The following is a 144,179-nucleotide window of genomic DNA, read 5'->3' as shown; positions in this document are numbered from 1 at the left end:
GGAAACTTACCACTGCAATTTCACCTAAATTGCAATGTTAATTATTGTTTTTAAATATTTGCAAAAATTAAGTAAAGTCTACTACTCCACGAAACTTATTGTATTCTTGATACAAGTAACATTAAGGAAGCCGTGAAAAAATCAACAAGATTCCAGATGCGGATGGTATTACTGCAATATGTTATATAAATAATATTGTTAAAATATTAAAATGAAAAATAAATCATTACATAACCTTACCGTTTGTTTTAAGTTCGCAATTATAGACTGGGGGGGAAAAAAGACAGACGTATATCACGGCCTGGTGGAGTATAGTAAACACAGAAAACATTTTATAGCAACAATGTTGAAGAAAGATATTTTGGTTTTCCGAAGTTGCCGTCATTAAACAGAAACCAACATGGAGATTTCATTGCAACTAATTAGAAATTCGTCTTTCAGATATGTAATAAACGATCTTCGCACAAAATAATGTACGATACACGAGCGGTATGTTTGTTTTCATGTTCGAGGAAAAGATTGAAAAAGCGAAACGTAGTTGAGCTTTTTTAATTTCCGAGAACATGAAAACAAACATACCGCTCTTGTAACGTATATTACTATTACAGTTTCCAATTTCGCTTCCCACATTCCTATGATGTGTCCGCGTTCATTTAAGACGTTTATGACTTGATATTTTGTAATATAATTTAGTCCTACAAAACCTAAAGATATATATACTAGCCACACCCGTGCGCTCCGCTGCACCCGTTAGAAATAAATATAAAGTTATTACATAATTAAAATAGGACATTTGATCCAGGGAAGATTCGTGTTTGATAGAAGGATAAATCGTTTAATATGTTACTTACTTTAATTGTATTTAAATAATTAAAATGCGGTCATTTTGGTCCAGATATCACTCATTTGGTGCAATCACAATTCCTTTAACATGTTTCTTAATTTTTATTACATGCATCCATACTTTAATGAAGACTGACATATCATTTAGATTTAATGTGTATACTTTATTTTACTTGCTGTATGTTTCCATTGAATTATGATAACTTAATTTTAACCCTTGTTTTATACGTATTCAGTAAATGGCACTTGGGCCACTATGGTTCTGAACCTTTCAAATAACTTAAATTATATTATATTATATTATATTATATTATATTATATTATATTATATTATATTATATTATATTATATTATATTATATTATATTAACTTATATAAAAATGTGTTGATAACGGATGTACACCGATAAGTAAGTTTTTAATTTGTTATGGGGGCTCTTGAATCTCAGGAGGAACAAATTTTATTTTACAACAGCGCAACATAATCTGCTTGGCTCATTACCCAATTGTTTTGCATTGCATTTAATGCATATGTATTTTATGTATTTTAACACGATTCAGTTGAGCATAGTTAAAATTTGGATTATAAAATAATGGAATGCTAAGCTAACATATTATTACTGCATACTAAATCAATACACTCTTGTGGTTCGTTAATTCTCTGAGATAAACATTATTTTAAGAAATACAGGAAACAAATACACAGAATAGCCTATCAAGTTGTTTGTGCATAAGAAGCTATTTTAATCTTACCTGTCCTCAATTCACTCCGAAGTTACTGTAATAACATTACAGCATTATGTCCATATAGAGAAACTACACTTTCCAACGGTGAAATAATAATTAATCGGTTAATTTAGCTTCCGATATTACTTCATGCAAACACAGAAACATTCTGTATAGGCTATGATTCATAGCTTTCGATTGTTGTTGACCAAGGCCCCTTATAGACGAATTCATTTATTTCATTACACCGCCTTAGATGGCAGTTATTTTAATTTTGAAACTCATTTATCTCATTAAATATCAGTCCTATCAAAATTTTTCAAAGAATAAAACTTATCGGAAATGATTTTTAAAGAAATTTTTGTTATGTAACATTTTTCACAAAAATCAATCATAAGCGAGATATTTCGATTTATTTAATTCAGACCCCCTTATAACCCCCCTTTTAAATAATGTATTTTGAATGCCATATAGGATAAAATCTAAGTTACAACGAACTTAATTTATATTCCAATTTTCATCGAAACCGGTTCAGCCATTATCGCGTGAAAAGGTAACAAACATACAGACAGACAGACAGACATACAAACAAAAATTTCAAAAAAGCGATTTTCGGTTTCAGGGTGGTTAATTATATATGTTAGGACCAATTATTTTTGGAAAATCGAAAATTACCAGAAAAATTTCGGCTACAGATTTATTATTAGTATATATATGTGTGTGTGTGTGTATATATATATATATATATATGCGCTGAATTTTGTTATGATCTTAAAAGCAACAGTAGGGTTTACAATACTTCCGGTATTTCTTTTATTTATTTACCAAAGTCTCTGTGAAGCGATAAAAATTTACTGGGCTGTAAAAATTTATTGGGATTTCTAATGAACGTCAGTGTACGTTATAGGAGTTGAGTGTAAGTTCATCTCAGCTTATAAAACTTGTAGGATTATTTTAATTCCGCTTGTAAATGGTTTTCAATTGTTTTCCAATATTCATTCTGACTTGAATTGTTGGCACTGATACATCATCTTAACTACACAGTGCATTACAGGGCAATTAAGTGGACAGCTGAAGTATTACACAACCAATGTTTCGTAGCCGCATTGTATGATGGATTAGGTTATGTAGGATGAAATTCATGGCCAGTTTTATTAAAGTTATACGGGTCAGAGTGTTGTACCATGAGAAACAACCAAGCCGCTATGGCGGCGTTGTCTACTTCACCAACAGGACATAGCTCCAAGGTTAAGCTCGGGTGTGGCTTTGAAACCTGCTTGGTCTATTTAACTGGTTGGGGTTCCCCGAATTTTTCTTCAACTATAAGGCAGAAGCCAGCAGGTAATCACACAAACGCTACTGATAAAAGAAGTACCAAATGATGGGTAACTTGTTGTATAGTCAGCTGTCCGAAGACGGGTCTGAACCTCACAAGTGATACCAAGAAGGCACCACTTACGAGGTAACTAGGCCAGGAGATATTGGGTTAGGGTGGCCAGTTTCTTTCCTCCTTCATTGCATACATCGCCGACTAGCTACTTATTGCACTAGTAACTTATAAAGCTGAATATACAGAGTGGTAGTGAAATAGTCTTGCAGATTTTCAGAGCGAATAGCTCATGTATGTAACAAAAAAGTATAATATCATATTGGTGGAAAATTCATAGTTTTTTCAACAGTAATCTCACTAGAGGTTTTGATTTTTCTAGAGAAAGTCACAACTCGAGTGGGATTTAATTCACTATTACACGATTAGAAGAAAGTGTATAAAGATTAGAAGAAATAAAGTACTCTAATACAATAAAATATTAATTTACTTACTAAAATTCACCGAAACGTTTGAACGGAGCCGTCATTTTCAGTTGACTGTCTATGAGGTAAACAAATGATCGCAAAGCATGTTTTATAATACTGTAAAGAATTTGCAGTTTGAAATGTTGGGAAACAAAGAAACAAATGGTAGTGAGGTTATAAAAACAGAAGAAAGTACGTATATAAAAATTAAAAGAAATGAAGTACCTACTCTAATGCAATAAAATAAATATTAATTGACTTACTAAAATTCTATTTCATTAATGTTCCCCTCACCAAATCGTTTGAACGGAGCCGCCATTTTCAGTCGACTATCTATGCGGGAAACAAATGACGATCGCAAAGCATATGTTATAATACCGTAAAGAATTTGCAGTTTGAAATGTTGGCAAACAAAGAAACAAATGCTAGGGAAGTGATAAAAACAAATGCTAGGGAAGCGATAAAAATAAGCAAATGCTAGGGATGTAATAAAATTGTGCAATAAGCAGCCATGATTGGTTAAAAGATGTCCTTTCGTACCATTTTATTGGCCAAAAGTAGTATGTCGTAGTAAAAGTGTAATAGTCAGAAAAAAATGTTTTTTTTTTTTCTTCCAAATGTTTAACAATCTCTTATTCGGTAACTGTTGTGAACAGGATCGTGATTTTTGTCCATATCGATAGGAAATCTAATAAAGAATAATTTATCCTTCTGGTGTTTTCGTGTAAATTTAATTAAAAAAAAAAACTAAATTCAAATCATTGCACGAAGCGAACGCGTGGCAACGTCTTGGCAGCTTACGTACGGAGACTCAACGAGTTCGTTGACCTCTTACATCTGTATACGAGTAGAGCGTTTTAGCGACGACATTGCCGGACGGCACAAACTTCAAACTTTAAAAATGTCCATTTTCGTGGTGGTAGTGTCAGATAAACATTTGTCCTAATCTCAATATTTTCAGAGATAGCTACACTAATTTGAAGTTGTTAATGAAATACCTTTTTTCTTTAGTTTTAAGGGAAAAGAATATTACAATTAAAGAGAATGAACTATTGTGATGTACCGAAGTAATGTACAATGATATGATATGCGTAAATAATCACTTAGGGCCGTATTCATAGACATTTTTAGCGCGGGTTTCCGGTGGATGATCAGCGTTTTTCGTATTCATTAACCAGTGTTATCGATAGTATATGATTTGAATTCTGTACAAGTAACCAGTGGATAGTCGGGGCTAGCTTAGTACGCTCGTAGCGCGTCCTGCGAAATGTCTATGAATAGCACCCTTAGTGATTTAAGACTGCGCTCATTCCGTCGGATCCCGGCCACTTACTCGTAATGAGTGCACCTCTGCACATAGTGTGTTGTACAATGTGACACAGTGCATGAGGGTTAGCCACTAAAGGGAAAATAAGAGGTGGAACTTAAACTGAGAGGATTCGAACCGGCATCGGAACTGGAATCTGGTGTGACTTAGGGATAAAGCGTCAGCACGTAGAGCTGAAAATCTGGGTTCGAGTCCCGGTGCCGAAAGAATTTTTCTCCGCTCCTCCCATCCTTCATCATCAGATAATATTTAAAGTTAACTGCTTTAAGAGTATACGGTTACATGGAATTAAACACATTTGAAGGAGCTATAAAAGTGTGGAGAAAAGTTTTGACGTGAATTAACGTCTATCTACGAGTCTACACTTGAAACTTCTGCGACCAGCACACGGGAGTGACACGCTGAGCGTGACTACGATTTGACGTTCAATAACTCTGTAACGGTAAAGACTAGGGTAGTAGTATGTAAATTGTTCCGAATACTGTATATCTAATTATCATAAAATAATGAGTTAATATAATAGTACATTATACAACGAGCCTATAATGATAGTAATTAAGACGCAAGTATGGATGTTTATGAAACGAGCGCAAGCGAGTTTCATAATATTCATACGAGGTCTTAATTACCATTATAGGCAAGTTTCATACGACTTTTATGCTCGACCATATTTATAACTTGAAATTATTCAGATGTATACATTTTATTTGTATCTGACAAGATCGGAAGTGACCTTGTTCTAGGTCGTGAATTGTGAGATGTGCGCAGACTCGAAAGTATTGATTTTTTCTGAGGAACAATAATGTCATTGACCTTGATGTAATCCCGTTAAACTTGATATAACCTTGATTATTTAATTCGACATTGAAAAACGAGATGACAAATTGAATTTATTTGAATATTATTTACAATTAACGCTAATTATTATAGTAACAGAACATAACCTTCTGCGATTTCCAGCCTCCGTGACTTTTCGCTAATTCTCTTTCGATTGCATATCCGAGAATAATCGATACTTTCGGTTTTATAACGGTACAAAGCTGACTTGTCATTGGCTAAACACCTGTAAGCTGAGTTGTCATTGGCTGAACACCTGTACTTTAATGAGTATGTGTACTTTAATGACATGCATTAAAGGACTGCTACCAGGTGTACAATTACTACATTTCGGCATGGTCGAGCATAAAATATATTTACACTTTGTGAAGCTGAGTGAATTGAAGACAGTAATACTGGTGACAGACTACAATCGTTAATCGCGATTACTGAAAATGTGGTGGCACACTAGGTCCCATCTGGTCAACAGCTGAATTACAGTAACGGAAACAATTTTCTCTCTGTACATACGTATATGTTTGTTTCCCTCCTGGACAACACCTAAAGATCATACTTTTTTTTGATATTTGTTCATTGTTTTCCCCCCCCCCCCTTTTTGTTGTTTCTTGCAGCTTGATATGGGAATTTATTTGTTAAAATTGTTATATGCTTTACAATGTAAACTGATACAATTTATATCATTACTATTTATATTATTTTGAAAAGAGATTTTATAACCTATAAAATTATTTATATCATCATTCCAAAAATTTATATTATTTTATAATAAAACATATTTTTAAAATCAACCCTAACCTCAACAATAGCGTCGTAATGGAGACTGAAATTGAAAGTCTGAAAAAGAAACCAGTTCCAGTTTATAATCCATTCTTTATTTTTATTTTTTTTTTTTTTTCAATTTATTGATCGATCAGCGCATTTAGCGCTATACAGATCATTTCTAAAAATTATAAATACAATATATGACACTGAATTGAGGGCAGCCTAGAGCATTTATTAAAATGAAACATCTTTCAGCAGCCTTCTGTTGCTCTCTCTATATAATATATGAAATATGAATAATTCGTCTGTCATTTGTTAATATATTTCTTTTTACTTTTCCCACATCTGCATTAAATTTCTCCACTACGTCTAATCCATTTTCTAGCCATTCATTTTCGTTTCTATTTCATGGAAGGAGTAACAAAATTCCACAGCAGAAGCTATCACGACTTCCTAAATAATATAAATCAAGGTGATTCAAAACCAAAGATTACTAAAATGTTACTTTCATCCACTGGGCCGTGCCTCAGCGCGATTATCTAGTTCTGGGAACAGGATTCATCTCCTGATCGCGATCAGGACGGTGACACACTACAAACCCGATCGCGATTAGGTCTGTAGTGACCGTAGTCTGTCAGCAGTATAAGCCTTTCAGTTCTAACTTAAAATCACATGTGTAATTAGTTACTTATACTGTAGTCTTATCACAGCAACACATCCGTAGATTGCTTCTACTGAGGAATGCCTGATCTTGGTGTAACCGCAATTACTTGTTTCTCATAAAGTCGATTGCGAGATTCTTGTTGTCCTCTCGTGCTCGCTGCACAGTTTCGAATTTAATGGAGTGTGCAGGTTTAAATCAACCTCATGTGCTCATAACACTCCGGCCGTAAAAGTGAAGGTAACGATGTGCAGGCGTCTCTTGCAGAGATATCTCGCTAACGAACTGATTACGTTCCAAAATGCCTCGGGCTCGACTCCAGAGACAAACAAAGAATTGTCTGTCCTCTTCCCCGTCTCGTGTTCTTTTCCTACACCCCACTAGGTGCAAGAATGAAACATGCAAAGTTAAATTTATGATATTAGGCTTCAAGTCTTTGTGGTTCTTGATTTGATCCTTAATGCTAATCGAAGGTTTTGAAGTTTTCCTCAGTTGTTAAAAAAAAAATAATAAATTTGTGAAATTATGATAACTGAATATATTTTCATTTACCACATATGACAATTAAGTTGAATATTCCTCTCCTTTTTTTTCTGTTTTCTTAATCACCTCTTCACGGATTTTTCTTTTGTTCTTCACCCAACTTTCTCTACTTCTCTTGCTTCCTCACATTTCTTTCTCTCTTTTATTTTCCATCTACTTTCTTCTTATTCACTTTTTCTCTTCTTGATTTTTTTTCTTTTTTTCTTCTACACAAAATCCTCTGTTTCTTTATTTTCTCTAATTTCAGCTTTCACACTCTCCGTTTTCTTCGTCTACCTCTCGCTTTCTACATTTCGTCATAGATTTCATAATCATCTCCTCTTCCCTTTCTTCTTTTCATTTATTATTTCTCGTACTTCTTTTTCTTTATCTCGTTTTCTGAATTTCATACATCTTCTCGCTTTCGTCATTATCATCATCCGCTTTTCTTTTTTCTGTTCATCACATAAGTTAGGTTTAGTACTTATAAGTTAGGTTTACTTTTGCTTATTGTAGACGTTATTATAGCAGAGTTTTTATTTATAGTTCTAGGTTTATTGCATCTATTTAATTATAGTTAGAATTAGATTTACGTTTATTTTATTTTTTATTTTATTTCTTTTTTTTTATTCCTGAAATTATTGCATATTTTATTAATATTTATTGTAATGTTATTATTGTATATTATATAACATTGCCACAGGATGTATACCCAATTGTAGTGTTTAATACATACATACATACATACATACTTACATACATACGCATAGGTTATTTATTAAAACATCTCTTATTGATTCTTACAGATTCACTACACGCTGCCATTCTATACGTCGTGATGACTGTTGCAACTTTTTACTCTTTTAACCGTCTCTGTTATATTTTATAAGCTGCGCACATGTTTGGCAGACTTTCATCTCAAGGCATAGTTTTTATAATTTAATATCTAGGCTTTATAGAGGTTTGAATTATTACAACCATTTGCCTGTTTTTCAAGTCATTATTTTACTTTGCCTTTTGTTTGCACAGTTATCTTAACATTGTAATTTTTCTCACGTCGTGTATTTTATTACATTTCATTATGTTGCATTCCATCTTTGTCTTTATGTAAAAAGCTTCGTAACATGCTAACCAGATCTGAAGATGCTATCTTAATAGCGAAAGCGCTAGTCGTATATATGTTTTTATGTGTATAATCTAATGTAATTTTTTATACTACGCATTAGGTTAAAATAGACAGTTATTGAATGATCTATGATATTTATCTTCATTTACTTGTTAACTTGTCGGACCAACATGCCTTTCAAATTTAGTCTCAACATGTCCAAAGAATAGAAAATGAAATATTACCCAAACAAGCCTATTTATATATAGGGGAGAGTTGGGTAGTATCGGACAGTGCGTTTCTTTCGTCTATCATCAGATGGTAGTACCTGGATAATATGGTTACGTTTCTGTATGCACCATAACAGAAACGTAACCATGTCTTTCAGGTACTATCATCTGGTGGTAGATGAAAGAAACTCACTGTCCGATATTACCCGATGTCCGATACTACCCAACTCTCCCCCATAATCCAAAGAGAAACGAGAGTTAGTACGTAAACCGCGGAATAGATGAACTTCTGCTTTGATTTCGCCACAATAGGGTGGAAAGCTTAATATTTTAATACCTGCTGCTGCTGCTGATGATGATGATGATGATGTTGATGATGATGATGATGATGATGATGACGACGAATTCCATTATGTTGATTGCCAAGACAAGGCACGATGGAGTAATTTTTGTTGTTTTTGCAATTGGAAATATGCAAAACATTCAAATAAAGTCATGTAACATTAAACAGAGTTCTGCAGCCGTTGTGTTTATGTATATAAAGCTAGAATTTTGCTCTAAATATTTGAATGTCCTTGAGAAGAAATCGAACCTCACAGACACGGGAAGTAAATTAACGTATCCTGTGTATTATGTTGACTGGGCGGCATGCGTTACACATGGATGTGCTGAGACATGTTATTTATCGGAACCGCCGATGTTTTAATTTCTAAATATAATACTTATTCTTGGGTGCCAAAAATAAGATGCTTTATTTGATAGACATGCAAGTTGGACAGCATCCAGATTTCACTGCAAGGATTCCTCAGTCTTGAAACATTATCATGTCGTTTTGCCATCTCGACGTAGCAACCGTGTAGAATCCCGTTGACAGAACTTATGACACTGAAAAGTATCTTATAACAAAATTACAGTTTCTGCAATCTGTATGGCAGATAAGTCTTTCAATCGGACCATCTGGTTGGCAGCTATATTTAAATGAGTGCAACATTGAAAGTTTACGAATACATGCATATTATATAGCCTACTAACATTTTTTCAGGCAGATATACAGCTGTTTTTTAATTAATGTTGAAAGTTTAAAACAGCAATTTGGAATTTTAGGATATTCTCCACACACAGCTAGTAATATTTTAATTGTTTCACTTACTTTATTATTATTATTATTATTATTATTATTATTATTATTATTATTATTATTATTGTGTTAACGGAAATTTCTTTCTTTCTTTCCAGAAATACATCGTCACAACAGAACGATGCGGAGATTTGCAAGTATACGTGCAGGTAAGCCAACACTTCTTATTTTACTATATAGGCCTTCCCTATAAATCGAAGTAAATAAAAAAATATATGGCGTAAAAATGCAAATATTGTCACATTTATGAAGTACCTTCCCCAACTTTTGTTAACGTTATGAAACGTATTCATACATTCTTGTTCTCCCTTCTTACTGCGCGATAAAATTTTGTCTATAATAAAAAAAATAGGCCTACACTTTTATTTCTGCTGTCATTTGAGCCTGAAAGGTTGTTTTAAAGAACTTTTTGTGTCTTTACATTCTTATACCCGATTGTTTTAATATGTGAAAATATGCTACCGGCGTAGCTCAGGCGATAGCGTTTTTGCCTGCTGACCCGGAGTTGCACTCGGGCGTGGGTTCGATTCTCACTTGGGGTTGGGTATTTTCGAGTTTTTCCCCAACCGTAAGTCGAATGTCAGGTAATCTAAAGTGAATCCTCGACTTATCTCGCAATAACCAATTCCATCGACGCTAAATAACCTAGTAGTTGATACAGCGTTGTTAAATAACCAAGAAAAGAAGAAGTGGAAATAATTTTTTAAAGTATAGATGGGGCGATATCGTAATTTGTCGATATTAGATACTCGTTATCCAATACCTATTTCACAGCTTCGATACTCGATCCTACAACTTTAAAAGCAAAAAATGAAAACATAACAGAAGAAGAAAATTAAATACTTCAAAGAACATTGGAATTACGCTTTACTAAATATATGAAAAAGACTATAAGCTATCATAGCTCATGTGGAATAGCTCACCAGATGAGCCACCGGCTTAGCTCAGTTGGCTGAGGAGTTTTCCTGCCGGTCCGCAGTTGCGCTCGGGCGTGGGTTCGAGTCCCACTTGGACAGGATTATCTGGTTGGGTTTATTCCAAGGTTTTTTTCCAACTGTAAGGCGAATTGCAGGTAATCTATGGCAAATTGTCGGCCTCGTCTCGCCAAATACCATCCACTATCACCAAACCCATCGACGCTAAATAACCTAGTATGTGATACAGCGTCGTTAAATAACAAACATATTCCGGTCGCCCTCGGTAGCGCAGTTGGTATAGCGCTGGCCTTCTATGCTCGAGGTTGCGGGTTCGATTTTTTATTTTAGTAGGTTATTTTATGACGCTTTATCAACATCTTAGGTTATTTAGCGTCTGAATGAGATGAAGGTGATAATGCCTGTGAAATGATTCCGGGGTCTAGCACCGAAAGTTACCCAGCACTTGCTCATATTGGGTTGAGGGAAAACCCCGGAAAAAAACCTCAACCAAGTAACTTGCTCCGACCGGTAATCGAACCCAGTCCACCTGGTTTCGCGGCCAGACGCGCTAACCGTTACTCCACAGGTGTGGACTGCGGGTTCGATCCTGGCCGAGATCGGTGGCATTTAAGTGTGTTTAAATGGGACAGGCTCATGTCAGTAGATATACTGGCATGTAAAAGAACTCCTGCGGGACAAAATTGTGGCACACCGGCGACGCTGATATAACCTCTGCAGTTGCGAGCATCGTCGTATTTTTTAGAGTAGACATTGAAGTCTTTCTCTCCTTTTGAATGGTTCTGTAGTCTCATTGTTCCAGTTATATCCAGATTTTTCCGTTCTTTAGAAATAAAGTAGTGCTTAACATCGAGTTAATGTCACTGTTAAGTGATTATGTTAAATCCGTTGAAGATCGGAATTAAATAGAACAGACGCCGTTACGAGGATCAGTGTTACTGTAAGTTGTTACTGAATATTACAGAACATAATACAACGTGTCTATAAGATAGCCTACATGAGCAATTACAACAAATATATAGGCCTAATAAGATAATTGAAGGTAAGAATTATATGATGAGCTTATTTTCAAAACGGCCCTTGTCCATTCCCATAAATTTGTGAGAAATCACGAAAAACGTTTTTAAGTCTAAAATTTCTTATCAGCTGGGCAAGAGACGTTATGAAACCGAGGAGTTTATATGGACTTAGAATCAAATGGGAGCAAGAGACTCTTTGATTTCAAAGCTGGAACTAATATTTTGTCGCAATTTTGCTGTGGACAAGAGTTAGTTTGATTCAAATAGTCACTTTTAAAGCAAGATTTTATTGGTTTAGAGGGCGTTCTGAAGCCAAATCTTGATAGTTGTATGAAGAGTTATATCTGAAAAATGCATGGACACAGGAAGCTCATTTTTCGTTATCAGGTGGACAAGAGATGTTTCGAAAATGAGCTCCTCATATAGAACCGACTTTTTTTACGGTGTGCAATCTCACTGAATACTTCTTCTTCGTCCCTTCAAGTATTAGATCATATGACCTGTTACGATCTCACAGTTGAATTTTCAATCCAGCGCTTCTTTGGACGACTGAGAGATCTCTTCCCTTTGGACGATAGTGGAGCATGAATTTTGGGATTCTATCTCTACGCATGCGATTCAGATGATTTATCCAGTTTTTCCGATAATGTTTTACGTGATTAATTACAGGTTCTAGTTGTAATTCTTCCATTACATCTTCATTGCGTTTGTGATCCCATTTCGTATATCCCTCTGTATAGCTCATAAATTTCACTTCATTAGCCGTTATTCTGCTTTCGTCTTTTTTCCTCAATGTCCATGCCTCACTGCCGTAACAAAGTACAGGTCTCGCCAAGGTCTTGTATAGCCGAATTCTAGTATGCCTTTGTATTAGGGAAGGTTTCATAATGCTGTTAATTATTCCCATTGTTTTGGTGTATTTAGAAATGTTTTGTGAAATGTCTACTTCATCGAAAAAAAGATAATGCGTATCAGAGATATGTAAAATAATTTACTCTTTCTAATATTTTCTAATCTAAACATATTTTGCTAGGTACAGGGTATTTTCCGCAGAAGACCATAATTTTAGTTTTTTCTTTATTGACTTTCGTATCATATTTAATTCCAATTTTGTTCAAATTAAAAATTGAATGTTGTAATTCATCTTCTGAGGATGCCACCAGAGCTAAATCGTCTGAAAAAAGTAATGAATTTAGTTGTAAATGTCTATTGTGTTGTATATATCCATGAGGTAATTGTTTCCATTGTCTAATTATTTCATTCATAATAAACAGCAACGGTGAAAGGCCGCAACCTTGTCTTACTCCTGTATGAATTTCTGTCCATTGCGATAATTTATTGTCACACCACATTGAATACTAAATAATATAAAACAGCGTCTCTATAAAGTACATTAACGATTACAAATATATATATATATATATATATATATATATATATATATATATATATATATATATATATATATAATATCTGTGTGTGTTCGTGCGTGCGTGTGTGTGTGTGTTTTTTTTTTTGTTTAGTCAACTGTCCGAAGACAGGTCTAAACCTCACAAGTGATACCAAAAAGGCATCACTTATGAGGCAACTAGGCCAGGAGATAATGGGGTAGGCTGGCTAGTTCCTTTCCTTATGAGACTATTTAAAGAACGAAGCTAACTATATATATAATAAAAATTAAACGACACATAATCATCAGACTAATACTAAACAATTGTCCAAAAAGTATTATTCCACACGCTTTCATCACTGCAGTTCGTTGTAGTACAATGTAGTTACTCAGGATGAGAAAAGGTAATTTGGAATATCATTCAACAGGATCGGCTAAGGAGGCGATTTCGTACGAAAATTAAAAGAAACATGCCCCATCAGAAATCCCAATTCGCAGGTGGCATCAAATCAACAATTAATTGATACAGACTGTAGATTAATGAAAAGTTCTGGCAGACCAAGCGCCAGTAAGGATACAGTTGATCGTGTTTGACAGACCTATTAGAGAAGTTCAATAAAATCAACGCAGCAGGCTAACCATGAATTGAATGCGCTTCACCAGACTGTATGTAATGTATTTTACATAAGCATTACTTTATGTCCATTGTCGTGCTCAGTTACCTCAATAGACCACAACTAACGATACTGTGTTACTTCATCAATTTTCTAAGAGTCTGTTAAGTCGTATCAAAGAAGAAATCACATTGTTGTCCAACAGCGATGAGACAGTATTTCAGATGTCAAGTTTCTTATATAAATTGTACGGATATGGGGAAATAGAAAGCTTCACACCACGGTTAAATATATCAGAGACAGATTCAGAGTTAAGCTGTTTTTGCTTTTACCGTGATGTGTTGTGTTTAATTCCACAGTAGGTATTTCAAGATGAGCTAAAGGTTGTTTTTCAATAGACGGGTCTCCACCACTATCTACCATGAGACTAAAATATTCTTGAATGAACAGATGGCTAGACGCTAGGTCAGCCCGGGGGGGGGGGGAGGTGTTCGGGGTTCGTGGGAGACAGCGTTCATTTACTAGCCGCTGCAATCTCCAAATTTAACTCCACTAGAATTTTTCTTATGAGACTATTTAAAGAACGAAGCTAACTATCCATCACTAGCCGAAACACTAGATTATCCTTAAAGGAGAACATCCAGAGAGTTGCCTAAATTTGTTCTATCAAAAATTGAATATTTGGAAATACCATAATTTGAATATAGACTTAATGCCTACATATAACAACGAATGAGTTCCATATTGAACTTCGCTAAGAAAAAAAATCATGTACAGTCACACTGTTTGCAATTGTCAGACACTGATTAAGATTTTATAAATATTAAGTAGTCTACACATTCTAAAATGTTAAGTTCTGTACAAAATCATAATCATGTAGAACCATGTAAGCAAAAATATTGTTTCTAATATAATAAATCCTTGGCGCCAGAGTCCTTGAAGGGTCCCAGACCGACCAGCTGGCTGCTGGCCTCACATTCACATGCCGAAGAGAGGTGGACGATCATCCAACCAGAATGGAGGTATCGTGTGGTTAGCACGATGATCCCCCCATCCGTTATAGCTGGCTTTCGCAACCGGATTTCGCTAGCTATCGTAGCTCCCCAAGTGCATCACAATGCTGGGTGAGCACCGGTCCCATACATTGGCCGAAATTTCATGAGAAAACTTCTTCCTCCATGAGGACTCGAACCAGCGCATTCCGTAACGCGAGTCCTAGGCAGGATGCCTTAGACCACGACGTCACGGCGCGGGTGTTTCTAATATAAACTATAGAGAATTTTAGAATAACAAGTATTCGAAACATAATATATTAAACATATTAGCAATTTTATTTCTGATTGACCAAGAATAAAATTATTAACCCACTAGTGGTCGTGTGAATCACAATAGTGATCCACCTACTTGACTTTTTATTGGTGATCCGAAATATCAGCACTTATCGCATATGAAGGGTACACGGGAAAAACGATCGAGGTCCATCAAAAATCGAAATTGAGTTAATAATGCTATCTTATAGTGGAAAGGAAGTGCTATCATGTGGTCTAGCTAGTAATAAGAAATCATCGTTCTTGACATTCCACTACGTCAATTTCTATTAAATATACACATAACAAAATATTAAGTGCTTAAATTTTAAAATTCGTTTTTCTTGAAACTTTCTAAAATGGACCTTGATCATTATTCCCATGTACCTTTCAAATGTAATTTGAGTACCCTTCCTTTGTATATTTCTTTACCCCCCTCAGTTTGTCGTTGTAATTGACAAGTGTTAAATATTTTTGCGCATAATTAAGTTGGTGCATTCTTGGATCACGATTGTGCTCCTTGGAAATCTTCTTAGCCTCTAAATTTATGATTTTACAGCATTTGTTATAATATGTATTTGAAGAAACAATTGTTTTGTGAATAATGAAAAATGAATGTAGTTATACTGTACTCTGTTAATGTGTAATAATTAATATAAGTTAATTAAACAGAAAATTTAAAAAAATAAAATTACATGTAAAAATATTAACTTAAAATACCGATCACAACTGTGACCCATGTTGCATTTGAGTGCGCGACCACTGGAGGGTTAAAATTCTTTCAAATTGAATAAATCAGTAAAATGCAATACAGCCTTATTCATTGTTTCTTCTAGGGTGATCTGAACCTGCAGGGGAAGAAAGCCGTCTTTCTTACAGTCCATGATTTGGGGTGCAATCGTAAGTATTGTAATTTTAGCTATATTTATTAGCTCTACTTTAGAAAATAAGGTATTTTTATGTAGAGCGAATAGTAACTTTTGGGGCCATCAGACTCCGTTCCGTGCCTGCACTATAGGCTACTTCATGTTGCAACGGAGAAAATGGCGCCAACAGCACTGCTAATAATGGCGCGTAATCTGTTTTTACTGAAAGCATAAATTGATATTTAAAGCTGATAGCCCTATAATGAGCACTAACTTGTAGTGCAAGAATTGTTGAAAATGATGTCCATAGCAGCGACATATTCTCGAAACTGTGTAGGAAGTTCCCATCAACACGCATAAGTTTCTCCGATGTGAGAAAGGCATTTTCATTTAGTTCTTCTATTGTGTAAGGATTATTTTTATAAACTTTGTTTTTTAAGTTCTCCACAAATAAAAATCACACAGAGTGTCAACGGAGCTACGAGAGGGCTAGAACCTATTGCTAATATCTGTATCCTGAAAAAGTCTCTAGAGTCTAAAATAAGGTCTGATGATTCGTAAGCAGTGTTTGCAGTATCAGAATTCTGCTGAAGAAAATGGTTGCTAGCATTCAATATCTGTTAGTTGTTTTTAAAAAGTTATTAATATTTCTGCTCCATATCTTGCAGCATTGATAGTCTATTTATAAGAATTAGGCCCTGTTGTTCTTTGTGGATTCAAGCCATACCATACATCAATCTTTTCATCATATAGTGGAAATTCATACATAACCCGAGGGTTTTCTGCGCTGCAGTAACTTACTGGTTGTTTGTGAAATAACGTAGATAAGTAGATAGGTAGATAGTTTATTTTGCAAAAACATGTGGAACATGTATGGCATCGTCATATACAATTTAAAATACATGATATCATACAATGGATACAAATTAAGATACAGGAATATTAAAAAACTCATCGACATCATACAATGGATTTGCCAATAATATAGTCCTAATTCGTGTCCTAAACACTCGGAATGGAAGATTCCTTATATCAACAGGTAGACTATTAAATAATTTAAAAGCAAAGAATAGAAAACTATTTTGAGTAATACTGTATTTACATTTGTCAATATATAAATTTGTATTATTTCTTGTAGAATATTTATGAACAGAAGTACATGCTATGTAATTATTAATGTTATTCCGAATGTAAAGAAGTAGTAGGTAGTAGTAGGTCATGTTATTCGAACCATGTTCCATCCCAAAATATGATTCATTTCGGGTCTATTTTCCTATCAGCATCGTTCACCAGCAACCAAACCAAATCGGACACTGCTTGCATGATCAAGCAGTATCATTTCATGGACCACTGTAATTTTATAGGGATTTAATTTAAGCAGTTTATGAAAAAGGAGGCAGAAAATAGGAAATATTGGAATATGCTCAGTTTGCAGTGAAAGACCTACCCTTGGACAGAAAACTGTGAATGAAGTGAATGAAAGTGGCAATTCTAGCAGAGTATTCGAAACACCTATTTTCTGAGCGAGTCGACGGAGATTTTTTTTATTCCAGTCGTTCACCTATGTCACATAATTTTTCTTCCGTAAGAACTTTGAATCTGGTAATAGTTTTTTCTTTGTCGTTAAAGACATCCTTCACATCGTAACATTTTAACAAGTTAGCAAATAGTTTCTATACCTGGAACAGGTTTGCCAGGAGTTAATTATATTTTGCGAATTGTCTTACCGTTCTGTAATCTTAATAGAGTATTGGTGAGATTTTTACTAGGCTTTCTTATTATTAGCCTGTAGAGTTTAGTTCTGGAAATCTTTTTCCATATAAGATTCATTTGACCGCAGAAACTATATATAACATAGAGAAGATATCATGAATATTAAATTGAATTAATCATTTTTTTTTATTGGGAGCCACTTAACTAAATTTCATAATTTCTTTCCTGTTTCTTTTCCTTTAGGAAGTTTTACCACCGAAACTCTCTCTTGCCCGTACGTCACTGATTGCTACTTACCATGATGATTTCCGATAAGCGAATAATTTGAGACACTGTCGTTCACATTAAGGAGCTCCATAAAGGAAAGGAGCAATAACCTTTATGCTAAACATACAAGAAACATAACAGTACAAAGTTACAGCGATAATTCGCCATACAGACTAACATGATAAGAAAACAAGAAAGATTATTAAATGAGTCTCAAACTCAGGACCTCACCATCACCATTCTCATGACTTCTCCCTGAACTACTGCTGTGGCATGACGGAACCAGAAGGAAGATATATGTAGTGTATATTGAATGAGCAGGTGGCAAACCTCAATTTTTGTTGTCAATAACTGAACAATGTTCGAGAGTTGTATAGTTTGGCTTTACTATACTTCATTTTACATAATAAACTTCGTTCTGAAACATCCTCAATATCTGTGATCCCAAAAGCACTTCCTCTCCATGTGAGCTATAGTTGAGTCATGACATCAGAGAGAACCCTGGTAGAAAGCAGAAGGCTGATAGACTTCCAGAGTCTTCTGTAGGCTATGAAAAATTAAACTTTTTCCTGTTTGCCATTCGGAATAAAAGTCGTGTTTTTCCAGTTCGTAAATATTCTACTGGCGAAGTTGAGTTGACTTGACTCCTTCACAAGCGTCAAATATGTGCAGTCTGATCATTCGTCGTACTAGTTAAACATATTGTTTATGTTTGTTTGCAGACACATCATTCCATGACTTTGTGAACCACCCATGTATGTGTGAAATAAAAGACAGGTCCGTCTTCATTCACATAGACGTTCCAGGCCACGAAGACAATGCTCCAAATCTACCAGACAGGTATGATCTCGTAGATAGATGAGATTCTAACTACGTGATAAATTTAAAAATATAAAGGTGAAACAGTTCTCAATAGGTAGAAATACATAATCTCGGAACCATTTCCGCCACCTACTTTTTGATATTGTACGAATACTCCCACAATATATTTCAGAAAACGCATCTCTGTTCATAAGTTGATTCAGTATTTTGTCTATCTCGTCTTGTACTCTATTTATAATTACAATACGTAGGCCTACATATATGTATGGAGTATTCATGCCCTTTTTTAAAAAAATAGGCTAAGTTGTTGACGATACAAATCAGTTTTAAATTTTAATAATAATGTATTACCTAGAGAGAGACACCACTATAAAATACAGTGGGCATTGTTGTAAATGTGTCAAAATGATTACACAGAGAACAGATCACTAATATTTGTATTGTTGCGTTTTATTTTGAAACTTAGTTTCCTTGAAACAACACTGTTCCAATTTAAACTTATGATCTGATTTGTATGCATCACACTTACGACTGTTATGTTCTTAATAGCTTTCAGTTCCCAACACTTCAAACCCTAGGAGAGGACCTGGTTACTGTCCTGGACTTCCTCCATGTGAAATATGTTATTGGACTGGGTGAAGGAGCAGGTGCCAATGTGCTGGCCAGGTTTGGCATTGCTAACCCTGCACGCACACTCGGCCTCATCCTTATCAACTGCACGGGCAGTGCTGCTTCTGTCATGGAAACCTTCAAGAACAAGGTGACTATTTTTCCAAAAATAGTTGCAGCTCACGACAAATTTTTCATTATAATTCACTCAAAGTGTATCATACATGACTATTATCACTTTAATATTGCAGAACTCGTGATTACAAATCAAAAGAATGGTAACACAGGAAAGTAGCTGCTCTCGATGCCGAGATATTACTGAGAGTGTTTGCATATGAAGGGGAAATGGGTGTGGTCACACAAGTTATATTGGTTCATGGCCTAACTATTAATAACATTAACATTCAGCTGTGGCTCATGGTGTTGTTATAGTAAGCATTTGAAATTCTGCCACTTTTGTTTCACCACGGATCCCAGAACGGATGTCCTTATTTGATGTAAAGGAAAGGGCGCTCCCGATTTACATGTGGATTCAGTATAGGTCGAAAAAGTAAACATTGAATTGCATGCGGGAATTTTTGAACTCACACTTGAATTAAATGCTGGCGTACCTTTGGACGTCTTTTAGGATATGAGTTGAAACAGGCTATCAACCACATACTCTTGGTTCATAAGCATTACAACTACGTCGCTTCCAGTGATGTCTTGAGTTTTGCAACGGGAAAATGTGAGTGAAACAATGTGCGACTGTGCTTCAGAAAGTAAGGTAACAAGAGCTTACATGGACAAACTTTATTTCACAGGCAAATATATTGACACTCAGTAATAGGGCACTGGGACGCATTACTTTTCAACATAGTCACCATGCTTGCCCAAACACTTGTTCCAACGGTAGACCAAGGCATCTATGCCAGATAGAAGAAATCTGCGTCAAATCCCTGAAACCACGTATGATGGCTCGCTGATGACCGTATTGGTGTTGAATTGCTTACCACCCAGGTGCTTCTTCAGTGGTCCAAAGAGATGGAAATCACTGAGTTCCTGGTCGGGGCTGTAGGGAGAAAGGTCCAGTACCTCCCAGTGGAATCGCTGTAATAATTCATGCGTGAAAAATGGGAAGGGAAATGTTACAAATTTTGCCCTGTTTAATCCTGTTTATATTTGTGAATAAGATGACATGTAACTCGGATACCTCCTAGTAAACTTTGGCACACAACTTGAACACTTTTTCCCTTTGTCCACACCTGTGGAGTAACGGTTAGCGCGTCTGACCGCGAAACCAGGTGGCCCGGGTTCGATTCCCAGTCGGGGCAAGCTACCTGGTTGAGGTTTTTTCCGGGGTTTTCCCTCAACCCAATATGAGCAAATGCTGGATAACTTTCGGTGCTGGACCCCGGACTCATTTCACTGGTATTATCACCTTCATCTCATTCAGACGCTAAATAACCTATGATGTTGATAAAGCATCGTAAAATAATCTACTAAAATAAAATTTAAAAAAATGTTTTCCCTTTCCGCATGTATGCAATTTGCAAACACTGGAGGGAAGATGCATTCTTCTGAGTCAGTAATTTCAGCACCAACCATTCCTTCCACGTTTAGAAACTTGATAATTCGCTGTGGAACAGCTTCCGAGATAAAAATATCTTCCATATTTCTTTTCTCCTGCTAATTGTTGGCAGAATATAAAGACAGGTGGTGGAAAAATAAAAACTTGTATAACAGACTAATTACCTAGAATTATTATTATTACTATTGATTGTTGTGCGATAACCATACTATGTCACACTAGCTTCTAGTGATGCAACCACATACTTTGGATGGCATGAATCATGATAATAGATGTCTTTTCTATTTTGTCGATAATACGCCACTTTCATGAAAATTTTATTGATGAATGTGCTTGATTTATTAGTTGGCTCCTCTATAGGTCTTCATGGTCACTTTGACTTTCCAAGACCGCTAGTATGGTAGTATCGAAGTCTGTTTCTCAGATGAGAGCATCAGAAAAATGGAATACATTATCCCTGATGATAGAATGATGAGTGTGGATGGGGACTAGTGAATGGTTAGTGAAATTTGTTTGTAGCTTACTTATTCAAAGGCAGTGTTAATTACGTGCTTTAAACCAATGACATAGAATCTTCACACTCACTTTCCTTTGAAAGCAAGTCATGTTACGCATTTTTATCGCAAACATCCTATCTACTTGAAATAGAATAGTAGTCACTCGATTAATAATGTCTGTATTGACAAATACCGGTATTAAATGTAGCTATATATAATTTCATATTATTTCATTCTAGATCTTCAACAATTTAAAAAAAAAAAAAAAAACTTAGTCTGAGTCAGTTTCGAGTAATTCGCCATTTTTATATAAGCATACGCCATTTTCATAGTTAAAATATTATCGCGTGTACATTCTTCGCAGAAAAAATTGTCGTACATTTGAATAAAAAATAGCTGATTAAATGGCGATCTTACTCGTGTTAATTATGTAAGCATGTGCGGCTGTTTCGGTGCTACTTGATACCATCCTCAGAGCCTTCTGTGTCTCGGCGTCATCTCAACTTCGCTGCCTGTTGTGTGGGTGCGTTCGTTTGATGAAGAGTTGTGAGAAATAGTGTGTGTGTTCTGAAATATACAGACACACTAAAACACACCCCAATCAAATACTCAACACACAGATCAATTTCAGAACACACATACTATTTGACACAACTCTTCATCACACGAACGCACCCACACAACAGGCAGCGAAGTTGAGATGATGCCGAGACACAAGGCTCTGAGGATGGTGTCAAGTAGCACCGAAACAGCTGTAACCCGCACATGCTTACATAATTAACACGAGTAAGGTCGCCGTTTAATCAATTACTTATATTCAAGTGTTAAAAGTAGTTTACGAAAGATTCAACATGGATTAAAAAATAGCATCCTTCTAGTAACTTGAAAGAAAGAAGTTTTATGCTTGAAACATGCATTACCTGTGCTGTGGAAATCTCAAAATTAAATTTTTGCATCGTTAATATATACTTTCTTTTTGTACTTAACGTAACAAGAAGAAAATGACACAGAAGATCTCCACCTAAAACAACCTAGTACACTCACTGATAACGAAAAACATCAACTACACAGGATGGAATTCGAAGTTGGACTTTTAGAAAGTCACAACTAGTATTGTTTCCATTGCAATTTTTGTTTTAAAAATTATCTTCACGAATAAAAGCTTATAATAGCTGCTCTAGTACTTCACATCTTCATCTGCCCTAGTTTGGTTGCATATAATATAGATAAGTTGAATTAAAAATTATGATAGCACAGACTTTTGTTATGTTGTGTCATGTCGTTAAAAATTCATACTAATGAAAAGAGGGAATTGTGACCATTGATAACATTGTGCAATTTATCAACTTTCTGGTTGGATGAGTTTAGCTCTCTCTTTTTACACCAACAATATTAATTGTATTATTCATGTTCTAAAAGCAGTTCTTTAGAAAGGCTTTATTTTCTATTGTACGTATTATTAGCAAAGTTTATAATCGCATAATATTTCATCCTGTAATAACAAATCATTTAAAAGTCTAATTCAATTTTAAAGTAATTGTTTACTGGACAAAGATATTTCATCCAGAAAATAACTTGCATTACACAATGTGCTTTTATTACAGATGATAACACTTTCCGTATTATAATATAAGGCAAAAATGAACAAATGAATTTCAAGACAATTCGGAAATAATAATCTCTCTCTGTAAGATGAGGAGAGAGAGAGAAAAGGTGGAGGATGAATATGGCAGTAAGATTTCTCTAATGTCTTACAAATTGCAAGTGTTAGCAGTAGTTGGCAATGGCAATAAATTAGGAAGAAGAAATGATCAATAAAACTGAGTGAGAGGTTTGTTAACACTGTAGCCAAGGCAAAGCTGTCATCATAAACACATTCGATGAACAGTATGGACGCACGTGGTTACGCATTTGACCTGAAGTTGTTAGGACAAGTTGTGTTCAGTCAACATTTAGGCCAAGGAATTTTGGAATCAAATTATAAAATGAATGATGGAAGATAATAATGTCAAGGCTATGTGATGAAGCAATATTACACAGAGTGGTCCAAGAGTCTCAAGCCATTTTGATGGAAGAATAAAAGTGAGTTAGTTTTTTCTGTATACAAGTATATTGTTTGTCATGTTTTTCGAGCAATTTTTCAATACTGGTATATTTCATCTTGACCATCTTACATTTAGAAGCACTGTTCTTATCATTCTACAGTTGTTCTGAAAACATCCTGCAACATGTTGCTGTAATAGCCACAACTGACAAGCAAACATCCTGATGGGGGTAGATAAAAAAGTTAAATTTTTTTCTTCCACCTTGTTAATAATGTCAAAATTATACAAATTATACAAATTTTGGCCACTCGACCACAATTACGAGGCCATCCAGAAAGTGATTTTCCCTGGGACCGTTTACAGAAGAAAAAGTACAATTGCATGGAAAGATTTATTGAAACAGATAAAGCAATTGTTGCACTATTTGTCAACATATCCCCCACTAGATTTGAGATATTTGTCACACCATGGCATGGGATCAATTTTTGTATCCTTGTCTCGTAGAAGTCTGTCGTCTGGGATCGGAACCAGCATGTCAGCCATCTGCACCTCTCTGTCAATCCCATGATATGACAAACGTCTCAATTCCGGTGAGAAATATGTTGAAAAAATAGCTCAACAATTGCTGTGTCTGTTCCAATAAATTTGTCTAATGAAATCGTGTTTTCTTTCTGTTAATGGCCCCTGGCGAACTTATTTTTTTACGGCCCTCGTAATTGCGATCGAGTGACCAAAATTTGTATAAGCACTTCTTTTGATATTATTAACGTGATGAAAGAAAAAAAAATAACTTTTTTATCTGCCTCCATCAGAATGTTTGCTTGTTAGTCGTAACTTCGATGTTTCAGTTATTCAGTATTAAAGAATTTTGTTATTTACGCCCTGATCTTTATAAAGTTCGTAGTGTGGAAATCTAGAGTGTCAAATCAGAAGAACGTGCTGTTCATAATGTTGATATAAACATGTGGAGAACATACAGATTGCGTTCCATCATTCTTTTCCTGATGATGTTCTATGTTAAAATTCAAGATATTTTTTACACTAATCAGAACATTCATCATTACAAGACACAAATCAGCTCTCCATCTACCCTTGTCAGATAAATTTAAAAGTCATGTTGAGATTAAAGTTCAGATAAGTTGAATAATATATAATAAGGAAAATTATATTACAATTTCAGTCAACAACTTAACAGATTGGTACAAGAACAAGTTTTGTTACAATAATCACATTATAATTCTTGGTTGTATCCACGAATATGTTCCCTCTGTTAGACCCATTAGTGCTGGGGTTCCACAAGGCTCTATCTTAGATCCGATATTATTCAATGTATATACTTCGGACATTCCTGCAACACCAACTGCACAAATTGCTATGTATGAAGACGATACAGTTATTTATGCAACCCATCGCAACATTAACATAGCCTCAAATCACCTTCAGGAAGCCTTAAACATCATATGCCCTTGGATTGAAAATTGGCGCATCGCACTGAACTTACAATAAATGCGAAGCAATGATATTTACTTTGTGTCGTCCTGCTAATCCTCCATGCATAAATCTTTCAACCAACGTGATACCGTGGAAACCAAAGGATGAAGCTGTAAAATATCTTGGAGTGCACTTAGATCGCCGTCTATCATGGAAACATCACATCAACAACAAACTTAAATTGGCCTACTCAAGACTCGCTAAATTATATCCGCTCCTCAACAAGAAATCATCCCTAAAGCTACAAAATTGCATGCTACTTTACACATCTCTATTACGACCTCTACTGCTTTATGCCTGTCCTGTCTGGGGAGAAGCTGCAATAAGTGAAATTAAACACATCCAGTCATTTCAAAATAAAGTCCTACGAATTTCACTCAATTCTCCTTGGTTTGTCCGTAACAGCCAACTACACAGAGAAACTGGTATTGACACAATCAAACAGTTTATTCAATCACAAACTAAGAAGTTCTATAACAACCTAGAAAATGTTCCAGGCGCCATCCATTACTCTCTCGGAAGGAAGTCCACATTTCCCACCAGAATCAAGAGCTGACTTCCAATGGACCTCATATTATAATCAAAATTTATCATCACACCAACCTATGTAAATAATTATTTATTAACAATTAGTTTTGTTCATTGAGGAGCCCAATCTAGGCTGCCCTCAATTCAGTGTCATATATTGTATTTATATTTTTTAGAAATGATCTGTATAGCGCTAAATGCGCTGATCGATCAATAAATTGTTAAAAAAAAAACTAATATTTTTCCACTTGGTGATGATTTCTTTGAAAATCGAAAATATTCGTGGATACAACCAAGAATTATAATGTGATTATTGTAACAAAACTTGTTTTTGTACCAATCTGGTAAGTTGTTGACTGAAATTGTAATATAATTTTCCTTATTATACCCTTGTCAGTTTCAGCTGTTGTGAAAAAAGAAATTCATTATTAATCTCTTACGATCTTCAATGCATTGCCTAATTATCCGAAGATAAGGCCAACACAACAGAATTAACAAAATTTCTCCATATTCATATCTTCTACTCCATTAGTGGACTTTTTTTCTAACACTGTGCTTATTGGCGTGTAGCCATTTGTGCCTCTATCTACTTTCTGGTGATTGTGATGTATCTGTTATGAGATTGGGGTCCATATAATTGGAGAACATATGAATATGGAAGTAGGCAGGATGCTCTTAATAGATTGAGGGAAAACCCTGCAAAAATCTCAACCAGTCAACTTGTCCTAACCAGATTCTATCCCAGGCCTTCTAGTTTCGCAGTCAGATACACTGACCACTACTCGAAAGCGGTGGACACTAATGGATTGTTTATGCTTGTAAATTGAATTAATCTGCTTACTATGTACTATATATTTTATGTATAATGTTTAATTGTTCTTCATATCAAAGCTACATTGCTGGTGTAAGATTTATGGAATACAACAAATGAAATGATCAAATTTTAGTAACAGAAGGAAAGTAATCTGTAATTTCTACATTTTCAGTTCGTGAACTGGAAGGGAAGTGGATCAGTAAGCCAGTCAGCTGAAGATTATTTAATATTCCACAAATTTGGACATGTAAGTAACATCTTGTTTTCTTTATTTTTGTTCCCAGTAGTGAATGTTGATGTACTAAGTCATGTTCCTGTTCTTATATCCAGAAGTAATTTTAATGCTTGTATTAAGATTACAGTACTATATTATATCCTTTGAATATAGTACCAGTGCCTTAAATTAACATAACCTTACTAAGTAATGTTTCATATTTTGCATCTTACATCCTGTAAAGAACAGAATATTTGAGTAGTTACTAATTGAAGAGTGTAATTCGTATTTTCCGGACATAAACACATTTGATCCAAAACGTAGGCAGGCTACGATGAAAGACTGTAGTCATTCTCTTAGGAGAATTAATATTGCAATTAATATGCATGAAGTAGTTAAAAAATGTTGAGAGTAATATTGTGGAGTAGGCCTACATTCGAGAACAGTATTTTATTTTGGTAATATGTAGAAAATAAATCCTATCATTAAGTTTGATGGAAATTTCAATGTGCTTGATTCACGAATGTTTAATTATTTCTGAATTTGTGGAAAACATATTCAAGCCATTATAACAGCAGACAAAATAAGTTAATATCGATATATTCTTTCCTCATTATGTGTACAAAGAATTATTTAAATCCTGTAGGTCCTACTACACTTATGTAGAAATCGAACCTTTAAAATATAATCAAAGCTTTATTATTCGGAGTCCTAGAATCCTGTTTTATTAAAAGGAATTCTTAATTTTTTTAAAGTATATTTTTGAAATACCTACCTATATCCGCACATTCCTGAACATATTAAAAAATGGTTTGAGGTGAGTTATATTCAATACCGGTACCGGTACTATTTAGTTTCACGTTAAAACATATGTAAAACAGTTGAGAAAAATTATACATAATTATATAATAGTAAGAGTTATCACAAAGCAGAAATTTGATCTGTATTATATTTATTGTAGATAAATTACTGAAAATATGCTGTGTAGAAACACTCCGCTAAATGGTCATAAATGTATGTCTTTTAGATATTTTCATGCCAAATATGTAGATGTTTAATTGTATTTACTTAAATCACTTGTAAGCTGAGGGGCCCACTGTAGCATCGTGGTTAAAGTGCTGCACTGCAAGTCGAAAGGTCGCGGGTTCTATTCCTGATAGAATCATCACTCAGTCTCTAACAGAAATAAGTACAAGGAGGTATTTCCTTGGGGGTAAGGCCACTCTGCTAACACCGATGGTCTGTAAAGATGGAAGCTTTAACCTCTATCTTCCCTGTAGACCTACATTGTCTGTATTAAGGATACAAATTTATAAAAAGGCAGTCTTTTCTTACAGTATCAAGCATTAAATGAATTAATACATAGGTAAATTGTTTAACCTACCTTAGTCTATCTCAGTCTAAATATATGAAGAATGTACCATAACTTTTTTCAGAACCCATGAATATTTTTCGATAAATATGTATATATTTAATATATATGTTTACATAATTATGTAATTGGTTTTATAATCTCTATGTTCCCTCATAAAAGTAAAGGTATCCACCTACACGCCATTGAGGCACTCGGAAAGCAGGCCAATAGATCTCCCATTCTCTTTTAGAGATGAGGTGACCATCTAACTCTGTCTTTTACCTCCGTGAAAGATCCATTACCGGTACTCAATTTCGTGAAAGGCTGAGTTGATTCTGGAGTCATTCTGGAAGTTACTTCAAGATGAAAAATCCTGGATGACTTAGTTTTGAATACAGGTTCTTCCAGTCTATACTCTGTCACTTCACAAATGCCGAATAATATAACTTTTAATTATGAAGACAGATGCATTCTAAATTTAAAATGATACATTGAACTTTGAGTTTGACAGATATTATTTTATGACTACAGATCTCGTAGAATAATATTGCCAGTGCTGTTGTCTATAAATGATGACATATAGGACGAATCAGTTTACTCAAGGAAAACACTGATGTAATTTTACGTAAATATGAAAAGTTATTTGTATCGATATTTCTTGTATATTTTAATAACTAATTTATAATTGCAAAGGATTTGTATCTAGAAAAGAACTAATACTCTAATCCAGATACAATGTCTGCTTTTATAAAGGTAATGCTATCCACATACAGGTAATAATGGTAGGCGGGGTTGTAGAGCTCTCATGTTTTCTTACTGTCAGCACTAGAAGAAAGTGATGAGGTGACCACTTCATTCCAGCGATTTCTTTTTCCGACATTTAATTTTAAAAACCAATTTTTCTGTGCCTACATTTTGAATACACTTTTGACTTCTTAAGAAATCACAGTTAAATAATGTAAATATTTGTAGCCTCTGTATTCACTCAATAACTGACAAGTTGCAAGAAACAAATTTGTTCCTTGCAACTTGTCAGTTATTGAGTAATATTGCGTCTACAGAAATTAAGTACGGTACCGGTACAGTTATTGCTTCCAACGACTTCTGAACCTGAATCATTCTATATTAAAGAATCTAGAAGGATTTGTGTTTGATGTTGTGGGTAATATTTATTACCAAGTGCACTATTCTGAACAAAGTGAGTATGTCTGTAGCATGTCAACTAATATTAACATGTGTGTATGGTATTATTCAATTGTAAATGTGAATTATTCACTTTTGTGTACTTATTGGTGTTCACCATTGTATTCCTGATCTCAAAATTTGTGATTAATGTTGTAATGTTTTCTTTCATGGAATCTCTCTCTTTCTCTCCCCTCAATAATGCTTCAGATAATTGCAGAGGTAATATTTAAAACATTATTTGCAAACATAGTCATCAGTTTCACACACACACAAATAGCTTATTCTAGTGGTACTAAATAGTATGTAGAATGTAGTTAATCATAAGAACAAGGCAAACTGAAACTCTGTTTCACAAAGATTTGAGACCATTTTAGATGTTTGTCGATAACTTTTCAAAGCACATTCTTTCGATATTCACTTGACACATTTAATGTCTAATAAAAATGTTGCTATCACTAGTCTTACCAGTATATCCTAGATTATATTTCAAAATTTATTTCATTGTTCGAAAATTATCCAATTGATAAAGCTACGTTACTCCAGAAGTCTGTAAGAAGCTCTAAGAACCCAATAATTGAAATGCAAACAGATGGCTTGTTTTGTGAGACAGAACTTACACGATACCTTTCAAAGTGCACGTGCATGTATGTAGATCGTGTTTAACATAAATGCATGCTATTTGGTTTATCTTTGAAACTTGAAAAGTTCTACAGTAGAATTATAATCCATTAGGTATAGAATGCAACAATTTACTTGTTCCTGTGTGAGGAAACAACAGACATAAAAATATATCTTAAAAATGAATTGTAAATGTGAAGATGCACTTGTCTTGTCTGTACTTAAATATATGATAAAAAAATGAATGTAAGATAAATAACCTTCAAACTTCTTGTCTTATGAACAGGCAAAATAAAAAGTGAATACGGTACATTACCCATATTGGTATAGCCTACTTTATGTTTCATTGAAAATAATGTAAATAATAAATGCAGCAAAGCTAATTAAATATAAGAACAATGTAGCCTACATATTTATGATTTTGCCAAAATTCTCCAGAAGTTTGTTTCATAACCTTATCGTTTGCTTTCTGTAACATGAAAATTATAGCAGTAAAATATTCGGAGATAAAAGAAGTTAATAAGTTATAGGTACTCTATATTAATATTTTCTAAAGTTATGGTGAATATGATACCGGTATGAAATTTGTTTTGTCATTAAGTCTTAATGCAGTTATAAATATATTTGGTAAAATAAAGTTGCATAAAATATTAATTTCTCACTTTGATTGCCACTTCTTATACAGTAGAATTTATTTCCCAGTAATTAACAGTGACTTGAAACCAGGTATTAAAACTTAAAATGTTCGGTACTGTATGTATGGAAGTCTTCCCATTTGCTAAGGAAGCAAAATCAAAACAGAATAATAATTTTGTATTATTTAATTTTAACTTAGGTGAAGGTTTAGGCCTATAAACATGTTACATCTCGTAACAAATTCATTTTATAAATATTCTCTGATCCACTCTGGGGATAGTAAAATCAGTGTATATGCAATGAATGAATTATGTTAGTTGGCTTTTATTCTAGATTTCTCTATTTTTGTTTTACTGAAGACAGCTTTCTTTTAATTTTCTTCGTGCAATGGAATTCTTCAACACACTGTTTCTATCAAAGTAAACCTGTATACCGGTAAGAAAGATATTTTGCACACTTTTAGAGCTGTACCATTATATCTATTAACACTTTGCACAGAATTTTGTCTTTTGTTTCATTTATTCTGCTTTTCTTGACAAATGACAGCCAATTAGTACAGTTAAATCTTCTCCTTAAAATTAGAAAAAGTCTTTTATGTGTGTTTAGAGATCAGAAAGTGCATTGTGTGTTGAAATCAATGTATGTGCCAATGTAAAAGATGAAATAATTTAACCTACAATTAAAATGCTTTTGTATATTTAAATAAGAAGAAAATTAATATTGAAGTGATTGCAAACAAATCTCCGTTTAATGTGTTTTTATTATAAAAACGCTACTAGTATGGTATTTTAGTAAATATTGTAACCAGTAATTTCATTTAAACATACTCTCCTGAATAAACTTACTCGTGGATATATAATACAGGCAAATTCAGTCAAATAGGTTCAGAAAGGTTTTACATACCTTGTACAGATAAATAGAAAGCATAAATGTTAGAAATTATTTTTTAGATGTTTATAGATCTAAGTTGTACCAAAATTTTATATTGCCGTGAAAATCTTGAACTCGATTTTTAAGCGTTCTTACCAGTACTTTTCCTTTATGTTAGTTGCACTGGTAACAAGAAAGTAAAATTATGTGTTTCTTTAAATATGTTTCGAAGAAGACAATAAGATTTTAACAGGTACTGGTATGGAATGTTTTAAAGATTTTTAAGAAAACTGTCTTTATTGACAGTACATTGTAACTATTTCCATTCTATATTATCCCATATGACGTCTTTTAATAGTTATGTTAACATCTTTACTATAAAAGACAATAGAATTCACTGGCGGTTCCTCAGGGGAGGGAAGGGAGAAACGTTCTCCTCACATTTTTCTTGTTCTGAAAGTAAATACCAAATAAAATATGTGCCTTGAAATTCGAGGAAGATTCGATAATTTTTAAGTTCACAGCTATAAGTAAACCTTGGTTGATCGAGTTTTAAACGACGCGCGCTCATGTGCTATAGAAAACTGTGAGAAGGATGCGAGATTGTTTGTGTGGAGGAAAACCAATCTTTTCCTCCTTTACTGCAGATAACGCACATAGACAACAGCGCACTAGTGGCCAGAGAAAGAAGCAGAGTTTTAAAGCAAGTAAATGAACGGAGAGGGAGGAGATCCTCCTCTGAATCAGTGCATGGGCGGGAAATAGAAACCGACTGGTCGTGCAGCAAGCTTGCTACCAATGCCATCTAACGATGTTGCATTCAACCAGGCTAACACCTCTTAGAGGAGGCACAATAAAAACAGTTTTAACGCAAAGCTATAAGACACCATATAAACCTTTTTAAAATTATAAATGAAAATATATTATTCATTGCACTTTATATGTATAGGGTACTATTCATGATTTGAAACTTTCGAGGATATTTGAAAGTTAAAGTCGGGTTTGTATAAAACAAAGAGGAAGTAGTTCTACATTAGTATTGTAGGTCATTTTGGCCACAGAAATTCACTTCCATTCATTGCCTACTAGACAGGACAACATCCAAGTTGTCAGCTTTGTACAAATACTGTATATTTGAAATTGAAAGTACTCCAAACTACATTCTTTTTAACATAAAAAAATTAATCGGCCAATGGCAGCTTTGAAAAATAATGTTAGTATGACTTTACAAGAACTGACATTCTTCAAAAGCATGTGATACTGAACATGTAAGATGTACGTGTGGCAACACAGACCACGTGGGTGGGTGCAGTGTTCTCGATTTCGTAACATTATTTTCTATTCCCACTTCCGTAAAACAGTTCAGGTTACGTGTTAGTAGCTGGTCTCTTCCAACACGTGTGATGTCTGTAGTGTACGCGAAAATGCTGCGAGGTTGTGAACTTCCTTGTAATTGTTAATTTGTGCAATTATTCAACAATGAAAGGAAGTGAAAACATATTATATTTTGGACAATTATTTAGGAAACTCAGTTTACAAGAACAGATTATTTCTATACAAAAGGACAGCCAACCCGAACACTATCTAGTCTTACTTGTAGGCATGTAGGCTAATTTGTAGCATGTTTCATTCAAGAAGGTATCATTTTGTGCAGTTAACTTCTTTCCTCCTCTTAAGAAATATGCTGAAGCCGCCACTGATAGAATTACATATTTTATAATACAAGTTGTGTGTTCAGACTGCATTCCTTTTTACATTGTACACGCACAGCACTAAGCCTTTAGCGAAATGCTTGTGATATAATGACCCCCATAGAAGTGATATACATTTTTGAAAGGAGTACGATATCAGAGTTTATGAGGTTCAGGAGACAAGGTGTTCAACAGTCCGTGACTCCACAGCTGAGTGAAACGGCAGACAAAGGAAATGCTACTTCTGTGGAGTGACAGGCAAGATCCAGGGATGTGTCGCAGGGCTTTGATTGTGACATATCCTCATCTTTTAGTATAATATGCTTTAATATTAAATGGATGAAAACTGTCGTATGATAAATATCACATCATAGCCCATTTAAGGGATGTACAAAATCAATTGGTAGATTAATGCAAGTATTTTATGACGTCGTTTGTAATATCTTAATTGGAAATGTTTTAATATAAAAATAATATATTTGCTCTGTCATAAGAGTTTTTAATTTCATATTCTTATATTTGAAAATCTTATTTAATACGGTACCTGTAATGCATTAGACTGAAGGTCGTTTGGCTACGAGATTTGGAAAAAAGTAGTCATAGCTTAGGTCTATATTGAAGTGCATATCCTCTCAGGATTTTCGGAAAGAAATGGAGTACGACCAGGCAGATTATCTTTAAAAAAATATAAATAGTTATCTGTTTCACTTATGAGGAAAATTGAAAAGTGTATGTAGGACGATTTATGTTTTCCATCTAAAGTTACTACTATTATATTTAAAAGGAGAAACAAAGGTTGTGGAGAAAAGAAAATCTGAAAGAATTATATGTTAGCAGATTAGACAATTTCAGGATGGATAAGCAATATCGCAAATAAAATTCTCAATGGACATTGTATCGTCTACCAACAGTACCTATTTTCATATGTAGAACTTTGCCAGACAACCTACCAAATTATAAGAATTCTATAAAAGCATTGGAATGTATTCACTCAGTCACTTTGACTAGATTATTGTGACTTACTATACAGTCAAGTTCATAGTTTTTTTTATATTGCGGTACCATACTGGTAATAGTGTACATTCACTTAAAATTACGAACGTTACTATGTTAGTATAAAATCGTTAAAATGGAATCTTTGTTCATTAGCGTTTGCTTATTATCTTTTAATAAATGTTAGTCTGTTAATGGGTAAGAATAAAGAAAAGGGAATTATTAAATAGAAGGGCGACAAGTTGTATAAAAAAGAGTTGAGGGGAGAAGTGAATTCAGTGTGAAGTGGGAGGAGATATTGGAGAGATAGAGGGTTGACAGTATTTGAAAAGGCAAGGGTAAGGGTGAATGTTGAGAGAAAAGGAAATGACAATGTAAGATATGGAGAGGTAGGTATTGTGTAAGATGAAATGAAAGCACAGATGATAAGGAAAATAATGGGAGGAGGGTTATGCAGTATCGTTTCACTTGTAGGGTTGGAGAAGAACGCATGTACATGTCAAAGCACTGAGATAAACATGAATAGTGCTCAATCAAGGGGGATAATAAAATTAAAAAGGAAAGATAAAACTTAAAGATAACTGAGAATTGATAACGTATGGTAAAAATAAAGAACAAAAAAATAATAATTTGAATTGGACGTTATGTGATGTCATGAAGCCATGATAAGTTTTATTAATGCTTATTACTATGATAGATCATATTCTAAAGTAAATTAGAAACATTAAGACATACCAGTAAAATGTATCTCGCTAGTCCCAATTGAAGTTTGTCACAAAATGAAGACATTAAAAAGCAGTAATTTATTTTATGAGTAGCACTATCGATGATTTTGTTACATACGCAGTTCACAAATATTTATATTTTGTGCATTGTTTCATTTTTATAGCAAATTGTGAACGATACAAATTCAGACAAAGAGAAAGTGATGCAGGAATTCCAAGAGCGACTGAGAAGCACCATAAATAACAAGAACCTCAAGCAGTACGTGAATGCCTTCCTGAAGTAAGTATAATTATGCCCATCTGAATCAGCTAACATCAAATCCTTTCATTACAAACAAATTAATCCTACAGTTTTTATTCAGTGAAGAAATTACTTTGTTTTTTACTTAAGTCACAGATTCATACATAGTCATCCTCAAATAAGCTTGTTCCTAATCTTTGTCCTGTCCTAAGCAAGGTTGATCCAATTATTTTTCTCACAGTCCACTGTTCACTTATAATTTATAGCATACGGTATTTCTACATTTCCGTTGTACCCGTCCTAGTGCTTTTTTATTCTCGTAGTTTATACAGCGTCGTTAAATAACCAATTAAAAATAGAATATTACACTGATTAACTACTCCTATAGGCACATAATTATTTTTAAAACAATTTTTCTCGTACATAATAAAACAATTGTTCACTACAACTTCACTAGAAAAAATACTGTTCAGTTCACTTTATGGGTGCACCTCACCATTTGATTGGCAAATACATTTATGGTCCTCACATTATATAATATGTAATTGGACTCCAGAGCTTTATACATTCATCCTTTTCTTGATACTATACATGTGGAATCAAATTTCATAATCATACAGCACAACATTTGTAGGTTTTCTACCAAAATGAATTATTATTCAACAGTGAAATAAACTTTATTATTTTCTTACTAACACTGATACATTTTTGTGTCTTTTAACCTTCACTGCCCTTGAAGAAAGAAGAATCTATAGGGGTTATCTATATAATTCACTTCCCTGGTTTATTTTATGTTTGTTTTAAGAGAAAGGCACTATGGTATATTTTGAAAATTTTCAGCCGTAAGGATCTCCCCCTGAAGCAGTGCAAGACAGACATACTGCTGATAACAGGAGTGCTGAGTTCGTATGCCAACGTGGTGGAAAAACTGCATCGCGACTTGGATAAGACAAAGGCCACTTTACTCAAGATTGAACGAGCTGGAGATGTTCTCTTGCAAGCAGTGAGTAACTATAAATGCATTATGATAAGAGAAGCAGCGAAAACTTCCGTGACAAAGGTGTATATGCATGATCTGGATTGATGCTGGTTTTTCAGAAAGGATTCTTGTTGAGAATTACTACACGCCCAAGTTAAATCTGTGTCCGGAAAGAATGTCCTGCATTAGTCTACAAAATTATTCAAGATAGTGTTTCCTGATTTGCTATTGTAGGTAGAGTCCCGGACTCTTTTCAACAGCATGTGAAGATTATGACGCGTTTCTTAAAACAAATTGATATTTAATTTAATTTAATTTTTAGTACATCATTATGTAGGACTAATTTCTTGTAAATAGAACACAAATTACAGCAATTTTTTTCTCTTCTAAAATTAGGGTGCTTGGATTATTCGATGTCTCGGAGTATTTGAATATTTAGGTAGTTGATAAAGTATTGTTAAATTATTTAACAGAGCATGCATAATTAAACTCTTGTGTGTGATTTGTCAAATCTATGTGTGTATGCTGTTATCGGTGAGTACAACACATTGGCAGTGCACCACAATGACATATTGATTAGGAATATTTATGGGTAATAGGAAATAAATTATTCAATGGCAGAGAAAACAAGAGTATCTCGAGAAAATTTGTCTCAACATTATCGGTATATTTGTCCACCAAAACTTTCTGCTCTAACTCTTTAGATTTGAAAACAGGTCTTTGTCCTAGAAAATTGTCATTTGGCTAACATAACATCCAGCTATTCTGTGTAATACAAATAGGAAGAAAGATCTTTCAATTGATAGAACTGTTCTAAAAAAGCAAATGGTAGATGGTTAACAGACAAATTAATTCGTTTTAGTATCCATACTTTATAACATCTGTAAAAAATGTTCAATTGCTTACATATACATTTGGTACTCACCCTCCATACATTAGCTGCTGGAAGTATTGCCCATCTTGAGATCTTGATTGATACCGGTACTTAATTTACATCATATCATTCACAGAACCTGTTTCATTAAACCTATTCATCAAACTTAGTATCTATCGTTTTTCTACAGGGAATTGGGTGACCAGAAAATTTACGTCTAACTTTTGCCTTGTTTTGTCACACAATGTTTTTCCGTTTGTACATTTCAAAATGGTTACATTGAACATGTAACCATTGTAAAACACAACACAACGTAATAAACTGCATTTATTTTTAGCTGACTCACTGCATGCCTTTCCTGCAGGCTGCCGAAGACAGACATAGCTAATTTCGGGAGACAGGGTTTTGCCAACCATGCACTTTTCACGTGGTGATCTCTATCTCTCTTTCCCTCATTCTTTCTCTCTTGGCACATACACAGTAACAGCTGATGTGTGAAGGATAACATAAACATTAGTCAGGAGCGATAAAATAAACTAAGCATTAGAAGATTCATCACCTATGCAGATAAGAAGAGACAAGAACTCATAAGAATAGTTGAATCGGCATCTTTACTGGTTAATCATAAAACAGGGATGTCCCATTTTGAAAATATGTTAAATTTATTAATATAACGAAGTGCATAGGTTTTAATCTAGTGAAGCACCGTGAATTTGTGGATGCAGGGAACTTGCTGCTCGTTGACCGACAGAAACACTGGGAACTTTCTCTGGGACTTACTGAAGACTTCTCTCCACAACGTGGCTTACATTCTAAGAACTTCTACATAACCAGTTCTAGTCATAGATCAGTCAGTTGGTTCAGATCCTGTGAAATTTATGGTGGATGGCGTGATTTAGGAAAAGGTTTTCTTTAAGTTCTTTTCTCATATAATTCTCATCCCCTTCCCGTATTGCCGTATTATCAATTCACTGACTCTCTGTAGTCTGTGTAGTAAAATACGTCGTCAAATAAGGGATTATCTTATCCTACATCCTGCGCCATATTTACGTAATCTGGCGTCTTATGCAATTAGAAATGTGCTACTCCTTAAATAATGTCAGTAAAGATACAGTGTTTACAGAAAAGTAATTTCTTTTCAGATAATTAAACAATTATTAGAAGAGATGAAAGAAATGTTACGTCTGTATTTACTTATTTTTCCTACAGCCAGAGAAAGTTGCACACAGCATCCTCCTGTTCTGCAAAGGACAAGGACTGCTCACATCTCTGACATTGCCTGGAGTGGAAAGGCAGAGGACATTCTCAGGCGGTTCCACTGATGGTGAAGGTCGGCCACGACGTCTGTCCCGAGGGATGAGCATGGAGGAGTACGACAAGCCTAACATCCGACGACTCTCCATCACTATCAACAGCGACCACCTGCCAAACAAGCACAACTAAGCCACTCTCACGGACCAAGTACACCCACGCTACGGTCGGGGGGAGCAGCTCCCCCTATGCTCATTGACTGAGCAGTGAACTGGTTTTATCCTAAGTGTGTTTGGCTTCTTGTCTGTGGGGCCTAATTCACACCGTAATCATACTGTAGCAAATAGAACTGACTGTTCCTCGTGCATTTGTCACGAACACAACTGCAGGCCAACAGCTGACCACCATAAAAAGAAAAATTAAGAACTATTTTTATAAATTTGTGATTCAACAACTTTTGAAGATTGCTATTTTATGGCATGTTAATTTGATATTACAACTGGACAGTATGATTATTTTTTTAACTGGTTCAGTATATCGTAGCATTAAATACTGAATTTTGGTCAGGTCAGATGAAGTTGGGCCAAATGTACAACCTTCGGTACTCAGACTTTGCTAATATCATTGTTGTAGTAACAAGAAAAATATAAAGACAAACAATTTGTTCACTTCATAGAACATTGACATATTCGCAACATTTAACTGACAATCATAAAAGGAACAATAAGTTTTCTATTCACTTAAATGACCGAACCTTCTACCATACTGTCTTCTGTGGCCTTGGTCCTCTTTGATTTTGACTGCCGTAGTTGCGTCATCCTCTGAGATCTGACACATTACCTTTGGCCTACCTAGTGCATCTGACTCGTTAGATAGAGTCAGCTTCGTACCATATGTTGCCACACTAACAGACCTACGAGGATTTGCTTACCGAGTCAACTGTGAAGAACATCTTGTACTCAGTTGTATTTCTGCAGGAAAAGGAACAGTTAAAATTGAGACAGAAGATAGTAAACAAAACAGTAATACTTGGATGCTGAATACACATATTCTACAATAGAAATTAGATATTTCATTTAAATTTTGTATCAGAATTTTAGAAAAACGATTTCAAACACAATTTCATGCAGTGGAAAATTTGTAATTTTAATTATATCAATTTTAAGTTGAGTTGAAATGACAAGCAACTAAATTCTAACAAATTTTTTTTGTGCTTATTAAATCAGGTTATACTCTTATCTATGTTTAAAATAAGACTGAAACTGGGATTTCACAGACTTTCACATCCCTGTAGTACTTTATGAATCAAATGTACGAAAAACCGAAAACATTTCGTACGTAATTTGTATTTCTACGCTTGTCATTTGGAACGTGAAAAAGCTAAAAAATTTAACCTTAAAACTTTATCTTTAAAATAATGTATTAAAATGGGTGTAATGATTCTTACAACAAAAGAGGATAAAAACTGAAGACTAGTATTAATGCATCCATGGAATGTTGACCAAAATAAAACTTTTGGTGTCATTGTGATTCAAGCTTTTGCTAATTTCAGATTCAGATTCTTGCAAAATAACTTATCTAGGACAGAATTGTTCATGTTGGAAAGTTTGTCAGTATTACTCATCTGAATATTGAAGTAGCAGCTCACGTGTAATATAGTGTAGAAACAAAATAATGTAATTTGCACCAGCTAATGGAACTTGTTGATAAAATATAGTTCTTTTATATTATACATGATTAGTAGAAATTTACAGCAAGCAAACATTTTATATATTATACATTGTAGTTGCAGTACAGTATAAGCATATGCACATGTAGCAACGTCAGTAAGAAGTGCAATCTTATTACAGCAAAATGCAGAAATCGTTAGTACAGTCCTTAGTTTTGTACCTGTTCTCCTTGATACAGGTACTCATTATACAATGTCAATGTTTGCCAAATAAATAGTATAATAATATATATTTTATAATAGATGTAAGTGAAACAGACTTTTGTACATAAAGTGGTTTGTATCCACATTAATATACAGTACAACAATATCATAAGAGTACATGTCAGCTTGCAATATATATACAGCAATCTGTAAATGATGCACATTGATTTATGACATAAAATACGCTGCAAAAAGATCGTGTTTTGGGATAGATATGAGAATATGAAGTGATACAAACAGTTGGATCATATGCTTTCAGATATTGCTCCTTAGACGTATTTCAAATATGAGTACGTTAGAAATTTGTAATGATAAAAGAAGTAATATACATTCATATGAATGTGTAGGGATGATGTTAATGAATGTTTTATAATTGTTCAATAAAAATATTACACAATGGAATGTGTCTAAAATTGAAAATAGCCATGTAAACAACCAAGTATTTTGTTTGTAATATATGCTAAATTAGTAGTCCTTTATAGATTTCCTTTGTAGAATATTGAACTGTATAAAAATACTGAAGTTCTATAGTCTAGAAACTATATCAGAACTGCTACATCATGAAGTTTAAGGAATACAGTTGCTTTTGGTTACCAATATAGTTCTAGTTCATTGTTCTTCCAACCTTATTACTCTATCCTACTCATTTACTTTCATAGAATCCCACTATCCAGATCAAAATTATAAACCAGGTAGTAATTGCTTAAGAGTATTCCGATGTAGTGTATATAATATATACTGTAAAAATTTGGTCCTCTTTCCATAGCCAACTTTTGAGACTCCATGACTCATTAGTAGATCTAAGTGCTGTAGACACGCCCAAGTCACCTCGTTCTTATATCATGCAGGTTAATATCACTTCTAGGATATAGAAAGAATGAGAAATTAAAAATGGAATTAAATTATTAATGTCGGATTCAACTGTCCTAATGAGCCCTGAATTTATATTGTCTATTACGACGCTGCTAGGTGTTCAGTGACTGTTTGTCACGAGCGTCATTTCAGTTTTTGCTTGTGGAGGCCAAGATTATTTTAGGGAAGATCTTATAGGGTATATTGCGCGGCGTACTTCCTCCCTATTTCCTTTGAAATGAACTATTTTCCATATCGTAAGCTGGGGTAAACTTGACCACTGGAGTACACTTGACTATTAAACAAATAAAAACAAAAAAATAAGATATATACCATGATATCAGATACACTGAACATATTTTTAAAGTTAATTATTTTTCTTCATTTCATAAGTACTTTTTATAACATTAAGTTACAAATAGGACTGATATGGTTTAATTTTTATGGCCACGTTTACCTTACTTTACAGTAAATTTTCATTTCCCACACATACGCCTAGTTTTAACATCTTATCCTACTTATATGATATGTACCGTAACTTATACACACTTGCTGTTAATGTGACGTACAAATAGGTGCAAGAAATTAACACAATTTTATTGATAAAGAAATTTTAATTTCAATTAACAGAAATTTGTACTTTTATTTACAATAGATAACACCATTAATGTAGCAAGGATAACGTCTTGGTTTCATTTAAGCAAAATAATTAACTAACTCGTTTCTTTATTCCTTAAGCATTTATAAAAGTGGAATATTTTAATATTGAGAGTAAAATTCCCACATTTTTTCTCTAGTAGTACTACTCAATTATTATTTTTTAAATCTTAAACTCAGAGAAGGAGAAGATACCCCCAGTTTCCCCCTAAATGACACCTGTGCCATTTATAGATGGCATGCTGTATGTTAGCTCTTGTGTATGCAAAATGTCATTTAAATGATGTAGAGTTTGGTTGAGAATTCCTTCAAGTATTACAGTCTTCACCACTAGTGATTAACTTAATAGATGTTTTCTTATATTTAGGCATGACGAATAATATAATTAAATTTTTCCATTAATGCAAGTTTAAATTAGAAAAAGTTATATCTTAGCAGTAAGGGCATAGAGTCCAAATGGATTATAATTTTGTAAAGCTGAGTTGTAAAGTGTAATGGACAAGTTTTGTGTAGCAGTGAAGATAATATCAATTTTCTGGTCATTATGAAGTTGAGATATTCTGTTCTCCACCCACTTCCTGAATTGTTTATAAAATATTTCTCTGAAAGATTTGTAGTTTGTTTCTTGTCGTTTTCGGTAGTAATACCTAGACCAGGGAGGCACAGAGCAGCGTTGATTGTGTGGGAACTTCATCTAGTCAGAAGAGATAGTGTAGCCTATATTGAACACATAGGCATACCAGTAGCTATGGGATCTTAAGTACCTAAGACTCTGTCAACAAAAGTTTATATGTTCTCTTAAATATTCTTTTATATCTCGGGATAATCTTGTATTTTCGCTAGTTTGTCTGCTATGAAGAAATATATATATATATATATATATATATAAAAAGTGTCATATCGTGCTCTTTCACAGAAATAGCTTTTTCTAATCGGAATTCGCTCTTAAAATGAGTTTAAAATCGACAATGCATAATATTTAACAACATCTGCACTGCAGTACTCTCAAAACCATCTTTTCAATATGTTTCACAACAAGTTAAAGTCCACACCTGTGGAGTAACGGTTAGCGCGTCTAGCCGCGAAACCAGGTGGCCCGGGCTCGATTCCCGGTCGGGGCAAGTTACCTGGTTGAGGTTTTTTCCGGGGTTTTCCCTCAACCCAATATGAGCAAATGCTGGGTAACTTTCGGTGTTGGACTCCGGACTCATTTCACCAGCATTATCACCTTCATCTCATTCAGACGCTAAATAACCTAAGCTGTTGATAAAGCGTCGTAAAATAACCTACTAAAAAAAAAACAAGTTAAATTTCATTTTGTGTCGCTTCATTTTATTACAAGCTTGGTACTAGGTGGTAGGTCTCTCTATAATAAAGATAGCGTTGTTATAATTCAAACATGCTGCAGCACCAAGCACAGGGATTACCTATATTGAAGAAGGGATCGGAGGACTATGCTTTAGGTCGATGTAGATTTTGTTACTCTGACAGTGAAAAATTAGAGAAAGGGAAATGATTATGGATAAAAAAAAATCGAAATCTAAATATGTCACTTTTTCAAAAAGTTCAGAGGAGGGATTCAAACCTGGTAACCCCCCATGCATATGCCCCTGTTGTGCTCCAATATTTTTCACGAACAGTGGATTTAGAGGGAAGGGCTGGACATCACTGAAGATGATTGTGATCCATTTCGTCCTGAAGACTGCATAGTGGACAAAATGATTAAAAAATAATTCCAATTTTGTTCAAGTATTTTGTAAAACAATCATGTCCTGTGATTAATCGAAAAGATACAACTGCACTTTTCCTTGACACTCAGGAATTATATCTCGTTGTGCATTGAGACACTTCCATCTTGTATAACTTGAAATTTCGTGGAAATGATACGATATTTATATCTTGATATTTTGAGTTCATTAATCTTTTAACTGTTGGGAATGGTAAAGTTGATATGGGGTTTTGTATGAAATTATTTCCCTTTTAGCAAGACAGTCAGCAGCTTCATTACCAGATAATCCTCATTTTGTTATGCTTTACCACATGTTGTATAATTTTCCAACAATCAGTTATTTTTTTACTTTTAGGTGATATATTAGATGTTATAGCAGTAATAGCTGCTCTAGAATCGCTGAATATATGAGCTAGTTGGGTTGCAAGAAGTAGTGAAGTGCATTCTATAACTTCTCCTACTCAATTCCTATCCTCACCTTCCCGTGGTGCAACCTGTTCTTAACAAACGAGGCTCTGGGGACCGAGTCACAGCGGTATAACTGTTCCATAAAAAAATGGAGGAAATGTCATTTCAGCATGCTGTTCTGCCATGGCATGCATAAGTATCCCCTAAGTGGTGAAGGGGGGATGTGGTCGATGGAGTTGTGTGATAATCCTCCTGGCTAGATCACACGAACCCACTAATGGTAGGTGTGATTCTCTAAACAGTTTGGGGGTTGCATGTATGTGATATAACCAGTGTTCTTTTTTTTACCTTTTCGTTATATTTTTCTTCGTGGAACCGAGAAATGTGTTAATAATTATGTTCTTAACATAAATTTTCTTTGAACTCAGTTTATGCCTTGAATGTCTTGAAGTTGGACCAAATGGAGGTTAAAAATGAGAAAATTCCCGTGCACTGGACAGTACAGTAATCATCTTTCCGTCCTTTATAATATACTGTACATACCATTCCATCACCTTTTTCTCAAGAAGAAAAGCACTGGATATAATCACCATAAAAATTAAAAATATGATGCCAGACGTTTGACAATAAAGTCATTTGACCTCTTGCACTCAAATATTTTTCAAAGATATTATCATGGGCAGCCACTGAAGCACAGATTTTGAGGTGTTCCGAATTCATTTCTTGGTTTGAGTTGCACAATGGGCAGTTAGGGGACTGATATATTCCAATTCTATGCAGGTGTTTGGCCAAATAATCATGGCCTGTTGCCAATCTGAATGCAGCTACAGACGATTTTCGTGGTAAATCGGGAATTAATTGTAGATTATGATGCAGAGAGTTCCATTTTTTCCCTTGAGATTGTGTTATCAAATTTTGTTTGTTGAAGTCTAAGTATGTAGATTTAATAAATCTTTTCACAGAGTAATATGTAGATTTAGTAACAGGTCTGTAAGTAGCAGTGCTGCCCTTCTTTGCTAAAGCATCCGCATTCTCGTTTCCCAGGATTCCACAATGGGATAGTATACAATGGAATACAATTCTTTTATTGAGTGATATTAATTGAGAGAGCATTTTAGTTATTTCTGCTGTTTGAGATGAAGGTGTGTGTTTAGAGACTATTGATAGAATAGCTGCTTTGGAGTCTGACAATATAACTGCATTCTTAAATTTATTGATGTGGCATAGAAGATTCCTGAGACTTTCACTTATTGCAATGATTTCACCATCAAAACTTGTTGTTCCATATCCAAGAGATCTATAAAGTGAGAAGAGACAGCACGTAACACCTGCACCGGCACCTAGTTCTCTGGAGATCAAGGATCTGTTGGTGTATAAATGAAGCCAGTTTTGTGGAGGGTACCTAATATTAATTGTCTCTAAAGACAATTGTTTCATTATTTCAGTGTTTACTTCTGATTTCAGAATTTCTTCTGTTAAATTTAGATTATATTCTATATTTCATAGAGTTAAAGGTTTCGGTTTAATTCGTAAGTTTTCTTTTAAATTCGGGATATTGATTTTCTGTTTTTAATTCTTGAACCATGGATATGAAACTTTCTAGAGTTTTCAATCTACAGAGAGGACTGTATGAATGCCAATTGTTTTCTGGTAATCTGATAAGTTTTTCATATTGAATCAGTGCTTTTTCTTCTATTGTCATTTTGCTGCTGTTAATATTAGTGAGGAATCTCATAGAATCTATTGGAGTTGTTTTGATTCCACCAGTAATGAGTCTGAGAGCTCGATTTTGAACATATTCTATTTCGTTTATGAAAGGTGAAGTAATTAAAATTTCTCCGCAGTATGTCAGCACTGGCTGTATAAACATTTTGTATGTAGTGTTCAAAGTATTCCTAGAGTACCTATCCCCATTTCTTTCCTGCTAGTCTTTTTAGAAGGGAGATTCTTTTACGAGCTTTTTCAGAAATGTATTTCAAATGGTTGCTCCATGTTAACTTACTATCGAAAATAACTCCAAGATATTTGGATTCATAAGTCCTAGGAAGGTGTTGGCCATTGTATTGGATATTGAATTCTCTTTCTTTTTTACCAAGTGAAAATATTTGGTAGTTACTTTTGCTTAAATTGAGTGTCATCAAATTTGATGTAGCCTATTCCATTCATGTAGGCCTAGTTGATTTAGAGCTTTAAGAGCAGAATTTTGAATTTTGTCTCTATGTCTGTAAGATCCGGAAGTCTACAAAACTATACATATAACTGGATATAACCACCATAAAAATTAAAAATATGGTGCCTATATTAAATCAGTTATACCTTTTGCTACATCACTCTCCAATTTAATATTTATAGATTACTGGTATGCTAATACTTATATAAGAATAATAATTTAATTACTGGTATAATAAGCAAGATAGGATTCGTAGGAGGTTACATATTCCTAAAGTAAATAAGAATTAATTTAGTACAGAGAAACCATATCATTGCTGTTGTTTTAAACAAAGTAGATTTGAAGTTCATACATTTCATTTTCAGTGGCAAAGCTAAAGTGTAAGTGTGAATGAATTGAGGGGTTGGGTGCAAGAAAGGCACTTCTCTCAAATGCAAGTTTTGAGAAAATTGATGTTGAAAATTCAAACCGTAATAATGTTACCTATGCACACTTTTACATTTTGGGTACTCTTGACCTCTATGAACACAGTTTTGATCTAAAACTTGGTGATCATGTGCATAACAGATCAGAGAACACAATAAAGCGTTTTACTCAAAAAGGGCACATCCTCTAAAATGCCCTTCTTGCACCCAGCCACTCAATTAACATACAGGAATTTGTACAGGCGCCAGATTGCATGTGCCTTGTTACTGCAAATATTTCCAACATATGTGAAGCAGAAGGAAGTTATCTTCACTGATGAATGCGCCATTTACCGAAGTTCAAGAAATCGGAACATCCTCTGGGCTAAGAAGAATTCCCACTTTTATCACGAAATTGACCACAATCCTCCACATGTGATCATGGTGGAAGTCACACTGACGTCCTTTACGCAAAACAGGTATATTTCCATTCACATTCATGTTGTTGTTGTTTTCTAATGCCAGGCGTTTGGCAATAAAGTCATTTGACCTCTTGCACTCCAATATTTTTCAAAGATATTATCATGGCCAGCCACTGAAGCACAGATTTTGAGGTGTTCTGAATCCATTTCTTGGTTTGAGTTGCAAAATGGGCAGTTAGGGGACTGATATATTCCAATTCTGTGCAGGTGTTTGGCCAAACAATCATGGCCTGTTGCCAACCTAAATGCAGCTACAGACGATTTTCGTGGTAAATCGGGAATTAACTGTGGATTATGATGCAGAGAGTTCCATTTTTTCCTTTGAGATATATTGGAGTGAAAATGGCAAGTTGTAGCCGATTTAAGTGAACACCATATTTTAACGTTTTGGTGGCTACTTCATTCACACACAACCCCCAGAATGTCTGGAGGACCACACCTGCTGCGACGGGTCCATTGTTGATCACCAGCTTTCCCTCCTTAAGCCACTGGAGGACGATTTTAGTGCCATAGCAGGTCAGCACTAGGAACAGAAAAGTAGAAAGAGGAGGAAGGAAAGGGAAATGAACCCTTAGGCCTCGAATGCTCTAATGCCGTTGGGGTCGAAGAAAGTAAGAGTTCAGAGGACTGGATAGGAAAGGGTAAAGAGGGAATTAGGTATTGAATATAGGAAAATTATACCAAATTCAGTCATTAACTCATCAAGCTGACCAGTGCTAATTGATGAGTAGCACCTCCCTTTAGTTCAGCTTGTAAAATTATGCTTACTAACAGCTGCACCACGGGAAGGTAGGGATGGGACATTGGATATTTGTCCAGGTTGGTTCCTTAAAGCCTTCAATGGGAAGGATATATAAATAGCATAACAGGAGTAGTAGAACTTTGCGTCCACTCTGGACATTGTCTTGCTTTACCTTGCACATACCAGTTCAGGTGGAGTGAAAAACTCTTCTTTTTCCTGGTTTCCATGATTTCGAAATCTCAAAAAGTCTCAGACTCTTGGGTGAGCCCAGGTCCACCTGATCTGGTTCAACCACTGAATCCGCCATTGCAAATCTGAGAAATATAATAGTGGTCTGCTATGTAAATTAGAAAGAAATTTGTGGTTTTCTTCTTAAAACACACATTAATGAGAAAATTGCTGAATTCTATTTTTTTTTCAGACCTTTTAAGTAAAATTTCTGTCAATTAAGTTTCTCTGTGAATTAAGTTGTTAAAGATAATCAGTACTAAACAATATATTTCACTTTAGATATAACAAATTACAAAGACACTTTACAAAAAAAAATCATATTAGAGCTATAAAAATAAAACATCTGAAATAGTATAAAACATATTTATAATCATCATTCTATTTTTGCATGTATATATACACAGCACTTCCATCTTGAAACTGGATAGAATATTTCTATTGCGTACAAGTCATGAGAAGAAAATTAAAGAGGAAGACATGTAGCACCTTTAGCAGGAGCAACTCAGAGTTTAGAGATTAATATGAACCTTACACAAAACAACAATGGTACAGTATGTAAAACAATTTTCCTCTATATGATTGTTTTCGTATTTGCATTAAAATCTAATAAATTTCAGAGGAAACAAACTAATCATGTTCTTGAACCATTGTTAATATATTTTTAAAATTTTATATTAAAAATTAATTTTGAATTACCATACCACTTAGATTATGTGAAGGATCCATTTTTACTGTTCAAATAATGAAAACTGTCAGCTAATTAAGATTTTACAAAATGTACATAGGCAGCTTTGTTAATGACGTGAAGTTCAGCTGTATTTTTTCTTCTAAACCAATCTGGGGAGGTCTTCTCAGGACGTACTCCATTTTCAGGCCCTCAGGTATAGCAAATATCGTTAAAACTCGTCTTCTTTGTCCGTTGCACAGGACTCTTGGGCAACCTCCTCGTAGTCACGTTCAAGTGCAGCCAAATCATCTCGGGCTTCAGCAAATTCTCCTTCTTCCATTCCTTCTCCCACATACCAATGTACAAAAGCTCGCTTGTTGTACATAAGATCAAATTTATGGTTGAGTTTTCCCCACGCTTCTTGAATGGCCGTCGTGTTAGACAGCATGGATACAGCACGCTGAACTTTGGCCAGATCACCTCCTGGTACCACTGTTGGTGGCTGGTAATTGATACCAACCTATCAACACATAAGTTTGGTGTGAAATAGCATAAATTCAGTCATTATGGTCGTTCAACATGGAAATAATTATCTTTTGCAAATAATCAGCAATACAAATATCTTCATTCTTATATAATCACTTATTAACGTTATTAAACAAGTAATAACTGCTTCAATGTGTTGATATTAGGCTATGGTAAATTACGTGGCTGACTAGTTTCGACGTGGTTTGCGTCATTCTCCAAAGCGTAGTGAGTTCCAGTACTAAATTCTGATTTCTTGTTGTGGTGGGATGCGTTCATGATTGTGTCGAAAAGGGTGTGTGTTTTGAAATTCAATTCAACGTTCAGGATGTGTTGTGAGTGTGTTTTTGTATGTTCGTAAATTTCATATTGTTCTAGAGTGTCAAGTTTCTGGTTTTTTTGGCTGGATATGTAGTATTTTCATGTCAATGTCTATGTTGCTATAGTTGTGATTGGTGTTTGTGATGTGTTCTGTCTAGGTTGAATTGTTGTGTGGTTTGGTTATGGCTGTGATATGTTCCTTGTAACATATGTTGTTGTTTTCTAATGCCAGGCGTTTGATAATAAAGTCATTTGACTTCTTGCACTCCAATATTTTTCAAAGATATTATCATGGTCAGCCAATGAAGCACAGATTTTGCGGTGTTCCGAATTCATTGCTTGGTTTGAGTTGCACAATGGGCAGTTAGGGGACTGATATATTCCAATTCTATGCAGGTGTTTGGCCAAACAGTCATGGCCTGTTGCCAATCTAATTCTTGTAACATATTTGAAATGATCTTCCAGTCTGTCCAATGTAGAAGTCATTGAAACTATTGCATGATAGTTTGTTGACAGCAAACATAAGTTCAAAATATACAGGAAACCCACTACCATGGTGACTCACATACACAACATCTCCAATCACCCCACACAATATTAACACGTGGCATTTCGATCCATTATAGCCTACACAAACTCATCAATATTCCTATGAGCCAACAAGACTATAAGGAAGAAATAGGCTGACACACTTTCAAATACATAGCACAGAAAAATGGATACAACTCCAACATAATAAGAAAGACTAAACGCAAACAATGAAACGCAACACAAACACAAGAACAAAACAAATACATCATACTAACATATGGTACGAAAAAAAAACACATACAAGATTGTATCATCTTTCAAGAAACTAAAATACAACATTGCATACAGAACACGCTACACAAACATCTTAACACACAGACAAGACACACAAACGAATACAACTTAACAGGTGTATACAAAGTATCATGCAACAATAGTTGCAATGACTTCTACATTGGACAAACTGGAAGATCATTTCAATCACGTTATAAGGAACATATCACAGCCATAATCAAACCACATAACATTTCAATCTACGCAGAACACATCACAAACATCAATCATACCGGTAACTACAGCAACATAGACATTGACATGAAAATACTATACATCCAGCCAAAAAAACCAGAAACTTGAACAATATGAAATTTACAAACACATAAAAACACACCCACAACACACCCTGAACACTGAACTGAAATTCAAAACACACACTCTTTTCGCCACAATCATGAACATATCCCACCACAACAAGAAACCAGAATTTAATGCTGGAACTCACTAGACTTTGGAGAATGACGCAAACCACATCAGCCAGGTAATTTACCACAATATCAAATAGTAAAGCAGTTATTACTTATTCAGTAGCGTTAATCAGTGAATATAATTTTTTTTTTCAAATGGCACTTTATTAAGTACCGGTAGTTAAAATTGTAAATGAATCTCTAATCAGTAGGCCTAATCACTATCTAATCAAATATGATAATGCCCGTTTAATATAGACCTACAACCTTTCCTTCTATTATTGCAGTTCTTGTGGTGAAAATACCTTTATCAACAAACAAAACATAACTCATAAGTGCGTCGTAGGTAGATATAAATTAACCATACATAACTGAATAACGGTAGGTTGGATTTAGACTATATCAAGTCTGCAACAAACATATTCATTTTTGCTTCTTTAACAAAGGCTAACGGAATGAGAAATATTTGTAGGTTCGAACCTCTGAAATGACCTTATCATTTGACCACTCATAATTTTACCTTTTCAAAGATATGGTATTTCGCCATGAAATAGTTAAAAATGCACACACAATCCATAATTTGAATCAGAATGAGGTGTGCAACAAATTTATGGAATTAAACACAGAGTGTCTCATTTAAAAAACATAACTTTGTGTTACTACGGATTTCTGTAATATTCTGTGTAATTGCTAACTATTCCAAAGAGTAGGATTTGGTCAACCAAATGAAGTACCAGTACTGATAATTACGGTACCTACAGAACTATTTTTAAATACCATACATTAAAATATATTATATGAGAATGTCCCAAAGGTTATGTATGAGACACAGTGTATCTGAAATGAATTCTGATGGAAAAATTAAAGCTCGTGAGATTTTGCATTTGTACAATATCTAGCCCACAAAACTGCAAATTATACATCATACTTGAAATCCAACCTAACACATGCTAGCTACCAGCGTAGCTCAGTCGGCTGAGGTGTTTGCCTGCTGATCTGGAGTTGCACTCAAGTGTGGGTTCGATTCCTGCTCAGGCTGATTACTTTGTTGAGTTTTTTCCGAGATTTTCCCCAACCATAAGGCGAATGTCAGGTAATTTGTGACGAATCCTCGGCCTCTTCTCGGCAAATACAATCTCGCTATCACCAATTCTATCGACGCTAAATAACCTAGTAGTTTATACAGTGTCATCGGGAGGCCGAGACGTAAATGAGAGGATAATACTGAAATGGATTTGAGGGAGGTGGGATATGATGATAGGGATTGGATTAATCTTGCTTAGGATGAGGACATAAGGTGGCTTATGTGAGGGCGGCAATGAACCTCCAGGTTCCTTAAAATTCATTTGTAAGTACTTAAGTAAGTAATAATAGCTGCGATTGCCTGCTGATTCGAAGTTGCACTCGGGCACAGGTTTGATTCCCGCTTGGGCTGATTACCTGGTTGGGTTTTTTCCGAGGTTTTCCCCATCTATAAGGCAAATGTCAGGTAATCTATGGAGAATCCTCGGCCTCCTCTCGCCAAATATCATCAATTCCATCGACGCTAAATAATCTCGTAGTTGATACAGCGTCGTTAAATAACCAAATAAAATAAAATAAATAATAGCCCATGTGGTTTGTACCAGTACCTGCTAAGTATCTTTTCTCATTCTGTATAATGATTTAAATTTGTCATCATCCCTGATAGTTTCTTAGTTGCTAAAAGCATCTTTATCTGCAATTCAGAATGCGGCAATAAGTACTATACTATTGTAAGTAATAAGTAGTAAGCAATAAGTATTGTACTATACAGAACTTCTTTGGCGCTTGATATCTTGTCACTAGATAAAAACCGATTGTTTTCATTAGATAAAAGCCGATTGTTGTATGCTTTGTGGCCAAAAACATGGATGCAGCTACGCTGACAAATCTATGAAACAAAGCCTCATGGACGAACAGCTAATTCTAAGGTGAATTCATGCCAAAATACTATCTTACAATTATTCCAAATTATATCAATACCAAATAACTGAGCAGTTGATGGGTTTCAGTGAATGACCTGCCCTTGGGTGGAACACTATGAATGAATGACACAGTTTTGCTAAATAACAACTAAAAATAAAAGAAGCTACATTTGGTCATAAGAATTCAATCCGAACTTCAAAAAATGAAGACAGTATTTACTACATTTTCTGTTTCTTAGTCCTAATCTAGCTTAAATTGAATTGGATTGCTGAAATATCTAAACAATATTACCTTGAATCCTGTAGGACACCAGTCAACAAACCGTATAGCGCTCTTGCCTTTCATGGCAGCAATGGCTGCATTTACATCTTTAGGTACGACATCTCCTCTGTAAAGCAGACAGCAGGCCATATACTTGCCCTCACGTGGGTCACACTTCACCATTTGATTCAGTGGATCAAAGCATTCTGCAGTTATCTCAGCAACTGACATGCCTTCATGGAAAGCCTTATCTGCCGATACTACAGGTGCATATGTGGCCAAAGGGAAATGGATACGAGGGTACGGTACTAAGTTCGTCTGGAACTCTGTTAGATCCACATTTAGAGCGCCGTCGAAACGTAAGGATGCTGTTATTGACGAAACCACTTGGCTGATGAGTCTGTTGAGGTTAGCATATGATGGCCTCTCAATACCCAATTTTCGGCGACAAATGTCATAGATAGCTTCATTGTCAACCATGAATGCACAGTCTGAATTGTTTATGGTATTGTGCGTTGTCAAGATTGCATTGTATGGTTCCACAACAGCTGTAGATACCTGGAAACAATTACCAGTTGGTTAATTTAAGAATTGACAGGAACAGAAATAATTTTGATTATTTCTATTCCTCTGAGAACGTCAGTTAATCCATGGTGTTTAATTTCGCTATAAGTTAGTAGAGTTTATTTTCACTTAATATCGTAGTTTCATTCCATACTAGTATTTCAAACATAGCGAATTTTTGTGGATTTTTGATTCACTGATTCCGTCAAATCTATTGGAAAATGAAAATGTCTATATGTTGAGATACACACAAGGAAGGTTTCCCTCAACTTCCAGAGCAATGGAAATAATCAAGAGATGGTATGGGTTTTAATAATATGTCACCCCTTCCATATACTTTAAAGAAAAGTTTTTTAAAATTTTGTTTTGCATATAAGGTAAGTGCGCCAAATAAGACCATGTAGACCAATAAGGCCAATTACTGTTTTACGAAAAACTGTCAATCAGGAGTTTTCAGCTCTATGTGCTGAAGCTTTATCCACTAAGCCACACTGGATTCCAGTTCCGATGCCAGATCGAATCCCCTCAGTCTAAGTTCTACCTACCCTCATGTACCGGTACTGTGTCACAGGATATGTGACAGTGGCATAATGTCCAACGCACTATGTACAGAGGTGCACTCATTACGAGTGACTAAGTGGCTGGGATCCGACGGGATGAGCGCCGTCTTGAATCACTAAGTGATTGCTTACACATATCATATTATTATGATATTTCCGTGCAGGAATTCTGTGTTACCATATGATCACTAGGGTCTGACACATGAAGGACATGATGATGATGATGATGATGATGATGATGATGATGATGACGATGATGTCGTTACACATAGACCAGTTTTACATTAAACGTAGCCTAGCCTATTTCTGTTTTCGGTTACCATGGAGTTGTCGTTTGTATGATGTGTTTTGCTTAATATAATTTGTTCATAGATATTAAAATTATAGTACCAGTAGTTGTAGTTTTGCTGTGCTACCGAAGTGTTTGTTTTTCAGATTATTTCGCTTATCTGTTCCATGGTACATGCGTCATTTGTTGAGAATCAGTCAACAATTTATAATATTACGTAGGTTATAGGCTATTCAAACAGTGTAAAGAGTAAAAATTGTATGAATTTAAATACTATTATAGTCACAATCATGCCATGGTATGAAAGAAAAATTACACAACCTCGAGCGGGAATCGAACCTGCAACTTCCTGTTCTCTGGTCAGGCGCTCTACCACTGAGCTATCGAGTTCGTCTCACGCCAAAGGCTTGGAATTATCCTTTCATACTGGCGACTCTGTTATAGAGTACTGTCCATAGCGTCTGATCTAGTCAGCACTGCTTATGGGTGAGAAGAAACTTTTTACAAATGTAATCTTCATCTTACGATGTTTGGTGACGTATATATGTCCGTTGATGTGACATATTAATGAATTTAAATACTATTATAGTCACAATCATGCCATGGTATGAAAGAAAAATTACACAACCTCGAGCAGGAATCGAACCTGCGACTTCCTGTTCTCCAGTCAGGCGCTCTACCACTGAGCTATCGAGTTCGTCTCTTCATCGTAAGATGAAGATTACATTAGTAAAAATTGTTTTGGATACAGTTCTTCGAAAGTACGTTATAGGATAGGTGTAGAACATGGATTGGGGTAATGTGAAGGGGAAAAGTCTGTTATTCCTTCTCTGACGTTTAGTGTACCGGTATATTAAATTAACTATGCATTCATTCAGAAATGTTATAAGTTTGAATAATTATGTAGTGCATTAGAGATCTTTATATATGTGTGTGTGGAAAGTATTGGCAATATATACCTAATGATGAAACTGAGAGGTTTGTATTGTTAAATTGCTTGTATGCATATCGTCAATATTTGACAGGAGTTTAAAAACATGTTACGATATCCACTATTTTTAGCACTTCAGACTAACTACAATAACAACAAGGATGAAGGCCCTATTGCTTGTTGTTTCTGCACTCCCGATTTTGGGCTTTTACCGGTATCTTATGTAGATTCTAGTTTTAATGACTTGTAATATAAATCTTAAAGAATATTAGAATAGAATGAAGAATATTAGTTATTACAGGAGAAAAATTTGCGAATTTTTCTCCTCTAATAACTAATTTTACTATAACAGATAAATTCTGTAGGACTAAAAAATTAATCTTTACATAAGTACTAATGTTCTGTTATTGCAGACCTATAATATTAAAGTTTAATGAGAATATTAATATGTTACATTATTAAATTTCTTCCATTTGATAAGAAATAAGGACTTTGGCTATGTATAGATAAACCATACCAGTGTGATATTTAAGTATGTACCAATACAGGTTCGGCAGTTGGATATGACGAGTTTGGCAACATTCTAAGATGAGATGGAAATACTAAAGACAGAACTCTTTCTAGGCAATTTGAACAATTTACATCAAGTTTAGTTATATATAGATATCTGGCTCGCTAACTTGCACGTGTAGGCCTATGTGATGACTGTATTCAAACTAAACCTGTTGTTGGTCGCATCTGTGGATCAAGTGTTAGCCAGGTGGCCCAAGTTGGAATCCCGGTCAGGTCATTATAGAATATGTGGTGAACAAAACACGTTGCAGAGGGTTTTTCTCGGGATACTCACATTTTCCTCTTTCATTCCACCAATACTCATAACCTTCCTCGCCACAGAGTACTGTAGCTCAGTCGGCTAAGACTCTTGTCTACCGATCCGGAGTTGCACTTGTTCGTGGGTTCGATTCCCGCTTGGGTTGATTACCTGGTTGGATTTTTTCCGAGGTTTTCCACAACCGTAAGGCAAATGTCAGGTAATCTATGGTGAATCCTCGGCCTCATCTCGCCAAACATCATCTCACCATCACCTATCTCATCGACACTAAATAACCTCGTAGTCGATACAGCGTCGTTAAATAATCAAGTAAAAAATAACCTTCCTCTTATTTTATCTATCATCTGCAATAGTTAAAAATAGGCTAGACTAAAGTCTTGTGGGTAGTTCATGTTTCTGATGCTGACGTAGGAAGGACTTGGGGCTCTGGGCTCTGGGGATTATCAGGCATTCCTCTCAGGGTTGAAGCAGGATGTCCCACCCGTCAGCATTGCATTCACAAATGGCAGCCAAGTCACCTGTCGGACTTGGACAATCATCAATTTACAAGGCGCACAATGAGCCAATGTAAGCCTAAATGCAAGAGCCAAGCTTATTATTGAAAACGATGCCAATATCGTCATGAGTTTATATTAAAACAGTAGGATTCCTTGAAAAACAAAATATTGAATTGAATTACAGTCAGTGTTAATTTATCATATGCTGGTCGGAGCTGTACTCGGGCCTTGGTTCAATCCCCAATTGGGCCGATAATCTGTTTGGGTCTTTTCAGAGATTTTTCTCAACTGTAAGGCGAATGTCAGGTAATCCCTTGGTGATCCTTGCATTCATCTCGCCAAATGCCATCTCGGTATCACCAATTCTATTGATGCTAAGTAACCTAGTAATTGATATAGCACAGACACCTTTACCTTTAAACGCATTGACAGCAATTTTAATTAAAAACAAACACCCATGAGATATAATAAAAAACTATTAAACAATGAAGAAGAATAGTGTATAAAATCCTAGTCAGATTTGTGATCCCTCTTTAATGGGGAATGAAGGAGGACTTTAATGTAATATGTATGGTTATCGACTTTGTTTTCACATGGATGGATATAATTTATTATTGTAGAATAATGTTCTAATATTTGGCGCTAAGAGGGATGAAGTTACAGGAGAATGGAGAAAGTTACACAACACAGAACTGCACGCATTGTATTCTTCACCTGACATAATTAGGAACATTAAATCCAGACGTTTGAAATGGGCATGGCATGTAGCATGTATGGGCAAATCCAGAAATGCATATAGAGTGTTAGTTGGGAGGACGGAGGAAAAAAGACCTTTGGGGAGGCCGAGACGTAGATGGGAAGATAATATTAAAATGGATTTGAGAGAGGTGGGATATGATGATAGAGACTGGATTAATCTTGCACAGGATAGGGACTGATGGTGGGCTTATGTGAGGGCGGCAATGAACCTCCGGGTTCCTTAAAAGCCAGGAAGTAAGTAAGTAAGAATAATGTTCTATTGGGCAGCAGGGGACTTCTTTCATCTCTACGATTAGCCTATTTAAATCTTTCCTTCCATTACTATACCTGGGGAGCAGGGTATACTGCAAACTCAAGTTTGCTCTTCTTGCCATAGTCCTCAGATAACTTTTGCATGAGCAGGGAAGTGAAGCCAGAGCCAGTACCACCGCCAAATGAATGGAACACGAAAAATCCTTGTAAGCCAGTGCATTGATCTGTTAATTTCCTAATTCGGTCCATTACAGATTCAATGACTTCTCGACCAATGCTGTAGTGTCCACGAGCATAGTTATTGGCAGCATCCTCCTTGCCTGTTATGAGCTGCTCAGGGTGGTACAATTGTCGATATGTGCCTGAACGAACTTCATCTAAAACGAAGAAGCAATTGATAAATAGTTACAGGTATACATCTTCATTACACAACTTTTAACACTAGGGGAGAGTTGGTAGTACCTAAGTGACATGGTTACGTTTCTGTATGCGACATTTGAACACTGCTACTACCATCTTGTGGTAGATGAAAGAAACATCACTGTACTACCATCTGGTGGTAGATGTTAATGTTATGTTTTATTTAACGACGCTCGCAACTGCAGAGGTTATATCAGCGTCGCCGGATGTGCTGGAATTTTGTCCCGCAGGAGTTCTTTTACATGCTAGTAAATCTACTGACATGAGCCTGTCGCATTTAAGCACACTTAAATGCCATCGACCTGGCCCGGGATCGAACCCGCAACCTTGGGCATAGAAGGCCAGCGCTATACCAAATCGCCAACCAGGTCGACCTGGTGGTAGATGAAAGAAACATCACTGTCCGATATTACCCGATGTCCGATACTACCCATCTCTCCCCTATATCACTTCGGAATATAAAGTTATGTGCTTTCACGTGTTAATTAACTAGATTACCTTGTGGACTAGTTTCAGCCGGTGGGTTATCATCGCAACTCCGATGATAGCTCGGCTGAAACTAGTCAACAAGGTAACCTAGTCAACTAACACGTGATAGCATATATATACTTTATATTCCGAAGATAAATAGTTATTTTTATTCAAATAATCTTTAAAATTATAAAGGCTAATCGGAAATGTGTGATAATGGTGTGTCTGTAACAAAACAGTCGAACAATGGTAAAGCTAAGAAAACCAAAGTACTGTGGAATGGGATAAATTTGACTGCTAGAAAAAACATCACCAGAAAACCAAAAATACATTTATTTTATTTTATTATTTTTTTTCTAATTTTGGGTACCGGTACTTGACTTTTCGTCATTCACCCATATGAAGCCAGTTGTGTACCTACACCAATTTACCAACAGTCATTGCCTAGTGTGCGCCATAGGAGGCTGGTCTACGCTACATCTGCAATGAGATGAGATAAGATGGCGGAGATTTGTTTGGATGCCATAGGGGAACCAGAACTCTTCGAGAAAACCCTTGTGTTATCTGGACCATGGGCTTACACAAGTTATAAATCAGGAATACACCGGGGATCAAACCCGGATTCACAGAATTATAAGTCCACTAGACGACCATGGCTGTAAATTTAAAATAAATATAAAAATATGTTACACTATGAAATCTATACAATTCCAATATGTCCACACTATCCTGGAAGTGATCAATTTTATTCCAGATTTGTTTCAATTCAGTTATTAATATATTTTCTGTGTGTAATCAAATTTACTCCATTTCGGGCAAACTTACAGGTTTTACTGGTTTAGTTTTTTTTTTTTTTTTTTTTTTTTTTTTGTGGGTGAGAGAGGAAGGGAATATAAATTGATGTACAGAAATTACCACTCCATGACAAATTGTTCTAATTGATACATATAAACAACATCTTATTAATATTTTTGTTACACTGCGAAATGTGGAATTTCTATTAAGCCTATTTCAAACATGGACAAATTTATCCCGCCAGGAGATAATGGGGTAGGGTGACCAGTTCCTTCCCCCCTCCAATGCATACATCACCAATTAACTCAATATTCTACTAATCAGGCTTCAATGCATACAAACAATTGTTTTTCCTCTGATACATATCGTAAAATGAGATGTACTGCCTGATAATATATATAAATATCAGCCAGAACCTCAATAGAGGTATTTCTACTTGATTAAAAAAAGAAATTAAATCATGGTTTATTTAACGACGCTCGCAACTGTTGAGGTTATATCAGCATCACCAAGGTGCTGGAATTTTGTCCCACAGGAGTTCTTTTACATGCCAGTAAATCTATTGATTGAGCCTGTCGCATTTAAGCACCCTTAAATGCCATCGGCCTGGGCCGGGATCGAACCTGCAATCTCGAACATAGCACTATATCAACTAAGCTATACAGGCCGACTCTACTTGATAATGAAGATAAGCCAGTGGGATCACACCCTACAGTATACTTAAATTGAATGAGATCATTGTTTACTATGTTTTTCAATTGATTGTTTTAACTCACTCGTTTCATCCTTAAAATAAGAATCTAGTAAATGTTCGTGGAACATTATATTTCTGGGGAGGGGGGGGAAGTTGGAAGGTAACTTCCAATAAGTTCCCAATTCATAATAAAATAGCCTGTACATAAAATGAAGTATTATTTCGTAATGTGATATGCTTTACTTACCTACTACAGTAGGCTCAAGATCCACCATGACAGCTCGTGGTACCATTTTCCCTGATTCTGTTTCTGAGAAGAATGTGTTGAAGCAGTTATCTGTGCTTCCACATATTTTATCTGAAGGTATTATACCATTAGGCTGTATTCCATGTTCAAGACAATATAGCTCCCAGCAGGCATTCCCTATTTGTACACCTGCCTGCCCCACATGGACAGAAATGCACTCTCTCTGAAAAACAACAAAGGAAAGTAGGGCCTATTTATATTTTGAGTACTGGTAATACATTATTAAAATAAACTATTTATTTATTCGCTCAATATCGACATCATCATCGTCAGCATCATCATCATCATCATCATCATTATCGTCACCCTGGATAAATTACATTCTCAGGGACTACAAATGTCTAGAAAAGGAAACAAAAACATAGCATGGATTTCAAAATCAAATAACACGATGCTTACAACGAAACTCAACAGTTATAGCTCTCTCGGAAGTGAAGAGGGGGGAAATTATAGATAACAAAGAGCACAATAGATTTGTGTATTATTTTATTTTGAAGATCTTCGACTGTTTTTCGGTTATCAAGAGACATGAAAAACTTTAAAAACATACATATATCCAAAATAAATAAAAATCATTTCTTTTTCAAAAGCTATAAGTTATTAACTGCTGAAGAAAAATCATTACCGGTATGTCATGATAATAAAAATGGTTCATTGATTATTATTGATGAAATGGCTATTGAAATCAAATTTATCTATACTATAAATAGACTAGACCTCTAAGGAGGCTAAGAGCTATCCTATAAGCCAGGAGGCCTGGGTTCAAATACTGGTTGATCCATCTTGATTTCGTAATTTGTGTCGAGCAAGCCTATGGTCCAGGCAACACAGATTTTGGGGTACTCTGGTTCCTCTGTGACATCCCAACAATTTTCCATCATCATTATCATTTATTAAGCTGTAATGTAGACCCACCACCTGTGGTAGCAACATCTATGAGCCACGCTTGTAGAGTTAGGCTGAATAACAGAAACTTGAGAGCTCTGTCATTGTACAAATAAATCGGGGTAGGTTGTATTGAAGACATAACCGCAAGTTTTATACGTGAATACCGTCGTTGATAGAATTGCTATTAAGGTAAATGTCAGCAATGACAATCAATATAATCTCTCCTTTCCAGATATCCTGAAAACCTGTACATCTTCACTGTGCTGGGACTCCTGGGAGTAGCCATCTTGTATGCGTTGAGAATAAACATGCTCTGTCCTTTGCTACTCACTCATATGCCTGATCCCATTTGCACTGCATGTCTCTCGACATTGCTAACATTCTCTCTTCACTCAGCTTCACTCGCAAGTTTTTACTATTTAACTTTTCGACTAAACCGATTGTTGCTTAATTGAGATTGTAGCCTAGTTCTTTACGAATCGTTTAACACCACTGTGAACGTTCTATCGCTTCGCATTGTCGAGTTACACTGCCTTGGCTGTCGCAATACACTATTTCTCAAGGTATTTATAGCCTACACTAAACAAAATGTGGGAAAGACCTATATGGAAAGCTTTTATTTTCTATAAATTCTTTAAACCACTTTTAAGCAGTATTGTATGAAGGAAACAAATATAAAATAATTATGAAACTGGATAGTAAACTCCTACATGAAAGATTTTAAAATCATTTTAATAACTTCCATTTCCAAGATAAGGCTATATTTATGTACTTAAACCTATCAGAGATAAACTAGTTTAATACCGATATTGTTTTAGGTTATACTTCAGTAAAATTTTGTCATTAGGTACTAATTAATATAGTTAAATTAAAGAATACCACTAATGCCTCATTGAAACACAGGTACCGTACATTGAGTAATGTTGTGTAGGTCATACCAGATTATACATGAATAAACATATCTGTGGGGAAGAATTCAGAGCAGAAGAAGATATCAGACGATAGACGACATTAAGATATATGGATCATATGCGGAAACTAAGAGGAAGATAGAAAATAAGAAATATTGGAGAATGCTGGGTTTGCAGTGAAAAACCTGCCCATGGGCAGAACACTTCTGCATGTATGTATGTGTATATATATATATATATATATATATATATATATATATATATATATATATATGTTCAGAATATTCAGCGAGGATAATAAATCAAGTTACAGTCATTGTAAAAGTGTTAGTATTTAGATATTCGAAGTTTACATGTAGTATAACGCAAAAATTTTCTGTCAGGATAACATAAATTAAATACAGTATGTCTTCATCTCGTGCCTGTATAAGGTGCCATTATATGACCTACGTCATGAAACAAAGTAAAAGGTAAATTTAATGTAACGAAACGCTGACAAAACTAGTTTCTTATGCATATGAATAGGAAAGTATCAATGGCGAGTACGACATAATCATAATATATATGTAGATTGTAGGTGACTCTAATGATGTAGTCTAATGCTGAACAATCAGATCTCTGTACTCAAGATTCATATTCCCTGCCTTGTATTATAGTCTCGTATACTACTACCAAATACATACCGTATTCTGAACATCACACAGATCTGCATTAAAGAAGATCATGAATGTATACTGAATATCTGTAGATGTACAATAAATTTAGAAAAAATAACATAGGCTACTGTAATTCCTTACCCGATTGTAAGTCATGTTGATACAAAAGAAGCCCTCAATATAATATAATTGACTTGACAATAGGGCGACTTTGATTGATAAATTAATTTTATATAGTATATCACTTACCATTTTCATTAACTTAGCGTACACTTAATAACAGTTACAGTGAAAAAATTATTTACAAATTTGGATTAAATGTAAGTTAAAAAAACGTCAAATTTAGAATGATGGAGTTGTGTTTATGTTGCCTAGAAACAGAAAGATTGTATTTGCTTTTCTGTTTAAAAAAAACAATGATAGGCCACATTCATAAATTACGAATGTTTTATTCCTGAAGAGAGACAAATGAAAGTAAATATTATTTTACCTATGAAGTACGAAGGTTACTGGTACTTAAATTACTGTGGAATTTGAATTCAATTACGTACAGTAAATTATACATAGGCCCTATACAGAAATTTACTTGCATCGTAATAAATCGAAACATTTTAACATTAATCTCCTGTCTTTGGTATCACACTTATCGTTATGTCCAAGTTACATGAGTTTGAATTAGTCGAGGACAATTGGTTTTTAAAGACAATAAAATTTCTTCTAGCATAGCTTCCTTCAGAATTGAAATCAAACATGGGAACCCATGTTATAAATTTAACATATGAAAGAACTCTGTTCCTGAAAGAATGTGGGTTCTAGGAAAATTTTACGGCAATAGCTCGACAAAATTCAATTCTGCCAGTCATCACTCTCGTATATCACTGTAGTACCATCCGCAGTAATAAATTCCATCTTACAGGGGCCTTCATCTCAGATACAGAATAATTTTTCGTAGGAGTACTGCAGTATTCTGAAAGGTCTTCATCAGCAGTATCTGGACGTGTTATAGGCCTTGGTTATAGCCAAGAAACTAATCTCAATATGGTACAAACGACAGAGTAAGTCTTACTTTATCAAAATTTGACATTAGTTCTTTTCAAGGATCTGCACATGGGGATTAAATTCCCATTTAAAAATAAAGTTACAATAAAAAAACAAAACATCAGCTGGAAAAATGTATGTAATGTATTAATTATGTACATGTTAGTAATAAAATAATATTATGATTAATATTATATTAGCTGGAAAATAAATTAAAAGGCATTCTGGGAGTTAATGATGCTGTTCTTCCAGAGAAATTCTCCATCCCCACTTCAAAATCCTGTGCACAGGCGTGGTTTCCTTATTATCACGTAGGCTATTAAAATTCTACTGTCATGTATCACTTTAAAATATTGTCCATTTACCAGTACCAAATGAAACATTCCTCTACAGAATATTCTTTTGAAGCTTTGCTATGACTATGGACACATTTTCTTCATGGTACTATATGCATAAGCTTGAACAACAATAAAATTATATTCTTATAGCCATCTTATTAAGATATCCGAATGCTTATGATGGTGATACTACCACCACCACCACCACCACCACCACCACCACCACCATCATTCTCATCGTAATAATAATAATAATAATAATAATAATAATAATAATATAATTTGTGGCTCTACAGCTCTTTTAAGGGCCCAGACCGACCAATTGGCTGCTGACCTCACATCCACATGCTGAAGCAGAAGACCCCATGTGCCTTCATGGCATGTAAAGGGGCTACCTTACCTTTTACCATATTATTATGTTTATTTTGTATCATTACTTATAGAATAAGAAGTTCTGAAGGAAATTTTTGTGGTCGATTTCGTGTAAAGTGTAATGCACAAAAAATCCATGACATTTTTTATTTTTTCCCGATCATTCTTAGAGTACACGCATTGTTCTGTCATTTCAGTCCTTAATCATAATGTCCTTGGTGAAGGGCCAAAAACACTATAGTAGATGTGTAATATAATTATAATGACCACAACAAGAATGAGTCCATTGCCATGGTGTCATGGTCTAAGGCATCTGCTTAGGATTCGCTTTATGAAATATGCGCTGGTTCGAGTCCTCATGGGGAAAGAAATTTTCTCATGAAATTTCGACCAGTGTATGGAACGAATGCCCACTCAGCATTGTGATGCATTTGGGGAGCTATGATAGGTAGCGAAATCTGGTTATGAAAGCCAGCTATAACGACTGGGGGGATCATCGTGCTAACCACATGATACCTCCATTCCAGTTGGATGATCGTCCACCTCTGCTTCGGCATGTGGACGTGAGGCTAGCAGTTGGCCGGTCGATCTGTGCCCTTAAAGAGCTGTAGCACGATAGATGATGATTATTATTATTATTATCATTATTATTATTGTATTACTATTTCGTAGTACAGCTATCTAATGCTAATATAGCCTAATTGCTACCTGTATTATAGTTGTAGGTTTATTATATGATAATTTTTATATTCCAGGTTATGTTGAGGTAGCTACTAATGTTAGTTTTCGGCCTTTATTTTACATAGGCCTTTTGTCTTCGTCCAATAAAATTATTCAAATTTAATTTTTTTCCATTGGTTCTCAATCACATTTCTATTGCAATGAAACTTGTTTCTTTGCTCTCTTAATAGAAAGTACGGTATTTCAATATAAAAGCAATTACCGTAAAACTAAATTGTTAATTTTAATTGCATTTGTATTTATAGATTGGTGCGTGCAAATGGCGGAAAATAATCAAACTTTCATTCTGGCAAGTTTATCGGACAGGAATAGATGCATAAAGACATTTTCTAGACAGAGCAATTCGTCACGCGACCTTTCTTTAATTATTAGGGGGCGGATGTTGATGAAAAGTCATCTTATTATTCACATTAGAATGATGCCTATTAATATAGAACCCTTTTTTATGTTAATATCAACGTAAAAAAATAATGTCTTACATTGATTTTTTTTTTTTTGCATATTTGACGTTTTTGAATTAATAGGTCATTTTTATATTTTTTCGGCATTTTTGGTCATTTTTAAAATTCGAAGAGCTTTTAGATAATTTTGAATCCATTTTACTTCCTTTTTTACATATAGACCTGTTAAATCTTTTTCTAACTAAACAGATCAGTAGTAGGCCCTACTAGTAATTACCTACTGAATAAGTGAATAACAGTGAAGTTTGAGTTTTATAGTTTGGAACAAACACTAAAGTCCATCCTTTTTTTCACTGAAGGCTTCACCTCGCACAACAGAAGTAATATAAAACGCTTAACAACAGCTTAGTTTAAGTGAGGGCTTTGACCACTACTGTTCTTTTTGTTGGTACAAGGGTGTCTTTAGAATTCATGTTTGGAAGGGGGGAAACTTTCACAGTTTCCTGGACAACAGGACAGTGTGTCTCCAGTATGGTTCGGAAGGGATGTAACTACTACAGTAGACAGTATTTTTAACACAAACATTGCAAGAATGCATGCTGCACCCACAATTTTTGTCATTTTCACTCCCCATCTGGAAGATCTTGTAACAAAAGTGAAGAGTGGAAGGAGGAGGAGACGGAGAATGAAGGCACTGACATGGACCATACCTGATTGAAATATATAGTAAACCCTCATTAAAATCTATAGTTTTCCCTTAAAACTTTAATTTTATTACATGCTCTTTTTCTTCATCTTAGTCAAATTCCAGGAAGTTGCCTCCTCTCTCCGACATTTGTAGGGCAGTAATTGAAACAAGGTGACTAATTTTTAAGAAGTTGTGGTGCTAGCACAGTCTAGTATATACAGTCACGAAGCTTGAATTGTGAGGGTGCTAGGAACAATAGACTGTACCAGTACTATTTCGCATTGTCTGTAATGAGACAATATTAGCGATCCTAGTGGTTAGCAACTATCAATGGATGCATATTTACTACGTATTGAGCTTCGTGACTGTATATACTAGACTGTGGTGCTAGTACGGTGAATAATATTTCAATGTCATTTTTCCATTATTTTAAGGGCATTTTATTGATCATTTTAATTAGATTTTTAGGTCATCAACATCCGCCCCCTATTAATTATAATAAACATATATTCATAATAATACTGTGCATGTAGGTACATATTAATAGTAGTTCGTGTAAATACATACCGTAATGAAAAATAAAAATAAATAGCATTACATTGCAGTTCCTACAAGGTCATACTCTGTATTTAACCGCTCGTCTGCAAATTGAATTTTACTGCTCTTAAGAGTCCTGGGTTTGAAAGCAATTTGTAATAAGTGAAGTCTAAAGGGATGTCAAAGCGCCTGCACTGCATGCTCTCAAGAACCCGCATACCGGTACCAGTTCCGTAAGTGCGTGACTGTATTTTATCTTGCTGAAAAGTGAACCTTGTTGGATTTGTATTGCTTGTAGTATGAGCACGTAATACAGGCGCTTTGACATCCCTCTCTAAACATTCGTACGTCTGAAGAATAAGATTATTTTACAATATTGCTACGCTTTTTGCATTTACGTAATATTGTTTTGTTATGATTGTCAACACTGTGCTCAAGAGTGACCTAGCGGCTCTACGTCATGAGACATAGAACGTCATTGCCTTGCGCTGTATTATAATCGGACGTAGCAAGGAAGGTGTTGACATTTTTATACATGCGTTTATTTAATTATTATAATAATTATGTGTTACATTGTATGAGAAAAATCGTGTTTTACATTAGACAAAGTAAAATTGACTTCACATAGTTATTTAAGTGAGAATTGTCATGTGTTAAATTTCCTCGATTTATAAAACGCTTATAACCGTCATAAAATTTTACGGGTGAAATGCTATCATGTTTGAAGTCTTATCAGTATTTGTACATTCTTTAGTGTATTAAACCTATCGTATCATATAAGTGGGGAATACATAACGGATTTACTTATCCAGTGTACACTGGTAAGGAATTTGTGTCCCGTAATGTTGTACACGTAAAAATTTAACCTGTTCAGTTTGTCTAACCTATTTGCTAAATTGAAGTAACAAACAGTAAAAGATAAATGTTAGACAAGTTTATAAAGGCTCTTCAATTTAAACAAACATTACTGATTAGCAAATGTGAAGTCATTGCCAATAAAAATATAGTGCTAAGTTATATAGAGGTTAGTTGACAACATTGAACAGTCGTTGGCCACTAGCAGTCGGGTGTGATACCGTTTTGTGTTTATTTGCTCATGTGATTTCAGTGACAGAACAAGCATGGCAAATGTCTACCCTATCATTCGGAGGTATGTTATAAAGAAAGTAGAATTATGGACTTTGTGTAGCATGCAAATAATATTTAAGTAAAATTTTATGTCATTTTAATTTGTCATGTCGATCGTAAGAGTTTCCGCTGTGTTTTTAGGTTTTTATATGAATGTCGGAATAGCTCTACCAGGAATTATAATTAATTGTGCCATTTCAAAACATCCCTTTGTTGTTTTTCTAAATGTGACGACCTTCCAGTGGTCAGAGTAGCCTAGCGTATTTAGATCTAAACATAAACTGGCTAATATTGTGAAAATTGGACATAGCCCCTATTGTTTAGCCGAACCCAAATTTTAAAGATTGTGCATAAAATCTGATTCCTGGAATGTTGTGAAGAATAATAGGCAAGTCCATATTAAAATGGTCTATAACTTCACTAACAGGTAAGTTACCTGTATTAGCCTAGAAGTTTTTCTCCTATCATTATGAAGATCATCTGCAATAAGTAGGTACGGTTTGCTTATTTAAGCCTGTTATAACTTCATCTGTTCGTTACATTATTCTATTCTAGGCCTAGGTAATCAGAAAGGAAATACCGGTAGGCCTAGTTGAAGACTTCACTTGACTTAGGTCATGAAACCAGATGAAGTTAACCATTTGGGATAATGTTGTAGTAATAAGACAACATTAGGCTAGCAAAACAAGAGATGATCATAATAGGCTAACTAGTTACCACAACCACAACTATCATCACCATCCACCACCATTACCATCACCATCTCTTAATTCATTAATTATTAACAACGTGGTTTAAACCTATAGTTATGTTCTGTCAGCAGGAATCAAAGTTAATTTGGAATTAATGAATCGTTTAGCTTTATTTTTATACACTTTCTATTGTTTATAATTGTGTCTCCTGTGTGATGTTTTCTGACTGCATTCTGCTACTGGTAATACTTATGGGCAGGGTGCGAATTAATATTTCTGATGGGGGGGGGGATATAATCCTAGATAGAGAATACCATACGTAAAATTATTATTATTATCCTCGTTCTATGCGGCTCACCTCTTGGGCGCACTGAGTTGCTTGTCTTACATCTTGATTATAATAATTATTATAGGTCTATCCATGAACAGGCTTAAGATAAGATGTGTAATTCCTAAGTTATTGATTGTTGTCAGCTTGCCGGTGATGATAATACATCATCTTCGCTTACTTTATACTGTACTTTATAAAGTATACTCGAATTAAAACAATTATATTTTGTGAGTGGGGATAGAAGTTATCCCTGGCAGGGATGTTAATATGAATTTATGAGAGGGGATAACTTACTTTTCAACAGTGGGGGAAATCCCCCCCGTTAATTCGTACTCTGCTTATGGGTGTATGTATGTGTTTGTGCTAGGCCTAGCTGTTCCCATAGCCACCATATTTGCAGTGAGTGCCAATGAACATTCCTGGTGGTGTTTCTATCAGCCAACCGCTGCAGGTCCTTCCCTCTACTGCCCCTGCTTGCACCAGCAAACTCATGGCGCTTCACTGGACTAAAACTTAGTTATATTAATAACATTCGGTACTCAACCCCCATACAGTACCTAGCTAGGCTTAAGTGCACAGTATCGGTGTGGGCATATAGTAATTATGTAGAAGTCTCCAGCTGTTCGCATATGCCACTTTTGAACAACTCTTACATCTCGTAGGCATTATTGTTAACACAATCGTATCTTGCCCTATCTTTGTTATGCATTATGTTGGTTTTTGACGGTTTAAGCATATAATGTAGAAGGCTGTATATATGCGGATGACGTGAATATGTTAGGAGAAAATCCACGAACGATTAGGAAAAACACGGAAATTTTACTGGAAGCAAGTAAAGTGATAGGTTTGGAAGTAAATCCCGAAAAGACAAAGTATATTATTATGTCTCGTGACCAGAATATTGTACAAAATGGAAACATAAAAATTGGAGATTTATCTTTCGAAGAGGTGGAAAAATTCAAATATCTTGGAGCAACAGTAACAAATATAAATGACACTCGGGAGGAAATTAAACGTAGAATAAATATGGGAAATGCGTGTTATTATTCGGTTGAGAACCTTTTGTCATCTAGTCTTCTGTCAAAAAATCCGAAAGTTAGAATTTATAAAACAGTTACATTACCGGTTGCTCTGTATGGTTGTGAAACTTGGACTCTAACTTTGAGAGAAGAACATAGATTAAGGGTATTTGAGAATAAGATTCTTAGGAAAATATTTGGGGCTAAGAGGGATGAAATTACAGAAGAATGGAGAAAGTTACACAACACAGAACTGCATGCATTGTATTCTTCACCTGACATATAATTAGAAACATTAAATCCAGACGTTTGAGATGGGCAGGGCATGTAGCACGTATGAGAGAATCCAGAAATGCATATAGGGTGTTAGTTGGGAGACCAGAAGGAAAAAGACCTTTGGGGAGGCCGAGACGTAGATGGGAAGATAATATTAAAATGGATTTGAGGGAGATGGGATATGATGATAGAGAATGGATTAATCTTGCATAGGATAGGGACTGATGGTGGGCTTATGTGAGGGCGACAATGAACCTGCGGATTCCTTAAAAGCCATTTGTAAGTAAGTAAGTATATAATATATTATTCTAGTACTCACCTTATATCCAGTGGTGTCATTTTACCCTAATGACCGAAAATTTCGTAATTTTAATATCAGATATATGAAATAAAGTAATAATAAGTGACTACAAAATTTGTAAATTATTTAATAAAGGGAACTGTAATGCAACATGCTATTACAGAATTATGTGTAGAGTAATTTATTACAACACCAACTAGCTTTGAATATCCGACCACTTGTTTCAAACATCTGAAGGCATATCTGCACTGCACTGTCATATACTTTCCATCATCACATTTATTGAACTTTTCACTTTCCGAAATATCAACCACTGTATCATTTTTTTTACTTTTCTTAGATGTACCACCACCACCACCACCAATTTAGGCCAAAATTTTGTTTCTGGGTCTGTACAATTCAATTTATTCAGTATTGATGCATGTGAAATGTAATCATTTTCAGTAAAACATTATAGGTTATGTAGCCTATTTGAAATCAACATAAGAGTGTGATTTACTCTAAGGCAAATAATTTTCTTTGTTATTTTTGTATCATGTAGAATAAGCTGACAAAAGAAACTGTGTATTATTTCGTAAAAGGGGTAAAACATTTTCCACAGAGAAATTCATTACTACAGCCTTTGCATATATTAAAGTGTGTGTACGTTTCATTGCGATTTCAGCTTTAAGTTACTGTTATGCATGCTTGAATGTTCACAGAACTTCTACATCCTTTTCAGCCACCTGAGTAGGCTACTGCTGGTTAATTGATTGGAAGGAATATACTTTAAAATCACATTATAGTCCCTATATAAGTAATATCTTTCAATATTTACCTATATACCGATCATAGTGAATAGAAGAAGATAATTTTGAAATGTTTACAATATTCCAATAGATATTTTATAAAGTAATAAAGTAATCTGTAGCATGACAGCCCACGAAGGGCCAAGGCCGACTATTTGACTGCTTGTCTCATATCCAGATGCCTCAGTAGAAGTGAGTGATCATCCAACCAGAATGGAGGTAATATGTGGTCAGCATGATGATCTCCACTAGCGTTGTAGCTTGTTAAAACCGGATTTTGCTACTTATCATAGCTCCCCAAATTCATGATAGTGCTGGGTGGGCATCAATCCCATACACCAGCCTTCTCTATAAGGACTCGAACTATTGATCATCTATAATGTGAGTCCAGGCATGATGGCTTAGAGCACGACGATATGATGTGGGACAGTAATTATTTTATACTTACTATGGCTTTTAAAGAACCTGGAAATTCATTGCCACCCTCACATAAGCCCACCATCGGTCCCTATACTGAGCAAGATTAATTCAGTCTGTACCATCATAACACACCTTCCTCAAATCCATTTTAATATTTTCTGCCATCTACATCTCGGCCTCCCCAAAGGTCTTTTTCCCCACTGCTTCCCAACTAACACTCTACATGCATTTCTAAATTTATCCATACATGCTACATGACCTGCCCATCTCAAACGTCTGGATTTATGTTCCTAATTATGTCAGGTGAAGAATACAATGCATGCAGTTCTGCATTGTGTAACTTTCTTCATTCTTCTGTAACTTCATCCCTCTTAGCCCCAAATATTTTCCTAAGCACCTCATTCTCAAACACTCTTAACCTCTGTTCCTTTCTCAAAGTGAGAGTCCAAGTTTCACAACCATACAGAACAACTAGTAAGCCTAATATAATTGTTTTATAAATTCTAACTTTCAGCTTTTTTGAGAGCAGACTGGATGACGAAAGCTTCTCAACTGAATAATAATAAGGCATTTTCCATATTTATTCTGCATTTGATTTCCTCTCGAGTGTCATTTATATTTGTTACTGTTGCTCCAAGATATTTGAATTTTTCCACGTCTTCAAAGAATAAATTTATAATTTTTATATTTCCATTTCGTACTATGTTCTGGTCACGAGACATAATCATGTACTTTGTTTTTTGGAGTTTACTTTCAACCTATCTCCTCACTTCCTTCAAGTAAAATTCTCGTGTTTTCCCTAATTGTTTGTGTATTTTCTCCTAACATATTTATGTCATTCGTATAAACAAGCAGGTGATGTAACCGGTTCAATTCCATACCCTCTCTGTTATCCTGTACTGTCCTAATGACATATTCTAGAGCAAAGTTAAATAGTAAAGTTATTTTATGTGAAAGCAAAATTAAATACATGCATCTAATTAAGTCACTGGCTCAGAAGAAACAGCCTACTGCAGGATGCACTGGAAGGAATGGTGAATGGAAGAAGTGTTCGGAGCAGAAGAAGATATCAGGTGATAGATATTAAGATATATGGATCATATGAGGAGACAAAGAGGAAGGTAGAAAATAGAAAGATTCGAGAATGCTGGATTTGTAGTGAAAGACCTGCCTTTGGGGAGAACACAGTGAATGAATCTAATTAAACCGTATTTTTTTTAATAAAGTCGGGTATTTTACTTCTTGGAAAGTGATGCAAAGTGTCTTGGGCTGAACTTAAAACAAACCTAAGGCACTAGCATTCTTAACGAGCCGTGAGATTGCAATGTGGCAAATAGTGTTTTGGTTTTCCTGACCTCATGTATCTGAACATAATGACATTGTGAGCAACTGCCCAGAAACTCAGGCAAAACTTTCTGCATTTCCTTAAAAAAAGTAATTCTGTAGTTACGCGAAAGAGGACTACACTGATGTCGAGTTAGTATAACTAACAAAATCCAAGTTATGTCTTAGCTTGCAATGCAAGTGCTACCTGCAAATCCCACCATGTGGAAGGGTGAAAGCGAATTCCTGGCACCGTAAAATGGTGGTACACCTCGACTAAGATGTGGTGGGCCTAACAGAAGAGTCCCTGGTCCTCCAGGTTGAGGGTTGGAGGTTGGTTCAGAAGACTAACAACCTTTCATCTGTAGAAACAATTACTCTTAAGATAATATAAGGAAGATTGGGGTTAAAAGATGGAGATAAAGACCCAAGATTCCCAAGAATGAGAAGCTGTCATTAGGAAGGTCAAGGTTAAACTAAAAGGACCATAGCACCATAGAAGAAGAAGTTACGCGGAAATTCACTTGGTGCTGTGAAATGGCAAGAATGTTATCTGCGAGTGTTGGAGATCTGCTTCCCAGACTTAGGCTTCCCTGTACTACAAACCTTTGGCGGTATTGATGGCCTGTTATACAGATTCGATTTCTAACTCCATACATTTCTACGTCAAACTACTGTCCAGTTATTTCCAAAACATGATGAACCTCTGACGTCAAATCTACATCTCATCAAAGCAGGAGTGCCTCAGGGAGCGGAGTGCTTTTCTGTGTTTACCTTCACAATATACCCACAAGTCCCAAATGATAAAAAGGATTACACGCAAATGATACTGTAATCTACACAAACTTAAACCTTTTCTTTGGATGTCTCCAACTACAGAAAGTTCTGGATTCTATCACTCAACTATCACAAAGTGACGGCTCAAAATGAAGCAATCTCTGGCCATTGACTTTACAAAACATTTCTCTCATTTAAACAACTTCTTGTACAATCTAGCACAACCTATACCCTTCGTGACTACAGTATAATACTTTGACGTATTTCTAGATAGAACACTCACATATTGACAACACTCACGAAAAAAGCCTAGTCCCAGTCTACAAGCACTGCTGCACTCAGTTCTAAAGAAATCACTCACACAAAATTGTCTTACAACACAACTCTCTAAATCCGATAATCTTCAGTATCTCTATGACATATAGAATATAGCCACAGTGGAGGTACAATTCCATATTTCAAGGCAAATACGCCTTGAAGGGTTTAGAAGTAATTGGTTTAATGATTGGCGCCCACGGAACTATCCCCAACCACTTCATCACCACCTGGATCAGGTTCGGCCTGAAGAAGGTGAAAATAAAGGAGATTGCTATAGCTGCCCTTTGTGGATCCACTGACCATTGTTATCATGTTCAATGAAAACATCACTTTCTCCAATACATCTTTTACAATTTTATAACTCTGAAATATTTTCTTAAACATTTCCATTGTTCTGTTTAAAAAAGAAATTAAATTGTTTTGTAACTTCTATGCATTTGTATTTTCTCTGTCCATTGTTGGCAGTCTGCATTTGCTGGAAGTCGTTATTGTGTGTTTACAATAAATTGGTGTCGACAATATGGTTATGCTGCCTATACAGAAAGGTTTTTCGAAAACAGCATGAAAGCAGCTAGTCGGATGATCAAAGGAAAACTATCTCCTCCTAAATAGGTCTAAAACAAAGATAATGAAATTCTGTAGAGGAGGAAACAGATATAGGAATGTGTGACAAATTATTGGAGATTGTAAATTTTTTCAGATAAATGGAACCTCACTCTCCACGTATCAGAATGTGTTTACTGGACACATTAATGCCAGAACTAAATAGCAATGAAAACAACAGCTGAAATTTAAAAAAAAAAAACTGGTATTGTTGGGATCGAAACACCAATACTCCTACTCCATATTAAAGTTGCTGCAAATGTAGCATATGCTGTTGAATTAATATGACTTCATCAAATGTTTGCAACCTTGAAAAGGCTTGATAATATAAAAGCTAATTATTTGAGGAAAGCGCTGTGTGTGTCTGTGTTTGTTGAAATAAACGCTTATGTATGGGATTAATACATCTGTTGGCTGATATAGATAGCTTCATGAATGATCTGCACAATTAAAACCCATGAGCGTGATAGATTAGTAGAGAAAAGATAAGAAAAAAGTACCGATATGGAATTGAGGACTGTTTTTGCAAAACTTGCTAACTGAAAAAAAAAAAAAACTAAATTTTACAGGAGAGACAAAACACTGTAGTAAGCAAAATTTTTCTGTAACTCTCACATAGCAGAAAGCAAGTTTTGGAAAAACGATCTCACTTTGAAACACTACAATGAAGAGAAATAATCAAATTTTACTAAGATGCCTTTAACATCATGTAGAGGCCTGCCTTATGTTAACAGATTCATCAAAATCTCAAATTTGCAAATTTTGCAGTTAGCAAGTTTTGCAAAAACTACTTCAGCTGTGGCTCAAAACCAATGGAACTTTGAGTTCTAGTACCTCTGCACCAGAATGGTAGTCCATGAATTCTGTCTTTGCATTTGCAACCAGGGTGAATGTCATGATACCTCTCATCAGTGCTTGTGTACAGAAATTGGTTTTGGAACAAAATTTCAGTTGGAGTGTGTTGTGACGAGAAATTAATCAAATCTTCAAAGTAGGGGAAGTTAGATTCTATGGTCTCGAGATATTTTTCAGCGAAGTTTGTTATACCGTGGTGATTTTTGATGCAAAGAATTCAGTGATACCCATTTCAATGGCTTCCAAATTTTGAAAATTTCTTCCATGCAGGAAGTGGACCATGGATCGAAACAGATGGTAATTTGAACATGCAAGATCAGGTCTTTATGCCGGCTATGGCAGCAGTCTGGTTTCTCCCAATTCCTGCATTTTCCCCATGGTTGTTTGAGTAGTATGGGGTCTCTTATTGTCTTGTTGCAGGAGAATTCTGTTTCCTTTAACTAATGCTGGGTAGCTCTCTCTTAAAACTTCATGAACTCTTTCCAGCTGTTGACAATAAAAACCCTCATCAATTGCACATCTGTTTGGAACAAACTCCCAGTGAATCTCATCTTCAAAACTCAACCAGACACATAATATTACTTTGGGGCTGAACTGATTTTGTTCAGTGACGACTTTGGCAAGCTGACAGGGATTAACCCACTGTTTTGAGGTGTCAGAGTTGAGGTAATATCACATTCTAGTATATACAGTCACGAAGCCTGAGTTGTGAGGGCGCTAGGAACAATAGACTGTGCCGGTACTATGTCTCATTGTCTGTACTGTTCTCCAACCAGGAGATCAACTGTGAAAGGAATGTGCTTACTATTGTGTCATCTGTTGGAGCGAAGTAGATAGATAATATTACCGTTATAACGTCAGTTTAAAAACCATGTGCTCTCCTGCATATGTTATTTCCTGTATGGAGAGATTAAAAGACCAGGAGATTAACCGTGATCTAATTTTGTAACTAGGGTAGTATAGATATGTGTGTATCAATGTTATGGTTTGTGCTGTGAGAGCTAGTCAATAGAGATACGAGTACCCACGTGTGTGACATTATGACATCAACATTCATTCACAGCATTACCCCGCTCCGTCTCATTCCGCAGAGACTTTCTCATGGTTGGAGTACAGTAATGCAGCGATATTAGCGATCCTAGTGGTTAGCAACTATCTATGGATGCATATTTACTACATATTGAGCTTCGTGACTGTGTATACTAGACTGTGGTAATATTCTCATTTTTCATTACATGTGACATTTTCCTGATAAATCTATCATCAATGAGATTAGCAATAAGCTGATGACATATCCACTCTGCATTGAGCCTGTTCAGGTGTCAATTCATGAGGTACAGATTTACAACTTGTTTATATTCTTAAGCGTCTTAAAGTGGCAGTGTATCGTATCTTTTGAGGCATCAAGTTATTCTGACAACCTACGAGTACATTTTTGTGGATATGCTTCCAAAACTGCATGTATATCAATATTCCATACTTTAGGTCTTCTAGGATGTTGTAAATCTTTATTGTTCCCTTCTTCATTATTGAAACTCAGGAACCATCATTGTGCTACATGCTCACTAAGGACACCTTCATCCTCGACTTCACCTATTTTTCGAGCCATGGCAACAGTTTTATAATACTGTTTCTTCTAGTGCTTTAGGACTATAATCACAAACTTTATCACCTCTATTTTATATTCTTTGCATTAACAATTTGATAATGTCAAGTTGCTCACAATTAGCAATAATAACAATAGCATGTAGTAAATTGCATTTCCCAACTAAAGAAAATTATTAAAATCTTACAAAACATCAAACTTCAAAAAACTACACTACTACAGAGACGACTTAATATTATGTGAAATTAATTGCTGAGCATAATCACATAATAGATGCAATGAAAGAACATTACTCTTAACAGTCTCGTACTACACTGATAACTCCACATGATTTATAGTCACTTTTTCTAATTCTTACACAGTGTGTTTAATCCACCTATAACTGGAATTTTGCTGCAAGGCTGTGCTCAACCATGGATTCGAATCTCACCTAGGCTATTGTCTACCATAGTTAGGTTTTCCTGAGGTTGTACTCACTGTAAGGTGAATGTCAGGTAATACCATGACGAATCCTCGGACTTTTATCGCCAAACACCACCTTAATATTACTAATTCCACCAGTGTACAGCTTCTATAACACGCTATAGACTTACACAGGGACAGGTGGAAGGTTAAGGTTGCCGCCTTTGCAGACAATCAGCATTAGTAGCAATGTGAATATCAATTCTACGTGCTTGCCGCCTTTACTCCTAAGGAAAACGCTGTGGTACTCATTTCCGTTAGAGCCTGAGTAGATCTCAGGTCCATAGTGCAACTTATGTTAGATCACTTGAAAAAAATATCAGTGACTCCATTGGGAATCAAACTGGCAACCTTTGGCTTTGTAGCATGGCACCTTAATCACTATGCTATCACTGGCCCTCATTGTTAAATAATAGATTAAAAGTCATCTTTAATAATAATAAAATATCCTCCTTCATTGTTAAGTAATTAATTTAAAAAATTCATATTTGGTAATGAAATACCCACTTCACTATTTGGCCCTCATTCTTAAATAACCGATAAAAATTCATCTTTATAACAAAATATCCACTTTAGTACGGTATTTAGCGCTTATTGCTAAATAACCAAATAAATTTATTTTTAATAATATTAATAATAATAATAATAATAATAATAATAATAATAGTATCCACTTTTGTATTTTTTGCGAAAATACGTGTTTGCAGCATCCCCTGTTTTTGACGTGCTGTCTCTCTGCATGTTCAGAATTTTACTTGCTCATTATATGAAGTACAGAGCTTTTAATCTCAGGTACCCACAAATTCCAGTTTGGGTTCTGCAGTGTACCAATATCTAAAAACATAATCAACAACATTCCTAAAAACCTGTTATGAAAAATGAATTTAATGATAGCAACAGTGTGAATGCAAACAAAAAAGACTAGGTACATGTGTTATTACATACGTGATTAATTTGAAGAATTCATAAATTTAATATTTGTATGCGTTAATTTTGAAGTGCACCTTGTATGTACTGTAATAGGCTTTTGTGTTTGCTGAAAATTATTAAGAGTGCCTTTAGAAGACTGTTTAGACAAGCACACAAAGACCAGTCGAAATATTCTGTCACTGCATGTACACTTTCAGCATTCAATATTATAGCGCATGGCTTGAATGTTGTATTGTTATATTGTATTTGGTTAATTTAACGAAGTACCAATGAAACGAAATTTCACTATCTTCAGAATTTCGTTATACCGACATTTTAATGTAGCCTACTGTTAGATGTTGTTGCTTCACCTGTTATTGTGTTTTCTGGATGAAATTTAGTTACTCTTTATTAGTTTATTAGGTCAGATATGAAAGTATGTAATTTATATGACACTTTTTGGAGGTGTATTAAAATACCAGTAAGTTAGTAAGTCCTTGTTTTTCTGTGTTTAAAAATAATTTTAATCTTAAATGGAAGCTTTGTCTTTAACTACTAGCGGTCAAAAATAATGTCTGCAAGATAGTTAAAATTTTCAAAAAACATTATTAAAACCAGTGTATGGTCAAAATTTGCAAATACCATTAGCTTGAAATTCTGTGTAATGTGATGGCCTCCATTTTTTTTCTCGAAGCAGATGAGATAATTAAGAGTACCTACATATTTTTTTCACCTGAATTTCTCCTATTACTGTCATTTGGGAAGGAGTTAATTACATAAATATATATGTTTTCTTAATGCATGCTTAAATTGGTTTGGTAAGTGCAAATCCAGATTTCATGTTTTTCTGTTGTTTACTACTGTATTTGTGGATTATGTCATTGCCTTCAATAAGTACGAAGGTAACTGCTTCCTCATATAATATGAACGTCATACTTAACAGTTTTTCTAAGTAGCTGTGATGGTTTGGTGAGATCACTTCCAAAATGGCTTAAGGAATGTAATGAATGGTGACATATTTCCTAGGCAAACACTACATACACACTAACAAGATGCCTTCAGTTTGTTGCAAATTTGTTGTGGTAAATAGAGCTGAAAAGGAACAATAATTAGAACCAAGTTAGCGGTACTGTAGTTGAAAAGCTGTTAACAGAAAGTTGTTGTTGATGCATCTATGTAATATTTGTTTTGTAACAACCTTACTTATGTACTAAGGTGATTTTTAAATAACGTTTATGAATGTTGTTATTTGTAATAACTCTCTTTTACTAGTATGATTCCTGTATCTTTCTTTCGATTTGGCAGATCTTTTTAAATTATTTAATTATTTATTTATGCAATTAATTAATTTTTTGCATTTTCTTCGGAACTAATATTTATTAATTTTACTGGCATTACCTCACAAATACATCACTTTTATTTTTTTTTATGTACTGTAGTATTTTACAATGACACCATTGTTTTAATTACGGTCATTTTATTGTGTTTTAAAACACTTGACGGGGATGCAAAGAGTAATCAACGCTGACATTCATTAATTAGACCTAAATCACTAATCATTTTAATAACACCTATTTATTAGCATAGTTGGTATGTGTCGATAGAAAGAATGTTATGTTTAGTAGGGAAATATTAAATGATTCTTGCATTTAGTTGTACCAGTAGCAAATTTCAAATACAGTGACATAAGTAGACACATCTTTTGAGACCTCGTGCTGTAGGGAACAGAATGGGATTATATTTTGGGAGAATATTATAGCCCAAATTGCAGCGGGTTAAAAATATTTATAATTTTAATCTTATTTTATGTCATTTATTGCAATGCAGTTGCTGGGTTCTGACCCAAGGTCTTCATAAATTTCCCAGTAGATTCTGTGAGATGTTTGCATACTTCATTTTCTTCAGCAGTTAATCTTATATGTAGGATATTTCAAAAGTCAGTTCAAACATTAAACCACTATAAATATTATAATATTTGAGATAGGGAAAAAACAAAAACATCACAGTGTTGGGCAAACAACGGGGTTTACAAAACATTGGGAAGATGTCCGCCATTCTCTTGTTCAATGTACAGCATTCTGTCTGCAACACCATGCACAGCATTTTGCAGACTTTGGTCGGAAAACGAACCTCAATTACGCGTGTTAACTCCATTAATTTTTTCTTTATTTTAGTAGATTATTTTACGACGCTTTATCAACATCTTAGGTTATTTAGCGTCTGAATGAGATAAAGATGATAATGCCAGTGAAATGAATCCGGGGTCCAGCACCGAAAGCTACCCAGCATTTGCTCATATTGGGTTGAAGGAAAACCCCAAAAAAAACCTCAAGCAGGTAATTTGCCTCGACCAGGAATCGAACCCAGGCCACCTGGTTTCCCGGCCAGATGCGCTAACCGTTACTCCACGGGTGTGGATAATAATGAAATAAGAGAGACTGTTACAGTAAAAGGAGAGCACTACTACAGCATGTTACTGAACTTCGTCATCTCCAGACTGAGGAATCACGATATGGAAAACAATCTTCATGCAAGATGGCGCTCCAACCCACATCTTTATTCATGCAAAACAATTAATTACGCAGATGTTTGGCGATCGTGTCATCAGTAGGCACTTTCCAACAATGTGGCCTCTGCGATCTCCAGATTTCAATCCGGCCGACTTTTGGTGTGGGGTTATTTTAAAGAACGAGTTTTCCTGACACATCCAACAAACCTACTGCAACTGAAAGATGCCATCTCGCAAGAAATTGCCAATATTCCAAGACATTATCTGCAAAATGCTGTGCATGGTGTCGCAGATAGAATGCTGTACATTGAACAAGAGAATGGCGGACATCTTCCCAATGTTTTGTAAACCCCCTTGTTTGCCCAACACTGTAATGTTTTTGTTTTTTCCATATCTCAAATATTATAATATTTATAGCGGTATGATGTTTGAACTGACTTTTAAAATACCCTATACATAAGAGTGGTCTCCTGTAGTTCAAAATGATCTTTAAGTGAAGAATTGCTGTTCGTCATTTTTCATTAGCCATTAGGACACTCTGATCATTTTACAATAATTGTGAGGATTATTTTATGCTTTGTGTGAAAATTGGATATATTTTCTACCATAACACAGTTTAAATATTGTAAGTACATCACAACATTAAATATTTTACAATGAGCGAGATGGTATGTAATCAATACACTACAATATCACTGATTCTTTTTTCCTCTACTTCAACATTAATCTTGACATGCTCATTAATATTTTTATTATTTATCTGCATTCGTTTATAAATATAATTTTGAAGTTATATAATGATGCAATAGCTTCGTATCTTCAATACATAAATGAAGTTAGCAATAGTAACGTAGCAGTGATTAATTTTCCTTAAAATGTTCACTAATACTTTGGTAGACTGTCCTAACATACGAGTATATGCCTCCTTACTTTTGCCTTTTCAACTTTGTTACACCACTTAAAAGTTATCTACCCACGTAAATTGGTTTTCTCAAATATATGTTATCTGTTACTGTCTGTAGATTAACTTCCATCTGCAAACTATTGAAACAATTGCATTAATTATTGTTCAGTAATCAAAAAGTCATATTTGAAATATTTCATGTTCTGATTAGATAATTTGTCATATAATGTTAGGCAAATAATTGCGAACATTTGAACAGTTGATAGATAAAATCAATATAAATACAATTGAAAATTCTTCTGAAACTCTTTCGTTACTCAAATGGTTTGATCATTAATTAGCAATGTATCGAGCTAGCATGTTTTTGGAAGGAATACATCATGTAAACACCTACAATATTAGGCTGTCCGCAGGAAGGTTAGTGCTCTTTGCCTTCAGAAGATCTTCAATGAATCAGTTCCTCCTAGTTCATTTATTTAAGTGCAATACAACTTAAACTAAAAGCATGGATTAATATTTGAGGAGAAAAATTCGTTCTGGCGCCGGGGATCGAACCCGGGTCCTTGGTTCTACGTACCAAGCGCTCTGACCACTGAGCTACGCCGAATTCAATTCACAGCACCGGATCAAACTCTCCTACTACAGTGTTATTTCCCTTTTGTGGCCTGACTCCAAGTTGGGCATATACATTGACATTTATATTTCAAGTCAACTGCCATTACACAAGAAGCGCACTCAGCTGAGTGACTAATGGCCGGGATTCCGCAATAAAGTGCACAGCAATCTGTACAGAATCATAAACTGCTAGCGAGACGAATTTACTAAAGATGTTATTAATTGTTCCAACAGAATAATATCTGTTATAGTGACAATTAGAGAGTTCGATCCGGTGCTCTGGTTTGAATTCGGCATAGCTCAGTGGTCAGAGCACTTGGTACATAGAACCAAGGACCTGGGTTCGATCCCTGGCACTGGAGCGAATTTTTCTCCTCAAATATTAATTGTCACTATAACAGATATTATTCTGATGGAACAATTAATAACATATTTAGTAAAAACATCGAATTTTTGTATTGCAAGAATCGTCATGTGATATGTCAATTTTTTTTTGTTCCTTTCACTGTCCTTTGCTACTCAAACATTTGCTCTTATTTCTTTACACTCTGTATACCTACGTGTAAACTATTTTAGTTACTTTTATAGAATTGCTTGTGCATTGATGTAACATTTCAAAGGCTTTGTTTGGTTCTTCTTGGAGAGTCAGGCAAGGGGTGTATAATTGCATTGTGTAATTGTGACTAGTAAATGAAAAGAAACATTTGTTACATTATTATTTTACATACATAGGTGCTTGCTACATCAGCGACCACAGACTGTCCTCGGTGTATGGAGCTATGGCAGTAGCAGAGAATTTAAACACGATTCAAACCAGCAGGACAGAGGCAGTGGACATAACAGAAGATACCTGACATATGCAGCTTTAGTGACTGGTACAACACTTGCATCTCTTTGCATATATTACTATGCAGGAGGTAAGATTACTAAGGCCTGTACAGATATACGTATTTAATCACATTTAAATACATATTACGGACTTCATATCTATCCATTCACTTGAGCTGGAAACATTGAGTGAGGGAGGAGGAGGAAGAGAGAGAGAGAAGTCTACTGGTAAAATATGTATTTTTTTTAATTCCGAGGGCAAAGGTATTTGGTAGGCCTACTTATTTATCATTATTCCCAGTAATTTACGATAGCTTTTATCAGTTGAATAGAAGGTATTGAGTGTAGAGAAATTTTGTTAATTCTACTTTGAATCTTTTCTAATGATTCTTCTGAACTTTAAGAAAATCAGGCAATGCATTGAAGATCGTAATACGGTATATGCATAGTGAATTCCTTTTTTAAAGCAATTAACCACCGGCATAGCTCAGTCAGCTGAGGCGCTGTCCTGCTGATCTGGAGTTGTGCTCAAGAGTGGGTTCAATTCCCGCTTAGGCTGATTACCTTGTTGGGTTTTTCCGAGTTTTCTCCCAACCATAAAGTGAATGTCAGATAATCTATGGTGAATCCTCGGCCTCATCTTGCTATCACTAATTCCATTGATGCTAAATAATCCTGTAGTTGATACAACATCGTTAAATAAGCAACTAAATATATATAACAGTTTAGACCAACAAATGGTAGGTGGAGATCTTATTTGTGTCTTGTATTGAGGTTATGAATGTTTTGATTACTGGTAGGGAATACTTAAATGTTTCTTGGTTTTCAATAAAAACATCATCTGGGAAAGAATGTCCTCACAATGTAAGATCAGTATTCGAAACCTTTGCCAAGATTGGGGCTTTGTGTTGTATAGTTCGAGTGTAGACTTTGTTGTTTAGTTGTGTGTGATGTAATTTATGCATTACTTTCAATTCAACGTCAGAAATTACATATTGTTTGGTATATAATATGTAACTGCTGATAACCCCAGGGCTAATCTAACCCAGCTTCCAGTTATATTATTTTCTTACTTCTGTTGCCATGTTGGTGACAATAGTAAACAATTTTAAAGAATTACAGTGATTAATGTTTCTCCCTTTCCACAGCACACGTATATTTGCCAAACATTGCAGATGATTTTATTATTCTCTTAAAGTTATTTATTTACCTAAACATATTCCTACCAAGGATTGATCTGTGAACTTTAGTACTGTAACAAACAGAGTAGCTAGTTCTTGGAAAATTTCATATGTGTAGTTTTAAGTTAAGCTCTTTATGACATATGAAAATAATGTATGAAAGGAATGTATAAAATTTATTGCTAGGATTCTGTGAACCAAGCTTCAAGGTTAGAAGTTAGATAAAATTATTATACACAGACAGGCAACTCCCGAGTGCACTGTGCGAATATCTGAAGATGAAAAGTAAACTATTCGAGTCATGCAGATAAAATTATGCATATTACATTTGCCTACACTATATTAGATAACATTTAAATGTAAAAATCCATTCAAACATTTTTCCCTTTAAGAGATAGATTAATTTTTATAATCTTTGAATGAATAGTACATTTTTCATTGACAGATTTGCCATAAATGAAATGACTGTGCACTGATTTAATGGTTCATGTTTAGATTCTAAGTAGAGGTATTGGTAATATATTTTATGCACCATCACGTTCGTAATGTTATGGAATAGCCAATAATGGGAAAAAGATTAATAATGCTGATTCTGTGGTATGTCTCAACAAGAAATGATGCAGTAATACTTTTTATAGTAGGCATAACTTAAAAGTCTTAACTAGCAGCTTTTAACTTTTGGTAGATATTGAGAGTCAGTCATCATGAATTGTGGTATTTTTTTTAACGAAAATTCAATTAAAACATTTCAGGTCTTATACATTATCATATGATACTGGTTCTTTTTCTCTACCTGTTCTTATTCTTATTGTCTTTCTGCTGCAATTCCTTTTCTTCCCTCTGTCACTCATTTTTTCGTTCCCCTATTCATACTTCCTCATCCACTTTCTCTCATTCATATTTTGAGTTTCTGTCTTTTGCTTCTGAAGTTGATCTTTCGTTTTTTGTATTGAGTGCTTGCCCGGTCATTGCCCTGGTCACTGCCTCGCCCTGTCAGTGGGTGGGGACATATGTTTGGCTGTTTTTGGTAAACACATAACAAGAGTTCATAACTAATTTCTAGTTCGGCTGTGGTTGAGTGTAGTTTATCTCTCTCGTTTGTTGTGTGGTGATGGTCAACAAATATTCATTGAGAGAATATACATACATACATACATACATACATACATACATACATACATACATACACACATACATACATACATACATACATACATACATACATACATACATACACCTGCATGCACATACACACAGACAGACATACATACATATATGTACAATATGTACAGCCTTAGACACAAAAAATGACTGATCTCGTGTAGTGTGAATTTATCGAAGTCCAACTTTGGGCAGCACCTGGTTCACATAACTAGGGAAGGAATGTTTATTTTGTACCTAATTTATCCCTTGAATATAATATATTGAAATATATATTATCTTTCTTATATATATTTTTGGACGATCATGCCTTTTTTTCATACTTAACATACTTAGTTGTTTACATCCTTCGTAAATTGATAATGCCCCATGTTCTCTGGTTGTTATGCAAACAAAAGAAATCACAGTGCTGTTTGCTGTTACAACTACTCCATTGTATTGTGGGTTCTTTTATATGTGATGTTTTTTTTATATGAACGTCCTAAATTTTTCCTTTCTTTTCTAAAAGTATTCTTTCTTCTTTTGTTGTCTGTTTTTCTGTCTCATCCGACTTCTCGTCCCCCCCCCCTCCTTGCTTTCTTTCTTATTTTCTTCCTTCATAATATGAGCTTCAGCCCATTGCACCTCAAGTTTGCCTTCTCAGTTTTTGTATGGACATATAAATTTCTCTGTCTTGACCTTTGCCAGAGTAAAGGCACATCTCCACTATTAAACATTTAACAACAACATGTTAAATATAACATGTTGAATTTAACATGTGTATGGACATTTCAAGTCTCAATTGACTTTACATGTTAAGTAAGTATGTTGAATTTAACATTTTTAACATGTTGGCGTGTTTTCCAGCAGAAATGGAAAACATGTCAAGTCAATTCATTTGCTCGTGCAGGATCGGTACAGTTCGGCAAAGTTCGTACAGTTTCCATAGCAACAACTATAAGTTCCGATTTTGTGGTGCTTATCTTGATCATTTTTATACTATCATTGGTCCCTGGTGTTGGCTGTAAGTTGTTTGAAGTAATGGAGTGGACGAAAGAAAATACATTAGAATAAAATTAATGCACTGATGGAAAGGCGTTGTTTGTGGGATGTGTCTGCAAAAGAATACACGGGCAAAACTAAGAAGGCCGACTGTTTTAGAGAATTGGAATTATTATTTAATTGTTCTCGAGAATACAATAGAGAGTTTTCGCACTCTCTTCATACGCTAAACGTTAATGCTATGTTGACGTCAGTAATGGTTGTATTTGGTGATGTATGTTAAAATTCGTAAAACTTGGGAAAGAATAATTATACGATATTACCCACTCCTTTAACACCTATCATGTCGTAGGTCCTATGATAATCAATCGTGCTATAATTTTTTTAATTGAGATGAAATGGCTGCTCTTAAATTGTGCATTTCTTTGATGTAACAGGAAGTATTTTTGCAGCACTATATTAAAATCATGTTCAGACTTTCTCAGCAAGTTTTTGAATCCAAATTGATACTGTATTCAACTTTAAGCTCGTTTAGAATGTATCCTGCATAGTGTCTTTTACTAAGATATTGCCACATCCACATTCTCATTTTCTTCCTTTTCAAAGCCTTGTAACAGGCAATAGAGGCAATTACAAAAGTCAGATCATCATCTGAGTCCATTGTCCAAGGTTTGAAAATAAAACACTATCTATATTAAAATCTCATAGACTGTTTATGGTGGACTACGCAAAGAAAGTCAAGTTTAACATGTTTAACAGTGTGGACAAAGTGTTAAATGAAATTAGCATTAACATGTTCAATAAACATGTTGGGATGTTAACGGTAAACAATTTAACATTTAACATGTTGTTGTTAAATGTTTAATAGTGGAGACGCACCTTAAGCTTTCATCTTCCAAGACTGTACAACACATCAAAGAAATAATTTATTTGAAATTACTTTATGAAGTGATTTGGAATAGTAAACGAAATAAAATGGAACCGTGCTAAAACATAGGTAATACGTTACTTGCATATTGTCATATTTTCGGAGATACTGTAGTTTAAATCTGCGTTTGTTAAACGTAACTTTTACTTGCCTCTGAAAAAATAGTTGAACCTAATGCGAGGATTTTCAATACTTTCAGCATTGAGACTGTATTATCCTCTTCAGAGTTACTCTGTAATCTCTTGTATGTATTTAATCCATTGTTCCAATGCTGAACATACTGTAAGTACCCTCTGATGGAGGTGTCAGTACCTACAAGATATTTAGTTACACTTATTTGCTGACAGGGGCAGAGGGACAAGTGGCAAGTTCATCATCTCAAACGCCACTTAATATATAACAAATGTATTACTAGAATGCGAAAGAGGAGAAATTTGGTCCACAAGCTCTAATTTAGGCTTGGAGGCCTATAACGTGCCGGAAAACTCTGACACAGGACTCACAGTTTAAAGTCCCTCCCAGGGGACTTGCAGTTGAATTTTTTGCATCCTGAGAGTGTTTTACCCCTATATCACTGACTACGACATCCTCTCTTAACAAAGTATTTTTTAATGTTCCCTGTCAAATAAAATTAAATTATATAAACATTTTTCTGACCAGTATATTTTATCGATGTTACATTATTTTTGTTGCTGAAAGCTTCTTACAATGTAAATATATTTTTGTATACTGCAGTTCATTCCAGTTCACTCTTCCATTGTCTTTTAGATAGGAAGAAGAGAGCTCTGCTGGCGGCATCTCCAACGAGTATGGTACAGACGGGTCAGCTGAAAGAAGGTCTTCCTATTTACACATTGGCTGAAGTAGCAGAACATGCTACTAAACCTGATAGGATATGGGTTACTTATGGGCATGGAGTGTATGACATCACAGAATTTGTTGACCAACATCCAGGTGGTGATAAAATACTCATGGCAGCTGGGGGATCATTGGAACCTTTCTGGCTGCTGTATGCTGTCCACAAGAATCCCACTGTACTTGCAATGTTGGAACAGTGGAGAATTGGTAGGTGTAATAATTTTTAATCTGTGGTTTTTTCCGTTACTTGCCCATTCCTTGTGTACTCCTTTTACCTGTTCCTTCTTGTCTTTCATTTCTTGTTGTTGTAATTTAGATATTCAGCAATTTATTCATGCACTAGACTACTAGCTTCATATTCAGATTCACGGTTGAATCACAGTCTAGTATATACAGCCACGAAGCTTGAGTTGTTGAGGTTGATAGGGACAATAGACTGTGCAGGTACTATTTTGCATTGTCTGTAATGAGGTGATAGTAGTGATCCTAGTGGTTAGCAACTATCTATGGATGCATATTTATTATATATAGAGTTTCGTGACTGTATATACTAGACTGTGATTCAATTCCCAAATTTTGCTTGAGTACTCTTTCCTTGCCTTTTCTAACAATGGTGTAGATATATAACTCAGAAATGTTGAATGTTTCTCCATCTATGAGACAGTGAAAGAATCCAACAAGTTACAAACTAACAAATAAAAAGATATAAATAAATAAGTTATGAAATAATTATATTGAAATGTTACTTACAAGGAAGGCTCACCAAGTGATAATGCATTTTCACAACGATTTTTCCCCCAGACATTCAATTTCAAGTAAGAAACCTCTCTATAAATTTCTATATCTGGAAAGGGACAACTTTTCGAGATATGATTTTTTAAAATTCTTCAAGTCAGAGTTATGACAGCTAATGCAAACAGTGCTATGTACTAGACATATCAGGCAATAAATCTCAACTAGCTGCATACTGTAATGTCAGAATGAAAATGACATATCAGATACATAATATTCATGAAATTTACTATAGAATGGTGTATGAAGAAATGATAAGAAAATATAAGCATATCTGATATTACTCACTGTACTGATCACAGTAATGGAAACAGTTGTAAAAATGCTCAAAACACAGTGGAACTTTGCACCATGAACATTTCAACAAGTTAGTTTCTCACAGTCTACATCAATGTGAAAATAAAATTCTACAGGAGTGACGAATTTATCAAGTTTGTTGTCAAGGTACCCAGATTTATGCCAGCCATATTTAAAACATTTTTACATATATCTAGGAGATGAAAATTGATTGTATTAAGGATTGCAATTTTATCACCTTATATCTCTGATGCAATATAATATTCGTGCCAAGTAACAAAACACTATCAGAAAACTTCCGAATGAGATTTTTCCAAAGCCTATAGCCATAACATTTGGGGCCTTAAACATTTTCTTCTTCATGATGGAAATGGAGATATGAGTGTCAAGCAATTATATTGAAAAATCATATCTTGAAGGATGTAGAAATTTTTAGGGAGATTTCTTATTTTAAATGGAACATACGAAGGAAAAAATCGTTGTGAAAATCCATTATCGCTTAGTGAGCCTTCCTTGTTAGATTACTGTTGGTGTGATGAAAATAAATTAATGAGAAAATGTTTTGTAAATTTTTAAGGTAATTTGAAAGAAGAAGAAGTTTCACATCTTCTTTCAAATATGGAAGATCCTTATAGTCAAGAACCAAGAAGACATCCGGCCCTAAAGCCAGCTTCTGTGAAACCTTACAATGCCGAACCACCACTGGAGTTATTGACTGAGAGCTTCATTACACCTTCGTAAGTATGGTATACTGTATTTGTAGACATTGGGTTTGAGTGGCTACATTACTTCTCAGACATGCACCACACCTTGAATATCCCAAAAGATTGTAAGCATGAGTTTGCCTACTGATGGCACAGCCTTGAACTTTTTGAATGCAGATGATCTTTTATGGTGGAACTGCATTGATCTCTTGTTTTTGGGATCGAAGTGGTGTACCCAGCTTTCGTCACCTGTGATAGTGTTCTTTAAGAATTCATCGCCTTCTCATTCATAGCGCAGAAGCAATTGTTGGCAAATGTCCAATTTCTTCTGTTTCATGTGAGAAAGGAGCATTTGAGGCACCCATCATGCGCAAATTTTCCGGAATCCCAGTTCTGCAGTTATCACCTGCACACGCTCCCTTGATATGCCACACTGGATTGACAGGTGTTCCTGCATTATGCGACGATTCACTGTAATGAGTTCATTGACACGATTCCAATGAGCGTCATCAGTTGCAGTATGTGGTCTTCCACCGTGGCCTGTGTCACACAAGTTGAGAGTTGCATCAGGTTCATTACGAGCACGAGCAGACCAATGTCGCACAGCACTGATGTCGACACATTGATCACAATAAACAGCCTTCGATCTCTGATGAATGTCTATTGGAGGCACATTTTCTCCTGTAAAAAACTCGATCATAGCACACTGCTTCACACGCACCAACATAGTGCTGGTACACACCGTCATGTTTCAGGCTATAACTCAGAGCTCTCTACTGGCAGAGATACGAAACTTGCGTCACTGAAAGCAGAAAGTTCACTGAATACAATGTACTATCACTAATATTTTTAACTATATTCACAGTGACAAAAAAGAATAGGAGGCATTACTTTTCAGCATACCCTCGTATGTAGCTGAGAGTTTATTTCATTTTGATAGGTTTTGCAAAGTGAATTGTCTGTTATGCATATCTCCTACTTTACATTCTTCTTCTGCAACATTTTCTTATAATAAGAGATCATGTTTTGCATCCTGAACAACTTACCTTGCACTGTTAACATCAGAATCGAAATGCTGAGATTTATTTGTTAAAGAAATTTCATATGCTGATTTTAACTTTCTATATGAAGAAAATTTCGTGCTTTAATAACTGTACTATATCCATTTTCTTTAATATGGATTCTTTTGCAGTGATTTGTTCTACGTAAGAAACCATCTCCCAGTGCCAGAAGTGGATCCTGATACATACAACTTAGAGATAGAAGGCATTGGGGTGAAGTCCATTTCTCTCTCATTGCATGATCTAAAGACAAAGTTCCCTAAACATACTCTGACCGCAGCTGTGCAGTGTGCAGGCAATCGTAGAAGCGAAATGTCAAAGGTAATTCCTATATCCATACTCACTGATTTAAAATACAGTATAAAATCGTGTTTCTTCACTTCTAACTAACATAGTAGTATTAAATTTTGCGTGGATGCATTGCATGTGTCTGCATGCAAGAGCACATGTGTTTGTGTTTTCTTATGTATCTACAGAGTGAAACAATTTTAATTGTTCAGTTTAAAATCTTTAACCACTGAGTTACGAGTAGAAGAAGAGAATGAAAAGGATTTGCAGAGATGATGTGACAAATTTAATTGGAACAAAATGGCTGATAAACCATGATAAAGACAGTGACGACTGCAGTCATTATTAGTAATCCTAGGAATTTTGGATTTAAATGGTTAAAATTGGTATGCTTTATGATTAAAAATTTTTTTTAATATAATTTAGAATTTCTGTGCTTTCCGTAGAAAGAAAAGAAAGTTACAGCACAGCCTACTGTTATGGTTGAAGCACTTCGTTGGTGTACCACGTCTTTAAATCAATATAGATTGTAGATACTTCGTTATGAATTAAGAGGATTTGTACGTGAACACATGGAAAAGTCATTAAAAATTTGCTGATATTTAAACTGCAGATGCACAAAAAGTTGCAGCCATAATATGATGTAATTTTTACAGCGTTATAATGGTTCATTGAAGGAATATTTTAAGGTGTGAGACATAGATTTTTGTTTACTCACTGTTACAGAAAATGTGGGGTTGAGGGAAATGCATATATGAGTATGAATTCTCTGTTCTCAAAAAGAAATTATATTAGAAAACTGACATTTTTTTATAGAGTTTCAGAACTTAAGTCTACATTAAAGGTAGACTATTATGATATTCGTGTAAATATTTCAAATATATTTTCCAGAATTTAACATTAATTTTAATTAAGGTGATTTTAGATAGTCAAATAATTTTTCTACAAAAATAATTACAGGAACACTATCACAGTAGTCTAGTTTAAAGATTAGCTTACTAAGAAGTACCAGTAAAAAGCTGTTAAGCCTATGGATCTGTTAAATTTCTAACTTATACATTTTTACACCAATTAATCTGAAATGTTTACCTCATATTTCTTACAATGTGGACATGCAATGCACAAATTTCCACTTTGATATTCCAGTAGTTTATGTATAATTATTTTTTTTTAATGCAGAGTTATAATTGTTCCAGTTTTCAAAGTTTACATAAATTTTCTTTAAATTTATATTTAATTTATTCCTGATAGATGTATGTAAATTATGACACATGCTTTTTATATTTTTCCAATTACTTTTGAGAAAAAAATATTTAACCATTTAGTTGTTAATTTTTCAATTTTTTAAAACTTATCACATCCTCAACACATGGTTTTTTTTTTAGTTGGTTATTTAACGACGCTGTATCAACTACGAGGTTATTTAGCGTCGATGAGATTGGTGATAGTGAAATGGTATTTGGTGAGATGAGGCCGAGGATTCGCCATAGATTACCTGGCGTTCACCTTACAGTTGGGGAAAACCTCGGAAAAAAACCCAACCAGGTAATCAGTCCAAGTGGGGATCGAACCTGCGCCCGAGTGCAACTTCAGACCGGCATACAAGCACCTTAACCGACTGAGCCACGTCGGTGATTTCAACACATGGTGATTTGAATACTTTCAATAGCAGAACAAAACACATGTGTCAGTTTACTTCACATGCTTTTGTGGACTTCTGTGCAAAATTTCACTGAAATTGGAGAAAAGCTGCATTCATTAAAGCATTTTGAAAGTTACAAAATGTTGAAAATCGTAAAATCGAGAAAACGAGTATCAAAGTACAGCATGTATATGATGTGTACTATCGATATCCTTCCTTCCTATACAAGTCTACCACACACATTTTTCTCCTACATACAACGCGAAATATTAACTGAATGAAAAGTAAAATTAGTTGGAATGAAAAGAAAGTGTGTCAGAATGACAGCTGAGTATCAGTTTAAAGGGCTGCAACTCCACACATGCGCTGGTCCCTTTAAATTCGTCCTGAGGGGCTTTAAATTGTCGTAGGACCAAAGTAAGCACAGATTTAGAAAACTGAAACACTATTTTATTTTTTAGAGTTAAAAACAAAATTTTAATTTTTTAATGTCCCCCCCCCCCCCCAATTTTATTTTCACCGATCCATAGCCTTAATGGTGACATAATAATTCTTTAGATATGTGTATTCATACTTATATATGCATGTGTAATAGTGAGTAAAGATATATGCATGTGTAATAGTGAGTAAAGAAGAAATTATGTACTTAAAAGTTATGTCCCACATCGTAATATATTCGTTAATGATGCATTAAAAATATTGCATCAGATTGTGGCTGCAATTTTTTGCACATTTAGAGTTCAAATATTTGCAAATATTGTATAAGTCTGCTTAACGAAATTATTTCCCAACATTTTCTTCGAAAAATAAATAAATGTGTGGATTGGATGTTATGGGTTACAGGTGAACGTTGGATGAAATCTAAGGATATTTAGGCTAAAGATCTAGTGTACTATTTCCAAATTTTGACGTGGACGAGAAATGACCGCTAAAGTTTGTTTGGAAATCTCTTAAATAAATACATGCACAATTCAAATTACACCTTTTTAAGTCCTATAAAATTCTCATATTAAGGAGCAAGCATTTCTTTTTTTTTTTTTTTTATCTAATCATATATGTTATTGCACGAGTCACAGAATTACTCTTGTTACAGGTAAAATCAGTGAAGGGTCTCTCTTGGGGACCAGCTGCTATTGGGAATGCTACATGGTCTGGTGTTCGACTATATGATGTGTTAAAAGCCGCAGGTCTTGAAGACGACCACCCTGGTGTGGAACATATCCAGGTAACTGTGTTCATTTTAATACAAGTTTAAATAAATCAGTAGAAAATAACCAGCATTTCACTCCATAGAGTATCAAAGTGTACTTCTGAAATGTAATTTCCATTTTTAGAAGCCGTAATTGAGTCAGGCAATTGAGAGTTTCTTACCAGATTTTACCAAGATTCAGTCTTGGCCACATTCCCTGTAATTTACACAAAATGAAGCAGCTGAGGGCAAGTTTTCTGTTACTACTTCGGTTTTCCAAGCTGTGACATTCCAATATAAAATCTATTAATGTATAATTAATTCTGTAGTAGTCCTGAATAGTTTGTTTCTTTTTTTTTTTAAGTTATGTCAAAAGGCAGCTGAAATATGATTACTTGATTACTTATTTATGGCTTTGAAGGATCTACGTCTCAGTCTCTCCAAAGGTCTTTTTCCCTCCGGTCTCCCAACTAACACTCTATATGCATTTCTGGATTTGCCCATATGTGCTACATTACCAATGAAAGGAATAGAAGTTATTATATTTGTAATTTATTATTATTATTATTATTATTATTATTATTATTATTATTATTATTATTATTATTAATCTACAGAGGGAGAGGACAAAAACCCTTTCTATACTAACCACTAATTAAGGCATATGTAGGCTTTCACTGCTAGGACAGCGAATTTTTTGTCATTGCTCTTTTTATCAGATGAGTTTCATTTTGACAAGAAAAGTCTGCAAGGTGGCAGGCAGTCTAGAAGCGAACAGTTTTACAATCTACCAAAACTTCAGCAAACTGAGCCTGCATTTCATTGTAGTAATGACCTGTAACGTAACCATGTTCAAGTGATTTCGTATTTTTTATTAAATGGCATTCACAAGAGAAAAAGCGTGTTTGACATTGTTTCATTATTAAACTCTCCGTGTAATGTGTATTTAGTAGCAGTTACAACAATTACACATGCATGAAAACTAGGATTATTTGGAACATCATTAGGTATAATGTAAGACTCTGAAGACAGTAGATATAGTTGCCTCACCAGTTTGCTTGAGGAAAGCTCTGTAGTCTAATGTTAACAAACTTAGGTACACACAGTCATAGAGATAAGCAAAAGAAAATATGTAGTGGAATGAGACCGTTGTGTTTATTGTGATGAATCACTGAAATGAACAAAGTTTTTCCGGTATTTTTGTTCCTTCATGGTATTTTAATCGTAATTGTATGTTTTATTAGTCTTAGAAATAAATGCATAAGTCTTACCCTACTTTGCTGAAGGAGTAATTTATAAATCATAATTTATTTTGCATATAATATGAGTTGATTAAGTTAAGTTGATGCAGAAAGGGGGAAAGAATGTGTGTATTTTACTTAAAGGATAATTTATTTTATATATGATTTTATTATTAGAACTATACCAGTTCTGAAAAATATTGGACATATTGTTTCTATTTTCGTTGAATAATTGCTGTGGTATTTAAGGGAATAACTGAAATTTATCTTACAACAAAGAATTCGAGAAACGATGTTATAGGGTAATAATATGTTAATGTGATTTATGGGGTTTGTGAAATAACAAGATATCTCTTACCCTTCCCCCCCCCCCCCGCCTACCCCTCCGTGTTTATGGATTAGTCAAGGCGAGCATTTAAGATGTACTAGTACTGAAAACTGTATGGAAACATTACTGTATTTGTGATTTTGAAAAAGTTATATTTTAATCAGAAACTTAAAATACTTCATTTTTCTACTCGTATATACACTTATACACTTTTAACACTTACATGTCACTGATTAACTTCTTCACTGTGTTAATATTTAGGATTTACCTTGCTTGACTAGTTTCGAAGTCCTGTGCTTCATTGTCCAAAGCCTAGTCTAGTCAAGCAAGGTAAATCCTAAATATTAACACAGTAAAGAAGTTGGAAATTTAATCAGTAACTTAAAATCATCATTTTTTTTACTAACTGAATCTAAATAATTTTGTTTCACAGTTTGAAGGTCTGGACACAGATGCAGCCAATGTGCCATATGGTGCTTCTATTCCTATAGAAAAGGCAATGGATCCAAAGGGCGATGTGATTCTAGCTTATGAAATGAATGGAGAACCTCTTCCTAAAGATCATGGGTTTCCTATTCGAGTAATTGCTCCAGGCGTTGTTGGTGCTCGCAGTGTTAAATGGCTAGGTAAGTTCAATATCACAAAATACTGCAAATTTAATAATGTTGGTATAAAATTGTAAATGTAACCATACTGCAAGAAATTTTGGATGCTGTAATATATATTGTTTTTGAAATAAATTGTTAAAGAATAGGATTGGAATGCTAGAATAACCATCATTTGATAAATGTCATTGGAAATAGCCATTCTGTTTGTCAATCAATCAATTAACCTTACATTAACTTTCATTAGAACTTATTCTTAAAAGTTTTAAACAGAAAGTTATTCAAATTGAGAGCAATGAATTAGGCATAGTCTGTTGTTCTGTGTATCTTTTTCTAGTCACATGTAATTTTCAGTTAATATCCCAATACTCATGAATGTTTTCTAATTTGTTATTAATTACAATATTTATCAGCATTATTTGGTATAAAAAAATGGGTAATTTTAGTATAGATATGTGTAAGTAGATCTCACTCTGACATGTAGCAGTTTCGTGAATTACGTGGACAAATATCAACAGTGATATTCTCTCAGTATTTAATGTCATTTGACGATATCCATTATGTTTCTCGTTTAGCGTTTAGAAATTAGAAGACATTTATATTCCTCTGCTTATTCTGTTTAATGATACAACCTAAAATACCAATATTGAAAATTGAATAGTTACAACTTATAAAGATAAATATACAAGTAAAACTAGAAATTCTTGCTTTTAATTCCTGGCATTATATCACCAACTATCATGTAAGTTTATATCATGTTCTAAGTCGTAAACCACTAATACTGTCCTTACGAGAGCATTCTGATGATGAGTTTATTATTGTTGATTCCTTCTGCACAAAGTTCCAAAAAAGTATCATGTAATTCATGTATTGAAGAATTTTGCACAATTTTCAAGATACAGTATTTAAGAAAAATGTTATTCTTTTATTCTTGCCATTGCTTCAGCTGCCCATTCATCCTTGCTAAAAGTGTAGAAATGTTTTACTGTAGAGAGTAGACCTATAGTTTTATTGTTCAAGGTTAGCATTTCGAACAGATAACCAATTAATGAATTTAATACTTAACTTCGTTCAAGAGTTCACAAATTTCGTTTGTGTGTAGCATAATCATGTAATGTTCTTATGAAGAAAGAGAGTAGACCTATAGTGTTCATAATTCTTAAGAAGGTGTGATTGACTTTTGTTGTTGTTGTTGTTGTTTTTTAATGCCAGGCGTTTGACAATAAAGTCATTTGACCTCTTGCACTCCAATATTTTTCAAAGATATTATCATGACCAGCCACTGAAGCACAGATTTTGAGGTGTTCCGAATCCATTTGATTGACTTTTGTGGTTCTTTTCATAGTTTTATATTGTTTAAAATTTTGTATCTTAACATATAAGTAAAGAACATAACATGGTTATGCTCTTTTGAAAACTTGGCATACTTAGGAAAGTTTAATTAATTCTAAACTAACTTCGTAATTTCAAATTTCTTGTATAAATTTAACTCTCAATCCATGGGTCTGTTTTGGGTAAAATTATTGCAGAATGGGCCAAGCAACATGCCCTTTAATTCATAAACTTTAAACTCAGAACATTCTATTATGTTTTTGTACAGTATTACGTTTCCCACATGGATTGTCTGTTAATATAAACAAACATTTTCTAATGATAGTCAGAGAATGAAGAACTCTTACTTGCAGGAAGAATTGTGTTATGTGGAGGTGACACTTCTACTGACTCTGAGCCTGACAACTCGAAAATAATGTGAGAGCGTGCGGAAATGTTACTTGCAGGAAGGATTCTGGTGTCAGAGGAAGAAAGCACTTCACACTGGCAGCGAAACGACTACAAAGGCTTCTCTCCTAGTGTGGACTGGGACACAGTGGACTTTACAAAATCTCCTGCAATTCAAGAGCTTCCCATTACGTCAGCTATCTGTGATCCAGTGCAGGGTGACAATGTTACACTCACTCCTGATGGAAAGATGGTTGTACGAGGTGAACAAATATTTCATATTGTACATACTTTCCAAGATTTAGATAAGGGTTGAAGAATCTGGGTTTCTTGTGCAACTTGGTGCATATTTTACTAATACAAATGTGTGCTAATCTTCATTTCATACAAAAAGACTCTGCATGTAAACAAATGCACGTGTCTGAAGTCCTTCCTGTTGGGTATAAGACAAAGACCCTGTTTATAGTACCTAGAACGCTATGTTCCCTGTCTGAAAGCACAACCTGTTATATATTTTCCAAGTCTTAAGGGGGAAATTAGTTGTTTTTCTAACATGAGAAGGAACTACGATACATGAAGCAGTTGAAGAACTAATACAGGCTGTCAAGAAAGAATGTGATTTGTACATGGAGTCCAGCATGGACCATTGGTAGTAAGGCATGATAACACAAGTAAAAGATTGTGTTATTTATCTATGGCTGCGTCACCACTCAAAACCCTAACCAAAATATAGAGAGGGGAACAGTGGTCAGTCAATCAGTTTCTGTTACTGTTTGCTCTTTGTGCTGTATTAGAATACAATATTGGTGCTGCGTTAAATTGCGTGTTGTTGACGTCCTGTGACTTACGTACAGTAATAGTGTAAGCTACGAGGGTGAGTCAAAAAGTAACCTTAATAATTGTTTTATTAATTGAATATGTACAATAAGACTACGAACACTTCATCACTTTTCAACATAGTCCCCACTACGTTCAATGCAAGTGTTCCTGTTATACTATGTTGAAAAGTGATGAAGTGTTTCTAGTCTTATTGTACATATTCAATTAATAAAACAATTAATAAGGTTATTTTTTGACTCTCCCTCGTATAATGGCTGAGTGAGTAGCTAGTAATTCAGGGCTCAAACATCATAATGGGAAACCCTTTAGAAGCAATCCATTACCTGATGGGGCACTTCATAATGTAAGTACATTCTTGTAACAATCCTGCATGTATTTGTTGCTGTATGTTAGGTTGTTGGTTTAAAATAATTACCTGTTATGTTACATCATCCATCATTGCTCCACACGCCTCATTTTCTGATGCAAATATAGGACCAATTAGCTGTTGGGGCGCAGAAGAATTTTGCATGTTATATTTGTTGACATGCGTAGTCTTCTTGTATGGAATGAGGAGTAAGCATACAGCTTAGAACTTGGCAAGACTTTGTCTTTCCTCTTCTTTCTTATCATAAGAGTTTAAACTCTGAGACTTATTGTAGCTTCTAGTTTTGATCTCTCCACATTTTCCTCTTTGTCCGAGTGGTTATCATATTTTGTCATATCTCATGTTTTCGGGTTCAAAATCTGTTTGAGGACAATAAGTTTGAAATGAAATAAAAATCTTCAGAAACATTATCTTCCTTCGCAATGGAAGTAGAAGCATAAGTCAGCAGTCCATAAAAGAATCCTTTCTCTGAATTTGAGGGTTTCAGGCAAGCACCAATATCACGCAGATTCTTCAGACAGCTTGAATTTATGTACAATATTGTAGCGTAAATTTAATTGCATGCACTTTAATATTACGTAGAATTTTCTAGTGACAATTGAGATTATGCTGTGATATTTCTGTGGTTAGTTTTATGTTCAGAGATTTTATAACCGATAGTGTGTTATTTTCAGTTTGCTATATCTTGTTAAATGTACATATAACTTGGCTTGAATTTGTTAATTTTTAGTGTTGGTATTTAAGATGTTATATGTCACTAGTTTCTAACCTTATTAATCTTAATGTTGTATTTGGATGGATATTTTTGGTTTGGCTTTTGTATTATTGCTTTCTGATGTGTGAATTACATTGTATAATATTGCATGGCTGATTTCAGTGATAATCTGAAATATTTGTTGTTCATCTTTTTACAAGTTAACAAATTAACTAATCTTGGAAGACTTGATAATTAAAGTGAGTGTACTCCAATTTGTCATTTTGAAAATATGTTCTTTTGTGAGATATTTGTAAAACACTTCTGTATTAGTTATATAATTCTGAACTGACGAAGTAGGAAGCAGTTTTAAGGGGAAGAGGAAGTTGTGTGCTAGAGGAGTAGTAAGTACTTAACACTTGGAGATGCACTGGAAAAGTCCATTGGGATTTCTCGTGAAAAATGTTGCTTCCAGCGATAAATTATCACCGTATCTCGGATTCATTGTAGAAAAACTAAACTTGACAAAACACTTTAATTAAATGTTGAGGACAGTGACTAGTTTGTGTGTTGTTAAATTTTTATCCTTATTACTGTTAAATTATGTACTGACTTTTAAATTATATTCAGACTTTTTGCAATACTCTTACTTTAAATATACCGATGACACCAAACTGAGTCCTTCGACACAATGTCGCAACTGTAAACAACTCATTACTTCTAGTTTAATCATTTCAAAGACTGAAAATAAGTATAGTTACAATATCATCATCTTGATAAAATTACGGTTTTACTCACTTTCGAACATGCATGTATTGGAAAGTATGAGTAAGGTGGTGGAGAAAGTAATAATAATAATAATAATATTTATTTGTCAGAAACCAGTGTACAAGGCCTGGATATGACATCGTCAGGTTCGATAATATACACACGCACACATACACTCCCACATGCACAAACAAACTTAGCACAAGTAAACAAATAATTATAAGCAAATAAACATACATAGTCAAATAAACAAACACTGAGAAATAAACAAAACAAACACTGAGAGATAAACAGAGTATGCTGTAGATTATGATGATGATTAATAATAATAATAATAATAATAATAATAGTACAGCATTTCCTGGGTCTTCCCTGATTTCTTCTTCCTCTAGGTTTATAATAATAAGCTGCTTTAGTGTCATGGAGTTGTCCTGTCTTAACTGATGTTCCTTCCAAGCCTTTCGGTATTCTACAATCTTATCATATGAGTACAATGGTACAACTTCTGGTTCATCTCTAACAGTATAATTTCTGATTTTATCTAATTTTGTGCAGGGTTTTCCTTGCAAAGGAATAACCATTCATACTTTCTAAGTAACATTATCTTTTGTTTCATGTTCCTGATTTCTTCTTAGTGTGCATGTACATTTGAATGTAAGTAAAAATACTTTTTAACGAAACTCTGTAGTACTAATTTTATTTTTTCCTTATGTTTGGGTCTTTCTTAAAATGAAGTTTTCACTTAATATGTGCAAGAAAGGTCTGAGGTTAGAAATTGAAACACCCTTAGATCATTTAGCTAAATTATATTTTACATATTCTTATTACCCACTAAATTTACTATCAGCAAATATACATTTAAAGTAAACTTTCGCGAACATAAAATATATTTTCTTAAAATTACAATAACATATTTTTAAATATTGTAATTAAATTTACAGTTTTCATATGCAAACACAGAATAACATTTCTGTATGCTCACTTTCAATCGAGATATTACATAATTATTATTTGATTGCTGTGTACTGCTACTTATGCCATACTGGTGTGATTATATCTTGTATAGAAATAGATCACAAACATTTGAAATAAGTTAATTAACTTCATTAAAATGAATTGTGTATTCCCAAATCCATTCAAATATGTTTCTTAAAGATGAGAATCAAATGAGTTTTCATAGTAGTTTTGCTTCTAGGACTTTTGAAATCATTCCTTAAAAACGGAAAAGTCAAAATGAGGTTTTACTGTATCTTCACAACAGTTTATAGAAAATAACTTTGAAATACTTAGATATTCTATAATCTGAATATCTGAAACATAGTAAGCTTAGTAACATATCAACAGTCTTAAACTGTTATTATTCGTAAGTACGGTAATGTTTGTAAGTTTTATGAATTGTTTTAAAAAAATTTAATTTTATAATTTGATTATAATATGTTCTAAATACATATATATATATATATATATATATATATATATATATATATATATATATATATATATATCGTAATTAGTAATATCTTAATGATAGTGGAAACTTCTATATGTATATTATTTTTCGAATTAAATATACTGTTTTCATTGTGAAAATTGAAGTAATATTTCGTCTATGCATCTTAAAGTAAGCAAACACACATGGATGTATATTGTATTGTTTACCTTTGCGTTGTATTTTAACAAAAAATTATGTGGAAAATACAGTAAGTTGATTATTTAAAGATGGTACAAATAAATGATGAGAGAAAACTTCATTTTATTTTAAATGAATTGGAATTCCATATAAAATGATGGAAGGATGACAGTTAACAGTGTATGCGTACTGTCAGTACTGTCATTTCTTCATTGCATAATTGACTTACAAGGAATCAGAGTATCTGTGCTCTTGCATAAGAACATAATACGAACACAAACATTTCCACATGTCCCTTCAACTGAACCGTCACTTGTAGGATATGCTTGGTCTGGTGCTGGACAGAAGATTGTGCGTGTGGATGTGACTGCAGATAGAGGGGAGACATGGCATGTTGCTTACTTCACTGGACAGGACAAGACCAAACCTCCACATCACTGGGCATGGACTCTCTGGAAGGCGGAGATTCCTATACCTGCAGGACAAAAGCAGGTAAACTGAAAGTTTGTTAATATATTAAGTCTTTTGTTGGTGTAGACTGGGTTTTTATTCAGTAGTTTAATTTTATAACTCATATTAATAATTACATTGTGTTAACAAAAGCTGATTTGACAGTGCAATTCCGTGCCAGTCTGTCTTGCCATAAGTTGCTCTCCAGTTAATGACTTCGACAGTTAGGATCATTTTTTAAATTGCTGATATTTATTAGGTTCTGGATCAAAGGCATTTTTTATTTAAGATCCTTGAAAAACTTTCTTAATTCATTCTTCTTCTCTGGTAATGTGCCTATCTCTCTCAGTTGTCTCACTTTAGTTTCGGAAACTAGTACATAAATACCTTTATTGCTTAATGTTCTTAATTTTAGTATGATTGGATTCTCGATCTTTCGAAATATTTTTCTACAAAAGTTACGTTCGTGAATAATCAATTTAATTTTATTAAATATTGTTACATACATTCTTAAGTTAGATGCCATGAAACTACTCTGCAGCACATATAAGGATCATCTTCAAATTTATACAGATGGATCTCTAAATCCTAATAATGGGACATCAGGAGTAGGGTATTATATTCCAAAATATCAAGAAAGTTATTTCATACCATGTTCATCCTCTTCCAGTCTTGACACTGAATTGCTAACTGTTGATGCTGCTCTTCATTGTGTTACTAAAATTTCTGAAGAATCTATTTGCATACTTACCGACTCCAAGGGGGCTATATTTAATATAATTAAATATGTACCAAACCTATACGCACATAGAATTATTACAATTCAGAAACAACTAAGTAAACTAAAAAACTCCAAAAGGAAATAACATTTCAATGGATACCTAGTCATTGTGGTATACCTGGAAATGAGAAAGTCGATAATATTGCAAAACAGGCAACATATTTGCAACCAAGACCTCTTCAAGTGATATCTCTATCCAGTTATTTTGCTTCAGTAAAGTCTCATTTTATAAACCTATGGATCAACAATTATTGACTCTCTTCTGACAAAGGAAAAATTTTACAGTCTGTACAAAAGAAACCAAATGACCTGGAAATGTACAAAAACTTTCCCAGACATATTCAAACATTTTTAACAGGAGCCAGAACAGGTCACATTGTCACACAATTGTACCTACACCGATTTCACATTTCTGATAATCCTACTTGTCTGTGGTGTAAAAATCATGATGAAAGACTGGAACACATTCTTCTGTACTGTCCATCCATAAACCACAAAAGAAGTAAATTAAAATCATTAGTACCAGTTGCAGAAGACACAGCCCTGCAGTATATATTGACTACATCCCAACTCTGGCTACTAGCAACAGGCATCTATAATGAACACCAATCAAAACTCCCCTCATTTCTCGTGAAGAACAACAACTGAATAGACTACAGTGGACTATAATGGACTTTATGTTGTCAGCAAACAGCTGGATACATTAAGAAGATTGAAATATTGTTAAAAGTACATGTTTTGCATGGTTACGCATAGATGTTGGGCTTTATTAATGATATATGAACTGTATTTTTATTTTCTCCAAATAATCGTGCTTTTTAGATCATCTTTTGAATCGTATATACATACATTCCTTCTCTTACACTGTTCATATAGGATATTTAAGTTTCTAAACCGTTAATATTATTGAATTCCTCACAAGTATGCATTTGTAATAAGATGGCATCTTCGTAAGACAAAATATTGACTCTTTTCTTTAGTATAGTTCCATATTCAGAAAGGTTCAGAGTCTGGATGATTTTCCCTCTTACGATGTAAATAGCTTAGAAACACGGTTTTCTTGTTTAACTAAAGGTACGTCAGATAAGCTATTTCTGACTTTTATTGTGATTTTTGTATATACTGTACACATTCTCACTAAGCTTATAATTTCAGTGTAATTTCAAACTCTGCTCGTTTTACAGACTTTCCCTCGAGTTTGTAAAAAGCACTTCCCAACCTTATATTGTAATACACTGTGTAGTCTGAATGTAATTTTAGCTTTTTCCCCACACTAATACAGTATTAGTATAACAAATATTGAATAAGATATAAAGGAGGATTGAGATTATTATTGAATATTGAGACTTTATCTTTTTATGCAAATACTTATTCACTTATTTTTTCAGGTGGAATTGTGGTGTAAAGCTGTGGATTCCTGTTACAATACTCAGCCAGAGAAGTTTGACAATATTTGGAATCTCCGAGGTGTGCTGAATACTGCTTATCACAGAGTCAGAGTAAATATTAAAACCTGAGCAGTTTCCTTCCTTAAAGTAATATAATTAAGACCTGAAAGATGTATGCATTACGATTGATAATCGTAATGGATCTGACACCTGAAAGCATACATGTTCTGAAAACCTGTTCATTATATACTTTTTTATTGTTGTTTATAATTTTATATTTACACCGTAAGTGCTTTGTATTTTTGCAGTTAGGAGCTGAGAGAGAGTCTCATTTCAGATTTATAAATGCAACAATGAAAGTTTCAACCTCCTGTTGTGTATTCCAGTTAAAAAGAATTGTGCTTATCTTTTATAATGGGCATCTGGATTATTTATCTCTGTAAAAGAAATCCGAAATTGTTGCTGCAACAACTACAGCACTATCTGGAAGTACACAACGGTTAAGGATGTAGAACAGTGTAAAAAAAAAAAAGAGAATATTTTATTTTATTTTAAATGACCCAGCATCTATTCTTGTATTGAATACGCTTTTTTCTTCATAGCATGGCTTTCTTCAAAGAGTAGTATTGTTATGCAACATTGAAACACTAGATTCTTCGTCTTAAGACCAGTATTAAAGTGTGTAGTCACCAGAAATCGATTGTTTGCTCTTACATGAAAGCATAAAATGTGTTGTTCAATTTGTTAGTGAAATTTAATTGAATTTCATGTTAGATCTGAAATATTGTGTCATGCAAAATTGCGAAAATCGAGTCAGGCAGGAGAATTCAATTGAATATCATCTTAGATCTTAAATATTTAAGTTTATTGTGTCATGCTAAATTGTTAATAACTTCATTTTCCATTCACATTGTTAATAATACTGCAAAATTCTCAACATCATTGAAATCATAATAAAGAGTCTCATAGGAATATTAAATACATTTACAATTTCTGTATTATGTATTACTGGTAAACATATTTTTACCAGAAATTTACTGCATGATTTAGTTTAATTTCTTTCATGATCTGAAATATTTACACTTCACGATAAATTGTGAGCAGGTGTATTACTGATAAAGTAAGTTTATCTTAATATCTCATGAATATAATCTCAGATAATTTTTTTTTAACTTGGTATTTTAATGATGCTGTATCAACTACTAGGTTGTTTAGCATCGATGGGATTGGTGATACCAAGATGGTATTTGATGAGATAAAGCTGAGGATTCGCCATAAATTATCCTGAATTCCCCTTATTGTTGGGGAAAATCTCGAAAAAAATTCAACCAGGTAATCAGCCCAAGCAGGGATCAAACTCATGCCCGAGTGTAACTTCAGATTGGTAGGCAAGCGCCATAGCCAACTGAGCTACACTGGTGGCTAGATAAATTTCATATTAGTAATAAAAAATTAGATAACCACTCTGTCATTTATGTTTAATATTAGTTTCATTTTCGAAAAACATATTTGTATGTTTGTCTGCAGTATTATTAATTATATATGTGAAATGAGAAACCAGAAACTTCTGCTTAATATACGTGCATGTATCAGGTGAGCATAGCTTTCAATTGTGTACACAGAGTGAGTAAAGAGCACATCATGCAGTTGTACGTTTCTTGTGTCGGTGTTTTCTTGTTTAATCAGTAAATAAGGACTCAGTCCAAGTATTCTATTGCGCCTACAGTGTTTATATATGACATTTGTGTTAACAGTGTTAAGTCGTTAAGTTCAAAGACTATTTCAGAGAAGGTTCCTTGGTGTTGAAGTTCCAAGTCACGAAATGATCCATGACATGGTGAATGAATTTCGGGAGACATGAAAAGTTAAGCACAGACAATAAAGTAGGATCTTTATTGAGAAAAATTTGGACGACATTGCATACCTACCACTTGAAATGTTTTCCTAAAAATAGTTTTGTTGTCTCATAGAAAACGGGTATCTCTTATAGTTCTGTGCAGACTGCTACAAAGTCTTTGAAATTAAAACCATATAAAATTACTTGAAAAAGACAGTGCAAAATACATTCACAAGCACTGGAAAAACTTAAAAAAATTTGTCACAGGTTCACTTTCATTTCTTAAAGGGCCTTGCAGCAAATTAAAAAAATATTTATTAGATGAAGGCATTCTTCAGTTTCAGCATCTGTTTGCTTAATTAGGATAAGGAAGTGACATTTTAACTTATTATATTTAATAATATTTTTGTTAAAAGTGCATATTCTCTCGAATTGCTGATGCTGCATTTCCCACATATCCAATGTGTAGCATGCATCTGTTGCTAAAAATAATTATGTGTAGCAATATAGCAGAGATTTGTTCACTCTATATTAAAGAATCCTGGTTAAATATTGGTGCTTTTGTTTAGTATTGTAGCCTTGTAAATATGTTAAAGTTACGGATTTCTGTGATAAAGAAACTTAAATGTTTGTGATGTGTGTGACTGTAATGTTGTAATTTACAAGAATAAGATAAATTTACAATTCTTTATTGTTTGTGTAGATTGTATTTTTACTTTTTCTGCAAGATGGAATGTAACAATATTTATTTTTGTATTCCTACATAAGCTTTGGGATATTTTCTTTATATGATATATTGGATATTAAAGATGGTCTGTTTCTGTATATTTATGTTTATATGTATATTATTTACCTTTCCTAAATATGTTAAGAAGTTCGTAATCTATCAGCACGAACAGCTGCATATTATATTGTAACAGAAAGAAAATTCCTTTGCCGCCTAGCATAGTCTCTGTTTATTTGAGAATTATCTTCCACTAGCAATCTTTGTTTTGCATTTATGATAAAAGAATATTTATGGCACAGCAAGTTAATGATGAAGTTTTCTTACATCCATCTCTTGTTCCTCAATCTTTCAGATTGATTTACAAAATTAATAATAATAATAATAATAATAATAATTAGGGAGCGGATTTTTATGTGCTAAAAAATTTAAATATATTTATTTTGTATGTGCTAAAAAGTAGGAAAATATTTGCTAAAAATAAAAATATATATTTTTTTTTAAATATGACAAAAATATCTTACTCAGCCTGGAAAAAAAAGTTACTAGGTACTCACCAACCACACTTGAGTGCTAGTAGTTGGCCGAGAATTGCAGTGAACAACAAAGGTCATCTCCAAATTCTCCATCACAAATGCATGCCGATTATGTCTGAACAACAACTTATACTGTGAAAACAATCATTCCACATCACAGGACGTCAGACGTGCATATTTAAAGAGAGGAATGTCACAAACACATAAACCGTCAATTTCATCTACAGGCACACCCTCCAATACTTGAGCAACTTTACACATTTTTTTATATCCACTGTTTTTCCCCAAACACATTTTGGAATTTGTTCCTTAGCACTTGTACTTCTGAACCTGGCAGCGAGTCTAATTTTCACGGCACACACCTCTCTGTTTCAGACAACAGGATGTTTCGAGTTTTTTTTATGGTGTCACACAAAAAGCTTAGATTTGCTAATAGGAAAGCCAAATCGTTTTTTAAACAACCATCTTTCAGTATATCTTGAAGGGTATTGATTGACGAAGCTGATAACAGGAAATCACAACAAGACGTATTGCCCTACATGGACATGAGCGAGAGGCGAGAGATTTGTTTAAATTAAATAATGTTCATACCCGAGCTCTTATCTGTTGTGTTTCACAAACAAGTGTTGAATGAAATCATCTTCAGCAACAATAAACATTCCTAATTATGTGTTGCAAGATCTCTCCTCCTTGTCCATGTTAATTTATTCTCTAATAATATCACTGATATGGTGCCTAGCAGTTCTCAGAACTTAAGGCAATACTATTACAAAAATGGATCACGGATACACTACACAGCGCTTAGAAACACGAAGCAACCAAGAATTCTTAAAAAGATAACGTACTTCTGAGTTACATAATTGATTTAGTTTTAAAATGTTTAAAATGTTGTAAAAAATTTATTTAAGTAAAAAAAACTCCAAGTTTTATGTGTTTGTAATAGATTTCCTGAATATATGTATTTACATAATTTTTTTGTGAAAATATGTGTTTTTATGTGAAATAAAATTCGGGTTTTAAACTTGAAACTTCATGTTCGGAATTTTTAACTTTGTTAATTGTGTTTTATCACACGCAAAAATAATATTTAATTACATAGGAATCCGCTCCTTAATAATAATATATCATCGTCATCACATGCAAGAGGTAAGCTGTCAGATTCTCAGTCTCATCCACTTATATTGTTGACTGCTGTGCCTAGTTCGCATATTTTCAGTATGTTTTGTTAACATGGTCACACAGTACAGTTCAAATAGTCGACTGATTGAAATTGACAATGCAAGTTACTATATTAACCACTGACTTTATGGCTTAGCCAGGAGGTTAGTAGTAGTAATAGTGTGTATTATTTATTAAGTCCCTTGGTATTCTTAAATTTTATGTAACATTATACTTAATTAAACTAATTTAAAATAATTTTACATTTTTTTTATATTTTAATTCTTTTTTATAAGCAAGATAATTTCAACTGCAGTCAACTGAAACCCTGTCAGCTTCCATGCATGTAATTACACCGATTGCTTTACATGGGCCCTCTCCATCCTTTACCACAAGCGCAATTGCGAACCTGCGATCTTAGCACGATATGCTGGCCAGATATATCTTGTGTTCCTTAAACCTCTCAGCTAACGAACTCAACATGCCTTTACCCGATTATGCAGGTATACGAACTCCTGGTTAAGAGTTCGAAATTACATGCAATAGTGGTGTAAGTCTTCTGGCCTTTAAAGGTTGACGTAAACCTAAGTTACCAGCATTCTTACCGAGCTGTAAGATCACTATATGGCAATTACAGGTATTGTATCAAATTTTCTCGAGCTCATATAGAGAACGTAATGGAGGACATTTTGAGCAACTGCTCTGCAGTTCAGGTAAGAGTCTCTTCATTTCCTTAAATAATAATTCACTAGTTAGCAAAAGGTCACTTTCCAGACTGTATTAACTAGATTACTCTGTTTCTACGATTTATTGAAAAAATCATACCTTCTGTAATTTTTAAATGCAAATAGAACAGAACTTTCCACTATTGACAATTAACATTTCTGTCTTTATTGGTTTGAGTTTTCTCCTAATTCGTGTTTTCACTTCTTGTGTTCTTATTTATTTGTACATTAAGTGAAGAGAAGCGACTTTAAGCATTTGAAATGTGGATATGGAGAAGAATGGAGTATATGAAATGGACAGACAGAATAAGAAAAGAAGCTGTGTTGGAAAGAGTGGATGAAGAAAGAATAATGCTGAAACTGATCAGGAAGAGAAAAAGAAATTGGCTGTGTCACTGGCTGAGAAGAAACTGCCTACTGAAGGATGCACTGGAAGAAATAGTGAATGGAAGAGTTTGGGACAGAAGAAGATACCTGATGATAGACGACATTAAGATATATGGATCGTATGCGGAGACTAAGAGGAGGGTAGAAAATAGGAAAGACTGGAGAATGCTGGATTTGCAGTAAAAGACCTGCCCTTGGGCTGAACATTACGAATGATGTCAACTATTAACAATTGATCTACCCATTTATATGGCTATTTTACTAAACTCTGAGGATGATAATATAATTTATTCATTGTGTTCTGCCCAAGAGCAGGTCTTTCACTACAAACCCAGTATTCTCCAGTCTTTTCCTATTTTTTGCTTTCCTCTTTTGTCTCCTCATATGATCCATATATCATAATGTCGTCCATCATCTGATATTTTCTACTGCCCTGAACTCTTCTCCCGTTCACCATTCCTTCCAGTGCATTCTTCAGAAGGCAGTTGATGAAGTGTCGTAAAATAAACCATTTGAAGAAAGTCCCTTTAAAAGTGCAGGTAATCTAATTTAAAAGTAAGATCATTGTTATTTTATAAAACACCATGCTTAGCAAACCTTTTGAGAATGTTGCAGTAACACACTTTAGGAGAATAGGCTAGTGTAGTCAATCGCGAATAACATCATCAAACATGGTTTAAACCATATTGGTTTGTTCCACTTTCAACTGGTCAATCCATTGCTTCGGGCATCCCACATTAATTCTTAGACCTATTGGTTGGTAGAAGAGTATTTTTTTCGGAATACAGTAGTCTCCCATTCTATTTAAATGTGCTAGCCAGTTTGCTCTACATTTACTTATCTGGTGTAATATACTAGTTGCCACCAGCATAGTCCAGTCGTCAGAGGCACTTGCCTTCTGATCCCGAGTTGTGTTTGGGTTCGATTTCCGCTTGGGCTGATTACTTGGTTGGGTTTTTCCGAGGTTTTCCTCAACTGTAAGGCGAATGTTAGGTAATCTATGGCGAATTCTCGGCCTTATCTCGCCAAATACCATGTCGATATCACCAATTCCATTGATGCTAAATAACCTAGTATTTGATACAGCGTCGTTAAATAACCAACTAAAAAAATGTGCTAGTTATTTTTAGCTTTTTCCGTATATCCTCACTTCTTTTTCGATCATAAAAGGTGTAAGCCCGCTACATTTTGGATAAATTTCATCTCAGCAGCTTCAATTCGTTTGAATTGGTTTTTCGTTAAGGTCAAGTTTTCAGATCCGTAGAGAAGTGTGGGAATGGCCATCACTTTATAGAATTTAAGGCGAATTTCTCCTTACGTTAATTTCAAATTTCGCCTAATAGTTTCACATATATGATTAAACATTTATTTTATTTGACACGTCATATCATCTTATTATATAAGAATCCATAACCAAATACTCTAGTTGAATGTGCTAACTTCGAATAACATTATTTAATACATAATTCATGAGGTCATGAAAGTCTGTTGAGAAAGGTAGGATAGTCACTATTAAGTAAAGAGAAGTTTGCGCCATTAAAGGTCAGAATAGTAACCTATACCATATAACGTCAGTAAAGTTATATGATAATCGAATTTATTTTTTCATAAAAAAATCGATTTATTAATATGTTTTATGTGATAATCAGTGCAAAAGTTCGTACATTCGCAAGCTCGTAACTTCGGAAGTCTTTGTGATTGTGTGTGCAGTACAGAACTGGACGAAATTCACCAAGATGTTAAATTCATTCTTTTCAGCTGAGGAATAAAACGAATACAAGTGGTAAGATACTTGGAATGATAGCAAAGGACTATTGAGGTTTAGTGTTACGTAATAATTGAATAACGACTAAGAAAAGAAATGGAGAAACACTTTGCAGACGGAACAAGCATGCGTCGAAGTCATCAAAGTGTAGAAGACTTTCAGAAGTTATTAAGGACGCGTTTTTCTTATTAATATGCATTCGAACTTTTGACACGAAATTAATTTGAAAATCGTGGAGGAAAGCTATGAAATCAGTGACTGCGCAATTCGATTTTAGATCGCTGAATTGTAATTCAATTTTTTAATTGTGAGCTACTTGACGAACTTATAAATAAAGATATTAGTTAGATCTAATCATTTGCAAGCAAGAATAAATTAAATACATGGTAAGGACGAGGGGCCAGAACCCTTTACCATTATCAGAAAAGTGAAACTGTGTGACTGTGATAAGCTTACTTGTGAACATTGCGTAATACCGAAGTCGGAAGATTTACACACTTAAAAATATCACTTCTGTGGTAACTTTTTAATTTGGAACTTAACAATTTGGTTACCGTATGAATCTTCAGTTGACCCTAGCCTGTAGTCCCGAGAATCCAAGTTATTGAAGATAGTTGCAGCCACCGGACTGGACAAAGGCCAGTGACAAAAGTTATTATTCCATGTAAATTTTTAGAAGTCTTTCAAATTACATTATTTTGTGTGCATGGCTTCAGTAGAGAAAGAATTATTGTGTACAGAATATCTTATTCTTTTTTCGAAGGTTAGGTGCATTTATTTGCATTTACTGTAGGCAACTTTCTTTTTGGATGTGTGTGTGTGTGTGTGTGTGTGCGTGCGTGCGTGCGTGCCCTTTTTTCTAGAGGTTCTAGTATGACACATGTGATGAAGTGAGCAAAAATATATATTGAATTTATTTTGGCATGCCCTTTCAAGAACGGTAGCACCAAAATATTAGAATAATAGGCCTATACATACCAGTATGTTCAATAGCTAGAAAAGGGCTAGGTTTATAAGTACCGGTATCACGCTTACAAAAAAGCCGCAATTTGACGGTTGATCATACATAACTAAGCTTTAATATTGGAATATTTGTTTGCTAATTGATTTTTGAAAGAATTTTATGTTCACATTCTATTATAGTTTTAAGTTTTAATTTTTAACGTCATAACATCTTTTTAAATAGAGAATAAATACCAGTATAGTCTCACAACTATTACTGACCATTCGTTTTCTCGTGGAACCTACTTGTGTGTGAAGGGCAGAAAAAGTACCGTAGACTGGGATGCGTCCCTCTACTCTCCCATTGTAGCTAGCTAGCTCACTTACCCCCAGTATAAGGTTCTTGAGGCATGGCGCACACATACATTTGTTTTCACGAGATAACGAATGACCTATAGGCTGTATAACAAGTCATGTTTGAACGAAACAATGGTTCAGGTCTCATTTTTCGTATACTAGGTCCTTTTTATCGCAGTTTAATAAATGAGGCTATATTCATTTTGTAAAATAAGAATCTTTACTTTTTTTATATAATTTTGTAAAATACATGTGCGTGAGTAGCCTAAATGCTAGTTCTTATCCTATGAAGAATTATTTGAAGCAAATTTGCCGTTTCGTAACACATTAATTACATTTCTGAATCAATTTTATATACCAGTAAAGTACTTACTGGTACCGGTATGTAAAATATGATTAGCTAGGCCTATATCCAGTTCGCATACCAATATGCTGTAGAAGCACTGAATGAGATGTGAGAAGAATAGAGAAACAAAATTCAGGTATGTATGACATAAAATGGAATCATTGTTCTGTTGTAATTTAAAAAAATACCTTGATTTTGTCTTTTTTTTCTTGTTTCAGGTTTCATCCTATACTCTACTGGTACCTATCTGATGCAAGACAAACGAAGAAGAAGAAGAAATAAGTTTTCGAATTCTTTTTCACTCAAATTTAGACAAAACCTTCTATATTATCAATCATTGATTTATTAGTTATTTGAGTTCAAATGTTTCATTTTCACTCAGTGAAGAAAATTTACATCTAGTGCAACAGGCTCAACTAGGTACCTACATAGCCACATTTGCACTAACAAGCAAACATTCTGATGGGGGAGGTAAAAAAAGTTAAATTTTTTTCTTTCACCATGTTAATAATATCAAAAGAAGTGCTTATACAAATTTTGGCCACTCAACCGCAATTACGAGGGCTGTAAAAAGAAGTTCGACAGCAACTGTTAACAGAAAGAAAACACAATTTCATTGGAAAAATGTATTGGAACAGACAAAACAATATTGTTGAGTTATTTTTCAACATATTCCCCACCGGAATTGAGACATTTGTCATATCATGGAATCGACAGAGAGCTGCAGATGGCTGTCAAACGTTGGTTCTTATTCCAGGCAGCTGACTTCTATGACACAAGGGTGCCAGTACTAAAACTGATCTCATGGTATGACAAATGTCTCAGTTCCAGTGGGGGGTATGTTGACAAGTAGCGCAACAATTGCTGTATCTGTTTCAATAAGTATTTCCATGCAATTGTGCTTTCTTCTGCAAATGGCCTCAGGGAAAATCACTTTCTGAATGGTTTGTAAGTTTACTGGTATGCTGTGCTACGTGCATTACACCTTCGAACATAAAAGTAAAACAAGGGAGTTGTTAAATTAAGATCTACCAAACTTTTTGATCTTCATGCATTCTAGGATAGACTATCATTATATTCGTAATACATTGTATGTAAAGTACACTGTGTAATGTTTTGCACTTAATCAGCTGATAGGACAACGCTGTTATTTTGAGACCACGTTCATCCAGTAGAGTAGTATCGAATGCCCTCTCGTCCACACCTGTGGAGTAACGGTTAGCACGTCTGGCTGCAAAACCAGGTGGCATGGGTTCAATTTCCAGTTGGGACAAGTTACCTGGTTTAGGTTTTTTCTGGGGTTTTCCCTCAATCCAATATGAGCAAATACTGGGTAACTATCAGTGCTGGACCCCGGACTCATTTCACCAGCATTATCACCTTCATCTCATTCAGACGCTAAATAACCTAAGATGTTGATAAAGCGTTATAAAATAACCTACTACTCGAATGCCCTCTCTATTTACTTAATCCTCGAAGCAGTACACGCTCCATGTATGATCTGTGCTCTGAAAGATGCAGTCAGTTGTTTTTACTTTCATATATGCAGTTCAAGTTTTCAGCACCAATCTAACTTCATCTAACCTTAAAGGCGTTTTTCACTAACCCAAAGGGGTGATGCAACTAAGTTAAGATTAGGTTATGATGAGATTGGTGTTGATCACATGAAGAAACAGAGTAATATAAACAATTTAATATCTGTGTGTGTGTGTGTGTGTGTGTGTGTGTGTGTGTGTGTGTGTGTGTGTGTGTGCGCGCGCGCGTGCGTGTATGCGTGCGTTGCATAAACTTTGTGCAAGAAAGGTGTAAGCCTAAATATATCTAATGGGCTATAAGGGTCCTAACGTTATTTATGATCCATTCATTCATCTTTGTCTGAAACGAGGAGTTAATACAACATGTCCCAAAATAATTGCTGTAGTATAGGACATTTGTTATCTCGTGGAATCTACTTGCGTGTGAGGGGAAGAAAAAGTGGACTGGGATGCTTCCCTCTCTCACTACGCTTCTACTTGTAGCCTAGATCATATATGTAACAGATATGTCGGGCTTATAGGCTTTGAGGTTAACAACTTTTGTCAGGTTTACTACGCTGCCATCTAGTTATTACATAAGGAGTCACGTCGTAATTCCCATTTGAATTGCATTAGCGATGACTGTGCTGCCATCTCGTGTTCGTTTATGGCGGACGGGTGGCGATCCTGACGGTTATTCTCTTCAAAGTGCTGCCGATTTTAACGTAGCGAGGAGTTATCTGTTACATATGTGATCTAGGCTTGTAGCTAGCTAGCTCACTTACCTCCACCATAAGGTTCTTGAGCTATGGCACATGCATCCATTTGGTTTCACGAGATAAGGAACGACCTATATTAATAATTAAGAGATAAAGCCTACTATGAAATCGGAGCAGTCATTTTGGGATTTATAGGAATAGGCACTGTTAATTTTGTTTTGTATAATTTCCTTTCTAGATATTTTATGTTGATGAAATTTCTAGAAAATTTTTAAGAGTAAATAATGCAACATTTTCTTTCCTAAATAACACCAAGAGAGAGTGACATATTTTCAGTGGCTTTTGTAAAACAAATGAAATTATTCTGATAATGATGCGTATTAAGAAGTAAGTTTAAAAGCAATTAATTTATTGTTAAGTGTGAAATTATGTGTGATTTTGAAAACTTGTTGTTACGAAATAAGGTTATCAATCATTATTTTGTAAAAATTCTTGCATTTATTCATACTGGTAGAAAATGTATAAATGAAAACAAACTTATTTCTTAATATTATATTTTTTTATTATAAAGGGAGAACATTTAAGTAAGATTTGTACATTTTGATGTTTACTTAATATTTTTGGTTTCAGTGAATTAACATCATTCAACACAATGGAGTATATTCTACGTTAAGATCTTTTGTTACATTGTGAAGATAAAAATATAGGCCTAACTGTTAAAACTAAATTATACCAATACTCCCATAATCTCAGTATTCTCTATGTACAGTCCAGTCAAGGATACTTCCATTTAAGGACAATGATATCCTGTTGTTCTTTTAGATACAGTGCATTTCGATTCTGTTCTGCTACTGGTACTGGTATTTTAATATCAATACATTTTCTTCTCGTTTATCACCTTATCCTTTTGTATTCCACATTTCTCAACAAAAGCAGGAATTAGAGATAATACAGAACAATAAATTTCATATATATTGTAGCTTATTTTTACTACATCTGCAAGTTTTCTATTTGTATTCGTAACTCGACAAATATTGTTGATTACTAGTACATTTTTCATTTTCATTTCACTTCTGAATTTTGCGTGTTAACATTTTTTCCCTCTTAGGAATGATGACAGACATTTGTAAAAATTAAATAGATTTTAATTATGATAAAATGACAAGTAATTATATTAGTGGTGGATGATGGTTTGTAATTATTAAAATTCGTAATAGTAATACAGTGAAAGTTTTTTTTCTTCTAAATATTGCTGATAAATTGTTCATCTGTTTAGTTTAGTGAGAATTTTCATTTTTCAAGTAACATATGTGAAATTGCTGTATCATACTTGCAATTTGAGATTTTTCGTGATTAGAGTTTCACTTATTATTTTGTAAGTATAAATAAAAACTCTTCAAGCTGATATGCATTAATTTATCAACATAATAAATCGAAGTTTTAATGAATCATGTTGTATAGACTTTAACTCCATTTAAAGATCACATTTTTCGTTTAGTGTACCTAGTTAGTTCTGTATGATAATAAATGAGACAGTGCAGTACTACTCACAATCCATTTCTCTTTGTACTCGTACCTACTTGAAATAAGGCAACATTGTTGCTTTCCAGATTTTGTACTTTCTAATGAGATTCGTTAGGAAGTTCAGTTTTACCCATTTTCCATTCAAAAGAAAATGAATCTTCCATTTATGTGTAAGAAATGCTACTTCAGAGTTCATCGATGTGTTATAAACAAAATAATGTGTTATTGCGATTTTGAATACTACGCTAAGAATTAACAGTGGTAATATAGAAAAGTAAAAATATGAAATACAGAAACAACATCCATTATTTAAGTGAAATGATGCAATAAGAACCGAATTTTACTAAAGAAATTAAACCTGGAACAGTGACTAACCTGTTAACAAAACTGGTTTAGAGTGAGAGAATAGTTAAAGTTGAAACACAATAATTATATACATAAAATAATTCATTTTCTGCAAGGTTAATACTGCTGAGAAGTATTTAACTGTACCAACTTAATAGTATCGAAAGTACATAATATTTCTTTTGGAGTGTTCCTACTACATTTTTGTAAAGCGTGTTGTCACATTTGTATTTTTGTGATGTCTAGCTTCGATATTTTTCTATATTAACATCTTAACTGACAGAAAGCAGTTGCTATTTTATAGACACAGAAGAGCTAGACGATTCGTTTCAAGTGCTTCCTGCTGAAACCGTTGAACCTCTCAGCTCATCTTCTTGATTTCACTCTGGACTAGCATGGAACCATCGAGTCGAAGTATGCCTGTAAATATAGAACACAAGCGTATTATTACCGTATTTTATATTAATTTATTCATATTAATTTTTTAACACCACTTGTGTGTTATTAAAAATAGTTAATAGATGCATAGCTTTCCATATAAATTGCTTTGCAGGTAAATAGTAAGGCGAATAGGAGTATGACAAGTTGAAATCATCCACTTAAAAACTAAAAAGTGACAGAGAATTTGATGATTGCTGTAACGTAGGTCTACATACAGAAATTAAGGTAATGGCGTTAGATTCCTAGTTATTTTATGATCGAGGAAATTACTAAAAATCCTGATCAGATTAGCCAGCCCTGGGATTTGAACTCAGTACCGGTACCTCCAAAATGCTGATCCAATGTTTCATCACTGAATTACTTCGTTCAGTCAAAAACAACTAGCAGGGATGTTAATATGAATTTATGAGGGGGGGAGGTAATTTTCCAACAGGGAGGGAAATCTCCCTCATCCTCCCGCTAATTCAAACCCTGCCTACACTTAACCCTGCTTGAAAGTTATGAGGGAGAAATGACCGTGTTAGCCATTCTGGGAACTCTTACGTGAGATAAAAAGTGACATTATTAGTAGAGTGAAATAAATAAAAATGAGTGTGTGAGTGTATCATACTGTAGAACAGTTAATAAAACAATGACTTGGCAGTCAAAATTACAATTCGAAGAAAGATATACCGGTAATTGAAAAAGGAAGACCCACTCCACCTCTAAATAATTTAATTAAAGAAAAAAAAGTTGTATGCGAAATTTCACACCAGAAAGATATCCAAGAGATTAACTATGTCACAAAGATTCACCAAATTGTGATACTGATAACAGCCAGAGATAATGTGATGCTAACACTTTTTCTACATTCACGCTCTGCCACTGGTCAGGCCAGTCTGCTTCTTCACAGACTGACCAGAGAGTTTTTTTTTTCTTCTTTTTTTCCCCCACTGTCTGTAGCTTCTTTTAGTAGAAAGCAATGGGTTGTCCATCTTAAGTTGCCAGTGTGCAGGGAAATAACTGCTGAAGTTTTGTATTGAACCTAGAGCTCTGCTTTCTCTTTTTTTCTGTTGCTAAAATCGACGACAGAGTTCACACCTGTGGAGTAATGGTTAGCACGTCTGGCCTCGAAACCAGGTGTCCCGGGCAGGGCAAGTTACCTGGTTGAGGTTTTTTTCCGGGGTTTTCCCTCAACCCAATTTGAGCAAATGCTGGGTAACTTTCGGTGCTGGATACCGAACTCATTTCACCGGCATTATCACCTTCATCTCATGACTTAAGATGTTGATACTGTGCCGTAAAATAACCTACCAAAAAAAATCGATGATAGGGCATTTATATTTCATCCTTTTTTGTGTAAATACGTGCCTATTAATATGGTGTAAATTATAAAATTTAAAAATTGGGTGTGGAGGGTATTGCTGAAAGGAACTTGGAAAAATACAATATGGGAATCTCGATTGAGCAATGGTAAGTATGACATTGACATTACTCTCGGTGGAATATGACCCTCCAACTTAGGATCTTATGGTGAGCACAGTAATTATTCGACCAATTAGATTTAAATTAACTGAAATATAAAAGTCACATCGCCAAATCCGTGATAGCAGACAGTTACGTGGAACAAATGTATACAGTACAGTAATGTTTTTCATCATTATGGTCTTTAATGTCCGTATTCTTTCAAAATTTGATGAAGTAAAAGTGATAATTACTTGTAATTGTTGGAAATATGAGTATCATGAAGATTGCTAAGGATATGTCCCATTGAGTTGCTAGAGACAGGGCTGGTTGTCACTGGACTCCTGGAGAGAGATTCTGCGCTGTATACTGAGACGGAGCCTGCCATTCTCTCTACCCTCATCCTCTGGGCAAAGTCCATCAACTGTACCTGTAATAATGCAATATATTAACATTTAAAGAGTTTAATAATGTTATGTTAGAAGACAAAACATTGCAGAGCACGTCAGCCAACAGTGATTCTTCAAGTAACTATTAATTACTTATTTAATCATTCCTTGTCACCCTTGTGTGATTCACTTAAAACTTGATCTTTTGTTATTTATATTTATTACTTTCGTTACTGTTCAGTATGCTGTGTCCAAAGTGGCAGTCTGTTAATATTATACGTGGAACCATTATCGTTTGGTAAATAAATGAAGAATACCAGTATAAGAAATAGATTTAGGCAGTGGGGGTTCCTGCACATTCTAATTGGGCGTGCATTATCACTTTCAAAATGTATTTATTACGGTATGTAAAAGTTTTACTTTTTTTCTTTATAATACAGAACATATAATAAAGGTAAAGGGAAGGTAAAGGTATCCCTGTAACATGCCATGAAGGCACTTGGGGGGGGGGGGGCATGGAGGTAGAGCCCCATGCTTTCCATGACCTCTGCACTAGAATGAGGTGGTGTGGTCGGCACTACGCTCTGATCGCCTTTTACCACCGGGAAAGACCCGGTACTCAATTTTATAGAAGGCTGAGTGAACCTCGGGGCCGTTCTGAAAGTTTGGCAACGAGAAAAAAACAGAACATATAATACAGAATAACACATCAAACTACAGAATATAATTAGCCCACAACAATAGAAATAAAATAATACATCAATATAAAAAAGAGGATACAATAATATTGATAAAGTTTGAGGATCGAATGAACAGCGCTCATGTTCGGTTGCAGTTCAGATATTATATTATTAATATAAGAGGAATATATAAATAAGACAAAATAGGAACTCAAAGTAAAATTACAGCTACGATGTAATTACATACATACAGAAGAATAATATCATACGCGAATCAAGTAGGACAATTTGTGAAAAATATATATTCCGAAATTATAGAATACAAATATAACATAGGCTGATTAATTCATACACATAGGATATAAATTCATTTTGTATAGGCCTATTTAATTCTCTACTCTATAACCACCACAGAGACTCAGTGCTAACGCCAGGGGGCCCGGTTTGATCCACCCTGATCCATGGCACAGGCAACACAGAAATTTTCTCTGGATACTCCAGTTTCCCTGAGACATCTAAACAATTCTTCATTATCATTCATTATGAGTGTAATGTGGATCTACCACCTGTGTTGCACCCTGGATAGTATCTGACGAACTAAGTGATCTATTCTTCTTGGTACTAGTGACAACTACACTCAATATAGTTGAGGCGAATAATAGCAAAGTTAAAGGCCTTACCACTGAACAAAAAGAAAATTATCTACTTGATCAACTATCACTATTGTCTTTTAATTTATTTGACAGTTTTTATAGTCTTATTTAGTAAGTCATGGCTGTTACGATTATAAATAGAATTGACAACATTTTAAATATAAAATATTAAGATTTATTAAATCTACATACTTAGACTTCAACAAACAAAATTTGATAACACTATCTCAAGGGAAAAAATGGAACTCTCTGCATCATAATTCACAGTTAATTCCCGATTTACCACGAAAATCGTCTGTAGCTGCATTTAGATTGGCAACAGGCCACACACTTGCATAGAATTGGAATATATCAGTCCCCTAACTGCCCATTGTGCAACTCAAACCAAGAAATGGATTCGGAACACCTCAAAATCTGTGCTTCAGAAGCTGACCATGATAATATATTTGAAAAATATTGGAGTGCAAGAGGTCAAATGACTTTGTCAAATGCCTGGCATTAGAAAACAACAACAACATTAAATACAAAAAAAAATCATAATACTAATAACTAGTAATTATTTATTTTACATGACTCAGAAATGTGGAAGAAATCACAGTAAAATAAGTAGGAATGCGAAACAGTTGACAATACTAGTAATGAAAATGATAATATTGCTGTACTTAATGGGTTAGAACTTCATAATTACAGTGACTGTGACATCTATTTGGTTCATTCAATTTACGGCGATTGTTTCTTTTACAAAAGAACTCAGGGTTCGATTTACAAATTTTTCAGCCATCTAGTTAAGACGGAGTCTTCATTTTTATTCTGTATGTTACCAATTTATGAAGATAAAATTTTTTGTAAAAAATGCTGGTGTTCGTGAACCTGTAGTTTCTGTAAGAAAATTCAGTACAGAAAACAGTTTTGTTACTGTATAGCCCTAATGAATGTGAATATTTTTTAATTTCGCAAATTAACATCATATTCTCTTAAAGAGAAGAAACTTAACGTAAAGAACATTAATAATGTTCAGTGCTGTATAATATCAGTTTGTGTAGGCATACATACCTGTTGTTCCTTTGAAGTAATACCCTGACACTCAACAAGCACGAGGTACATGAATAGTGAAAGACTGTGAGGGGCTTCTCGATGGTAGAAACTTATCCTTGTCAGACCCAACTCGTCAGGCAGATACATGTAAATGTGACGAGCTCCTGTCCAGTCCTTCCACGTATCCAGCATCACCTACACACAATATTGTTTTTTTTTTAGAAAATGGTTATACAAAAGTATGAAAATAACATTTGATAAAGATCAAATCATAATTTTTTATGGAGCATATCATTGTCGGCATCATATCGGAGAAAAATATCTTAATTCATGTATTGAATCCTTTGACTCATTTACAAATACAGTAAACACTCGATTTAACGGACCTCGATTCAACGGACTTCGGGATTTAACGGACAATTCTACAGTGCGCAGTAAAAAGGACGTAAGTCAGAAATTGGTGGTTTGTGTTATGACTGCTATGTGAATACAAAAAATGTATTTCTTTAGGTGGTATAGAGGGCATATGTCTATTCCTTTTCATAATGATGTAGGGTGTCAGACTTCTAGCCCATCATAATGATATTGGTCCTCATTTCAAATTTCGCTTTTGCTCTATTGAAAACTTGCAATTTATGACTTACGCTTTTTTACCGTGCACCATAGAATTTTTGTAGATTCTTTTATTCTTCATCATCATCATCATCATCATAATCCAAAACGTGTATTAGACCAAGTTGTCTGTTACAGTCTCAAATCAGTCCACCTCTTAGCCAAGCGAGCAACAGATCTTCTTCCACGAGGAGCATACTGCAGTACATCTATTTGTTTGGGGATGCGTGTTTTATCCCATCATTCTGATATGATTTTCCCATTTTTTCCTTTGACTATTTTCAAATTGTATAATGAACATCTTGGTGCTGAAAATCTACTTACTCGAGAATATTTCAGAAGTTATAGTAGTTCTTTCCCAAATATACTTCTTGATTCTACATGAAAGTTGTTATTTCTTTGATAAACTTTCCTCAGGACTGAAGCATTGTATGCAGAAGACGTCTAGTTTTCAGATACAGCAACAAAAATGTTAAGTTCATTGTCAGCACCAGGATTACTTTCCAAGTGTAACAGTGTGTAGTTATAACACCAATGACTACCACTACTGAAATATGTTTGTCTGAAGGGAATTAAGGCAGTTTTGAGGAGTACGTACCGTGGAAGAAAAAGATTGACAGTTTTGACAACATGAAGTCTGGAGAAGAAATTCATCAGATCGATTTTGAGTTGAATGACAAATTATTTTACAGCCTAAAACGATCGCAGAATTAACCTTACAGTCAAGTAAGTGTCGTAGATAGGTCATGTTTTTTGTGCAGCCTTAAGACAACGACTCCACAATTGCACTCACAAAACGCCAATGGTCGACAACGTATTAAGCAATTAATAATTATATATATAATTATTAATTGTATTCACACTTTTCTGAACCAACATGTCTTTCAAATGTATTAAGCGTTAAGTACTGAGTATAGGTAGACTCACCTGGCTGAAATTCCTGTCAAGATTCTTGAATCCTAAAAGCATGTAGGCAACGTGGTTCTGTGGAGGTGGAGGCAATTCTGTCTCTGGGATAATGCTTCTCACTTCCCTGTACAACCCTGAAAAAAAATATTTTTATTTATTTTATCAGCAAATAAGACTAAATTATCTTCAAATCCAAATTTAATTTATTCATTCTAGTGGTAAATATAAAGTAGTTTATTGCTACAAACTTCCCTTCCCACATGGACAAAGTGTTGTAAAGCAATGAAATTTAGCAAATGTATCATTTTTTTACAATCTAAAATAAGAGATTTACAGTTTTAAAATTATACATATCATAAACTTCAGTTTTAAATGAAACACATTAATTGTTATGTCCATAAAAATGATTTCTCAAAATTGAAACAGACCCCTTAATAGCGATAATGGTCAATTGAAGGAGGAGTGCTTTATGTAATCTCATTGATGTCCAGAAATTAGCAAAAAATTTTGCAATGGTACCCTGTGCTCCAACCATCAACCCCGTTACTGTCAAATTGTCTAGATTGTATTTTCGTTTGTAATAATCTATTGTAGGATCATACACAGCTTTTTTTTTCTTCTCAAAATTGACCTCTTTTGGCTGACACTATGGGTGCTATAGAGATTTCACTAGCCCGCGCTACAAGCATGCTAAACTAGCCCCGGCTATTGATTGGTTACTTGTACGGGATTCATATCATATCGCTAACACTGGTTTATGAATACGAAAAACGTTAGTTCGCTGATCATCCACCGGAAGCCCGCACTAAGGATGTCTATGAATACGGCCCATGACTCAAACCGGACTGTAGGGTCTAGGATTACTCTGGATTAGAAGTTTGGTGTTTATACGACACTAATATGAATCAATTGTGAATGAACAAGTATTTTAAATAATATTTCATTTTTGTTAGCTCGTGGAATGGGACATAATATGTGAAATTTGCACACCTTGGTGAAGAACGAAGTCACTTCCAAGTGCTTGCTCGTCCAGAAGCTGCCCTGCCTGCAGCCGTTGAACTGTTTCATTGTTTTCTGTAAAGTGCACCACTGGATACATCACTGTAAAGAGGCAAATATAATAATAGTATAGTAATAATAATGATGATAATAATAATAATAATAATAATAATAATAAATATAAACTAATAGATCAGAAAACATAACGGGATTGTCACATAATTATTGGCAGTCCCCATACTGTATATATCTCGTTAAGGAACAGATATTTGAGTACATTTTATAGGCATATTGAATAAATCATATTATAGCCGTGAAGAACTGGATGAGTAGTGACGCCACTGAAAAGCGAAACATTTACGAAATATAATGATAACGATGATGATGATGATAATAATAATAATAATAATAATAATAATAATAATAGTAATAATAAATATAATAATACGTTTGATCTATTGACCTGGTCTCTTCCTTTGAATTTTGATCATTTCAGCGTCTTGTTGGTCTTCCTTTAGGACAGTAGATCTATTGCATGAAGTAAATTTTCTTAAAACAAGACCTCTCTATTTTCATGTCATAATTTTTTAATTAGGTCACTTTTAATAACAGCTTGCTTCAATATGAATAAAATCGCATAAACATTTCGTCAACAATTATGTAGTTTGAGAATGTCTGTTCAGTTTTATTTTTGTTGTTTTTATTAAAATCGTAGATTACTCGTAGAAATCCATTTTTGTCACCATTATTGATAGGTATTGTTGGAAACCGTGGTAACTTGTAACATGTTTGCATAAAAAAATTCTGCGTGTCTGTAAATCTGTGCATTCATTCAAACTTCAGTGCGCAAAATTAACCTTGATAAGGATGAAGGGGCATTAGAAGTAATGGAGAGAGCATAGTACATGCTGTAGTTATGGACAGCAGGCGACGGAATGTGTCTTACGCCTCCCAAGCCCCATCTGGCAACACATCTGCCATCATCCAACTGCCTACGGTGGGCCCTTCCGGCTCGGGCATGATCACAGTGCAGTGTGGCACCAACCCAGACCCCGTGGACGGCACCAACGACGTTCAGGTCTAATACAGCGAACAAAGTTTTTGCTAAAGCAACATATTTTTTGATTTCATAGGAATTTTCTGTAAATTTTGTTCTGTTGATGATCTATGTGTCGCTTAAGCTAAAGTGATACCGCATAGGTTTGCAAATCTGTAAAATAGGGGAAGTAAAACGGTTAAAGGAGAGGGATAAAATTTATGTTTTGTAGTTCAGGGGCCTATTCTGTCATTCAACTTTTCACTTTGCAATTTTTCATTGCAGTTTGTTCCACGATCATTTTTCAAAACTGATTTGCAAATTGGAAAGTTAAAAGAAAAAGTAGTGGAAACTTCTCAAATATACGAGTATTATTATTACTTTTGTTCCACCATTACAGTAATTTTCAAAAGCGCAGAGTTATATACAGTTCTACTGAAAAGTGAACGGGGTCGTCATTCTTTCTTTTCTTACACCGTACGATCTTGCACGGAACAGTCGTCTGCTAAAGTATCCAATGAGAAGCGATCGCCGCAGTGCTGCCATTATTCACTGAAACAATATTGATAACGGTTAGGCCTATTTTTAAATTTCGAAACAAATTTAGTTATTTATGAAAAAAATATTGAATATTAATAATAATTTGTTAACTGATATTAGGCAAAAATATATCCGAATACGCTATTAATTTGAACTGTTAATTCCGTATTATTATTTTCGCTTGGTAATACCGATCAGTTATTGTTTGATCGCAATACACTGCTCCGTCGATTCAAAAGAAAGCCAATGTTTATCTACTTAGATATAGCACGCGGAGCAAGTTCATTGAAAAATCCAGAGTGACACTTGTGACGGACAAGGTCGCGGTTGGGATTTATCACGTTTCTCCACATATTAGACGTCTATATCATTCCGTCACCATTCCATAGCATTCCCCAATCGCGGGCTGGCGACGCACGGAGGGGCTGGCATAGGGACGAGGGGTATTGCCTGCTTGAAACTGTACGCAGCGAACCTTAGTGCAATCAGCCGGTGTGGGTTTGGAAATGCATCTAGCTTGAGGGTTAGCGCTTGAATTCTCGTCACAAAACAGATCACGTTGTACTGTTTTGCTGCTTTCTTTAGACTCAAACACATTCTACTAAATCGGCGAAGTAGTGTAATTGAAAATTTTGAACTGAACAAAAAAAATATATATATATAGATCATAGGCGAAAAAGTGGAGTTACTGTAGCATCATGTGTTTCACCCATCTCAAATGCACGAGAAACGAAAGGGAAGGGGCATTGTGTTGCGTCACTAACATGTTCATTGTGGCAGCTGCCCATCTCTGTAGATTTGAAATAAATGTTTATGGCTTATGTCCTAGTTCATCATTCAAACAAATTAACAATTTTTTAACATGAAAAATATTATTTCGAATTTTTGGGGGGCGAGGCCCTCTATAAATTTTATTGAGGGGGTGACGCTCCTGTCTCTATAAGTTGAGGGGGCAGAAGTGTCTTGTCCCCCCCCCCAAGTCGGCGTCTATTATCTCTCTCATCTAAAGATCAATTTTACTCATATGTCTTCATTTGCTAGGAAATAGAGCTCAACAAAATGGACAACGTGGAGCTGCAATATCTAGGTCTAGGGCATTGATATGCAAAGACTGAATGAAATGAAAAGTGGAAAGCAGTCTGTAATTTATAGAGGAAGAGAAAGACTTTTCACTTTTCAGAAATGAAAAGTAAAATGTTGCAAAGTTCAAAGTTTAATAGTGGAATAAGCTCTGGTTTTTATTATTCTCAGCATTTCAAAAATTAAAAGATAGTGATTGTTTACAATGGAATTATCATATTGATCACGTTGCATATACGTATCGGTAGGACCTATTATTAAAGAAAATTCGTACCTTCGTCTTTAATCCTTTCTGAGTAATAATTAGGGACATAAACCTGGCGAGCGATAACTTAAGGCTGATTCACAATAAACCGGGAACGGAAACGACAACGAGAACGGAAATATTGTTAAAACAAATGTATTTAAATGTGAGCATTCACAATTAACTATTGTGAATGCTCATATTTAACTACATTTATATTAACATTATTACCGTTCTCGTTCTCGATGTCGTTTCCGTTCCCGGTTTATTGTGAACCAGCCATTAGTGTCTTAATGGTTTTATACAATATATATTTTAAGGACGATTATGATCAATTTGTTTACTACATAAAGAGAGAAGTACAGGCTCTGAGAGTACAATCAGGATGACATTGCTGTTCAGGTGACACTGTCAGTGCGGAATCCGTCGGCACCCAGGAGTCGCTATGAGGCAAACGAGTCGTGCCTGAGAACGGAGGCCCAGACTCAATACTCCACTCACCGCATGGACATACCAATTTCTCATACTACGCGTCGTTCCCGGAGCTCCAATGACTTCAGCTACTCCCAGTTTCAACCCCCCACCGCGAGCTCGCCTTGCCACGAACGTGAGGATCTTTCTGAGTGGAGATCACCGCCTCGGATGCCTGCCGGATGGGCTATTTCCTTCAACAATTTGAGAAGACAGTGGTCAGATCACAGTAGAAACGAAAGGGTTATAGACTCCATGGGAAGAATGCAGCGTGACACCTCCAGGTGAGGTCGTTAAGAGTTAACTCTCGTCAATTTCAATGTCTGTAGTAAAGCTGGGCACTCAGTAAACATATTTAATACTTATGACTACGATTCCGATTCGAATAAAGTAGCTGTATCAGAATAGACATCCTTGGTCCGTGCGTTTTGTATTCTGAAGAAATCTAACCTTAGGTCAAAAGAATTAGCGTACAAAACCCTTGTTCGCCCAAATGGAACATAGAGCAGTAGGGTGGGATCCGTACAGACAAAACCAAATCGATTCAATAAAAAATGTCAAACACAAGGCAGCAAAATATGTCAAAATGGGAAAGGAACATGGTGAAGAGATAGTAAAAGACTTAGGGTGGGAACTTCTCAAATCAAGGCGACGAAAAACCAGACACACCGCATTGTTTAAGGCACAAATGGGACACAAAGCATGGACCGACATCAATGCTAGATTAGTAACACCATCATACTTAGGCAGGGCTGATCATATTAGGAAGTTTAAATGTAGAACACAAGGAACGGAAGTGGCAAAATTTTCCTTTGTTAACCTCACAGTAGTAGACTGGAACAGATTACCTGCGGCAATCTTTCAGGGTGGTCCTCTCAAAATCAATACATTTAAGAAAAGGTTGAGGAAATTGGACTGAAAATGTAATTGTAGGTGCAGTGTAATTAATCAAGTTGTCATGTAATTAAGTTGATATGTAATTAATTAAGATAATATGTAATTAATTAAGATGATATGTAATTAAGTTGATATGTAATTAATTTAGGTGATATGTAATTACTTAAATTGATAATATTGGGTGAAATACAGTAGAAGTACTTGTAAGTTAGGTATATTTTTGCTTATTGTAGGGGTTATTATAGAATAGTTTTTATTTACAGTTAAATTTACGTTTATTTTTTTTTCGTTGCTGTAATTAATGTATTATTGTAATATTATTATAATATTATATATCACTGCCACCGGGTGTATACCCAATTGTAGTGTTAATACATACATACATACATACATACATACATACATACATAGGGAAGAGTCGGGTAGTATCGGACATCGGGTAATATCGGACAGTGAGTTTCTTTCATCTACCACACGATGATAGTATCTGATTGACATGGTTACGTTTCTGTGATGTCGCATAGAGAAACGTAACCATGTCATTCAGGTACTACCATATGGTGGTAGATGAAAGAAACGCACTGTCCGATCTACCTGACTCTCCCCTACATACATACATACATAGGGGAGAGTCGGGTAGTATCGGACAGTGAGTTTCTTTCATCTACCACACGATGGTAGTACCTGATTGACATGGTTACGTTTCTGTGATGTCGCATAGAGAAACGTAACCATGTCATTCAGGTACTACCATATGGTGGTAGATGAAAGAAACGCACTGTCCGATACTATCCGACTCTCCCCTACATACATACATACATACATACATACATACATACATACATACATACATACATACATACATACATACATACAAACATTAACTGGTTGTCAGCCAGTTCAATAATGTTTTAGCTAGAGAGTGGGGAGCGCTTTTCGCAGCAAGTAGAGTTTTAGCTAGTTTCTGAAGCAAGTCAAGGCCCTATCCCAGGGATGCAAAACTGTGCTATAATTGTGACACACGTTACAAGCCGGAACACATGACTCATCTCTTCCTTTCATCCCCACACGTCATTGGATATGGTAGGAGGAGAGGAAATATGTATTCAGTGTGCTTGCGGACGTCACAGATATGTAATTCAAGGACGGGGGATTTTGAGACAAGATATATTGTTAGGCTATATCTTATATTCTGTTGGAGGATAAAAACGAGTCCTCATCTTCTTGTAAGATCTGTGTCACAAACAAATGTTGATAGAAAAGCCGAGAAACATCCGCTGTATAAAAAGATACAAGGTAAGCAGATTTTTTTTCAGCCTGCCCAGTATTTACACCTTAGCTTTGTCACTGGTCAAAGTAATATGAAAGAGAAAAATAACTCGAAATGACAATCGAAAACGTGAAAAATTAAAGTAAATCCATCACGCGACAGTTATGAAATTTCTATTTTATACAACATTTTTGACGTACCTATTAGCAAGACATTTAAAATAATCCTAAATTTTCGACCACCTGGCCACCACAATTTTATATGCCTTTAAAATGAAGCCATTATATATTTTCCGGGCCGTATGACAATCCTATTTAAAAGATAAAGACGTACAATAACATCAGAATGATGCTTTGCGCTCTCTCAGCAAGTTGACTAAAGCACGTGCTTCTGTTCGGTATTTAGCGTCAACTTTGAGAACTCGTCAGAGTATCATGAATAAAGTTTGTAATGGAATACATAAGAAAATCTGCGACTCCTCAACCTCATTTTTACCGAACTAGCTATCTAATATAGCGATCTCTATTATAATTTACAAATTTAATTTGCATAAATATCTTATTAGAAAAATATATTTTCTGTTAAAATACTAACAATTTAGGCATCTTCACCTGCAGACAAAACAGAATGTCCTAATTTTTAAATAAGTCTGGATTATGTTAATGATCTACCATCCTAATTAACACAGACGAAGCCAATATGGGTCTGAAGAATCAAGAAATTCTGCTCGGCCTACAGCAGTTAGGGAGGTAAATCGTGTGACTTGGATGGATCAACAGGATGCGCCCGGATATTGCGAGACCCCCAGCCCACAATGCTTATGCAGGGAACCTTTTCGAAAAGGCAGTGAGGATCACCTCACTCCAAGGTGAGACCCAGGGCCCAAGGGTGACCTTTTTACCTCTCTGCATTGCAAAATTTTAACTTGAAAAATTTCTAGCTTCCCCGAGGTGGTAAATAGATTGTTAGGACTGCCGTTTATTTGTAATTTCTATGGCCTATTATTACTACAAATGCACGGATTTGCTTAATGACAAGAAAGAGTGGTTTTTTCTGAAGAACCTCATAGAGCAATTTAATTATGTAACAACTTACGTATTTAGATTCTTTTAAAATAAGATGTTTCAAGATTTTGCCGTAAAGAAAATTGAAGGGTTCTCAACAGTGTGCTGATAAAAGATTTCTCCGACATTTGGAAACTATTTACAGATGCCATAATGAATATCTTAAAGCCTATAATTTGTTTTTTTTTTATAATATGCTTCGCTATTCTAAGTAGTCTAAGCAATTGAACATAAGGATGACGAGATTTTAGAGACACTGCAATGCAGTTTCCGGTTGTCCATCAAACCGCTTGCAGACTTTTTTGTTACACAGAGAGCTTACTATAGGTGATATGCTGCAAAGTATCCGTAATTCTACATACCAAAAGCTATTGGTGCAAAATATTATTAGATATCAGTAGTTAAAACAATTTATTCACCTGAATTGACAAAGGAGATGCCTTTCTGTTCCAAAGATTTGTTAGGCCTGTCTGAAGTGACGCATCATTCACTACAGTTTCCTTTGAGAAATGGAGGCGATGTTTTCCTAGATGCTGTTTTTCATTTGATTCAGGTTATGTGGATTATATTTGTACACTCTGTATTTTAGTTTCCCAGAGATAAATAAAAATATTTGGAACAAAAATACAATCAGTTTCAGCATCTCCTTTCTTAATTTGGGTAAGTAAATGGTGCATTAATTGTGTAAATTTAGTAAACTTTTACATTAATAATTTGATATGTATAGAATTACGGATATTGCGCGGCGTATCACCAATAGCAAGTTCTCTGCGTAATCGGAGTCTATGAGCGGCTCAGCAGAGTGCCGCGTTTACGAGATTTCTCTATATCGATTAATTCAGTACATTACTATTATTATTATTATTATTATTATTATTATTATTATTATTATTATGTACTATTTAGCCCACTGGTTTCCAACCTTCTTTGACTGACGACACACTTTACTGAACTCTCACGATATCGCGACACATTTATTTGATTTTAATAATACTAATAATAATAATAATAATAATAATAATAACAACAACAACAACAATAACCAGTACTTTTCTTCTAGAAAAGAAGATGGTAGAACTCTGTAGAATATTTTATAGCTGACGAGATGATTACTTTTCACTGCACGGGAATTTTGTCATTTTTAACCTCGTTTTCGTCCAACTAAGACTTTCAAGAGCTAAGCGGAATTCAAAGAAAAATTATATTAAAAACATACTTATTCACACATATTTCGGTTCCATGATGAAAACCCGACAAAAAAGTGCCGGAATGCCTTTAAACGCGTTCCGCCAGAAAAACAGCACTGATAACTACTTCTATGTAGTGTCGGACATCCAGTGTTGTAGATAGGTTGATGTTAACATGCAATCGAACATTATAAAAGAAGAAGCTTGAGTGGCATTAGAAAAAAAAAAAAACAAAGGTATGTGTCAAAAATCTCAACCTACGGTATCTATGATGGATGTCTCATAAAATATTTGTATTATCGTTTTTGAAAACTCGCCTATTTAAATTTTATTAATGTGAAGTCAGTTGCACAGAGTTTCTCTATACGTTGCCTTATGGTTGAAAAAAATGAAAAACTGAACTGAGCATTTTTGCAGATATTCACGTTTCATTGGTAAAGTCTATCCCAAAATAAAATGTACCATATCAAAGACTTCGTTGCAAATAAAAAATGCGTTGTAAAGAGACTTTCTGGATGGCATAAAATTTATTTTTCAATTCCAAAATTTCGCGACACACTCCATGGAACTGCGCGACACACCGGTTGGGAATCTCTGATTTAGCCTACGATTTATTTTGAAGCTATAGTATTTTAAGATTATATCGTGAAGAAAATCTAGAATATTTTATTTTTTCTCCGAAGTTGCGAAACAGCTACTTATAGATTTCATATTGTTTACGATTTCTTTTGTATGTAAGTTACGCTTGACTAGTTCAAACAACTGAAAAAAGGAAAATAGTATCAAAATTCGCGTAATTTTTTAAACCTATGTAAGGACAATTTTGGCGCGGTTTTATTTTGTTCACTTGTTTGGGTTAGCCAAGCATAGCGCTGTAAACAGATTATACAAATCTTTTTTTACTTTTAGTATGTTATTTAACGACGCTAGATTAACTATTAAGCTATTTAACGTCAATGGATTCGTAAAGATCAATGAAATCATTTCTCTAGACACGGTTAAAAAATATTAAATATTTTTTTTTTTTCTGGAAGTGTTTTAACATTCAGCTATCGCAATTTTTTTACGACTTAACTTGATTGATTGCACATATTTGCATTCCCTATTATGTGTCCTAAATCTGCGAATTTGACATGATTCTCAGTAGTGTTCCTAATCTGGAAACCAATGGATTTAGACAAGAAAAAAATGAGACATAGGAATAGCATTCAGTCTGTGTTATTCCACAACTTATAAATAGACCGTCTTACACGCAGCCGGAAGGATAGTTATGTCGCGCTGGAGTGTTGTATTAAAAATTCTACTACTGTGACAAAAATTGTAAATTTCTTAAACTTTTTTTTTAACCCGCAACAGAACATAACTAGTGCTCTCTGATGAACTTGCTGGCTATGATAAACAATGTATAATTGAATGCACACCTCCTACCAAAATCAACTCCGATAATATTCACTATTTAGAATATATAGACATCTCGTACGATATTAAGCTTTTAAAATTGGCCACTTTCGAGTATATTAACTTAAAAAAGGCGATTCATGAATTTCGACTCGTACACGTACTTACGAAACTCTTTCCTGAAGTCATACTTAGTATAAAAATTATATGAAATAGATCTAATTCGTAATGTTTATATCGTTACATTAATTTGAAATTGACTAAAACGAGCTGTAATTTATTGTATTAACTACGAAGAAAGTCAAGATGGCGTAAACGTACTCGTACATGAGATATCAGACTATTAGTTGAAAGCACCTAAATGGTAAGCAACCCAACCAACATATATGCCAAAAGATTGTTCTGTTTCATTGTATGTCGTCCCTAAGTAGTTACAACAAGTGACAGGGAAAAGAATTTAGCGTAAATAAGTAGTGCGATAAAAATTTGTCACCACCAAGAATCTCACCATCAATTGTTTCTAAGACTGTGCATACAAATTTATATAGCTGTAGCTATTTGGCAGTGATTTTTTTGTAAGGAATGCTGTATAACTTATTTCACGATTTTGATCTGTTTTGCAGTGTTCCTTATTCCTGTCTCCCTGATTATATGATTAGTTTGAAATGTTATTAGCTTTTCTTTTCGATTTAATAATTATACCATAGCCGATTTATGAATCTCGTACTATATTATAATACGTCGCATCGGGAGGGATTGCTTCGTTTAGATATGGATTATGAATCAATATACTTATACTCTTCTTTATCAGAGGTTTCGAAATCATTACCGTTGTTACATATGGTGAAGAGGTAACAACTGTGAAAGGTTGATCTCGATATATAGTTTATTTTCATATTCATGAAGAAAGGGATCTCTTGCATGCAGTAAATGTACTAAGCGCGGCTAATGACTTTATTTTCTCATCGTATAGCGTATAGCTAAAGCAAAAGCAGATGCGCTTAGATTTATGTCTGCCTACAATCCATCGCTATCGACCGGAACCGAACGGTATTGTACCTTGCGTCAAGAAGGAAGCTCTGTGACTGAACTATGGAAGACAACTTCCCAAGTTATATGGTTATTTTTCCATGTTATTGATAAGGCATTTCGTGATTAAAATTTGTACATAAAAATTGTAAGGATTCATCAAATCAAAAATTTATTGTTATCAACAGATTCACCAATACATGCAGTTTATTTATGGTATACAACACCATCCATATGATGTCCTTGGCTTTCGATACAGGCATCGAGGCGTTTTCTGAAGTTCGACGTAACTTTCACAGTCATAGTTCGTGGGATTGCCGCAATTTCTTCACGAATCGCCGTCTTCAGTTCATCCAGTGTATGTGGTTACTTACGCCTTCAAATGGTCCCAAAGAAAGAACTCGCAGGGCGCGAGATCTTACCGTAACCTCGGACAATCTCAGTGCAATAGCATGTTTGCAGGCTGATGGTTGAGGTGGCCGGACAACCTACTGTCTGTCTCCACATTTGCAGGAGTACACGCGCTCCGTGTTCGTCCTGATGATTTCTTCTTTAATGTTGAACCTGTGGTACGAAATGAAGCCACCCACCGCAAAATTGTATTCCGAGTTGGAATCCTAGCGTGACGTCCGATGTCGAAATGAGTCCTGAGTGGCGATCACAGACTCTTCATTTTTCAAAAATGTCTCTGCGATGAAAGCACGTTGTACACCAGACCAACACCATGTTCTCAACTGAAACTGCATTCTCTGGCTGACCCAACAGTCGTGGTCCTCCTCACTCTATCCCTCCCCTCGCTGCGTATCGATAGTTTGAAATCCATCCGTTCTTTCTGACGCACCCTATATATCTCATTTTCTTCTTATAAACATAAATTTAATATCGTGTAAAAAGGAACACGTTTTAGAATGAGGAAACAAATATTACTCCTGGTTAATATGTTAACAGTTTCCCGACATCTGGCGAAATCCGTTCTATGTTCGGAACGGCTACTGTTGGAGCAGTACCGGAGTATGGAAGAGAAGCTACAATGAGGGACCCTCCAGATTGGCGGCCCGATTCGACCACTACTCGTGTTCACTTCGATTCCATGGTGGCAGGGCCTGCTCGCTCATCTTACATGCCTTCCGTCCCTCAAGATGTTTCAACGTTCTCCAGAGCCACAAAGGTGTCTCAACGTTCGAGCAGGAGAAGGCTATCAGGAGAGTATGATTCCAGTTCTATCGAAGAAACTAGCAGAGTTGACGAATCAAGAGAAAGTCGTCGCTCTCCAAGTAGCGGGCGACATAAATCACCAACACCGAACACACAATTTTATCAGTCACCTGATTCACTTGTAGATGAATCTTTTGAATTAAGTAGCAGGATGGAGGAGAGTACAAGATCTCACCGAGTTGGTCAGGCTGTGACAGCTTCAATACCAGGTTCAAGAAGAAGACAGCAACCAAATGTTGAAACTATTGAAACAAGCAGAAGAGTTGAAAGCAGCAAACATCACAGTGTTGGCCCTTCTTTCAGATCATCAACACCACCTCCGTCTGATGTTTCCGGCATGAAACTGCAACCTGAAGGCTATATAATGGATTCTACTACGAGCGGTGTTGTGGACGATAATAGAATTGCCCCCTCCACTATGAGAGGTAGTTCACCTTCACAGAATGTATCTGATTCTTTGAGAATAGGACAACCCGATTTTTATGTGTCGGAACAGCACGAAATCAGCAGAATGGATGAGAGGAAAAGAGCTCTCCCTTCCGGCATGGTTATCAGACCAGTACCTCAGGACATGCCTGATCCTATCCGTATGCGACAGCCACCCTCTTATTTCGGCACAGAATCACTACCTGATTCAGTTTTGTTACAACACCAAGAAATGGGTAGACTGGACGAGGGGAGAGGAGCTCTTCCTCCCAATGTGACCGTTCGACCACCTCCTCAGAACATGGCGGGACATGTAGCCATGAGACAGGAAATCCAAGGGAGCAGCGTAATGGATGGTAACAGAACTTCTGAACCGGTTGATCAGATCTCCACACAGCTATCACCTAACGCAACTGATATTTCCGATGACTCCACAAAATTGTATACCTTTTTAGGGAATACAACTGCGACAGAATATGATGTTCCTCAAAGTACAGATTCGCAACGGCCACCTTCGCAAATAATAGACGAGAAGAGAAGAGATCTTCCTCCTAGTGTGACTGTTCGACCACCTCCTCAAAACATAGCCGATCCTGTAGACATGAGACAGGAATTCGAAGGAAGTAGCGTAATAGATGAGAGCACGGGATTTCAGTCTGTTGATCATATATCCGCACAACCATCGCCTAACACAACTGATGTTTCTGATGAATCCAGACACTTGTATACCTTTTTAGGAAATACAAATGCCACAGAATATGTTTCTCAAAGTACTGGTCCTCAAAAGCCATCTGCGCAGGAAATTCCAAGAAAAATGACCGATTTTTCGCAGCAACCAGGTTCTCAACAATCACCAACGCAGAACAAAGCGAGAACAACTGATTTTTCGCAGCCACACATTTCCCAGGAATCACCTGATTTTCATCAACCTGCCCATGATACAGCAATGGCGACAGCTGATTTCTCTCAATTATCTTCTACTCAAGAGGTGTCTGATTTTCAACCGCCTGCCTATAACACTCAAACGGCAACGGCTGATTTTCCGCAAGCACTTGAGTTTCAACCATCTTCTGGTATTCACCCACCTGCACTACAATCCAAGCCAATACATTCACCTCCGCAATTTTCGGGCGGAAGTGGTACTCCAGTACATCCTTTCGTTCCTCGCACACCGCCTCCTTCGCCCTATTTGGGACATCGTTTTGACCAGGAACAGTTATTTGTAACTGTGTGCAGGGCGGTGGAAAATACCTTGGGAAATATTGGAATATTGAACATCCCTGAAGTTCAGTGTTTTAAATTAAGAAGTGAAAATTTACCATGCCAAGGATGTTACTGTGGAAATGCCAGTTTACGTCCTAGTAGTGCCGGTGTCGAAAGAACAGGTTGCTGCACCTCTCTAAGTAGACACATTCCAGACACTCAGTGCGCAAGAATAAGAAATGAACGTTTGCCCTGTCAGGGGTATTGCTGTGAAAATAGAGGGACTAGCAACGACGGCGAAGTTCGTGGTGGTAGCGGAAGAATAGATTGCTGCGATAAATATAGGTATGTAAACCAAAATATTAGAGCAACGAACCATATAAATAATTTACAAACACGTGGCAGCGCAGAAGGAAGTAATACTTCTCCATTCTCATCTTTGGATATAGAAAAACCTCAAGTTAATAGCAACAGTGGAAGAGAAAATGATTCTCCAACTGTAACTTTCGATATAGAAAAAATAAAGCTAGACGATAGAAAAGTGAGAAGTAATGCTTCTACAGCCAATTCTTTGGATGGAGACAATTTACATTTAAATGGAAGTAAAGTAGGTGTTAAACTTCCTTCAGTGAGATCTTTTGAACCAGAGTTGCAAGACAGCATGGTGGGTGATAAAACTTCAACTGTATCTATTGACAAACAAATGTTACTATTGAATGGTAGTCCAGTAAGAAGTCCTACTCCAGTGAGATCTCTCGAAGCACAGAAACAACTGAAAGGCAGTCCAATAGAAATGACAATTTCTCCAGCAAGATCTTTAGAGGCAGAAAAACTACAACTTAATGGTAGTACAATGGAAAGAACTACATATCCGGCAAGCTATTTTCAAGCTGAAAAGCCACAACTGACTGACAGTCCATTAGAAAGCACCACTTCTGCTCTTTCTATTGATGCAGAAAAGCCACAACTAAGTAGTAGTCCAATAGAAGGAGCTACTTCTCCAGCAAGATCGTTTGAGATAGAGGAGCCACAATTAGGTGCTAGTTCAGTAGGAAGCATTACTTCTCCAACGAGATCTTATGTGGCAGAGAAGCCACAGATCAATGGAAGTCCATCAGCAAGCAGTTCTTCTCCAGGAATATTTTTAGAGGCAGAAAAGGCACAGAGAAATGATAGTCCAACAGGAAGCATTACTTCTCCGGCGACATCTCTTGAAGCAGAGAAATCACAACTGAATGGTAGTCCAAAAGAAGTTACTACTTCTCCGGAGAGATCTTCTGTGACAGTGAAACCACAGCTGAATGGTAGTTCAATAGGAAGTACTACTTCCCCAGCGAGGTTTTTTGAAGTAGATAAACTACAGCAGAGTGGTAGTTCAAAGGCAACCATTATATCTTCAGAGAGATCTCCTGAGTCAGAAAAACCACAGAAAAGTGGTAGTTCGATAGGAATCTTCACTTCTTCAGCGGTATCTTTTAAGACTGAAATCTCACAGCTGATTGATAATGCAGTAACAAGTGATCCATCCTCCAAATTGTTTGAGGCAGAGAAGACACAGCTAAATGACAATACAAAGAGAGATACGTCTTCACCTAAATTTACTGATGATACAACAGAAAGCCACACAGAACAAAACAAAAAATCATCTTCTGCTCCACATCTGGTTCGCGAAAGTAATGAAGAGAAACATCCACCTAGATTTTCTCTTTAATATGGGTAATGTTAAAAGTCTATCCATGGAAATGGTGCTGCTACGTGCTGTAGATGTGAAAAGTATAACTTATTCAATAAAAGTTTGTGTGTTACAGACAATGAGGCGAAGATACCGACGCCCCAAGAGTGCCACAGCATGTTTTAAAGAAAATAAAGAACAAAGGAGGCCGAAGTGTTTGGGACGAACTGTGTCTGCAAGAAATGAATTATACAGTTTTGCTTAGAAATTAGCAAGTGAATGTAAGAATTGTAATAAAACAAATAATAAACATGGTAATTTGTAATAAGTTGGATAGTACTGTAAAAATGCAAATATGTTTTCTTCATCGTTCACCATGGAGCTGTAACTGATAAGGGACAAGGGAAAGGTGAAGTTGCTACTCAAAAGATACAAACAAATACATTGTTTATAGAACTTAATCTTGAATACGTCATTATAGAACCTTCTACAATTAATGATAATTAGAGAAAGAAGTCTGGACACTAAAACATTGCCTAGAGGCGGCTACAGGTTTAAGGAACACAGGATATAGGATAACGTTAGCTGTTTACTTTACTGATGTACCTTCAGGTTCGTATGCAAAATGAAAGACTTCATGTGAAGGGAACTCTGTCCATTCGGAGCTTAATGGTGCTGGTTTTGTGTCGATTATGTGTTATTATGGATGGAAGAAAGTTTGTTTCCGTTCTGTGTCAGAGTTTGGATACTAGGCCTAATTCTTATATTGTAGATATGTTTTGCACTACTGCTCTGTTTCTTGTAGGTACGAAAAATCTAAAGCGTTCGCTTCGGATATGGGCCGAAAGAGCAGATCGAACCTTAGTTGGCTGTCAGTCCCTCTAAATGCCACGTAATGGGTGTCTGTCGTAGTATAGTTCTGTATTTGCCTTCGTCGTAGAGTGAGTAATATAAGTTAAAGATTTGTACAATGTGCAGTGTGATAAGTCCCTTAAAGATCAACATGTGTCATTACTTAAAGCGTAAGTTCTATAAAATATAATTTCAGTGTATGATATGTGTATTAAATTAGATTGTTAGACCAATGAATACCGGCCGAAATTTCACGCTAGAACAAAGAATTTTTATGTAGTCTGCGAAACGTATTTGAAACTCGACATATGTCGAGACATTTGTAGGCAAATTAGAGATTTCCTGCCGTTCCAGACAGTTTGTTTTTAGATTAAAGAGAACGGGACTGTGAAACTCAAGAATTCGCAAAATAAATAAATAAATAAATAAATAAATAAATAAATAAATAAATAAATAAATAAATAAATAAATGAATGAATGAATGAATGAATGAATGAATGAATGAATGAATAAATAAATAAATAAATAAATAAATAAATAAATAAATAAATAAATAAATGGATGAATGAATGAATGAATGAATGAATGAATGAATGAATAAATAAATAAATAACGATGAAATCAGTGCATCATCAAAACGTTCTGTAAAGAAATCTTCATGCAGTTTTTCAAATGAAGTAGGCATTTTAGAAACCTCAGTCCATACAGCTATTAAACTTATCTTACAGAGTGGTTTTCATGAAAAGATGTACGAAATGTGTGAATACAGGACACCAATTTCAAGAACTTCAGCACGAGAATAAAGAAAGAAGGCAAGAAGTTCAAAGTAAAGGACGATGAAGAAAAGAAATTAACGAATAGAAGGGGACTGAAGACAGCTGCAACGTAGAGCCAAATGAAGGTGACACAGAGAAATGAAGACCGAGGACTTCAAACAGACCGAAAGTCTGGAAAGAAGTAATAAAGAAGAGGAATGTAAGTAAAGAAGGAAGAAACCAGAAGAGATAGCATTGGAATGGGAGATGATGATTCAGGCTGAAAGATGTAGTTTTACTCAACTTCAATTAAGGACTCACCACAATTTTCTTTGGAGCTGAGCAAGTAGCCGTCCCTAAAATGAATGTTGCCTGCGAGAGTGGCTCGCAGATAGTGCTGCCCCTTGGTGTGATGTGTCGGAACAATGAACGAGAAGAGAGCGAGTTGGCCGGCATCTTCGGTACTGCTGCTACTGCCAATGCTGCTGTTGCTGCTTACTGTGTCACCCGAACTACCTGCGAACATGAACATTATTAATTCAATATGACGTGTGTGGCAGCCCAGATCACATAATATATATGTATAACAGATTGATCATCCCTATGTTAAAATCGGTAGCACTTTGAAGAGAACAACCGCAAGGATCGCCACCCGTCCGCCGTAAACGAACACGAGATGGCAGTACAGTCGCTAATGCAATTCAAATGGGGGTTATGACGTGACTTCTTATGTAACAACTAGATGGCAGCATAGTAAACCTCACAAAAAGTTGTTACTGTCAAAGCCTATAAGGCCGAGCAATCTGGGAATATTGTGATCTAAGGTGGCAAGTTTCGGGATTTCCACTACACATTACAGTAAAAGCCCAAATACAGTAGCTCTATTATTTTATCTATCGATCAGAATACTATGTAAATGATAATTAATTATAACGGTACAGTTGTTTATTCAAATGTCCGAAGACAGGTCTCAACCTCACAAGTGATACCACGAAGGCACCTCTTATGAGACAACTAGGCCAGGAGATAATGGGGTAGGGTGGCCAGCTCCTTTCCCCCTCCTTTGCATACATCGTCGACTAGTTACATATTACACTAATCAGACTTCAGATGCATACAAACAATTGTTCTTCCTGTGACATATATCGTCAAGTGAGATGTACTGTCTGATAATAGATGCACCTTAATTGAAGGACTCGGCTATAGTGGGCCAAGCGCCATTTATTAAAAACGGAGAAAGCAAGGGTTAAAGTTAAGCGAATACCATAGTTTAATGAAGATTGACATATCATTTAGTTTTAATGTGTATACTTTATATTACTTGCTATATGTTTCCATTGATCATGGTAATAACTTCATTTTAATCCTTGTTTTCTACGGTTTTAGTAAGTGGCGCTTGGCCCACTATAGTTCTGAACCCTTCAGTTGTTAATAATTTTTTATTCATTTATTTAAATTTAAATATACAGAATAAAGAATATAATTACAAACAAGAGAAATAGAAATAAAATAATACAATCAATATCATTAATAATGTCGACCTGGTTGGCAAGTTGGTATAGCGCTGGCCTCCTATGCCCAAGGTTGCGGGTTCGATCCCGGGCCAGGTCGATGGCATTTAAGTGTGCTTAAATGCGACTGGCTCGTGTCAATAGATTTACTGGCATGTAAAAGAACTCCTGCGGGACAAAATTCCGGCACATCCGGCGACGCTGATATAACCTCTGCAGTTGCGAGCGTCGTTAAATAAAACATAACTTTAACTTTAACTCATTAATAATGCGAGATGAAATGTTCTCGGACAGTCGCTTTCCAGCAGGCTTTTACTAACTTTTTTTTTCTTTTATTCTACTAAATGTTCGTTGTTTTACTAATAATAATTGTTTTACCAACGACTGTATCTTTCTCTAAAAATAGAACGATTCATGTTCCGTAGACCAATAAACATTGTTTTTGCGAACTTCATATTTTAGGTATCATTTATTAATGTAATATCCAATTATACCTATGCAAATAAAGATAACTAGAAGAGAAATTTGCTTAGGCCTATTGCGGGCTCATAATTTAAAAAAATATTCGAAAAACGTTTTCTTAGTTTGGCTTAACAACGACCAGCTTTGAGCATATTGTGGGCTACCGTATCCGTCAATTAGCAAACTATTCGTAGATATCAAGATTATAACCTTGTGTAGAAATATTAAATATTATGTTTTATATAACGACGCTCGCAACTGCAGAGGTTATATCAGCGTCGCCGGATGTGCCGGAATTTTGTCCCGAAGGAGTTCTTTTACATGCCAGTAAATCTACTGACATGAGCCTGTCGCATTTAAGCACACTTAAATACCATCGACCTGGCCCGGGATCGAACCCGCAACCTTGGGCATAGAAAGCCAGCGCTATACCAACTTGCCAACCAGGGCGACCCTTGTGTAGAAAACAAGAAAAATCTTTCAAACAAGAATTATTATTTATTTCATTTTCTGTTTACCTCTCCTTTTATCACAATGTGGAATAAATTTATTTTCCGTCCACGGGACTGGATGTTTGTCATTGTCTTGTAATTGTCCTGTGATGTCTCTGCGTTGGCCCTGCGTCATGCCGATCCCAGGTCCAGGGAGACCTGCATTTGTGAGT

General features: G+C 34.9%; 4 protein-coding genes and 1 non-coding gene across 13 annotated transcripts in view; 2 read left to right on the top strand and 3 right to left on the bottom strand.

Annotated features, from left to right (window-relative positions):
- The window catches only part of LOC138696580 (uncharacterized protein ZK1073.1), a 349,355-nt gene extending 308,763 nt beyond the window's left edge, over positions 1-40,592 (top strand). For all 4 annotated transcript variants that reach the window (XM_069821717.1, XM_069821719.1, XM_069821721.1 and 1 more), the window contains exons 2-9: positions 10,043-10,093; positions 16,046-16,109; positions 18,778-18,895; positions 19,427-19,637; positions 26,604-26,678; positions 34,882-34,997; positions 35,799-35,961; positions 38,021-40,592. In XM_069821717.1, the coding sequence (XP_069677818.1) occupies positions 10,043-10,093; positions 16,046-16,109; positions 18,778-18,895; positions 19,427-19,637; positions 26,604-26,678; positions 34,882-34,997; positions 35,799-35,961; positions 38,021-38,254 (1,032 nt within the window). In that variant the 3' untranslated portion in view covers positions 38,255-40,592. The remainder of the gene's footprint in view (positions 1-10,042; positions 10,094-16,045; positions 16,110-18,777; positions 18,896-19,426; positions 19,638-26,603; positions 26,679-34,881; positions 34,998-35,798; positions 35,962-38,020) is intronic.
- A 7,334-nt stretch (positions 40,593-47,926) lies between these two features.
- On the bottom strand, positions 47,927-66,768 carry LOC138696579 (tubulin alpha-1C chain-like). 2 transcript variants are annotated; one of them, XM_069821716.1, is made up of 5 exons: positions 66,637-66,768; positions 59,977-60,199; positions 57,425-57,726; positions 52,696-53,223; positions 47,927-48,857 (listed from the first exon to the last, which is right to left on the bottom strand). In XM_069821716.1, the coding sequence occupies exons 2-5, from the start codon at positions 60,020-60,022 to the stop codon at positions 48,567-48,569; spliced, it is 1,167 nt and encodes a 388-aa protein (XP_069677817.1). In that variant the 5' UTR covers positions 60,023-60,199; positions 66,637-66,768; the 3' UTR covers positions 47,927-48,566. The 2 variants fall into 2 exon arrangements, with proteins under 2 accessions (XP_069677817.1, XP_069677816.1); XM_069821715.1 differs by lacking the exon at positions 66,637-66,768 and adding an exon at positions 62,741-62,874.
- Positions 54,703-54,775, bottom strand: TRNAS-GGA (transfer RNA serine (anticodon GGA)). Its single transcript has one exon. It is a non-coding gene; the product is annotated as a tRNA-Ser (tRNA).
- shop (sulfite oxidase) lies at positions 66,744-107,825 on the top strand. Of its 4 annotated transcripts, none has more exons than XM_069821714.1 (11): positions 66,863-67,123; positions 67,715-67,756; positions 83,175-83,359; positions 88,290-88,586; positions 90,046-90,205; positions 91,365-91,554; positions 94,257-94,388; positions 96,355-96,547; positions 98,305-98,508; positions 102,864-103,036; positions 105,164-107,825. In XM_069821714.1, the coding sequence occupies exons 2-11, from the start codon at positions 67,728-67,730 to the stop codon at positions 105,290-105,292; spliced, it is 1,692 nt and encodes a 563-aa protein (XP_069677815.1). In that variant the 5' UTR covers positions 66,863-67,123; positions 67,715-67,727; the 3' UTR covers positions 105,293-107,825. The 4 variants fall into 4 exon arrangements, with proteins under 4 accessions (XP_069677812.1, XP_069677815.1, XP_069677814.1 ...); XM_069821713.1 differs by lacking the exon at positions 66,863-67,123 and adding an exon at positions 67,130-67,427; XM_069821712.1 differs by lacking the exon at positions 66,863-67,123 and adding an exon at positions 67,130-67,630.
- Positions 107,826-117,225: 9,400 nt separating this feature from the next.
- LOC138696577 (uncharacterized) overlaps positions 117,226-144,179 on the bottom strand; it is a 164,654-nt gene continuing 137,700 nt past the window's right edge. For both annotated transcript variants that reach the window (XM_069821709.1, XM_069821710.1), the window contains exons 2-7: positions 141,864-142,058; positions 125,195-125,305; positions 124,223-124,338; positions 122,702-122,878; positions 120,181-120,356; positions 117,226-118,462 (exon numbers count right to left, since the gene is read on the bottom strand). In XM_069821709.1, the coding sequence (XP_069677810.1) occupies positions 118,423-118,462; positions 120,181-120,356; positions 122,702-122,878; positions 124,223-124,338; positions 125,195-125,305; positions 141,864-142,058 (815 nt within the window). In that variant the 3' untranslated portion in view covers positions 117,226-118,422. The remainder of the gene's footprint in view (positions 118,463-120,180; positions 120,357-122,701; positions 122,879-124,222; positions 124,339-125,194; positions 125,306-141,863; positions 142,059-144,179) is intronic.

The sequence above is a fragment of the Periplaneta americana genome, chromosome 3 (assembly GCF_040183065.1).
Source record: "Periplaneta americana isolate PAMFEO1 chromosome 3, P.americana_PAMFEO1_priV1, whole genome shotgun sequence".
Taxonomy (NCBI): Eukaryota; Metazoa; Arthropoda; class Insecta; order Blattodea; family Blattidae; genus Periplaneta; species Periplaneta americana.
This window is presented reverse-complemented; position numbering and strand designations above follow the sequence as displayed.

Coding starts and splice junctions, on each gene's coding strand:
- LOC138696579 (XM_069821715.1), bottom strand. Junction 53,224..57,424: donor CAGTATACCCTGCTCCCCAG/GTATAGTAATGG, acceptor AATTGTTTCCAG/GTATCTACAGCTGTTGTGGA. Junction 48,858..52,695: donor GGTGTCCTACAGGATTCAAG/GTAATATTGTTT, acceptor ATGTGTTGATAG/GTTGGTATCAATTACCAGCC.
- shop (XM_069821711.1), top strand. CDS start 66,784: ATGTCAAAGCGCCTGCACTGCATGCTCTCAAGAACCCGCATACCGGTA. Junction 88,587..90,045: donor GTTGGAACAGTGGAGAATTG/GTAGGTGTAATA, acceptor TAAATTTTTAAG/GTAATTTGAAAGAAGAAGAA. Junction 103,037..105,163: donor TACCTGCAGGACAAAAGCAG/GTAAACTGAAAG, acceptor TTATTTTTTCAG/GTGGAATTGTGGTGTAAAGC.